Raw genomic sequence first — 144,179 nt, 5'->3', positions numbered from 1 at the left:
TTTTATTCGCACATGTTTAACACACAATCCATGCATATTTAGGCTGAGTTCTTGTCTGAAACGGACAACACTCCGTGCCACCTTGTGATGTCATGTGGTAATAAACCCCTCATCTCCTCTTCCTGCACACTTTCTGGGATTATTTTCCAGTTTTATAATCAAAAACGGGTTTTGGGATACTATTTACTATTAGAGGGAAATCTCATAATGGCACAAGAACAATATGAAATCAGTCAAATGTAATGTTTATATAGACAAGTCCGAAACCCTGCATATTCAGGTTAAATTCTTGTCTCAAACGAACAACACTCTGTGCCACCTCGGGATGTCATGTGGCAATAAACCCCCCATCTCCTCCTCCTGCACGCTTTCTGACATTATTTTCCAGTTTTATAATCAAAAAAAGGGCTTAAGATACTATTTACCTGCATATTTAGGCTGAGTTCTTGTCTCAAACGGGAAACACTCTGTGCCACCTTGTGATGTCATATGGTAATATCCCCCCCAACCTCCTCCTCTTCCTCCTCCTGCACGGTTTCTGACATTATTTTCCAGTTTTATAATCAAAAACAGGCTTTGGGATACTATTTACTATTAGAGGGAAATCTCATAATGGTACGAAAACAATATGAAAGTCTGAAACCCTGCATATTTAGGCTGAGTTCTCATCTCAAATGGAAACCACCTTGTGATGTCACGTGGTAATACACCTCCCACCTCCTCCTGCTGCATGATTGTATGATTGTTTATCAGGATAAACATTGAATTTCAGTGGTTAGATCCAAAATAACAACTGAGGTAAGTTTGCTTCTAGATTAATTCTTTTCTTAGTCGATCTACCCACTTGACAAAAGCTGAAGCTGAAGCACTATGTTAACAAGCCATCGAGTTTACAATGAGTGGACTTTTGTATTTCCGGTAAGTCATTATTCGTTTTCGTCCATAGTCCTTTTGAAAGATAAAAAATGGATTTGTACTTCCGGTACCAGAAATCTCCTCCCATTATTGAGCCCCATGAGGAAAGGCAAAGAACCCACCCACTTTTCCCAATCCTCCCAGCCGTATTATAGCTTGTGCTGACAGCAGTGCAACACCAAAGACATCAGAGAGTTCAGATCTATACCGATAACTAATATATATCCTTTCCTCTTCCTCATTCTTGACATTCTTTTCAACAATGGTCACCAAAATGTACCATTACATTTATCATTGACAAAAACACATCCAATTCTACCAACAATTTCCCCATCTTATCCTCCAAAAATATCTTTGGCAGACCTTTTATGGGATTATGTTATTTGGTGCCCACATACACACCAGAAGACTTTGATAGTGATGGGAGATTTAGTGATGGCCGTAACAGTCCGGCTCTGTGGGAGGCTCAGGACTTCACCTCATCGCGGTCCCCATCTCTCTCCTGTCCGTCCCGCTGTATCTGTATCTGCACAGGGCCATATCAGGAGGACTTGAATATAGGCTCACACTGACACACGGATACACGGAAAGATGAAGAATCTACAGTGGAGCTGGAGATAATGGGGAGATTGACAGAGAAGCAGTGGGAGTCATTGGGATGTCAATAAAAGAAGAACTGTCCCTGAAAGAATGGCTTCATATGACTTTGGTGGGAGTATATACAGTTTTTTTTTATGAAAGACACACACAATACAACATGATTCTATCTCTTTTTTTATTTTATTTTTTCAATCTTTCTTCACGATGGCTCTGGACAGCACGTGGTTGCTTGTGCCTTTCATCTTACTGCCACACTTACGTAGTGCGTGATAACATTGAAGTTTGGCATAGTAGTTCAGTTACAGCATGTGGTAGAGCAAAAACACATTTGAGTATCATTGAACTCATTACTGGCTCAAACAAACTGCTACATCCTCCCCAACTTTCCATTTACAAACATACTTTAAATGAACAAACTATACAACTTGAAGGACTAACGACATGAGTTCATTTGTAAAAACAGATAAGTGACATTTTGAAAAAGTCACTGAAGGTTTGTAGTTTACTCTTAATACAGCAATATTTTCCAAAGCCAAATGTATTTTACTGCTATCAAAATATTACCCGATAATATCCACTATACCCGCATTGTTGTCATTGCTAATATCTCTAGAAAATGGTAACAAAATAAAAAACAACAAAATAGAATTTGGGGCAGTTTTTCAAAATGGAGATATCTGGTTTTGCCACTGAAGTCTTCATATATAAAAGATGTAAAAGATAAAACAAAAGTGGATACCATATTGTAACTTAAAAGCTTCAATCCAGGACACAAAATTGCTTTAAAACCAGAGATTTTCCTATTCATCAAACAGTCAGCACAGTCATCAGACCCTGCCAGTGTTTGTAAACCTAACACTGTCATTCTTACAGCTGGGATCGTTCCATATATTGGCTCTAATGCAGTGTCAAGTTAGTGCTAGCCTCGAGACATAGCAAACTATGAAAAAACGACGCTATTTTGGCAATTGACAACCACTTGATCACGTGAGTAAATCTATTACTTAACTTGTTTTAAAGCAATATCTCAGGAGATGCATTTGTGAAACATGTCAGCGAGATAACACATGTCCTACTGTATTGTCTTAAAAAGAAGTTGTTAATGGCCAAAATTGTGCATAGCTTTAACAAACATGTAATGATAATTTTGTAAGTCTAAAGTCAGGCTTCACAGTGATGCACCAGAAATAGTGAGCCACAATTCATTTTGAGTTGGATTTCATCATAAGTGGTGAAAATGGAGCTGGGAGTTTTATTGAGCTGTATTACCCAATCATGTAATGAACATACAAAAAAACATTTGTCTGTTTTTATTTTGCTACATCATTGAAATGAAATGTGTAGCTATTCTAAATACATCAGTCCTGGAAGGGAACAAGGCAGGTGAAAGTTAACACCCACCAAAGATTGTGAACTATTATATTCATTTTTTATTCAAAGTTGTTGATGGTGCAACAGGGCAGAGCGACATGGTGAGATGGAGACAGTCAGTTTGTAAGTTTCTCCATGCAAATATAAAGAACCTCACACACAACTATTCCACGTTTCCAGATTCCCTTGTCTCTCCCTCCATAATGGCTGTGTGCATGTTTGTGTGTCAGCGGCACACGGGCCATATGATATGTATTTTTCTGCTATGCCGGAGATAGCAGCGTTTGTTGTGGTGGGATTAATCCCTTTGTCAGCTCGGGCCTCTTGAACACATTGCAGCTCCTTCTGTTACCCACAGGAAAGGAGGACTGGGGCATCTGTGTTTGGGTTGGCTATGTCTAAATCAGCACTCCTCGTTCCTCTCGCACAAAGCACACACACACATGCATACACATAGACACACATACACACACATACAGACACATACACACATATGCACACATACACACACATATAGACACACACACACACACACTTGCACAGTCTGATGGAGAACAACATGTCCTCAGTGTCTCTGCAGTGGAGAGTCTCTGCACAATGCCCTTTCATGTTGTTGGATGTGGCCATGGGAGGCCTGTCACATTTTGGCACAGTTCTCCGGCACTGTCAGCTTGAGATTATGTCTGTTAGGATGCTACTGTCAATCTGTGAACTAGCCCAAATACTTGGCAAGTGTTGCGTTCGGTTGCATGTCACTCAAGATTTGTGATTCAATGTACTGTGGAAGTTGGGATATTTAAAATCAATGGTGGATCAAGTACTCAGTGTTGTTACTTATGTTAAAGTCCAGATCCAGAGGCAAAAAGTTAAGTATCACATGAAAAAAAAAACAATACTTAAGTAAAAGGATTTAAGTACCTGTTTAAAAATAATGTACCTTAAGAGTAAAAAGTAAATGCATTTCACATATGTTTTGTTGATTTGTTAAAGTGCTAAATGCAGTGTACTGATAAAAAAATGCTACATATTTTGATCAACAGTTGCAAAATGAATCAATATCTTAATTTTTCTCATGAATTTTGTGGGTCTATTTTTGTTTGCTCAAAGCCGAAGCTTGAACTCAAAACCTTTAGTCAGGAAGTTGCCCTCAAATCATATGAAGTACTGTCATATGAAGTAGAATTTTAGGTATCTGTACTTTACGTAAGAGCAGTACTACTTGTACTTCATTACCGTTCACTGCGGTTTTGAATGTGTAAGACACAGATTTGTGTTATTATGAACAAGGGGCAAATTGAGTTGCAGCATTAATACTACAGAGAACAGACCTAATCTAAGGTGCACAAAATTGATGTCAACATTGCACTTGTAGTTAAAATGAAGTGACCAAAATAAAAAAAAATTAAATTAACAACAAAGTGATTGCTAGCCAAGTGATTGTTACTTTGCTTGATTGTTACAGCTGTAATCAAGAGAGTGTTCTATTTGTAAATAATTCCATACAGCAGAATTATTTGAGATGGTATTGACACTGGTATGTTATTATATTTACATTATTGTCTCTTTATAAGATTTGAGACAGTCCTTTGACAACATTTAGCCGTATGATTTCCTGTGCCCCTTCTATGTAAACTAACACTGCTAAATGTGATCAGAACTTGTCTAATTAGACATTTGGAGGAAACAAGCATCACGTTTAATGAGCTGGCAGGTTGTCATGGTGATTTCTCTTTATCTAGATTGTGTGTAAATGCCAGGATGTTATCTTGTTCAAGCTTGTTTTTAATTGAACATTTTAGACTCAGATTGTGTTTTTGTTAAGTCAAGAGGTGTGTGACTGCAGATGGTTATACAGCTTCTCCCAGTGCCATATGCTGTACATGGAAAGCAACAACAAATATGGATGTGTAGTGATTTTTTTGGTTTATAAAGCTTAAAAAAAAAACGTATGACAAAAAACACATGAGTGGTCAGTGCTTGAATTGGGTCATGTGTGTTAGAACAGATAACACAATGTACGGAGCATGTTCAAACTGCGGTTAATAGCAACATAATGCTAATAGACAAATGTTGTCAATGAAAACTACTTATGTAACTTTTGAAGATACAAACAACATCACAGCGCAGTTAAATGCCCATACACGGTGATTTATGTTCAGCTTTAATGAATACCGATACACTTGGAGCTAGTGCCATTTTGTGAGTGTTTTGGAAATTGCCTGAATGATATTGCCATCCCTACCTTTTTTGTTGCCAAACGGTGTGCTTGTGCCTTTATATAATTCATATTTGCTTCTTCCATCTGAGTTTCCATTTCATCTGCAGGGGTCAATGATAAGGGGCTGGCTGATGTCACTCAACAATGGCTGCTCGGTCATGGCTCACAACGTCCACACTGTTCCTCTACAGACAAGGGTCATCAGTTTTATTGTTTAAAAGTCATTGCGCCCACCATTTCCCCTCTCCCATTTTCTTTCATTTCTTGACCTAACTACCCGTTTACCTCTATGACTTCGGCACATATGTATTCACAGCCCAAGACCTGGGTATTTTCACTGCTCATTTTCCATGGACCTCTATTTCTCTAATGGTCAGCCATTATCTGCCCATCACACCAGGGTCTGTCCAAGTCATTTGCTCATATCCAGATCCTTTCACCTTGGTGTCACCCACATCGCCTACGCTTCTATAAGGGTCACTTTTATCTACGTTTAAATCTTACAAGCTAACTCAAGAATGTTATGAACGTTTGTAGCCTGAACATGTAATCTTGTGGTTATTTCAGCCAAGGTCTCTACCTTAACCTTACAACTTTAGACACCACAGTGTATTAAACCAAAACAAATATCGATTCATTAGTTTGGATTTTGTTCATTGTTAACCACAAATTGATCTAAAAGAGATTAATAATAGAAATGGTTCAGTTGACTTCCTGTTCAAAATTACACATTGTGATAGTAGAATTTCACTGTGGCGAGCAGCAGATATTTAATAAATGACTAACACATGTTTAAGTCTACATGTATGACCTAGGGTCTCAACATTTCAAGTAATTGCAAGTAAATATGGGCGGAGACAAGGTGTAGGTGAAAACACATTTTTTTGAACACTCAAGACTTAAACGCGGCTCATACAGGATTACTCTAAACACAACTTTGAGTCAGCTAATAATAAGGGGACACTGTCACATGGTTTAAAACTCATAAAAGTCTTTTTAATACATTTTTTTTAGTTTACACCAAAGTTTCCTTAGCCTTACTCTCCAAAGCTAGCTGCTAGCCATTCCAAACAACTACCCACATAAATAGCTGTGATTTTTCAGAGGAAGCAAACTTGCAGTGGAAATGATAGGAGTAGAGCCTTTGTAGGCCTATAGCCAGGGGAGTGCTAGTGTCCTCCTCTATCAAAGTAAAAACAGTGAGGTGCTAAACACCTTCCATCCCAGCAGTGGCAGGGGGCTCACAATGCCATTAGAAAAGTGTGGACTAACCGTGGCAGTGTCAATTCCTCAGGCTGGTTATAGTGCAGAGAGCTGTGTCCGGGGAGCGCTGTCCTGCCGCTGGGACACATGGGCCTGGGTGCTGAGGTGGGCTTATGTATGGAGCTGCAGGAGCGATAGAGGGGAGGGGGGTAAGATGGCAGCCTGTGAGGGATGTACTGCGCAACAGTATATGTGGTCTGACCCCAGGATCACTATTTAAATACTCGCCTAAATGTCCCCCACCCACAAACTGAAAGAATGGGACCCAGTGCTAATGACTATGCATCCATTAAACATATACCCATGTGCACAATGTAATGACAAAAACATCCAGATGTATGCCCACACGTGATAAGAGAGAGGAGCGGTCCGGGCCCTGATGGGTTAAATGGCCTGGTCCCCCTGTGTGCAATGGGAATGTGCTCCTGTGCTGTGAGCGATGGCTTCCTCTCTCTGGGCTCCAGCATGGGGCCAGACTGGTGGCTGTTAGCTGGAGATGGATGACTCCTCAGTCTGCCTTTTCCGACAGGAGCGCACAGGCACAAACCAACACAAACCCACATACACTCTTTTTATACTGTACATACAGTGCAGCACGAGCCAAGAGAGTGGAGCAGGGTCATGCAGATTTACTGTCATTTCTAACTGTCAGCTTGTCTTTTATCAGTCTTTTCCATGTACAAAATCATTAGCATTTTGTAGAATCATGTTATGTGTTGTTTTCTGTCTATGTTCAAAGAAAAAATAACAAAAAGTAACAAATAGGGGATTAAATGAGAATGTAAATGAGAATTAAATTCTTATATAACACATGTATTTGGACTTGGGACCAGCATAAAATGTGTTGATTCTGATTTCTTCATCTTAGATTAGGGCTGGTTGTGATAAAATTGTCTGACATATCACCAGAAAATCTCTCAGGTATAAAAGAAACGCATCATCAATAGAATCTCATTTGAACAAACAGCTTTGTAATACCATATACATTTTGTATTTCTATGGTATCGAGTGACCTTGAACGCCTCATACATAAAGTTAGCCAATCCTGCCATATTGACTTTGGCCTCCCCTCTGCGCTGTTCACAGAGCCCTGAACAATGTATCTAAAGTGAGGTTGTCCCAGCAGGTAGTGGCTCAAACGGGTCCCAGGCTGGAGGCACCTCAGGAGGGATCGGATGGCTGCAGCCTGTAGGCCCTGGCCAAAGTTTGACCCGGAGTCAAAAACAAGGCCTGTTCCACACCATTACAGTCCTCCCCCTGCTAAAACAACACGGAGGAAAATATGTGTCAATATAGAGTTAGATTTGGTTGTAAAAGTTGTGTGCGTGGCGAAAAGGGGGCATGTCGAGCAGAGTGCGCACCTGAGAACACTGACCCGAATGTGGGTAAACACACAAACGACTGGCCCATGTGTCTCCTTTGAACTTGTGTGACGTGGAGCTCAATGTGTCAGTGCCTGAACAGATGGAGCGTGAGTGGACGGCATTCTTCATGTGAGGTCAAAAGTGGGGCTTTGTAGAGACACTTCAAAGACCAGGGACAGTTTTGGACAGCTTCTGGACATCTCTTGGACAAGTCTTAAGATGCTTGATTAAAATAGATAAAATAGTAAATAAAGTACAAATCTCTAGCACAAAGCTTTTTCTTTTACCAAAAATAAACACTTTGTGACTTTCATTACTTCAAAAAAAATATTACAAGCAATTCCAGTTAAGTTTTCAAAATGTGAATGAAAGTTGTTTTATCTCTGGAGTATCCATTGAATTCCGTCATGTTTTACTTCTGACTTCTGACCCACACTCCTGTTGTTGTGGGATTTCTGGTTAAATGGGAATTCTGATTCTATGGACAAGTAGAGAAAAGGTTTCCCCCTAAAAGATCATATAAAGTAAACTGATTTGTGTACAATGATCACTGTTCATCTCCTCCAACAAGTCAGCAATGCAGCCTTTCTGGTTTGCCTTGTAGTTTGTATTTAACTAATATCCAATGCTAAATCACAGAACAGGATAAAGAGCCATAGATAATGGAGGTGCCCACAGCAACTTCCTTGATACGGTGAATTATTTTTTGACAACGGTGGCTTCTTGTTTCGACCTTTGCTATTTATTTGAGCTTAAGACTGGCACAAAGACCACTCTGGCTTGTGCCCTCTTGTGGTTGTATGTATATTCTAACTGACCTACATAGTGAAAAACATGAAGAGGAGTTGATGACCACCAGCTGCTTGGTCCGCCCCCTGGTCAGTGACTGATGGGCCAAACTTGACCTTCTCTGTGAGCAGCATGGGGTCCAGAGCTGGGGGATTGAAAACATCCAGCCGGAGTGATGGCTGTTTCAGGGGCTGGAGACGTGCGAAACATGGAGCTCCACTCTGGGCCCGGGATCAGGAGGAGCAGCAGTGGCATGCCAGACATGTCACCCATGTACCAAGGCAGGCCAGGAAGGCCAAGCTGAGCCAGCAGGACACCCCTGGCACCAGAGCCTCCCGAAACAAGACGGCTACATTTACAGGGAGCTAGAGGTTGTCTGCTCACACTCTTAAAGCTTACTATAACTTTCAAATGTCCATTACAACGTGGGAGCCTTCACGCAATATGGCGCCATCTTTTTCGTAAGGATTTATTTTATAATTTATGACTTAGATTGTTGCTCGTGTTCATGGTATTTTGATGATTTCATATGAAGTTATTGTTTCGGGTGAAGTAGCTAGAACATTACGAGGCCATTGAGATAATGAGTTAGTGAAACCAATACATTTATGATATTTTCTGACAAAACTAAACTTCAGATTACAATTTGGAGATTACGATTACGTACGACAAAGTTTTGTTTTATGCCGTTACTGGTGCGAGGGTGGCGTGGAGGCAACGACACGTGATGCAGTTCATAGTGACCTACTTCAAACTATGAAGTATTTTGAAGGTTTGAACTAACTCCAGCTACATTGTCAAGCCTACTCATGGATGTACATAAGGTTTCCAGTGGCACAACCTAAAAAAAATCTGCAATCAAGAACTTGCATTCAACTTTAGAACATTCCCCCCCCAAAAAAAATTCCATCTTACAGTAGAAATGACACTGATTGTTACACTGGGTGGGCTGGTTGTAGCTTGCATGCATGTATGATTTTATCCTGCAATTGAAATCAGTGACATACAAGTGGTTAGTTGTTTTTTTTGTTTTTTTTTCTTGTAGTGTTCGTTGCATGTGGCCAGACTCGAAACCCATTACAAACATTTGACCCTGTATTTACCCTGGACAATTTATAGCTCATCAGAGGTATGTGCAATGCATGGGGAAGTGATGAAATGCTGATTAAAGAGTGTCTAATTCCAGAGTGTCTCCATGTGTCTTGTGCAGAAGCCATCCCGGCCCTTCCCTGTGGTGTTCAGGCAATAATGGTGGACCCTGCCGATCAGACTGCAGCTGTGGTTTTGGCGGTGACCGGGCAGACAGAATGACATGTAAAAGTGTCACACCATCCCGGGTCACACGAACACATGGAGATTTCACAACCCACAGACCCGTGATGGACAAGAGGCAGAGGAGTGGAGCTGTGGAAGGTTTGAGCGCAAAAAATGTGTTTATACTTGTTGAAATGGATATGGTGGATTCTTTTTTTGATCATTTATTCGGATAAAAGTGTATATAAAAGACTGAAACATTAATGTACAGAAAATAAGCTTGAAAAAAAAGAAAAAGCTCAACAAAACATATTGTATTTGTGAGGATTTATGGGTGCCGTTTTGAGAATTTTTGACCATTTTGTTTTTAAATAATTGCTATGACAACAGTACCCATTTTTTTCCTTTTTTTTCTGAAACCCATGGAAGTTGTAATCACCCAAAAATATATACCGGTAGTATTAGTCATTATATTCATTTTGATTGCACAAGATCTGATTGCATAAGATATGAGATATGGGTTTTCTTGTCTGTCCTTTGCTATGAGATTGGTCTTATCAGAAGTCTATACTGTCTGTACCTCAATTTTTCTTTTTTTTTATTGGATTTTAAAAGTTGTTCTGCACTGTTTTCATCCATGTCTTTCTTAGAACCTTACCTACACTCTTTATAGTTTGACCAAGCGAGGCTGTGTACTGGACAGGGTTGAGTTAGCCACACGTAACGCTAACGGGGGGACATCTTCTGACAGTCATGCCTCAGAAGCGCCATGAGAAAATGATGCACTCCCAGGTGGTCAAATGCTCTTTTTGTCTCCTACCAGCTCTGGCTTCGGTGGCTGTTTATCACTTTGAAGGAGGAACCATGGTGGGTGTTTACGGTCCCTCGCTTCCACTGACTCCTACCTCCAAATGACCGTGCGCTTTTGTTGACGTGAAAACTTGTATTATATATGGTGTGACTATGTGAAGTGCCAGCTATAAACCACACTCATTCAAGTCAAGTTGATCTGCTTTCCCTTTATGCTCCTCACTAGGGTCCCATATGGACTTTTATATACAATGAGCAAAATGGCATTCAATTCATTTCATGCCATATTATGTATAGATGTATACAATAGTGGTCCCATTGGGCATGTAGTTGAGAACATATTGTTGCCAGTCATTAGTCCCAGATTAATACAAGCGGATCTATACATAAAAGCCAGCGGAAAGCAATGTCGCGAGTTGGCATCCATAAATTGTGGAGATATAGTGTCTCTAGATGGGAGGCATATGGCCGTGGTAGGACACTGCTCCTTTGTAATTGAGCGGCAGAGCAAGCAGTCCATAAAGATGCCAAGACATAGTTAAATATTTATGCAGACGAATTGAGTAATAAATAAATGGTTAAATGAATAATGGGTTGATTAACACGATCGCAATAGATACGTCATGTTTTATTCACGCTATCTATGCCATTACAGAACGGGCCATTACCGCATTTATTTAATTTACTCAGGTCTAAGGAAATTGCGGGCTCTTAATAAAGTTGACTTTCTGTAAACTCTTCTTATTTTGAATAGAAGAAACACTTTGTCACTTTTGATACTGCGCCATTGTGAAATAGCAGCTAATCAGAACACGCTCTACCTCTATTTGCGCTCTATTGGAATATTAGCGTCCCCCCAGCTACACAAACCCATTTCCTCCCCTTTAAAGGAGATGAAAGTCGCCTTGTGCTTTTCTCCTGTGGGGATATTGTCTGCCGGCACCCCACTGTGCACAGGCAGATTGCAGTTTCACGACGCCCTCTACAGGCTACAAGCGGTACTGGCAACACATTGTAAAGTGCACGAAGAAAAGCGCAAGTTGTGTCCAAAAAGTATGATTAAACAAAAAGTAATTCCAGACAAAGAGCTGAAGAGTTGTTTTGGTTTGACAGTGCAGCAGTTGTAACATGGCTTCCTGAATGGACTTAAAGGGGAAGTGTTGCGGCTCTGACACAGGTCCCACTGTGAAGTCAGAAGCATATCAGACATGAAGCTGAAAACTGTCCACCGCAAACAGCAGGGCCCCTCGGCTCTGCTCCTACACATCCTTTACACAAGTCTGCACTGCACTGACTTCAAACAAGGCAGATAAAAAGTCCAACCAGAAGCAGACAATTGTTGGAATTCAGAAAGTTTTAAGGTGCTGTTGGCGAGTTTGAATATATTGCATTTTTCTTTTTTGTACCTTGCTGGTTTTATACTGCATATTTTTCTTCTCACTCACAAAACATGCAAAAAATCCTCATCTACCCCATATATCCCATCTGAAATTTCGATCTACTCGCTACGTAAAGATTAAAATGGAAAGGTTTATCCGCCCACCCCCCGCAATATAAATCTAGATAAAAAATACAGCCAAAAAAGAAAGAATACAAAATAAAATCTAGAATTACAAATGTTTAATTGTCATAGTAATGTTAAGAAAATGTATTGATGAACATGAAAATTTTAAACATGTTAATTAATGCTTTATAAACAACTAATTGCGTCACACGTAACTACGGTGTTGCTAAAATCTGACGGTAACATTCATTTTACCCCAAAAAGATGTAGCAGCATTGTCCATGTGTTGTGCGTGTGTGTGCGTTGCCTTTGAACCCTCTGTCTCTGTCCTGCTCTGAGCGTCTTTATAGAGGGGCAGCTGAGGCCCAGGCTGCAGCAGTGTCCTGCCCAGTCACCAGACTTCTTTCCCCCCTCTTCGTCCTCTCTCCTCTGGCCTTTGAAGTCCGCCTCCCTGCCCCTAGCTTCTCCGTACCACATAGACACACCAATGTACATCCACCAAGTTGGGCTAAAAACACACTCGGTAACAACTCTGTTCCTATTTACATGTTTTTGTTATCTAACGGGAGACGAGAAGTTGTTTGATATCCGTGGACAAAAAACAAGCTGTTGGCTCAGGGCACGCTGGGGTGTCTAACTGATTGACTGCATGGGCAAAGTTCCCAGGGTCTTGTCTTTGTGTCCGACCGCTTTTCAAACACCCCCAGGCTTGAGAAAGTTTTGCCGCGGGCAGAGAAAAAAATGATAAATTAGAATTACATTTTCCCAAATCAGTGTCTAGTTTTCAGAAAGGTGAAAGAAAAAATATCCTTTTATCATGCGGAATCAAAGGACAATGGCGTTTTTGACATGAATGTTTTTTTGCCGTTTGGAAGAGTAATCATATGAATATGCAAAATAAAAAACGCGTCCTGCTGGGCTTGTGCTATTGATGGGACACTTTGAAATTTTGCAGTTTACATTTCTGCATGTTTAGCAGAGGCCTTTCAAAAAAGAAAATAGGCGTGAGAATCGGAAAGCTTCGAAATATTCAAATTCTGGCACCATTTATAATTACAATAACTGACGGATTGTGGAACGTAGCGTACCTGTCTACCCTTATCTTGTGAGTATGTACTGTCCTTCAAGGCAGCGAGGGGAATAAAGGGAAGCTAGCGAGCACCCTGCGAGGATTTGCGGAGTTGAGGAACTACCATGAAAAGCCTGCAGATAAAACAGGAACAAGTGTAAAGAAAAAGATATATACTGTCCCTGTTAGCCTTTGAGCTCAGATATAAAAGGCTATAGACACGACTCACAACCTTTCCAACGCTAACGGCATTTCAATCACACACCTATGACAACACATGGAGCCGGGCTAAAATACTGCGCAAGCAACTCACAAATGCCTAATGGTCTTTATCATAAATATCAGTACTGCAAAGGTTATGCTGAGATGGATACGTCCCCGCGCCCCATTTAGTTGCACGGAGGACAGTGGAGAGTGATGCGGAGCAGAAAAACAAGTGGTCTACGCTCAGGGCTGATCTTAACGCCGGTGAAATATCTGCTCTTGTGTAAAGGTTATCTCAATATAACTTCTACAATGTTCGCCTCAAATCGAAAGCGCACTTGAACTAATGGAAGACCTTGCCATTTTGCGCTGACTTAAAGGCAGCACAGAGAATATCGTCGGATTTAAAAGCAGCTCAACAAATAGAGCACAAAGGCCATACTTAACCAAGGTGAGTTATGGTTTACCCGGGAGAATAATAATAACATGATAATATCTATTGATCCCCATCGATTTGCTATTAGGGGCTGGTTTAACCTTGATTAATAGAAGATTGGCTGTCAAGTCCACGGCCATAAAGGGATCATTGACACGCTACAATAGCCCTGGTGAAGCCGCCCCTCAGGTCTGCTTCTGTGGCCGATCGATAGCTGACCCCTGCCTCTTATTTACCACAATAGAAGTGCACCTTTTTCCCCGCGTGATGAACAGTGTCTGTCTGAGAACCAGAGGGCACGCTGGGCTTAACCTTGAGCATGAGAATGTGTTTTATATGACTTCATGACGGATTTGAGAGTGACCGAAGTGGACTGATTGATTAATGTGACCAGTTCTACAATTAGCCAGTTAGCAAACGACACTGAAAATAGCTTAACTTTTTTTTTTTTTTTTTTTTTTATGTCTCTGCACAGGCAAGACATTGTTATTTACCATTACCTGTGAAGACATAGGGATTGGTTTACTATGGCAACCGTGACATAAAGGTATAAATAAAACAATCAAACAAACACATAAATAAAAGGAAAAGCTTAGCCAAAACATAAGATTTGAATACACATTTACATTGTCTGTATATGCATTTGGATTTTGATTGAAAGCTGGCAGCAGAATGAGACTACAGGGTATCAAATCAACAATACTTTAAGATATTGTGGACTTCTAACTGCTTTGCCACTATACAACCCTGGAAATATAATAACCTTACCGATAGCAAGCATACAGTATAATAATAATAATAGTTTGAGTGCTATTTTACTAACTACAATTAAAAGAATAATCCTGCTTTAACAATAGATCTAATGTAAAGCCTCTCTCCCAGTCCCAGAAGAGCTGCCTTATAAAAGCTGCATTGGCTCCCCATTAGGCAGGACCGGAGGGGACATAGTATCTCTCACTCCATGACCTTTATTACAACAGGGCCCATAGGTCAGAGCAGCAGACAAATATGTATGAGGCTGATTAGGACTGCTGCCCTGAGCTGGACCTGCAGGCGTCCAGCAGCATGACACCGGCCTCTCTGTCCGAATTAAGACTAAATGACTGGGCCTCGCAAGTGCCCTTTTATTCAGCTCCAAATAAGGAAGGGTTGGTGGGCTGTGCACCTTTTTATTTTTGTGCGACAAAGAGAAAAAAGGACAATGTATCTTACAAGAGCTGTTATTAGTGAACTGGAAAAAATGAAACCAGTCTTTTTAAAACCAAGTATAATTTTGCAGAACTCTTTTCAACAGACCAGGTACAAGTATTTATCCACAGGTACAAGTATTCAGTCACTGTGTGTGGTTTGGTTCTTGTTCTGCCCTGGTTTAGAACAGTTATAAATTTGGTTGTACTTGGAGATACAATATTTTTCAAAGATGATGTGAAGTTTTAAAACTCTTGGTAATACTTTATATGAACTACACCTTAATTAAACTTAACAAAGCATGAAGTAAGACTTACTTCATAATTAACAAATAGTTTATTAAGAATGATTCAGACTTAGTAAGAACTGAATTAGTCTACCCCTATTTCCAAGCCTATTAAGCATGAATCATAAACTATTTGTTCATTAGTAATTAAGTACGTCTTCATGCTGTATAAAGAATCTAAATAGTGTAGTTATTATAAAGTGGTACTGAACTCCTTACCCCGTATTATTCTTTTCATGTTTTGACTTTCTTATGTAGCTGAGGATTGTTTCGATGATGAGCTTGCACTTATGTTGTATATTTCCAGGCTTAGTGTAACCTCATTGCACTGTAGTAAAGGTTGCATTCAGAAGGGCACAGGTCCATAGGCTACGTGTCTGTCGGTCAACCCAATCCGATCAGACAGGTGATGTGGGTGAGTAATCCATTAGAAGGATACAGAATCCCTTCCTCAGCAGTGCACCGTTGGAGCACGCTCAGTTTGAACCTTGACGGGCCCCAAAGCCAGGGCCTGTCAGGAGCCAGGAGGCAGAGTGATGGAGAGCCCCCGCCACGGTGCACTGGACCCTGGCTCTCACCCACGCACCACCGCTGGGTCTGCCGTGCACCCAGGGGCCCTGCTGGTCACCGCAACACAATCCAGATGTATGGAGGTATGCATAGGCTGACAGTGGTGATGGGAGCGCGCCAGTACAGTGTCAGAGGAGATTAAGATATTTCCTGTCAGTCTACTGTCTGTCTCTGGGTCCCAAGGGTGCGGCCGATTTCCATTATTGAAGGAAAATTCACTCGGATCCCTCAAGCTTGTCGGCCAATCACAAGTGCTCCCGGAGGACGTTAATGAAAAGGCGAGCAGATCCCTGAAGAAACATCTCTATGGCTGCACACCATAATGGCCATGGGAGAAGCAGAACAGCACTCTGACTGAGTTTGCCAAAGTGGAGTTTTCCCTGCATCCATCTTTACTGATATGACAAGAGACCTTGTGCTTTTCCAGTTTCACTCAGGACACAGCAAACTAAATAGCACAATTTTCCTGTTGCAAATCCTTTTGGGAAAACAAGGCAAAACAAAACAAACAAAACCGCATGCCATTATTAAGATTTATCAGTAGCATGTAGTCTGTATGCAATCTTCGTCATCATATGTTTCTAAATACATTTTTCAATAAATGAATGTGAATGGCTATTTGTCTGTATGATGGCTTTATACGACATCTAGTCATCAATGTCTGATCCTTCCACAATTCACAGTCCAATAACAATAACTCTTTTTTGCTCTTTTAAACCAATAAGTATTCACAGTTTAAATAAATCAATGCACAGCTCATGAAATGTGTAATATACCTACTCATGTATAATTGGAAAATGAGTAATCCCGAACAATACAATATGTTCATAAAAAAGTCAAATCTCTGTGGGCTCTTTAAAGTAAAAAGACAAAGCTCCAACTTCACAAATTGCAGCAATGATTTTTAAATAAGTGTGTGGGATTCCTTCTCTGCCAATTGCAGTGACTAAAGACACTCTGGGTTGTTATGAAACTGAATCAATAATGCAGAGCACTGCTGTGTCTTTATTGCATCTGGGGAGCTACTTATTCATACAAAAGGCACATTACATTATGGGCTTGGCTTGCCCAGGGCTTGTAGTTATTGAAATTTAAAATTATGCCTAACATCAATGTCTTTTGTAAATACGCCTGTTAATTTATTAATGCATTAGTGTAGTGTAATGATTCATTTAAAGTTTTGAATGTGTGAGTTTGTTGCTGACATGTTACTAATTACTGAACAGTTGGTAAATGACAGAGTGGAAATGTTTCTTGCGAAAACGTGTCAAAATATTACAAAAATTAACAACGTGTACTATGGACTCTGTAAAATACATACAGCGCCTTAACAAATTAGCATCCTTTCACCATATCTGCAGATGCTGTGTACGTCTGTCTCCTATGAGTGTCAGTAAAGTGTGAAGAGGGAAAGGGTTTGGGCTGTGAAATCCCCGTCAGGGCGAGGGCTTAGGGACTCTGGGAAAACTGTTACAGTGAAACATGGCACTAACACGGAACGGTCACATTGTCTGTGGCAACGTTGGATTCATTTTTCATTCTTCAAATGCAGCATTTGCCTTTTTGACTCTTGAAAGCAGATGTGATCCCTCAAATAGAGCCTAATATTTTGACAAGTTAAATATTTGCTGAATGACTTTTTTCAGTAGGTTGAGTTAACAGTTTTCTTAGAACTCAAAACCATTTTGTACAAAAGCAAATTCTATAAACATACTACTCACCATTAAACATGTATTCTATGTTAAAGAGATACACATTTTTGCAGTGAGTTATCATTAATAATGCAAGGGATTGCTTCTGCCCCCACCTTCTTCTCTTCTTCTCCAGTCCAGAACCACATTTTAGGCGTGGGTTAAGGTGTAAGCTCCTTTGTCCCAATTCATGGTGCTTGGCTTGTTTTTCCAGTGATGCTATTTTTACAACAAAAATCTGAAACAAATTTGAATGTATAAAGCAGCTAAATAGTTCTGTCTTATAAAACAAGACAGATGATTTTTTTTTTTTACCAATAATTTACAATTTATTTCATTAATAGCATAAATTAATTATAAGATTTCTGATTTGTGTGTACCTGATATGTGAGAACTTCGCAGATTTCCAACTTTTTCAAGAACGCTGCATGTTAAAACATTTTCTGTACATTCCTATTTTGAACATTATGTAATACAATTCCTTTAAGCTCTAAATCCAATGATCCTTTGCCCCTCCACAGCTTAGCATAGATCCATATCAAATATTTGCATAGTGGTATTTTGACGGTTGCAAAAGTTAACCAGCTTCCATCAAAACACCATTAACAGTAATTGTGAGTCGGTGCTGCTCGGTGCCCTCTAGGTGCTAGGCCATCAGAGTGGGTTATGTAAAGGAGGACATGATGACAGCCCTGTGTACATGTATGTGTGCATATCTCACTAGTGTGTTTGGGAGAATGGACAGTTCGCGACCCAGCAGGGACGTTGGCGCTCCGGCTGGGTAGGTAATGATATCAGATGCCACACTCCACAACAACAGGTGCCTTGGCAGTGCCACCTTCTACCTCCACGCTGCGACAATGACATCAACACACAGACTCTGGTTAATTATAGATCACCAATCCTTCACTCTACACCGGACGGCTGTGAGAGGGCGCTTGTCAGAGAAGGAATGACAAGTTTTGAAATTTTGCTCTCAAAAGCGGTTGCAAATACTTTGAGTAGTACCTGCCCTATTGCACTTTTGTTAGATTAAAATGCATTTTGTTGAAAGGAGCGTGTACTAACGAACTTAAGTATGGAATTTACAGATTTAGAAAATAACTATGTTGAGAATCACTATTTTGACTCCATGTTTACCATAGTATTTTAAAATATTTCATTTCAATTTATGAGGAAATACCAGTCTGCGTAGGCCTGCTCCAAACTTGGGAAAAATGCTAAACTGGGTGTAGGCCTCTATTTACGAAAAAATTTGATTTTAGAATTTTACAATTTTAGCATTCACATAATTCAATCCTATTAAAATTTATGGCTGGAAGTTAATAAATTCACCCTAAAAGCAAGATAATGGAAATTCATAGCATTCCTTTTTATCGAAAAATCTATCACATTGTATACTAGATAACTGTATCACTAATATTACTCAAAATATGACATCGCTCCATGTCTCTGCGGCAGTGTACATGAGTTTATGATCTTGTTGTCTCAAACACTTGCACTGATTCAGAGAGCTCCCGGAGGAGACTGAAGGCACATTTTAGGTGCACCAGTTGGATGACCATATGGAACTCTTTGTGGCGCCAAGAGACCATGCCGCTCGGAAACCTGATCACCATCTCCCTAGTGACAGCTGGAGTCTTTACACCATCAGAACATTTGTAGACTTCTAATTTGTCATAACCACCTCCTGTGGCAAAGAAATATGCTGCAAAAAAAATTAGGTAAGCAAAGTTTGGAATCTCTGGTATGAGCAGAAAGACTTGGCGACGTGGTGGAGAGGAATGTCGTTGCATGATGAAGGAATTACAGGAACTTTTTAAAACTAAGTTGGCTAATTGAAAACTTGAGGTGCAAATTACTTTTCACAAATTTGTTTCAAAAGTAGATGAAAGTTTTGGTCAGTACAGTCACTACAGGTAGAGTGCTATTTGAGGGGTGGTATTAACTTTTATGAGATTAATTATGAGAAAAAGTTGACTCTGCATGCCTCACTTGTGTTGGGTTGTCTGGCTGGAGATCACCATTACAACCATTTCAAAGCTAGGCACACCATCTTTGAAGTCATCCATTTTAACTCAAATTGCAGATGGATTAAATGTCATTTCAAAAACATTGTCCAGCTGACTACCTTTGAAACATTTTCCATCACTCTTTAATTATGATCTCCAGCCACTGATGACCCCCAGTGGTATAATTAAACCCATTCTTAATCACCTTCATATTATTTTCATAACCAAACAAAATCATGAAGATGTCCTGAGTGCTTGGAGAGAACCCAGGAATCCAGAGAAGACGGTGTATCAAACCCACGACCCCTTGCTGAGAGGCAGGAGTCCAACCACTACCCACAGAGCAGATAAAACAATAAATCGTGCAGTAAGTTTTTATTTCTAAAGGAGCTGTTTTAGGGTCGGTCATTTATTCTTCTCCTGTAGCATCTAAAAAACAATACATGTAGTCCTAATTTGTGATGCATTGTGGGAATCAGCTGCTCTCACGAGGTCCTGACCACTCTTTGCTTGTGTCCGGCGACAACTTCACAAGAGTGTATTTCTGTGTATTTTTCTGATGTACGCAGCCCTCCCCACTGCACTGCCTGTCAAGCCCTCCGCTCCCTCCTTTAGATCCCTCAGGGCCACTGTAGCTTGTCTGTAAATATACCCCATTAATATTTCATACAACTGTTTTTTTGTTGCCGCTCTCTTCGTACACTTTGACGTTTCTTGCCATCTTGTCTGAATGGACCATGTACCTTATGTTCATCAAGCAGAAAATGGCCCTATATCCCCCTCCCAACCTTCTTGATCTGCAGCGGTAAAGTGTTTTCTGCCCCAAGGCACAATTCTCATGTCATTGTTGTACACTGTAAGCTTGTTGCCATGTGATGTAATTGTTTTGCTCGGAGACCTTGCACGTTGCGGAAGAGAAATAAGAAAAGAAAAAAAAAAGTCATGATCTACACGCCGCTAAATGTGTTAAACTCACATGGAGCACTTAAACCATGATTGTTTAGCTAACAAATTAACGACCCGCTAACAAAACAACTCATAGTAGCATAGCGGTAATTGCCTGAATGCAAAAGCAGGAGTTGAATTAGCGTTATGAGACTGGAACATCAGATGCAAAATTGTAATTGTAGAGAGCTGGAAAGGTTAGCAAGCTAGCTTTTAACCTACTGGGAAATTGTTTATTTATTTGCTATGGCACTAATGCTTTCTAATGCTGATGGGTGATTCTCCGCAGGCAGTCGCACTATTCTCAGGTGGGCCTTTTCCGAAGTACTAGCTGAATTAAGTGGTCGTGCTCCGCCTTAACGTTACTTGGTCGTTAACTGTTCTTTGGTGGGTTACCGTACACTCTGGCATTATGTTTTGGACCAAGCAGAAAGGGAGCTATCAAAACCAGCCGGGCCGACAGTGGACCGAGAGACGATAGAATCTGTTCCTGGTAATTTGGTTTGAGCTGGCGCCCTCGGGAAAACATAAGCCGCAGCCAGGTCCAAGTGGGCACCAGGGACAGTTTGAGAACAATGCATGAGAGGAGGAGGGCTATTGTGCGGAAAATGGAGGCTCTTTAGCTGTGTTGGGCTCACACTGAGAACGCCTATATGCTCATGTGGTACTGGGTCAAAGAGGGACTCTATATATGACCTGTGTGTGACCTCAGTGTAAATAAGAGTTCACAAATACCTTCTGTAAGGTTGACTATGTTTACACAAAGACTAGACTGTACTTATTATCTGATATCGATCCCAAAGTGGATTTCTCATCTTTGTGAGAGCCATAGATGATAATCACAGCTGGTCTGTTGAACATGCAGGTTGGACTACTTCAGTTAAAGTACATAACAGCCTTGTTACTATAACTATGAAGAATGCAATGACCTCCAATCAGAGTTCTGCATTTGCCTATAGCTTGTCTCAACTCTCACTTTCCACTTGACTAAATGGTTGAAATAGTGTTGTTTCTATAAAAACGCTTTCACACTTCTATGTCCAACAGGAAAGTAAATTTATGTTCTACTAAAAGCAACAAAAGTCACTCTGAAAGCATAAAAGAGAAAAAGGTGAAAGGCCTGCCTTTCTAAAGGCTGCAGTGGCGGCACAAGCCCACTGTAACTTAACCATGTAGTTTGGAGAGTGTGTGTGAGGGGGACTATGGATTTTAATCCGTCAGTCGATAAAGGTCAGTGCTCGAAAGGGCTTTATTCCTGCGCTCCACATCAAAGTGTAAATCCGCTGATTGCAGGCCCTGAATGGGGAGACAACAAGGCTCCATTTGTGGTCCGTTTCTATGGCGCAGTGTGTGTAAGAGCCCGCGTGCTCACACCCGTAATACTGGGGGCCCTCAGATCAATGGGCCCGCTGACCTTTGCATTGTGCCGTCGGCTTGGCCCGTGATGTCATGCCATCTATCCGCTCCTCCACTTAAAGGGACCCGCAGAAAAGCATGGCAAAGTCCCACACCGTCCTCCCACTGTGCCTCTGAAAAGATGTCCTGAAAGACATCATCTGCAAATGTATCCACCTGAAGGATTTTCCCTTTAAATCACACCTCCACCGATTAGAGCTGAGGAGTGCGGAGGTGTCAGCATGCCTGGAGGTTAACCGCTTGGAAGTTACTATAGTCTTTTGCTGGGTCACTCTTTGAAAAAGTGTTTGCTGACTAACAAAAAGCCCTATCACTTCTGGAGTGTTGCTCTGCCTTGATCTATGGCTATTGAAATGTACTATGGTGCGGCAGAGACTCCGAGCCGTATAGAGAAAGCGAATCCCCCTTATTGTTCCCTAGTGAAAAGGTCCTCTTTATAGTGCACAGGGACGATGGCAGCTGGTAGGTTCGTCCCTCTATACAAGATAGAGCACTTTCAGCGAGTTGTGGAGTGCGTTTGAATGGAAATCTAAAGAGGTGGGCGTGAACCATTTGTTTTGCCATGTTTGTGTTTGCTGTCAACATGTCTGTCTGTGTTGTGGGGCGGCCCCCTTTTTAACCAGGGACCCCCGTTTTTCAACTTGACCCCACCATCTCCTCCATCACACCCCCCTTCCCAGACGTAATCGCTGGGGAGGAAGCACAGTGTCCCATAGAAGGGCCATCTTTGTGGGCAAGCTTTGTCATGGCGGCAGATGTTGTAATTGCCAACTGATGGATCACTTGTCAAGGAGCGTCGTTACGATTCAAGGGCCTTTTTGGCTGGAGGAGCAGGTTAAAAGACTGGGAAAAGATGGTTCAGGATCAAGCGGCCGAGTTTGACAGGCAGGCAGGGCACATATATCAGCCTTTTGACTTGCAGCGTGGAGATTAATAATGTGATTGGCCACGCTTTGGAGCAGACAGTGGCGCAGATAAAAGGGGGGGCGTTCCTGCCGCCTTGTGATGGCATGACGAGTTAAAAGAACGGGGTGTGCAGACAAAACACCACTTCTATAGGATTCTATGGCCTGTATAAACACTTGGACATTGTGCAGTCAGTAATCTCATGAAGTGGTTGTAGCATTCATCAGCTAAAATCAAATTTAAAAACAACTTTGATTCGATTTTGTTGATCTGTGCCACAAATTTGAGCAACTCTTTTTGAAATGAGCGGGATAATTTCTTTGGCACAAATAATAGGAAGCGGAAAAGATCTCTCTACCCTCTCTACCAGACGGGATGGGTGTCTGGGAGGCGTCGTCCCGTGAGCGCTACCATTCTCTGGTGGGACATTGATGGTTATTTAAGCCAGTGATCCCTAGTCTTACAAAGTGTTATTCTCTCCCAAAGTAAATTGTCAGTTTGTTTATATTGGCCATTGGATTGGGTAATGCCTTTGCACACACACCATACCCACACTACAGAGACACAGGCACCAAACGCTCCCCAGAGGTCAATTAGAAAGACAAGGGGCATTCAGACAAAGGGTGCTAGTGGCCCAGGGAAGCACATCATTAACAGTTATAAAGTACTTCAGTCTCTTAATTTAATTAGTTAATCCTTTTATCAGAGTTGCTTTGTGGGAAAGAGTCATTACAGCGGCCTGTTTTCTGCTGTAGACCAGAGCTGGTGCTGTAGGGCTGTTCTGATCATACATGCAACAGTTCAAAGGACTATGTAGAGCTTTAATCAAAATGAATAAGGATATAAGAATAACAAGGTCCCATACGATTTGATACATGCACAGGGCAATATCAATGTCATCCTATAAGCCACATATTGCACATCAAATTCTACAAAATATTAATTATCAGAGAAAAACATTTTTTCCAACTCTGTTAAAACACACAAAGAAAAGATTGATATGTGTAGCACACATTTATCAAGCTAGAACAGCTCTTACTGAAAGCAATCAGGAAAAGGTGAAACGTCATGATGAATATTTGAATCTAATTGGTCGAAACAGTGGAACATGCCAAAAAAATGTAACTTTTGTTACATTCAGACATTTTCCCTGTCCGCAAATGCACAAAGTGTTTACTTTCTGCACATTTTTCACAAACAAATAGTCTGTATTTCCCCCCCCAAAAAAAAATAGGCTCAAGTGTGTCTATCAGCGTTGCCATGTTTGTTTTGGTTTGTCTGGGCGTTTCCCCTTTGGCTTCTGCATAAACCTCAGTGCTGCTCTGTGATTGGTCCACCAGCTGCTAGGTGAATTTGAACCTTACAGCTCACAAGATGGATTCTTGTGAGTTTTTGAGCTCAGAAATATCATGAGAATCCATCTTGCTGTGCAGGGTTTGTACAGAGCAGCGGGCAAGAGAAATATCCTGTGCACTCAAGCCATAAAAATACAGGACAATATGGGACTGAATTTTGACATAATGTGTCCCCTTTAATAATCAAAAATGTGTTTATGCTGAGTTTACTTTCTCAAATTGAAAAACTAAATTGTAGTATCGTCAGAAGTATCACAATATATTGATATTTCAATGTTATTTCAGATTATGGCAAAATGGTAAATATAATGAATAACAACAGACAAAAGTAAAATGGTGCAGTGTGGCTCAGAGTCACAGTAAGATACCTGCCTCAACACAGTTTGACAAGGGCATTTACTGAATGTCTCCTCCCACTCTCTACCCCTTTCTCTGCCCTCCTGTAGTGCCCTATACAGTTTAAATTCACTGCTTTGCCCACGATGATGCTTAGTGTATTTTTAACACAGAAAACATTGCCTTCCTTGATTTTACGTCCCATGAGTAGTTAAGATTGAGTCATAACAAAACAACTGCTCAATCAAGAACAAGAAGCAGGCTGTATTTTCAGCCTTGAAAAGAAACCCCAAACAATAATAAAATAATTCCTGGTGCTCATTTGAATACACTCTGAGCTTATCCCTCTTTTTAGACCTATCTTCACACTACAGAAATTATTCATATGACCCCGACTTGCTGTTATATTTTACCGCACCACTGGAGGCATTAGCTCTAACAAGCATAACGTTATGTGATGGAGCAAGTACATGCTCACCTCTTTTCAGGTATCACCTTTGAACATCAAATATTTCAAGAAGACTTTTAATAAGCAGTGGTGGCGCCCCCTACAGGGTGTTGGACTCAGGGTACCCCCTAGGCTGTCACCCCCCTAACCCCACTTACATCAGAATTTAACTTGTAGCCCTCCAGGACAGAAACAATAGAGCCCAGAGAGGAATATGCAGTGAAAATATAATCAACAGCCCGGTATGCGCCCACTGCTCCATATTAAAGTGGTACACAAGGTCCTGCTGATTGCTACAATCCTTACAGTCACAGCATAACACCATTAGAGATAAATGGGCTGAGCTGCATACAGATGGAAGGGATAAATATTGCACATACTCACAGCTCGCACAGTACAATGTGGACAAACATGCAGGAGACGGGTGATGTTCTATGTGCAGTAATAAGCCATTGTGTCACAACTACATATTCTCTCTATATTAACTATTTATATAAAGTTGGGACAATGTATTATGGACAGTGGTGGAACATAAAGTAAAAGTAATACAGTACTGCAGTACAAATTTTAGGTATCTGTACTTAAGTAAATTTTAAATGTAATTATTACCCCACTATGTTTAAGAGCAGGTATCTGTACTTACTGCACTATATATTTGAACTGGACTGAAACGTAAAAGTATGTTTCATTATGGTTTGAGACCTGCTGGAAAGTCAGAGGGTTTATTTTTAACACATTTTGAGCAAACTAAAATACACAGATAAAAACTAAGAAAATAATGATTTAATTATTTCTATTTCTAAGTTTTTATTAAAATCAGTACATTTGAAGCCTTATAAGTCTGCAACATTTGTGCAAAATACTTTTACTTTTTCCACTATAGTACATCTTTAAACAAGTACTTTAACACTATTACTTCAGTTGATTTTTTCATGTAACATTTTTACTTTTAGTTGAGCTTTTTTTTTTTTTGCCCCTGTATCTGTACATTTACTTAACTACTTCATCCACCACGGATTAAGGATTTACAAAACAACTAAATCTTGTGAAATAAAGTTTTAAAAATAACGCTGCTTGATTTGAAGGTTAAAATAACTATTCTGAAGGAGGGTCCGCCTTGAGATACCCAATATTGCCTATTTTTCATAACATTCTCAAATCATAACATTTTATTTCTAACCAGTGGCACTTCCATGACTTTGAAACAGGAGTGACCAACTTGACCACGTGTAAATTTGGGGGTGGATTGGTAAATACGTTTGATATGTCCCTTTCTCCTGTGTGTGTGTGTGCGTGTATGTGTGTGTGGTAATCACTCAGTTACTTACAGGTCAATGTCTAGAAACAGCCAATCTACTCACATAGCCCAGATGGCTGATGTGTTTACTGAGAATCAGATTTTTTGATTGCAATCAGAGCAGACCAGTATGGCTTCATTAGGTCGACCCCAAATCACAGTGCTGTACCTTCACCTGTTCATGTGCATTCGAATCCCCGGTATCCTCTGACAAGCCAATGTAATGTCTGTACATGCATCACCACAGAATGAAGCCAAGGTAATTAACTGCTCCTGCTGTGGACAACTACACTACCCATCAGCCCCGTGCCCTCTTCATAACAATCTTCACCTTTTCCTAGTTACCTGATTGCACTAACGACCAACTGTGTAGCTACAATTATCCTTTTGTGACCGATTTCTACATCTTTCAGAAAACCTTTTAAAAAAAACTGTAAGTAATGCGTTGAATGAATGAAATGAGTGAATGGAAAGTAAACTCGTGTGTATCTTGACCATATATTGGATACGACAATAATGCCTCCACTACACAAAAACACACATAGAACAAATACTCTGAAGAACCTGTCAGAAAGAAGTATGACACATTACCGAGTGCACATTACTGACTCTCCAATGCTTTCAGATCGGATTTAAACGTATTTAAGGATACAAACTCTGCAACATGTTCAAGCAAAAGGAGATAAGTAAAAAAAGGCTTGCTTACCCACTTCTGTATAGAAACGGAGCAACATCTGATCGCTTGATTCCAAAGAGCAGGAGTTTAGTGAACACGAAAAACAGAACTATTTCATGTTAAATCATTTGCAGCAGTTCAAACATATTCCTCACTTACCTTATGCATTCAGAACATCCCATTTATTCACCGTGATGTGTTTATAAGCGCTTTTCACAACCTACGGAAGCCAGAGTGGAGTTTTTTTCTATCACTGTAAACAACAACAACAACAACTAGCATGCTAACCGAGCAATAAATGTTTAAAAATGAGATGCAGATAGCACACAGCTGACTTATTTTGACCTCAAGTACTGTACTGGTGCAAAATTGGGTTCAGGCCTTTTAAAACTTTTATTTTGAGTACAAGCGCGAGGAGGCAATAACCGAAACATAAATATATTTTACTTTACAACAAAAAACTTTAGTATAGCAATAAAATATCACCGAGTCAGTTAAAGTGTGTTATAAATTATACTTTCATTAAAAAACTATGTGTAATAGGCTATAGGGAAATGTGTACAAACTCTGCCTAGCGTGACACTATGGCTCCCCTATAACGTGCTGTGTTTGATGTGGATTTGTGCTCCCGAATGGAAATGCATGTGAAATGAGCAGCCCTCTGCGGCCCCCACGGTGAGCAAAGATGGCGTACAGCAATAATCTTAAAAAATGTAATTAAACACAGATAAGATTAATACAATCAGGCCGAGATGATTGAAAGATGCTGTTGTTGTGTTGGCGGGGTGGTGGGGGCCCCGAGCTCTGGGATTAGCTCAACCAGGTGGGGGGAGCATTTAAATTAGCAGTGAGATGACAACCCCCATTAGGAGGGATTAAGGGCCCGCTGGCACACACAACTGCACTGGCAACTGGCAGGGGCATCCGTCAGCCGAGACCCAAGGCGACGTGGCACAAGTCACTCCACGAGCGCACTTGTTTTTAATATGACATAGTAAAGTATTAATAGTCATGTTTCATTTAAGTGCTCTGCAAACAGTCTACAACTAACCATGCATAGAGATTTGCACGCTTTAAAGTTTTAAAACCAGATGCCTGTCCTCGCAATTTATGCCGATATCTTCTTTCATTAAGGATTTTGTCTTATGTTTGTGCACCGCACTCCTGTTTCATTTAAGTGCTCTGCAAACAGTCAACAACAAACCATGTACAGGGATTTGCACGTTTTAAAGTTTTAAAGCCCCTTCTCGCAATTTATGCCAGTATCTTTTTTCTGATTATGATTTTGTCTCATGTTTGTGCATTGGCCTCCTCTTTCCAGATGACGTTCCACCAGTTTTGCTCGTTGTATTTTAGGTGCTTTTCCTTCTGTAACAATTTCTATTTGGCATGAAACTATAAAATATTCAATAACAATATCACAGTTTACGTGGGAAAGGGTCGTCACACAATAAAAATACAGATTACTGAAGAAAAAAACAACAAAAAAAACAAAAACAAAAATTAATTAAAAATACATCCATATTTTTAAAAATGTCCTTGTCATGTCTGAGCTTCACACTCCTTAACTCCGCTTCCCCACTTCTGTCGCTAATTGAAAAAGGACAGTGGCCAGGTTCTTTCTGGGGCGCCCTCCTACTGAAGCGCGACCCACAGTTTGGAAACCCGCGGCGAGCTTGTCTGTCGGCGAGGGCTGTGCTAACGTCAAAAAGCCACATGGAGGAATTACTGGCTTAGTGCCACCTGACGACGGCACTTTTTTGTTCCCGGTGGCATTCCCTGTGACTTCTGCAAAACAAAACAATAACGCGACAATCCGATTAGAAGCACGCTGATTAACATACATTAGCATGAGAATGGCGCTGTATGATGGGACAGTAGGTGTGCATGCACGGAGCTCCATGTGGTGTTATGGCAAGGTTATCCCATTGGAAAAGCATGTTCCCTGGCTCGCTTCGGCCTTCACTGCTCATAAAAGTGTCATCTCTCCCACGGCAGCTTACAAACAAGAACTTTTAGAGCCCACCACCTGCTGGAGCCAGAAGCGCGGGCATTACGGAGATGAGAGGAGCGTCTCTATGCAAACTAACTGCTGACAGCTACTACAGATAAAAACAAGATGCCTTTACCAAAGATTTATGAACTGATAAACACACGCGTTTGTCAGTGAGTTGGTGAAATGTTATGTCTTATTCATGCGCTGATTTATATTTACAATTAGTCATGCGAGTTGCAAGAAGTAGTCACAGTTCTCTTCTTTTTCTAGTAAAATTAGACGGAAAAGTACTCTGAGTCGAAGGATTAAAATGAAGTAAAACGGTTTCTTTGATACAATCGATCTTTTCTTCTCCACCCACACCCATGTTGTAAGTTCTGTTGTTTTGGCATTTCCAATAAAGCGGGAATTCTATTTATTTTGATGGAAAACGAATGAAAAGTCTCGCATATATCTTATTTGCTGTTGAGATCTGCAGCCTTTTGCAAAATTATACAACCGGATTTTACAGATTACGGTGGCGCTCATGCCAACTTCCTGAACGAGGTGAATACAATATTGATATAGGGAGGGGTAAAGTAATTATTGTTTAGCTCGAACTCATCCAAGAGTGTTTATGGACTTCACTAAGTTTTGCAGCTTTATCCAGGTCTGGGCGCTATATCATTGCAAGATGATATCAGTGCCTTGGAAGTGGTCTCTTGCAATGAACTGATAGCGACTGATATAAGCCACTGTAACACACAAAAATATCCAACATTATTGACTCACTTTTCAGACTTGTAAACATCCAAGCGCTCCAACCTTGGTCTAATGGAAAGGTTAGCGCCGAAAACAAACAGAATCACCACGGCGACGGTTGGGAACAGCTTGAGATGGAAGAGGGCAAAAACATGGCCGACAAAACCGGCAGCAGAGACATCAGCACTTCACATGTGACTGTTTGGTATTTCTAGTAAACTCAGGAGAGAGGGGCGCCCGGAGCCATCTCCAAGCTCCCACACGAGTGCAGAGAGAGAGAGAGGGGGAGTGTGTGCGTGTGTGTGCGTGGGCTCTGGTGTGTGCCATCCTGGGCCTCAGAATCCACTCTCCCCCCGGCCTGCAGGACTCTCAGCTCTCCAGCGACAGCACAAAATCAAACAATTAGCAGGAGGCAAAGGAGGTAAGGTTCAGGTTTAGCCTCCAGCACTACGGTAAAATGATGCTGTCACTGAGTAAAGTTTTTGGACATGTTTGGAAATCTTAATATCATAAGAGAATTGTTGCTTGAAAACTGTTATTCATGTGAACTGAGCTGTTCTGAAATAAAATGTAAGGTATGAGCTAAACTTGCTACAACTGCAGAATGTTACCTAGTTTAGCAACACTAGAACAAAAATAATTTCACTTTATAGAGACTTTTTTTTTCGTAACTGCAGCCATTGACAAAATAAATTATAAAATATTTTAAGTAATCTGAAGCAGGATTACTAACACTTACACCATTTAAACCTATTTTTATAAGCTCACTCTGACTATTTTCAATTACAAACATGCAACCGTCCAATCCATTTGAAAGTGAAATAGTTGTTTTGATCCGTGAGGGCACTGCTCTACATTTGCAGTTGCTGTTTCTGAGCTTACAACACAAAAACATGACTACGGAGTTCACCGCCTCTCTCTAAGTGGAATTCTTAACTATGGGACCTCCTCACAGCGTGCATTTTGGTGTTTACATAAAAGACGCCGGGCCACGGTCTAGCCTGGGACATTGCACCCGGGACCACAATCCTTCGTTCCTCTCTCTCCCTCTGCCCCGCTCTAAATGGGATGGAGGAAAACATGGACGTTAAATGTACAAGCAGAAAACAAGGTCCATGTGTCTTGTTCCCGACATGAAAGTTTGCAGCCTGGTTTGTTTTAACACAATTGAGAGCTTTATAGGACGAAGTGCATTGGATGGGGGGAACCTGGCAACGTAAATCTCCATTCGTTTCACATGGGTTCCAGCTCTTCATTTGTGGTAGGAATGTGTTTCATATGTAATTCCTTGTGATCTATAATGCTTCCTAACAGGTCTAAAATTATAAAGTAATGTACTGTAAAACATGTTATAAGCAAGACCATGAGAATGCAATAGAACATCAAATAAAGTATACACAATTAAATCTATGAGAGACCTTTTACTCTGCACTTTCATAATTTTATCCTCTCTCCTTTGCAATGTGCAGATTCAGTTGAAAGAAAAAGTACAATTATTCAAAACTAGTGTGAAAAACAAAACACTTTTGACGTTTGTAAATGATGAGATGAGTTTTATGTTGGTGCTGAAATAGCTTACACGATTTATGATTGCACAATTAGTAGTTGCCAATTTTGCAATTTTCTTGTTTTGTGTTGCTTCTTTTTTTTTTTTTTTTTTTTTTTTTTTTTTTAACTGTCACTGATTATTCGTCATCTTACCAGCAATTTTTTTGTTTTTGTTTTTTTTTTACCGTGAAAAGAATATTTTGTATATGTACATAAACTCAAAGAATGGGCCCACAGCACAATTTGGGGTATGCAGGGGGGAAAAAAAGTGATATTTCAGCTCGGACATGTTTTAGGTTAAGTGCCATATTTGAGTATTACCATTTTATATACACATTCAGAAGGAAAATATGAAAAAAAAAAAGTAATAAGTCAATTTTTTTTACCTCACAACTTCTATCTGTGTGCGTTTTTACTGTGTCCTATGCAGCTCTGAGTTACACAGTGCCCCTCCACAGATCCACAGGAGTCCAGCGTTGGCCTGACCCGTGTCCACTCTCCCTCCAGCCCGCCTCGGCTCTCCCCACATCCCTCTAAGTACTGCTTTACTCACGCTCCCCTCTGGGACCCACCGCTACTGTGATGGAGATGGATGCGCCGGTGCTCTACTGCCCTCTTCTGGTCACTGTCACAAATGCATCACACATATAGGTTACTACGAGCTGACAGTGTATAGCGAGATAGTGGGTAAAAGACATTGTGAGGAGCAAAGAGGAGCCGTGGTGAGACAGGTGAGGTTGGGTTGTGCAAGGAAGAGGTAAGTTGTTACAGAAAACCAGCTAGATATGTTTTTTTTTCTTCTTCACGTGTTCAACTGGCGATGGCCACAGAGCGATAATGCCGTATAACCAAAACGTCAATATCCAAAATAAATAGGTAAAGTATTTTTTTTTTTACACACATTTAATTAAAATTGCAATTTAATATAATTATATTTCAGATTTTACTAACAATTTTGACAAGTTTTTGCTAGTTTTAATGACATTTATTAGCCTGCTTTACTTCCTGGTTGCACGCGGGCCGCAGACGTGACGTACGTAGAAGTAGGTCCAACTGTTACCTAGCAACGATAATGTAAACAAGAGCCAAACTTCATCTAATTTATGCAGCTGTTATGATCTGACGAAAATAAAAAGTAAAACAACATCTTTATATTGTTAAATCAATGCTTAAACTGTCAGTAAAGTGGGTTTCTTGTGCATAAATTGTCCCTGCTTTTTGGAAGGTATTTTGTGTATTGTTGTCATGGGATTCTGTTTTAAAACTCAGCGCTGTGTCCTGTAATTTTGTACTTTTTTCCACAAACTGCCACAGTGACTGGTGTAAAACTATGCTAAATATTTACCACAGGAACCATCCCACCAAACCAGATAATAATTTGGAAAACATGAAAACTTATCAAATGCACTTTAAACATGTTCGACCATCCATGCGTTTCAGAACTGTTAAAAATTAGGACCGTTACCAATAGCGATAAACAATTTAAAACAGATGTTGCATATAATAGAAAACTGAAACACATGAATACCCTAAAACGTTGTGAATATATTCGAGGCTGTATGCTTGATCGTGACATATAGTTTTGAGCGCTCCTGGACGGTTGCTGCTCGGTGTTCTGAGGCCCAGATGGTGCGGTCACAATGGCGGTGCGGGGCGGCCTTTGATGGCTCTGAGTGATTGATTTCAGGCTTGACTGGCTCTGATAGAGTCACCTCAGGAGGCACTGGCAACCACAGGCCCAGCCATCTCCCCAGCCCCGAAACAAGATGGAGCCGTGCGGATGCCCAACTGCTCCGGCCACATCCCCACAGAGGTCCAATCCTCCCAGGCAGCTCTGGGACACTGCGATTGGATGGATTTTGTCACTAGATTCAGCTTTCAATGGCCAAGCAGTTTACAGTACATGAATTGGTCACACAATATTTCCCAGCATGTTCAGATAGACAGATAGCTTGGATTTCTGCAACGCAAAGATTTATTTTCTAAAACAATAATCATGCGCTAATATATTTTCAACAATTATCAACATAAATAGAAAGTTGTGTTTTGACTTTTGGTTTAATTTTCCAACAATATTCCATTTCCACGTTGTTCTGCTCGGGTGAATGTTGTAATTTTCCTGGCGTGTTGGTATTGAGTGATGTGTGTAAGTGAATATGAGGGTGACATTTGGAGCGCTCTGCTGTGCTGTGATGTCTCCAGTGCACGGGCAGGGCAGGAGGCCACTGTCGACAGGAGAATCTGCTCCAGAGTCTGCTCAGTTACCCCCGCTCTTCCAACACAAGCGGCACACACATTGTTCACGAGTGCAACTGGCTCAGCGTACAAAGCCTTTTAGTGGATTATAATGAATGTGGCTTAAGAGCACGGTGCTCTGAAATCTGCTTAAATGTGCAATTATGTTTGTATTTCTAATCACAGCGGCTAATTGCTTTAACTAAATAAATCCCACTCGGATTCGCCATGGCAATAGCATTACCATGGTAATAATTACTACTGTGATGACATTGACATCAGGCAGGTACCCTTTGGCTCATTTGAATAATTAACATCTCAGAGTCACTGCTCTTTCTCCTGGAGCTGCTCTCATCTTGCACTCCTTTAATTGTGAGTGTATTAAGGCCACGGATTGATGAGCCCCCTGCATAATTTCACTATTAGTTCTACACATTCAAAGAGGCGCTCTCAAATAACACGCTTCACATTTATTTAAGATTAAACTTTAATGTGTCTTGTTGCTTAAAATGAAGAAATTAATTTACCCGGGAATATCCTCAAGCCATTTTCCCCAAGTTAAGGATAAATCACCAGAAATCTGAAGTGTTTCAGAGCTAGACATGTGTGGGCAAGATGCGGTGGGATAGATGATATTAAAATATGAATAATGTTAATACAGCATCGTTATCTTTTACATTCTCCCTTTACATGCTAAATGACTGCACTGTAAATAGAGTCTTACACAAGTGTCCAAAGCTTATTTGGGTCCGGGTGGATTCTGAGAAGAGGGCCAAGCTGCAGTGGTGCTCTCACATATATCTGAGCGGAGACAGAGGGGCGGGCAGTGAGGTGAGAGTGAGGCCAGGCTAGAGCTGCCCGCCTGGGGAGTTTGGCATGTGCCCTGCCTGGGCCTCCTGCGGACCGAGGTCACAGTAAATAAAGAAGAGATGTGCGCCGCCCCCCTACCCCCCTGTCCCCCTGCCCCCTGTACCAGCCCCCCGCTCTCCCGCACCAGCCCCTTTTTCCAGCCGTCCCTCCACAGCACTAACAGGAATCAGGCTTTGACCGGTGACCACGCCCTCTGGGGACATACACACCTAGAGCCCACATGCCAACCCTGTCTGCAGCCAATGAAGCATCCACGGCTCTGTTTCATATATATCAGTGATTGATCATTGTGACTATTCAGGTCACAGTGTAAATGTAGCAAAAAATATAAATATATATATATAATATCGACACATTTAGAAGCATAGTGTAGTAATTTCACTTCAATCTGTACTATAAAAAATAGTAAAGTGCATTTTTTATCCTATCTCACCGAGCATATGATCAACAAAATGCTTTTTTATTACAAATGTTGTTTTACATTTTACACATTGTTTTATTAATATAATTCAATGTAATTTCATTTATATAACACATTTAAAAACAACTTCAGCTGACCAAGGTGCTTCACATAAAAAGTCCAGACAAAAAAACCCCAAAACAAATATAATACAAAACACAGGGAAAGAACAATAAAACACCAACATATCCTGTCTAGCTTGTATTAAATACCAGGGAGAAGAGGTGGGTTTTCAGTCTGGTCTTAAACTGCATTAAACACCGCAAGGATCTAAAAGCAAAGTTATTTTAATGTGAGCCACACATGTCTTATAGGGAAACTGGATGCATCCTTCTACCATGAGTGTAAGATGAACAGTTGAATGTTGAATTTGATCCTTTTATTGTTCCTATTAGCATGATAACCACGCAACACAAAGAAAGACCCACTAGCTCATACATGTGTTAGCTCTGCCTCCTTACTCTCAAAGTTTACCTTACGGTAGGAGTCTAAGATCTTGGTGTACTTGCTTGAACAAATTGTATAGCCAAAATATGCCTGGGCACACCTGCTAATGCTAAACCAAAGCCGGCACATGTGGCTGTCTTCTATGCTACTACTGTTCATACACACAGTTGTAATGAAATCCAGGGCTGCACGTTTCATGGGCTTGGGGAAAGTATATAGGGGGAAGGCAAAAGAGAGAAAAATCCAGCATAGAAGTAGGTGGTGGAAAAATGCTTTACACGTAATAAAAAACAATAGGTAGCCGTGGACCTCGCTGTGCTCCTGGTTGGAAACTGCGGAAATACAGTGAGTAAGGTCTGAAAGGCCTTAGAAGCTTTGGAACATCAATGTCTTTTAATCTGCCCCGTACCAAAGGTTAACTCACACATTGTTCCTCTAACAAGTTCAACATCAGCTAACTTCCCAGGTTTGAACACAACTGCTACAACTAATTAGTACAGTACAAGATCCTGCGGGCTCTGCTTCCCTCTACGCTCTATACAGCTTCACAAACATGACAAATTAGTAAGACTTTTCATTCCAGGTTCAAAAGCTAATTGTGCTAAGTTGTGTAGTTTGGGTTTTTTTTTTACAAGTTTTATTATTTAGAGGGTAGAGTTTGGTGAGTAGAATTTAAAAGTGTCTCTATAACTCCCTCTTGTGGTAAGAGTGGGGAGTGAAACTTGTTGAATGGCATATTAGCAGCGAAGCGAAGCAACATGATGCAAATACATGCTCGGAGACAATATAAGCTATGGCGTGTTGAGCTTAGAACAAACTAAACCGCACGCTGCAAATAGTATTATAAGACTGTAAACAATATAGAAACATTTTTACACTATAGAACACTTTTTTTACTTAGAGAGGGTCCAATATGATTATTTTATTAATCTATTTATTTTTTTTGTTTTGTGGCTGAAAAAAATACTTGTATACCAATTTTAAAATCCTTTGTATGGCCCAAAAATTTCCATTAATACAAACTTGTTTCTGTGTAGACTGAGCGACAGGTGCGCTGGAGGAGAAGGACTTGGTGAAAAACATATGGTTGGTTCACTTTTAATAGTACAACATTTTGGCCCCTCTGACTTTCCTTCTTAAAAACATTAATATAAACATAGAACACATAGACTGGGTCAGTTATACTTGTGCCAAATATCGGCTAATGTTTTTTTTTTTTTTTTTTTTTTTTTTTTATTGGGCCTATACCAATATCAGAAAAACCTCCAATGTCACTGACACCAATAGGAACTGATACATGACCCATCCCTTTTACCATAATTCTTAAAGGAGGATTTTATATGTTTAAACACATTTAAAGTCGCCCATTATTTGTCCACAAACTTAAAGATCAAGAAATGTTTTCCAGTCTGCAGTCTGTAATAATCAACTTGGGATTTCTGCATGAACAAAACATGAACATAAACTTTGAGTAAATACAGAAAGACATGTACACTGCCCCGCCTCTCTCCCTCTCTTCCTCCCTCCCTCTTTCCCTCCCTCTCTCCCTCTCACTCTGCCTCCTGCTGTAGGAATTCCCAACCCTCTCCACAGGTATCCGAGCAGCCCAGACCAGCCGAACATGTGTTTTCCTCCCCTGGTTGGGTCACCGCCGGGTCGTCCATTCATTCCCAGTGATAGTGGAGCCATGCTTATCACGCGCCGCACCCTCACTACCCACTACCCATCATGCATTTCACTCCCACCAGAGCCACGCTTGTAATGGAAAGATGGAGAAAGACCCCCCTCTGATTTCTCAGATGCATCTCATCCCAGTCCAACTCAATCAGTGACAATTTTAAGAGGAGAATTGAATGTTTTTTTGTTTTTTTTTCTTGAACCATTTTGAACTTTGACCACCAAGTTATGAATTTTCCTTTAAGGCTCAGAGGAACTGAAGGAAAATATTTTCAGGACAATGTACACAGGATGTTCATGTTTCAAAGCAAGTTTAGGTTTCATAACGTCGAGAACCCCGCTGTTTCAACAAGTTTGTTTTGTTGGCTCCAGAGAACATTCCTGGTGTTGATGCAAGGTGTTTGCACAACCCGATCACGCTGTTGTTCCACTGTTAATCAAAGAACATCAAAACTTCCAATTTGTGCCAATTCGCCGCAGATAAAGGGATGAAGGCTTTATTGTATGAGTTTCGAGGTAAGCACTTACAGATGCTGCATGAGGAATGCTTCAAAGAACGTAACGGACTGTCAGGCGGATAAATCAGGCTAACTGTTCTATTGTGATCACAAATCTCCTGTACATATGTGTTATACAGACAGAGCTCTGGACTAAAGTCAGTTTTACCTGCATGAATGAGCCTGGCCACCAATTTACAAACTCATCCTGGTGCCATTTAATTCACAACAAACTATTTTTCTACAAATGAAAATCTGTTTTTTTATTGGGGTATGCTGTACTGGCGATCTAAATGGCCATGTGGACCCTTTTAAATGCAATAATAAATCAAATTTAATGTTGTCGTTTTGGAATGGAACTTGATGTTTGTGAAACTAAAATCATTATTTCTTAATTAAACAACAGCATGCTTGTTGTCCAAACATAATTTTTTGTTTTGTTTTTGTTCTTGGTAACAAAGATTTTAAAAAGTTGTCATCTGAATAAGGTCTTTTTGGGTTAAGATGTTTTGGTTGATTTCTAAACGTCTCTTAACTGTAGAAATTGTAGTCTTTTTTAAATCTTTGTACGAAACACGCCAGAGTGATCACATATTGCTTAGAATAAATGCAGATTTTTCAATTTTTTTCAGATGTCAGGTTTTTGCCAACACACATTAATAGCATTACTTGTGGCTCTAGTACATATTGTTGCTGTGTCCTTAGGCAAGACACTTCACCCACCGTGTTTAGTATGAATGTGGCATGTGAGAGTGACGGGTATTGGTTTAAAGGCCGATGACACTGATTGGCAGCCTTGATTCCCGTCAGTCTCTGGGCAGCTGTGGCAGCAATTGCTTACCACCACTGAACGGCGAGAAAGAAAAATCCAACGTGAAGCACTTTGGCAAATAGTCACATTTTTATATACCACCTTCAAGGTACTCAAAGAACTTTACATCAAGGTCTGGTTTTGCCCAAGGAGGGAGCACCGCCGCAACCAATGATCAGGACAGTGGAACTAACCGTGCAGTGATGTTTATGTTGAGAGTATGATTCAAACTGCAAACGTTGGGATCAGTGGACAAACATTTTACCGACTGAGCTACTTATCATATTGTTCAACTAAATCAAACACTCTATTGTGAATCTATTACAAACACTTTGATATGTAAGTGATTTACAAATCATCATGTTGCCATTTTAAAATGACAAAATTAGGCAGATGTAATCATACTACCACAGCACCGCTTGTAATATTCACAAACTGCACCCTAAAACGCAGTGAAATCCTAACGGCACATTATCTGAATAAACACCAGCAATATCCTCGTCTTCACTAGCTGTACTCAATGTTTATCAGGTGTCGTGGCGGCCATGACACCGCACTAAGCACGGCTCCCAGCAGGGGGCATCCTCTTGGCCCCGTCACCAGCATGTGGCCAACGATGGAGCTGAACAGGCGCGACGGCAGATTAGGCTTTGTCTGTGCTCCTCTTCCCTGCCTCCAACACAACAAGCACTGATGCCGACCTCCTCCACCTCGCCGTAGCACACTCTGCCCCCATTTTTTCTTATTACCGTTAGCATAGAGGACAAAATCGTACTTACTAATAGAGTAAAAATGCCCTCCCCAAATCTCATAGGCTTTACCTTCCAAAAAGCCAGCTGCAAAACCACTCAAAGGGTACGGATTTTGGGAGATCTCAAGAGTGGCTGGCTGAAATGTGTCTTAATGGGAGGAGAGTTGGTTGGAGAGAAGGCGGTGGTTTGCCTTAGGGGTACTCGGTGTATCTGGACTCACACTGCGAAAAGTGTATTTATCAACTTAATAGCAGGTGTCTGATTGAACATGACTATGATTACAGTAAGTCTTTTGGGGCGCTGTGGCAACGAGTCTTCCTCTTCTCTTCTTCATCAGCTCTCTCTAGTGTAAAAAACGAACAGTGGTATACGTAGCTCGGTTTTCGTAGCCTATGTTCAAAGTATAGATACGGTGATTTTCTTTGTAGGTCGAGAGGTTTTTAGAAACTAGTTGGGTTGCTTGACAATCCCGGACATAGTGGCTTTTGAAAAAGGAAATATCTAATAGAAATCAGCAAATGAGGGTCAAAAACATGGTTGTAAGTGTAGATATATGATGATTGTTGCATGACGAAGTGCATCTGACTCAAAAACAATAAATATGTGCTCTCTGCAAAGCTATTGACCAAGTAGGAAGAAGAATCTAACTGCGAATTATATAAAACATCTCAAAACTATCTCAAGAAACTGCACAAAAATGTCTTTCCTAAATAAATAAAAATCCAATCACAAGGCAACGAGCAAAAGACCAGACCGCCAAAATGGAGAGATGATTTGTTGTGATGACTGCAGTGAAATAAGTACACCCAACTTTAGTGAAAACAAAAGTTAAAAAACAAGTTTGCAAACCTCGAGTAGAGCATCGTTCAGCTCAAGAACCCGAGTGAACAAACAACCAGGGGAGGAGGGTGTTTCACAGAGGCTGGGGCCGTTTAGCTGATAAGGCAGGGAAGGCCCTTCAGGTATCTGCTGCTCCACTGCTGTGTAAATGAGCTCCAATTAAACAGGCGGCCCCTAACTCCTCTGCCCCCCCTCCTCCTACAGTCACCCCCCTGCTCACCGCCAGGCCCAGCACACCCTCTGGCTCCTGCATCTGCTCGCTCGCTCCTCTTCCCTGTGTCTCTCTCATACTGTGTGACCCAAAGGCCTGCTCCACTCAAATGTGTGTGTCTGTATGTGTGTGTGTGTGGGTGTGTGTCTATGACGATTTGGGAGCCCCGCAGCACTTGAGCTTATTGTCAGCCCCTGATAAGTGACAGCGTGGAGGAAATGCTTGTATCCCAGTGTCGGGCTGATTTGTGTATATAGCTGTAATTGCTCGATTGCTGGAAAGTTCTCATCAAAATTCAGTGTTATTGTGTGTGTGTTTTTTACATTATCCCTTAAGCCTATAGCATACGCTTTGCAGTGGATGCTCAGAGCTGTTGGATCCATCGCTATGCACTGGTCAAACACAACATTAACAGTTTGCAAACATGGTGCAGTTGCTCCGAAGGCCTTTGCCATGCAGCGACAGGGGGCAGAGAGCAGCGGGGGACTGCCCAATTAGATGAGGCTGTGATTTAGGTGCTGAGACCGGGGCAGCTGTATCTGGCAACCGGCCAGTAGTCCAAACCTGACACTGGTCCTATATGAGCCAAAGCAAGAGCTCCTAATGACCACGACCAGGGGAGAGGGGTGTCCTCTGTGCATATGTACAAGCAGGAACAGAGAGAGGAACATCCTGGTCTGTACCATGGAAAACTCCACTCCCCCGGGTGAGTCATCATGCCACCCTGAACCCTGTTTCTCAGTGAAGCGAATAGGGGAAGAAGTGGCCATACAGAGCCAATCTTAACCCCAACACTCACTCATCAGGCAAAGAGGATGAAGTGTCTTTCTGGCAATGATCAAATGCCCCCTCCATTATGAAAACTGATGGCTTCAAATGTGCTGCACTTTTCAGCTGGACAAGCTTCTGAAAGGCCTCTGCAGCCACAGCTGTCCTGGGCAGACTGTTAGAGGCCAGTGGTGCAGATTGTAAGCCACGACTTCCATCAAACAAATCACTCACTACACAGTCGCACCAAGTGGATTAAAAGTTTTGCTCAAGGACACGACAGCAGTATGCACTGTTTTGAACTGTTTTAAAAGATACGACAACAGCATTTTATATTTTACTATCAAACCTGCTGGGATTCCCTCACATGGAATTCTGATGTTCTGATTGATTTAGCATGGATGAAGAAGTGTATGGCCCGAGTTGACTTTTTAATGTGCATTCCACACACAACAACAAAACTCATTAGACCACCTAGAAACTCAGAAAAACATACAAATCCATAAACGACTGCAGCCTCTTAGAAAATCCTACTTGTCACTCTGACGTCTACATGCGTCTTGTACAATTTTTTATTCTATTGCTGCTGGTGAAATAATACAAATCCCCCCCCAGCCTGACAAAGATATGAAGTCATAATCCCAACCCTAATCTTACATGAGTACAACTGCATATGACCTATACTTTTACCATTCATCCGTCTTTCAGTGTGACACCCAAAATACAGTGCTCAGGCTGGGACATGAAAGGTGCCATTGTTTACCTGGATGGTCCGAACGCCGAGGTATCGCCCCTGCCTCCCGCCGCCCCACTCTGGCACAATTAGCTCCCGCATTGACGTGGCATACAGGCTCCTGTCAGTAGCTTCGTGCATAATACATACCTGACATTCTCCTGGCTCTGTAACCAGTCACACTGTAAAAGCTGTTTGTCTCGCTCTCCCGCCAATCAAAATGCTAGATATTGAAAATTAATAGCGGTGATTAAGATACTTTAAAACCCGCAAATGGTATATTTAAATATTAAGTCACATGTAATTAAGCAGGGGAGAAATATTCTTCCCTGTCGTTAGGGCAATTATTACAATTTCCATCAAGGGATTTCTCAGCTTGACTTTTGTTCTTGAGCAGTGGTGATTAACATTGCGATTAATTGGAGTAATTTCTTGAAAACTTGGGTCATTTCATCTTATTGTGAGTCAAATAAGGGGGAAACGCTGGATGGTATGGGTAACAGTTGGGGGCTCGTCCGAAAAGGCATGGGAGGTCAAGGAGAGCGTTGCGTGATAGCTTGGTTAGGCCACCGCACTGGGCGATAATGGTAATGTTTTTCTTCTAATCATCTTTACCATATAAATGTCCTATTAGCTGGACAGTAGGCATAAATGAAGTAATCAAGTCTCCATATGGCCTTTGCTGACCTTTCTTTGGCAATAATCAGCTACCGGAAAACTCAACAAACTTTGAACTTTCACTACTCTGTCAAAGGAACTACATCTGTCTCAATTATTACATTATTTCCATATTACAATTATTTGAGCTAATTGCACGCTGCACTGTTTTGCATAATGACAATGAATAATTCCACTCACCTGTTCAGCCACAGTGAGATAAGCCTGATATGGTATTTGTGATGTTTGAATGCTTGAATGCTTCTCTGAATGACTTGTTTGTCTGCTCTGTTTACCCATCACACGGGATACAACCTACACCCAACTTTTTTTCATCATTAAATCCAGATTAGTCCAATATGGATTTTTTTTTTTTTTTTTTGGGGGGGGGGGGGGGGTCAACATTGTTACATGATATCTGTGTTGCTGTTGCAGCTGATAATCGTTATTTAACAGCACTTTTCCCATTATTGTAAGAAAGTTATGTTTTTGAATTCAGTCCAAATTAGGGATGGTCCAATGTGGATTTTTTTTTTTTTTTTTTTTTTTTTTTTTTTGAGCTGATATCGATATCCGATATTCATCTTGCTCTTGTGGCTGATTACCGTTATATACATTTTTCATTATTGTAGTAAACCTTTTTTTTTTTTTTTATCCACTCCAGATTTGGGATGGTCCAATATGGATTTTTTATTTTTTTTGAGTGGATACCAATATTTGTCTTGCTGTTGTGGCTGATTACTGTTATTACACTGTTATTGTAATAAACCTTATTTGTTTTTATTTTTTTTTTATCCACTCCAGATTTGGGATGGTCCAATATGGATCTTTCTATTTTAATTTGAAATTTTTAATTTAAAATTTTTAATTTGAAATTTTATTTTTTATTATTATTTATTTATTTTTCCTTTTTTTTTTTTTTTTTTTTTTTTTTTTTTTAAGCCAATACCAATATTTGTCTTGCTGTTGTGGCTGATTACTGTTATTTGTTGATACATTTCTCATTATTGAGACTCACTTTTTTTTTTCTTTTTTTTTTTTTTAATCCACTCCAGATTTGGGATGGTCCAATATGGATTTTTCAATTTATTTATTTTAATTAATAAATTTTTATTTTTTATTTTAAGTTGTTTTTTTTTTAGCCGATACCAATATTCATCTTGCAGTTGTGGCTGATTACTCTAAATTGTCGATACATTTCTCATTATTGTACTAAACCTTTTTTTGTTTGTTTGTTTGTTTTAATCCACTCCAGATTTGGGATGGTCCAATATGGATTTTTTATTTATTTATTTATTTTTTTTGCCAATACTGATCCAATATTTGTCTTTACGTTGTGGCCAATAACTCTTATTTGTTGATACCATTTTCATTATTGTAGCAAATGCATTTTTAAAAATGCCAATACCTATATCCGATATTTGTTTTGCTGTTGTTTACTGTTATTTGCAGATACTGATAACAAGATTTTAAAATCTATAGTACAGACAAAATGCATGTAAAGATATAGTGAAATTTACAAATGACAAAATGACAGTCACAAAATGTATTTATCTGTACAAATCGGATGCACTGAAACAAACTGGGGATGGGAACAGAGACTGGAGCACGGCAGAAAAACGTATGTGCCAAATATCCACAAGTATTTGTCGATATCGAGCCGATACTGATATCTGGGGGAATTCAACTGATTATACCATCCCTAGTTTAATTTTTACTTCATCTGAGTGTTATAGTTGGAAGCAACAGTATGTGTAGTATTAGTAATAGCAGAAGTAGCAGAAATATTTCAATATAAAAAATTTGTTTTAAATTAATAAAATACATAAATGAACTAATAGTAAATAAAATGATTAAAATAAATAAATGCAACAATAAAATAAATACAAAAACTGCAGAGGAAAATTATTCTCACCCACATCTTGTTCAACCAAAATGAAGTAATGCCATTAAGTCAAGTGAGTTCAAATACGCACTTGCTCTCCCTGTCTGACTTTACAAGTTGCTCTCTACTTTTTTAAGAATACTACATTTGACTCCTTGTCCCGATGTCTTCTTCATGTGTCGACAGGGTGACCTCATCTCCTCTCAAATCACTTCTAAGCACTGTAAACCCAAACTCCACAGTAGAACCCTCCAATCAAGACATAAGCGTTCCAACACCTTAACACACCCGCTGTATTCGGTAAAGTAGTGTAAGCGATACTACTACTACTGTCATCCACCCAGCAGTGAATCTTCTGAGTGTTATTACAGAGGCAGGCAAGGTCAGATGATACACGGCAAGCATTTTCCGCATTAGAACTTTTTTTTTGTTTTGTTCTTTCTGCGTTGCGTATTGACCTTGGCGTTTTTGACAGCAGCATCCATCAAAAACGTGAAACTATTCCAACAGGCAGCAGCGCGGCCAACTGAATCAGATTAAGGAATGAGAGCACGCGATGGATGCCCGACGTCAACATGGCGGAGGGATCAGCCGGACTTATCCAACTGTATTCGACCTCACCTCAGCTGTAATGAGCGACAACAGTACACACGCTTTGACAGTAGTGAGTAATGGGAGAGGGATTGTGCATGTTTTCAGATAGAGAAAGCCAGCAGAAAAGTGAGAAAGTGTAATTAATCATTAAGTCAGGTCTGCAAATGTTTATTCAAACTGCACATGAAAAAGGTTTTAGAACAGAAAGTGAGATAGGAAGGGTCTGGGGAGAGGGAGGTCACAGTAGTAGTAGTAGTAGTAGTAGTAACGGAAGCCTAAAAGTAATGGTATATGTGCAGACTTCAGCCTTATTTAAAAAAGGAAAAATGTATTTGGACAGAAAGTGAGATAGGAAGTGTCTGGGGAGTGGGAGATCACAGTAGTAGTAGTGGTGATATCAAAATTGCAGTAGTAAGAGGACTTTAGAGGTAATAGTAGATACAAAAGAGATACAATATAGACGCAGACTTCAGGTAGGACGTGTCTGGGGAGAGGGAGGAGGTAGAAGTAGTAACAGTAGTATTAGTATTAGTAGTAGTAGTAGTAAAAGTAAAAGTAGAAGTAGAAGTAGAAGTAGAAGTAGAAGTAGTAGTAGTAGTAGTAGTAGTAGTAGTAGTAGTAGTAGTAGTAGTAGTAGTAGTAGTAGTAGTAGTAGTAGTAGTAGTAGTAGTAGAAGTAGAAGTAGAAGTAGAAGTAGAAGTAGAAGTAGTAGTAGTAGTAGTAGTAGTAGTAGTAGTAGTAGTAGTAGTAGTAGTAGTAGTAGTAGTAGTAGTAGTAGAAGTAGAAGTAGAAGTAGTAGTAGTAGTAGTAGTAGTAGTAGTAGTAGTGGTGATATAACAGAATTTCAATAGTAACAGGAGTCTAAAGTAATGGTATATTTGTAGACTTCAGCCTTATTTAAAAAAAAAACGAAAAAGGTATTTGGACAGAAAGTGAGATAGGAAGTGTCTGGGGAGAGGGGTTGAGGTCACAATAGTAGTAGTGGTGATATCAAAATTGCAGTAGTAACAGAAGCTTAGAAGTAATAGTAGATGCAAAAGAGATGTAATAAACATGCACTGTAATCTATGAAAAAATAGGTTGGCCACCGCTATCTGTCAGAAGAGAACAACACTATAAGATGTATTTATAAGGGACTACTTTATAAACTCTGTGAATATCTCACTTTCTTGTTGAATTTGGATACGGGAACTTTTAATACAAGATTTCATGATTGTCTATGTCCAAAAACTGGCCGCATTAGGACTGAAATTGGTTACTCTGCTTCCCAAAAATGGAATATATTTCAAGGACATGCAAAACTGGATACATGGGTGAAACTAATGCACTTTAATAATCTGGTCATGAACATTTATAATCAAACCTGCTCCTGTTTTTAATGTTTTAAATCAACCTATGTATGTATTTGTTTTTGTTTTTTGTTTGTATTTTTTGTATTTTAAACATGGCACCATGAAAAGAAGAGTCTAAGTGCTCTTATTGGGCTCTCCCTGTATAAATAAAGATGAATAATAATAATAATAATAAAACAGCTGTTGTAATAGTGTAAAATACATAAAACGATGCTTGTGAATTATGAATGACCAATTATTTGTTTTATGCTTATTAAGTTATGATTGTTTGTATCAGTCATTGGCGTAAGTAGATTGGTTCCATCCATCCATTTTCTTCCACTTATCGGGTCAACAGTCTAAGCAGGAACTCCCAGACTTCACTCACCCCAGACACTTCCACCAGCTAGATTGACTCAAATTAAAAAAATTAATTAATTAATACAAAAAATAAAAATGGTTTTAATTACTAAAGTAGAATCCGATGTGAAATATTGAAATATGTGTATACTACATTCACTTGAGTAATAATATATAAGGACAGATGTTGAGTACTTCCTTCATCCATTAACCCTGTCCATATTTTTAAACATTATTTTTTAATAAAATTAACTATATGATGTAAAGCATGGGTCTGGAAATAAGCATAAGTAAAGTTTTATAGAGTTTCCATCATGTAACTGCAGGACGTCCCACTCAGGGATAATGAAGGAGCCGTTTACAGTAAAGACTCTGTTTTCAATTTCCTACACACATTTGTTATTCAACTGTTGTTTAGGAGAGTTAAAAACATTTGTTTCACTCGTCTAATTTAAAACATGACTGAGGATCATGTTTGTATTAAAGTCTACTGTAGACTTTCACTTTGTATTTTGTGTCTGTGCGCCAAAAATAGAAAAGGTAAAAACACAAAAACACAACACAATACTGGAATCTGGTTTATGTCTGTTGAGAACACACACATTTGGAGTTTTTAGAAATTGGATGTTTTGTTCTTCACAAACACCTTGGGAACCATACAGTCCTTGTTACAATAGAGCCAAATGAGTTTTAATTGTAACATAAGCAGCACACAAACATTTTATGCACATGTAGATAAAAAACACACATATATATACACGTATATGTATATATATATATACATACATACATATACACATACATACAATACATAACTAAAATATACCAGGGTGTATTTTTAATTATTATTTTTAAAGCAAGACAGAGGCACTCATGGGATTTAAAAAAATATATTAAAAGGCCTTAATTTAATCATGGGACATTTTTATACAGCGCTTTACCTTTAAGGTACTCAAAGTGCTTTACATCATACACCAGTGTATGCAGACACTGGGGGTGAGGTGGGGTAAGTGTCTTGCCCAAGGACACAACGACAGCATCCATGTGTGGGAGCTGGAATCGCACCAACAACCAGTGGGTCATTGGATCAGACCACTCAACCAATGACAGTGGTTGATAGTGGGATTCAAAGTGTCAACGTTCATGGCTCTGTCAGGGACTCCTTTGCTTCATATAATAGTACAACAATATAACATTTACATTTATTTATAACATATATATAAAAAATATAAAACTTAAAACATGTTTTAAGTGGCTTGTCTTTCATCATGTTTCAGGAGCAGAAAAGTATCAAGCACAGGCCCGAGCTGTGTGCAGTGTTTCAGAGTGGAAAAAGACATTACTACTATGTTTGTGTGTGTGAGAGACAAGCAGAACTACTCAGCTGGGAGCATCCACCCACTGACCCCTGACTGTCCGAGCACGCCATGACAGCCCTGCAGCGTGCGCGGGTGTGGGGAAGCCAGCCACAGAGCCAGAGATAGGAGCTTACAGAACAGAGAGGTGCATTGTGGGAGCTCGAGGCCTCCTACCGGCCCGGTCCAGGCTCATGTACCGCGAACCAACCAGGAGTCCTGAACCAGCTCGACCTTTGAACTTTGAACTGACCCTGACACAGGGCGAGCGAGGGGGGTGACAAGCCCAGGTTCAACACTCGCCGCATGATAAGAGGCACAAATGCAACTCACTGTACACGAGGAGGGGCGGCCATTTGTCATTCAGGACATGTGGCGGCAGCGCGTTCACACAGACATGTTCAGATCTGCTCATGGGCTTCAGTGCACTTATGTGGCTTTATGAAGAGTTTTAAACACCCAGAAGTTTTTGTTTTAAATTGTTATTTGCTGTGGCAGCAGTCTTAAGTTTTCATCAAGAAACTCATGGACAGAGTAAAGGTCCATAGTTTTAGAAGTGAGAGGTAAAACATGTGTTTACTAATTAAATATGTGGAAGTGTTTTATTTTTGTAGTGAAATAATTAAGAAGGTCAATAAAAGACCATTATATTCATATAGATAAAGATTCATATAGATTCTGAATAATGTTAAAATGAGAGAACATGCATCACTAACAGCCAAAGTGTGCTGAAAAAGAAGAAAACAAACAAATACAAAGAATGACTTTAAAATTGCAAAACAACATTGAAAGTCATTTGTGACTGAGTGAATATTTTACCAGCTGCACTAAGAACAGTTTTATCTGCAAACTCAGTAAATCTGAAAATGAAATGATAATGTCACTAACAAATATAAGACTCAGGGCAATAATGCTTCAGTCCAACATGAGGAGACATGAGGAGACATGTGGAGACACTGGTGTGTCTTTTTAAAACACAAATGTGTGTTTTTTGTTCATCAGTGTCTGTTTTAAAATGGACCATGTGTCCAGAATTAAGATGAATTGAACCAAGATGAATAGAATTAAAAGACAATTGACAAATAACTGAATAATAAAAACACAATGCAACCAAACGTTGAAATTGAATGTAAAAAATATACATGTTTATTTTTTAACATAAAAATTACATTTTGTGTGTATGGTATTTATTCCCACTTGTCAGTACATAAGTGATTTATGTTGTATTGTGAGAATGTAACAACAAACAGCATAATATTTCACTTTATTCTAATTCATTCTGTTCTATTCCATATGCTCAAACAGGATATGAAAGAAATAAAATCAACAACATTATTATTGTTATATTATTATCATTAATAATAATAATAATAATAATAATAATAATAATAATAATAATAACAATATCAACAACAACAACAATAATAATAATAATAACAACAATAATAATAATAATGAATAATGAATAATGTATTTAAATAATAAATACATTTGAATGAAGAAAAGTACATTTTGATAACACATACTATTATGCACAAGCCAAACCTCTGGTGCTTAATCTTCAGTATCTAGTGGAGTGACCTACAACATTTGCTCTCCAAAACGAATATTTTGCTCTCATTCTTCTTCCTTTCAGATTAAAATCCTGAACATTTGTCCAAAAGTGCGGCCGCTAATAGAAAATAAAACCATCTTTCATATTTGTATCATTCGCAGCATGAGGGTGTTTTGTACAATCAGGTTTTATGGAGCTGCCAGCGGGGCTCTGTGTCCACGGGGAATCTGCAGAGAAAGAGGTGAGGACCAGGTGCAGCCAGCTCTCCACTGCTGTTACCACTGGCCCATTTTTATCATTACACAGCCCGGCCTGAAATACACAAGCCGCTACTGCATACTCTACTCTTGTACAATTTCACACTGAATTCTGCATTGACAAAACATGGAGGACTCAATCTAAAATGGGTCCTTTGATTTTTGGGGGAGAACTGCTTGTGGAATAGGCTGCAGCTGACGGGCGCTAAACGTGGGCTTGGAGCACCCTCTACCCATCACTCTTCAAAATGCACCCACTCAACTACTGCACGTGTGTATGTCCACGGGAAAATCACTTATTTTACATGTATTCAATCATTTTACATGTTTGCAGTTGTAGTAAAACGAGAGATAAAACATGTGACAAGAGTGATAAATTGTAGTAGTTGAAATATTAGTAAGTGGTAGTGTGAGTATTAGTAGTGTAACTGAAGTACAGGGATTATGTTCTGAGGTGTTACTGCAGTAGTATTTGTAGTAGTATTAGTAGTACTGTGACGAGTAGAAACAGTTATAGTGATGTAACTTGACACAAACCACGTCAGGCTTGGCAACAACTAAAGGAGATAGGACACGAAACTAGGAGATGAAACTAGGAGAGGAGGGTTGGAAAGGAGACTAGGAAAGGAGTATAAGTGAGAAGTATGGGGAGGAAACTAGGATGAGAGACTAGAAGAGAAGACTAGGAGAGGACAGTTGGGAAGGAGACTATAAAGGAGTCTAGGAAAGGAGTCTAGGGGAAGAGTAGGAAAGGAAACTAGAAGAAGAATCTAGGAAATGAGGCTAGGAGAGAAAACTAGGAGAGAAAACTAGGAGAGGAAACTAGGAGAGAGGAAACTAGGAGAGAAGACTAGTGAAAGAGATTAGGACAGGAGACTAGGTGAGGAGACTAGGAGAGGAAACTAGGAAAGGAATGTAGGAGAGAAGACTATAAGAGGAATCTAGGAAAGGAGGCTAGGAGAAGAATCTAGGAAAGGAGACTAAGAGAGGAAATTAGAAGATGAGACAAGAAGAGAAAACAAGGAGAGGAAACTAAGAGAGGATACAAGGAGAGGAGACTAGGAGAGGAGACTAGGAGAGGAGACTAGGAGAGAAGACTAGGAGAGAAGACTAGGAAAGGAGAATAGGAAAGGAAAATAGGAAAAGAGACTAGGAGAGAAGACTATGAGAGGAATCTAGGAAAGGTAACTAGGAAAGGAGACTAAGAGAGGAGACTAGGAGAGGATACTAGGAGAGGAGACCGGGAGAGGAAACTAGAAGATGAGACTAGGAGAGGAGGGTCTTCTGGTCCGAACGGGGCAGAAGTTTGCCACCTCCCCTTGAACCGCGGCCACACTCTGCAGGAGGTGACAGGAGCTGCTTTGAAAAATAACACCTTTGTGATCCTCAGCTCTGGGCAGGAGAGTGCCACAGATGGCTCTGCCTGGACTCTGTTTACATGAGGATGGAGGGACAGGGACAGAATGGCTCGGAGACTGTGGGTAAGTGTGGCTCAACCTTGGTAAATGTTTACTTTTACATTGTTCTGATTTTACACGTCAACAACTTTACAGATGTCTTGATAAACGCAGTATTGTATTCACACGCTCGGATACTTGGTTTTCTGCAACAACATGAAACCCAGGGCAATATTTATACTTCATATAACATTACTTTAAATACTTTGAGTGAATACGGTTACTACTGTTAACATTTTTACCATACACAATTGTAAAAGAAGTATTTTGTGTATTTGCAGTAGGTGGTACTAATACAGGAATAGCAATGTGGCAAGTCATGGGTTTCAGATAGATCAAAAAGCTCCGTTACCATGGCAATTAACAATTCAAAACTAAATATACGCAATGGGCCAAGGTCCTACAAATGTCGAATATGAAAAGGAAACTGAAATTATAGTAATAGTAAGTTTGGTAGAGTACACTTTATACTATTTTCATTATCAGAGTGAAATTATAGTGCATTTCTATGAGTAATATTTTAAATAGATAGTACTTTTACTTTAGTTTGATACATTACAGTACCGTGTAAGTGCTAAGGTGAAGGATACACTTGTCAAACTGTTACCCATTGGCTACATTTTCTCTATATATAATACTATTTTGTACTTATATTCAGACATACTTATATTGATCCATATTGGAGGTTTACAAATTCGAAAATAAGGGGCAAGAACCTTTTTTCTCTTTAAAATCCACACATTTTTCACATTTGAACCTCATTTTTATCAGCGACTAAACCCTATGGTCATGGTCACATTTTTACACAGCGCTTTTCCACTTTCAAAACACTCAAAGCGCTTTACATCAAGGATCAACTCGCTCATCCACACACACATTCACACACCGGAGTACGCAGACACTGGGGACGTGGTGGGTTAAGTGTCTTGCCCAAGGACACGACGACAGTATTCACTCATGGGAGCTGGATTTGCACGGTGATGATGATGATGTTTATGTCGAGAGCAGGATTTTCAGATCAGTGGACAAATACTGTACTATAACAAAACAAAAGTGCGTATTTTAACAATATTCATGTGAGCGTCCCATATGTATGTGTGTTATTGGCCTGTAGAACGCTCATATTTTGACCCGTAGAACATTTCCATTATATTTTTAACTGTGATATATATTTTCACACATCATCCTTACCCCTCCCCTTTGCTCTGTAACACTACACTCATCTGGCATCGTTCAGAGGGAGAGGTACAACAGGGATCCAGTGCCAGTGTGAGTGCCAGTCTGCAGCTCGGGGCAGAGACACGAGACAGGAGATAAGAAACAGGACACAGGGACAGGAGACAGGAGACGTGAGCTTGCCCTGTAAACAGCTGTGTATGGAACCTCCTTTGTGCAGTTGGCCCTTTGCTCTATTCAGGGCTTTCACACTACTCTCACTCACTTCTCACTCCCTAGGTTCCTCCTCTCAGGTCATAAATTAAACAGAGGGAGGGAGTGGGGGGAAACACCAGTCGGATTTTCAGTTTGAGTTCAGTTTTTAACATTTATTGCATCAGAAAAAAGCTGAATATCGAGGGGGAGAATGCGAACAGGTGTCGAGCGTGTGGATTTGTAGTGGGTACGGTGTTCACTTGAGGTCATAATTTATAATTCTGTTTATACGTCATATGTTATCATGGTGGGAAAAAAAAGTGAAGTGAAAAAGTGTAAACTACAATCTTTCCGAGTTACTTTTATAGATAATTAGATCATTTTGTTCATTTTAAATTTGTTGACGATGACAAATTACGTAGATATATAAATCAGGGGTTTCCAAAGATGATTTCAAGGTGTAAAATGAGCAAAAGTCCTCAAAATGTCGCTGAAGGAAGCTGAAATGTTTCTAAGCAAAATATAAAACCACTTAGGTACATGCATTTTGTAAATCTTGTATGATTCAGAAAATATTACAGTGAAAAAGTTTAGCCAGAATTATTCCTTTTTCCAAGTTACTTTTACAGATAATTAGACATTTTGTTCATTTTAAATTGGTTGTCGATCACAAATTACATAGATCATTATATAAATTAGTGTTTTCCAAAGATGGTTTCAAGGTGTTGACACTGCGTCTAAACAATTTAACACATTTGGCTCATGTTTTAGTGAAATGAGGTCAAATAATGAAATTAACTAAACAATGAAATACATTTTTAAACTAAACTAAACTAAAAATGATGTTGTGGATCCCGGGTTGGTTGTGTAGTAATTAACTCAAAGTGCTTCACATAAAAAGTCAGTAAAAAACAAATATACAGAGAAGACGATGCATGGGAAAGAACAATAAAACACCAAGAAGGTTTGAACCCCTCATAGAACTATCAAAGCCATATTCATTCTTACACAATACCAAAAAAGCAGATGAAATAAAACATATGAAATGATTAAAACTTGTCAGAGATTCACTGTCACTGTTTGTAATGATGCTAACCTTTTCCAATAAAACAAAGTCAAACATACAAACATACATTTTAACTTTATATAACTCCATAAACACAAATGAAAAAGTCTAGACAAGTCCTTGTTACTTGCATTAGCCGGTGCATGATGAGACTAAGACAGTAGTGAGGGGTCAGCGGGGGGCACAATATGGCCACGCGCCGCAGGACACCTCAGCCCCTCCTGTACAAATAAAGCTGGTTTGAAGTGACCGAATCACCGACCGTTCTACCTTAATTTGTTTGTATGGCCTTCATTTTCCGATTGGCGTATTGAATTCAGTTAGGTCTCATACGGGAAGCCCACGGTGCACACTGCGACAATGACTTAATGACATGAAAGGGCCAAATATTGCACAGCTCAGTGGCTCGTATTGCTCGCGATTATCTCTTTGTGAAACAGAAAAGATCCAAATTATGAAATATCATGTGGCATCTATTGAGCGGAATCACAAAAAGTCCCATTCAAAGCTCTTTAAATGGCTTTGCATGAGGCTGTGCGGAGAACCATATGGAGGCCTCGGCATCTCCTCATTTCATACATGTTTCTTTTGACATCAATAACGCCGCGGCATCCAGTGGCGCTTGGAACGCATCCAAAACAATTATAAAGTTGCCGTGGAAACTGCCGTCCTGTGCCAGGGCGAGGCATACTGTCTGCGCTCAGATAACCGCATGGAAAGTCACGGCAAACAAAGCACTTGACAGGGGTGCACCGGAGGAGGGAGTGAGGGATGGGCACACTTGATGGAATAACAAAAGCTCGCGATGTGGTGGATTTGGAGCTCCATAAATGATAAAATGTACAGTGCAACCATTTGCAATTTGGGGTCTGGATAAAGGACACTGACTAGATCAAAACTTCAGTATATAAAGCCAAAGAGATGAATCATTTGACAAGGTTTTTTTTTTTATATTACATGAAGAAATGGTTTTGTGTCAGACGCCCCTCCTGACCTCTTAATTTATCCACATTTGGGACCTCAAAATAGCTTATAAACAACAAATGCCTGACCACAACATACTTTGAACCTTGCAAAAGCTCACAACTAAACTCTATTATTTGGATAAACCAGCAAAATCTGTTCCCTAGAGAAAAAAAAAAAAGAAGCAAAGAACGAAACTACTTTGCCCCATGACTGTGTACTGGAATAAATCATGTTTGATAGCATTTTAAGACGAACACATACTTTTTATGCAGGTTAACAGACACTGATTGATAACTCTTGAGCAGGAATATTTGTTCAGTCTGACAGCCATCCATGATTCAGAGAACCACAGTTACAGACATAACTTACATTTAGGTAATATTACATGGCACGTGGCTACAAAATGCTAAATTGTTTAATCTCAGACCTGCAAACTCTCTTTTCATTTTAATTTACGCCCCAACTTTTTTCCAAACTGTGTACACTGTGAGCTACGCAAGAACTTATTGTTTAAACTTTACAAAGGTGGACAAAGGTGTGAGAAAGCATGTTGGCTACAGTTCATTAAGGTTAAGGTTAGCCTCGTGCGTATGTGTGTATATCGCTAACACACAGCTCGCCCGTGACACCTGCAATTTTGTGTGTGGAACATTGGGACCACTGTAATGTATTGTAACCTTATGCTTACCTAATGAACACGGGGATGAAAGTGGTGTAATGGAGGCACTTTTACATTCATCTTTACGGTCCTCATTATGCGCCCGATGTGACAAGCTCGTTAGGAGTGCACGAAAGATTACCCGGGCCGGTAAAGAGCACCACCTTCAAACCAAAAAACTACAAACGGATAAATATTTTGGCAAGTACGGACTACACCTATGCCCCAAACCTGGTGGAAGTCATGATTTTCCGATAGACAATTCGGCACTTTTTAAGGACCTCTGTGCTCTGTGCGTTCAGATGGGAGAGCAATGCCATCGCACTGTGTTTGGGTAATACTGATGAAGACAGTTGTTTCCCTCAACAGCTGGAATAGCAATATGCATCCAGATCCAGAATGTTGTTAGCTTAAATATAGATCTTACTTAATCAAATGTGCTTTCAAAATTAAGTCTTTCTGTAATGTGTCCATATGTTGTAGCATCAGCTGCCGTTATTGCGCAGCGATTTGCTTTCTGATTCAACTGAATGTATTTATCCAGGCATGGGGGCAGCAAAAAGAGTAAACTCGAATGAGACAATAGACAGTTGTTAAAATAATCCACATTTTATTTTATTTTTTTCCGTGTAGGTTTAAAAGTATAAAAGCGAGTGTGCAGGCTTTCTTTCTAAGGTAACTGTATGCAATTGCAGTAAGATGAATCAATTAAAACAGTTGTCGGGGTGTGAAGTGTCAGCAGATCTGTGGTGCAGTCATCATTTGTTCTCATTAGTGTTTCTTAGAAGAAGGTGAAAAAAATCAGCGGTGCTTGAGGAAATCAGGTAATTTGTAATCGCAAATAAGGATACTCGACCTAACAACGCGCTATCGTTTGTAACAGAATAGCAAGTGTCTATTTGTGACCATTTGCTCTTACAATGAAAAGGCATTTTGCACATTAGTCTTTGTGCAGAGCCAAGGCCGAGCATCATCAGCTCAACACTGCACTCCAGTGGACACAAACGTGTAACTGCAACTGCATGGACATGTCCTGCTTTTGAGAGGAATATCTGACAGGACCAGAGTAAAAAATGTAAAATGAGTAGACCTGTTAGTCACACTTGTGTAATTGCACTTAATAATAATGTTTATAATTCAGCACTGCAGCCTTTGTGGGACATGTTCTTAATATATTTTCTACCTATAAGTATTTTATTTTATTTTTAAGCATATCTTTTTAAACATTGTGCATGCTCTTATTTATTTATTCAGTGTGTTTTTATGTTGTACTTTATCACCGAAGTAAGTTCCTAGTTTGTGAGCTGTGTTCACTGACGATGGCAATAAAAGTCTTCTGATTCTGATTAATAACAAATGACTGATTGGATAGTTTTTATGTAAATAGATTTTTTTTGTGTGATTTATTTTCATTTTAATTTGACTGGTACATGTGTGAAGTAATGTGGACACAGCTGCTTATAATAAATTATTAACTTACTCTTTTGAATGTTGGTTTTGGAAGTGGAAATGTCAGTGGCTCATTCAAATGCCTCATGTGGTTGTTTGCTTATTGAATAAACCATAGATCTTTTTTAATCTGCTAGTTCCCTGTATCACACAATTATACAGTTGCATGAATAATATAAGTACAGTTGGAGTGGCACATTTTTCTCACTATCCTACATATTACTACACTGATACTTTCATCACCTGTTATCACTTGTTGTTACAGCCACATCTGTATTAGGCCTGTGTTTGCCAGAGGCTCCCACTGCTGCAGCTCTGTACTACAGTACTTTAGTACTTTTAAACATTTCAAGTGTCCTACTCACAATTCAGTTATTTTGGAGAACTTGAATAATCAAAGCCTGTGCAATTGCATTTCAATCAATCAGACTTTCAAACATTGGATATGGAGCAAAATTAAGACATTGGAAGGAAACAAAACGGACTTATTTTGATGGTAAATGGTGATTGTTAAAAGTCTGTATTATGCTATTATGCTCGGGAAAATTATATAGATAGAAATATTTGTTTTTAATGACACAAAATAAAACTGAATACAAAACTGATCAATGTGAGGGAAAACAAACGTCATGGTGACTTTTTTTTTTTTTTTTTGGGGGGGGGGGGGGGGGGGGGGGTTTTGTGTTTTTTTGTTGTTGTTGTTTTGGGGGTTTTTTTGTTTTGTTTTTTTTGTGGTTTTTTTGTCATAGGCGATATGTTAAAATGATTCAACATTACTAAGATTCTTCATCATCAAACTAATCATTAGAGCAGAGGATGACTCAGGACTCCTCATACCTCTTGTCATCAATAACTAAATCCACAATCTACGCTACATCCAAACTAAAAATGGTAACATCTCTCAGCGCCTTTTCTTTGCGCCTTCCATAATCCCGCTCTGTGATTGGCGCAGAGATATGGGAAGTGTAGTGACGTTGTCCAATCTGATCACAGCTTTATTCCATAGGTTTGGTTCCGGAGTGGCCTGTTATTTATTCAAGTAGCAGGTGAAATCGGTGAGTATTTGACTGTATTTGGTTACGCAGTGTTCCAGGCGTGTGCGTAATGCGCTGCGCGTCTGATCCGTGTTGATATTGTGTCGCTGCTTTTACTCTGGTCGTTTTCTACTTTGCCTGAAAAGTGTCTGTATCAGATCTGTGGGCGCGCTCTATTAAACAGGCGGGCGTAATGGGCAAATCCAGTAAACAACCTAATGGAGCACGTAAGGGACTCAGACGTGGCCTACATTTAGGAGACGGTCTGTTTAGCCTGCGCTTTCTCATCTCCAAATACGCACAGTAAACAGGATAAGAGGATTTCTCACGGCGTGTTTTCATAAGTACCTCGACACTTCTCGATAAACCAGGAACGTACCCCGCGTAGCCCACCGCTAAGAGATCTGTAGACCCTCCCCCGGAATGTGCACAGCATTTCAACTCGCCTCCATGTTGGGATTAAGCCGTCGTGCGTAATCAATAGAGGTGTTTGCTCGTAATACAATCAGCATCCCCGTATACAGTGATTTTTTGTGTTTTGAATGACCAAATTGAGCACAAGATGGCGCTGTGACCCAGTTTTGGTGTTTCATTCATCCACAGGTGTCCCTTCTGAGGCATGAACATGTATGCAGTGCCCAGCCCGGGGATACCCGGCTGTCCGCCTGGACTGGAGTACCTCACTACGGCAAGTGTCTGCCCTATCAAGAATATGGATAGAAAATAAAACATTTCATTTCTGAAAATGTATTATTTCCAAGCAAGCAAGTGCATGAACTCAGTATAATAACTTAATACTATGGTCTGTTAGTGTCTATATCCCTCCTCTGTGGCCATCACCAAAACAAAAATGCTTTACTGTTTTGAGAAGAATATAGGGACTAGCTTCATTTAAAACACAGAAATAAATATTTTACACATTTACAGACAACAGGCTTTGCAGATTCACAGGTGACACTGTGTGGAGGTTGTGGTGTTTTACGATTCCGCGTTGTGTCTTAAAATGGCATAATGCACGGGAAAAGAGAAGAGAAGAAGACTAATGAACTACTAAGGAATGCACTGATAACTCACTATTTATAAACCACTTAGACGAGCAGACCCAGCACCACGGCAGCCGGACAGACACATAGACCAGAATGTTGTTACTGCAGTTGCTCTCCTCTTGTGGGGTGGGCTCCTTGTTGTTTAATACTTACATAATACCTGGTATAGTCTCATGCAGTTGTTTCTACATGGTCCTCATTAATCTCAACTGTTTGGACGACAACTGCCTGACACTATCCCCATGATTATTATAATGGCTGGGGGCAAATAAAAGCACAATATTCGACTTCAGGTGAAGAGTCGACCGTCTTCTACTGCCCAGAATCAAACTTATTTATCTCAGCGGAGACAATCAGGAGACCGCTCGGCCAAGTTACAGGTCAAATCTATGGAGACGTGAGACGGCTCATAGTAAGGTATTTTTTGAGCAATAAAAACAGCCGTTATGGAATAGTCGATATAGATCACTTTAATGCCACACTGTGGATAATTCCAGGCAGCCAAGAACATATCCACAGAGATAAGCAGGAAAAGTTACATAGTACATCTTTAATCAGATATTATTTTTAAAATGATGTTTTTCTTTACTCTCGTGTCAATAATTTGCATTTGTTTTATAGGTGGACCAGCTTTTGATCAAACAGAAAGTAGAAGTGATTGAAGGTACAGTACAGTATGTGAATATGAAGTATTTGGTTATAAATAATATATATTCATGTGTATTTATGAATGCAGCCCTGGTTGGTTTTGAAAGCAATAACAAGTATGAAGTTCGCAATACGATGGGTCAGAATGTGTTCTACGCTGTGGAGGAGAATGACTGCCTGAGTCGACAGTGCTGTGGGCCTATGCGCTCCTTCACTATACACATCCTGGACAACTACGGCCAGGAGATCATCACCATCATGAGGCCGCTCAGGTGCATGTCCTGCTTCTTCCCCTGCTGTCTACAAGAGGTCAGTCTGCATTCACAATCCTCCAGTGTAGATAATGTACATAGAATGGATTCAGATCAATCACAGTTCAATCTCTCACAATCCTTCACACAGCTGGAGGTGCAGGCGCCCCCTGGGAACACGGTGGGGTATATTACGCAGCAGTGGCATCCACTTTCACCCAAATTCATAGTGGAGAATGAGCTTAAAGAGCCTGTGCTGAGGATCCACGGGCCTTTCTGCGGATGGAGCTGCCTTCCAGATGTTGACTTTGAGGTGAGTTTACCTAAGAACACAAATGCACTATGACCTGGTGCAGTAACCCTCTGGCTCTCTGGACTTGTCAAGGGGATGTGTGCGTTGTTCTGGAGCAGAAATATGTTTCCAATCATCAGCTTAGGGCAGGGCTTGGACACAGGCTCACAAGGCAGGCTCCTGTGGGACAGTGTGGCCATTGTTTCATGGCTCAGCTGCTTTTATTAATTAGATTGAGCTGTGAAGAGGCTGTGGGTCAGTGATGCAGACCTCTGACCAGACTTACAGAAACTCTAGCTTTAGATATTTCTACTACCTACAAGCCATTTACACAGACACCAAGCAAGCACATTTCAAGGTTTGGAAATATTTGGACAGTAACACAACATTACTGTCCATTAGTGCCATTATAAACTCATCAGGCATGAAATTGAAAATTCAGATTTTTCTATATCATGAAATTGTTCCAATGCCATAACATGCTTATTTATTTCCATAGATTATAACAATGGATGAGACCAGTAAGATTGGAAAAATCAGCAAACAGTGGTCGGGACTTCTTCGAGAGGCATTTACTGATTCAGACAACTTTGGCATTCAATTTCCCATGGACCTCGATGTCAGGATGAAAGCTGTGATGATCGGTGCCTGTTTCCTCATTGTAAGTAGCACATTAGTAATCCTGCTATCACAGTCTGATGCCACAGTAGACAGCGCTGACCTATTTCTGAGAAATTATGCCTTACAACTAATGCAAAATGGAAATTTCCTCCTCCACTCGGGACTGCCTCAGATTGCAAACATGCTGTTAGTCTATTGATCCAGCTAACAGCCAAACTCTCAGTGCTGTGAATATAATTTGCATTGCTCGAAATACTTTAAAATATCATATCTTTTTCCTTTCAGGATTTCATGTTCTTTGAATCAACCAACTGATGGGCCAACGTGAAATAAAATGAACATTTGTGAAAGAAGGCCACAAAGCCATTTTAATCATTTCTTTCATAGAACAATCTTCAGACCGGTAGTATTAATTAAATAGGTACCTCAGTGTTTCTATTGTGCATGAACAGTGACGTAGGGGGTCTTAGTCATGACTGCACAGGTTGGTGGTTAAACATGTTGCTGGTTGAACATGTGGTCTGGGCAGTGTGCAGAACCTTGTTATAGACAAAGGAAGTGTGTGTTTACAAAATGGCTCCTGGGCCTTAGCTAGTAATGACTACACTTGAATAGCATACATGTTACGAGGCAAGACTTGTGTTTTGAAGCTGGTTTGAATGCCGATAAGTCAGTTGATGAGCACGAGTCTAAGGTTTGTTAGATTCAGTACAATTAGTATAAGCCAGTTTGCTTGTAGCTTTATTGTGTTGAAACTGAATGACACAGGCAATGTAGTAGTAGTTGATTTTAGTCCTTTTAACATTGAACAATGTGTGCACTATATGTGTTGTGAGCTATGAATGTACTGTGTACTGAAGCATAGTATATTATAAGATACCTTGTGGTATTTTCAATGCCATATATACGTGTTGCCAACACTGCTGAGGTTGTTCTTTGGCTAGACTTTTGTGATTGAACTGGATTTTGTTCCGATTTAGTCCACAAGAGGGAGCTAGCTTGTCAGCAAAAACAAACCCAGCCTCTATGAAAGAACTCCTCATTTGCTAATGCCATAGGTTTTTATTCAGATGTTGTATATTTTTGGACAAACTCAGGTTGAAATGCATGCTACTGTAGTGCTAATGTTGACTGCTGTTGGCAATGAGAATTAACAAATAGGATAAAGGACAGATCAGTATTTAAGAATTATTTTGTACACTACTTTATTTTTAATTAGATCATTAATTGCCATTTATATTAAAATATATTTCTGCAATGCAATGCAGCCTGCTCCATTTTATCATCACACATGGTCATGTAGCTAATACATTGTCCATTGTTATCAGATCTATAGGAGCTGATGTTTTTTTCCATAATTCTACAGTATTTGAGCTCTAACTCTGTTTTCATTTGTTTTAGGGTTTTGTATATACACTGCCAGTGGAGTGTTATGTGATTGCTTTCATGTATTTTCACTCTTTTGTAAAGTCAAGTTGATAGATTAATTTATTACTAATGAGCAGCTGAGTTTACAACTTTAAGTGTAATTCCAGATTTGTGATCGCTGTTTTTGCTGTAATGTCATTGTTTAGGTATAAAGGTGGGTATGACCATCCTAATAACACATTTAAATTAACTTTAGCCATTAGATTGAGATTGCTGCCTGACGTGTTTCAAGTGCCACCCAGAATGAACAGCAATATTCAAAAGGAAAGTGTGTGTATTATAAGTATTGACTTGGAGCTACACAGCATATGAACACTGCAAGGAGATTTTGTGTGAGATGCTGGTGCTACATCTCGTGAAGGCTTTGATTGTGTAAAAACCAAAATGTGGGTTTTTAAAAATAAAAAGGAATCTTTAGCTACAACAGTGTTTAGCTATTCTCCTATGTTCCTTATTTTAAATAGATTACCTATTCTTCTACTTTTGCACTGAAACTGTGAACTAACTGTTTTGTCATGCAATGGATGCAAACACATTTTGTGTGCAAAGCTAAAGTTGTGTCATGATATTGATAACACAATAAAAATGTTGACCAGTTTTGACCAGTTTTTGTGGTTTTATTTCTTGTTTTATTGTTTCTTAACAAAAGAATAATACCTTACAGTTAAAAGGGCTGCATCCATTACATCAAATCTAGCAGTCCTTGAGCAGGGTAATTTGACAGAAATAAAAAGAACATGTTTTGCAAAGGAGTAATTAACCTGGCCTTACTCACCTCAGCTATGAGCTGAAGACACAGAAAAATCCTGCTGTTATAATGAACATTTTGTACTCTGGAGAGGTTCTGAATACAAAAACGACTTGAATTAAAAAAAAGTCCTTTGACTTTTTTGTAATTGGTCTGCCAATGTTTGAAGAGGTTTTTAGTGATTAGTGATTGTACCATTACCACAATTAGGAAAAAAAGCAGAGTATTAAGACAAAAAAAACGTGACAACAGAAATCTTAAGATATTCATCAGTTCTGGATCTTAGTATTTGCTTTGGGAAAAAAGGACAATGTATTGTAAGTTCTAATAGTAACAGTTCTCTTGGTACAACAATACCCACAACTATTTTTAATGTCTTCAACACATGACAACAACTGCACTCACATGTGTGTGAAGTCAGTTAGGTCTGCTATTAATATAGGTACAGCATTGCAAGATACAACCAATGCCTTTGTGTAGGTTTATTGCTTATGACTTTATATTATGGAACACACAAACATGCAAAATGTCCCTTTGGGTTCTAGCTGAAGTCTTTGCCAAAACTGAGTTATTCATATTCTTGTTCCTGAATACCTTTTGAACACTTTTATCAAGTTTTTGTAGAGTTTGATGAAAGTTTGAGGTTTATATTTACTTTCCATTGTACTTTATGATCAAAACTTAATACATGGACGATAAGGCTTCATTGAGTCTTATTCTGCCATTCACTCACTTGAGTAACCTTAAGTCACCTCTTTACCACACATTCAAATAACCACGGGCAGAAAGTAAAGGGGGGAGGAGCAGCAGAGCAGCCTGAAAATTAGCTCCTTGTTTATCCCACATTCCTGCAGACTGTGGAGACTATCCCGGAGAAGGATGGACTCCACACCACACACCGGTGATGTCATTGGGATATTAGGAGCTGATGTGTAGAGTGAGAGCTCCCAGTGCAGCCAAACACAGATGTTTTCTACAGTCTGTGGTGACCTAGCATTTACAGGCTCGCCTTATAATTAAATATACATAGAACCTAGCAGGGAGCAGGCTGTGTGGTCATTCAGGGATAGAAGTCGGAAGAAAACAACAAAACAAACACATCAACATGGCAGTGTCACAGTAAGGATGTGGCTCTGGAGTTTGTTGACAGCTCTGATAAACGGCTCTAAGCTCATGGCCTGAGGTTCTGGCACAGGCCTAAAGGAGGAACTTTATGAATAACAACAACTAAGGCCCAACAAAGTTTGTTCAAACATTATTTCTGGCATTATTATCTACAACAAATGACACTGAGAATTACTACTACTACACCTACTACTGCTACTACAACAACTATACCTACCACTGCACCTACTGCACCTACTATTACTACTACTACTATACTAGTACACGTACTACATCTACTACTATTGCTACTACAACAACAACAACAACTACTGCTAATGCTACAGCAACTACTGCTACTACACCTACTACTCCTACTGCACCTACTAATACTACACCTACAACTCCTACTACACCCACTGCACCTACAACTCCTACTACACCTACTGCACCTACAACTCCTACTACACCTACTGCACCTACTAATACTACATCTAATACTACTACTGCTACTACTTCAACACCTACTACAACCACCTACCCTACCACTACTTCACCTACTACTGCTACTACTACTAGTACTACTACTAGTACTTTCAGCCTTAGTGTTCTGTACAGAAATCACCATAATACTATTGCAAAATGTACATACTATTATGTTCTGACACCACACAATCGTACCTCTTAGTAGTATTAGTTTCCACATCTGCCTTTGATAGAAAACACCGCTCAATGCTGCGCTGTATGAGCCAAACAAGATTAAGGTAGCTTTTCTCTAACTGCTCTGTTATAGTGATCACACCCAATTAGTGAAACCACAGTCTAAACGTCTTTGGCCTATATACTTCAACATTTACCAGGAACTATGACTCCTCCAGCTCGAGCTCCCTGGTGTTTAGATGGTCCTTGTGTGGATGCTTACTGTATGTGTAATGTTCTCGAGAAACACTGGGATAAACAAGAGACTGAGGCAACATCTGTGCAAACGCAGAAAGTGACACTCAAAGACAGACGTGAGATAAGCTCAAACAGAGGGGGGGGGGGGGGGGGGGGTTTACACTGGGGTCCTTTCTGTGAGACGAGCACAACACTGACACTGTACTCACAACTTAGGCTTCAGTTCAGCAGAATACACACGCAGAATGTAGTTGGGGTAGAGAGAGCCAGCCTTATGATCATTTCAAATTACCTTTAGGGACAGATATCACTGAAAAATACAAATTCTACTGTTTCTAGTTCTACTACTACTACTATTACTGTTAATATACATCTCTTGCAGCACTTCAATTTGAAAATAAAGACTTGCTTTTAGTTTACCCTGAGAGGAGCATCAGGCGCAGACACAAAACAATAATGTAGCCCTGTAGTGACACTTATATACTGCAGCCCATGTCATCAACATTCCCTAGAAGTGTGATGCTAACTGTAGGCACTGCTCTGTATGAGGCTTTGTTAGACTTAATTTGAGTTTTGTTTTCACACAATCTGAAGGAAGCGAATTCGTTGGAACTACAACAGGTGAGCTGATTTGTGCCGTTAAACAAATTAGTCAAATTAACAACAAACTTGCTGACATTAGGCAACAGTTTCATTTAATCACTCTCACTGTTTTTTTGTTAAACTCAAACCCAAACGGGAACGCTCATATTGATCACAGGATATTGAAAATGTGTTGTTTAAATCAACTCGGTAACTGCTGAACATTCCTGCCATAGACATACATATAGAACACCTCAGCATGATTGATTGAGTCTACAAAATTCTACACAATGAAAAAATACTGCTTTTGTAATTGCTTTGTTCCTTTGTTAAAACACTAACAAAGGTGGTAGCGCCCAAGTGAAAGTAAGAAAGTGTCTAAACTTGAGAAAAAGCTTAGATACTTGTCATCATGGTTCAAAGGATGGGAGGAACAAGAATAGCAGTGTTTATGTTGTGATGGGGCACTCCTCCAGACAAAACCCACAACGTTTGTTATGGTCACAACCGTCCTAAGAATTTTCTTTTCCAGGTTTGATTCTATTTTTGCCTGCACTATAGAGAATGCCTCATTACCAGAGCTTAATGTACCACATCACCACTATGTGACCTATTTTAACTCATAAACCATTCTGAAGACAAAAAACAACTTTTATTTGTTTTGGGGGTTTTTCCCGCGAAAGACCACAAAGGTAATATTAGGTTTTGACATGTTGCCTATAGATTTTTTGGGAAAAAGTGAACAACTGTCACAGATTTAAAGTTGGGGGTAAAACGGCAAGAAGCTAAATATTAGTGTCAAGCCTAATGAAGAGTCACAGTGTTGATATTACTCAGTATGTTTACATGCAAAATGTACTTACTGACCTACTCCAATAGGACAGGATTTATAAACTAGTAGGACTCTGGATCTACCGCAGCCCAGTGTGCACAAACCCCACTGTGGGCTCAGCCAGCTGTGGGATCTGCCAATTGTGGGATCATTTATCAAATTTCAAGAACTGGCCAAGATGCTAGCAAAACGTAAATGTATTTTCCAGTTGTTATATAGCGTCAGCCACTTTCCTGTCTCCATGGAGATATTGCTTTGCCTGAAATGTTCCATGTATGGCATTAAACCAATCTCCATGGAGACAAGCAGATGACACCAACAAGGCTAAATCAGAGGTCAGTTCTTTTTGAAGACAGTGCCAATGCATGATTTTCAAAGCAATAAAAACACCTGTTATTGAATAAATGCAAAGCAGATAAGGTTAATGTCATACTGTGGAACATTCAAGACAAAATAATCTTGCTGATGAGCAGGTAGTGAACCCCAAACAATGCTGATGTGTCTTCTCCAAAAGTGCCTTTCATCACTTTTCTACCACGTGTCTTCCAGTAAACACATGAAAGACCAGGCAGGATTAAAGTGCACTAATCCACGTCTCACCCTGCACCCCATCTGTCCTGACACCCCGGGGTGACGTTTAACACAGTGCTTGTTAAACGTCTCTGGTGTTAGCTTAACTGCTGTTTACTAGACTCTTCATACAGACCACACCCTGAGCCATTGTACCCCATAGCCTCCAAATAGCGGCCCCACGTAGACATACAGGGGTTGTATATCGCTGACGTACTCAAGAAGAAGACATGAGTGAGCAAAAGGACTGCCCCCTCCATTGATCTGAACTTGTAATTACACCCGTGGCATCAAAGCCTTTTGGATATATATAAATTCCATTCTTTTTGGGTTATGGTGCAATTGTGGTTTTTGACTGAGGACAAGGGGACCGAGTTGTCTAGGATTTGTGACTCACTGAGCAATTGCAAAACCATCCTCGGGTACCACCAGGCTCCAAAATAGAGGCAAAAGTAGAAAGAGGCCAAGGTGTGTCCCAACCACTGTACCATGAGAGACGTGAGGTCATAAACATGAAAATACCTGGATATAGAAGATACGCTGGCAGGGGGAATAGGTGATGCTTTTTGTTTATGAGTAGGAGTAAATAATTGTAATAGTAGTAAGAGGAAATAATGAAGTGACATAAGACATATAGCAGAACTAGTACAACTTTTTTTTACCTGAAATAAAAGGTTCCTGATGTTCAATTTTTCTTGCCAAGATTAAAGCTCTTTACTAGTGAATGGTCCTTATTTTTTAAAAGAATTGAATCATTTTCTTTGTAATTTTGATGCATTTTTATTCCGATTAACGCTGAATCAACACAAGAATCAACACAGAAGTAGAGCAAGCGACAACAGTAAGAGCTTTGTGCACAGAAAAGCATATCTGACATCATAACATTTTTTTTTTTTTTTTCAATTATTATTGGTGTAGTGCTATGTTTTATCTAGATCAGAGATGTCAAACTCTATTTCACCGTGGGCCACATCAGCAAAATGGTTCGTCTCAAATTTACACAGATATAAAAAAAATATGTCTGTGTAACTGCGTAACTTCTGATACACTGACATTTTAAGACAGTTATACATTTAAATTTACCTTGTCGCAGGCCACATAAAATGACATGTTGCGCCAAATTTGGCTCCCGGGCCTTGAGTTTGACACATGTGATCTAGATTATGCATCGATTGAAAGGGTAAACTCACCGTCACTCTCAGTATGAATCATTTTAAACACATCTTAGTCTTGATTATTTCTGTCTGTGATTAGTTTGTTGATAAAATGAGTTCTCACATTGGCTGCTGTCATATACTGTAAATAAATAGTGAGAAACAGTCTTTTGAACAGCTTTTGAAACAAACGAATCCCATAAAAGAGCTGAAAGTCCCATCACTACTCTTTACATCATGAACTGTATGGTAAAAAATATAGTCTGTAAACATAATCTATATATTTTGCATAACTAAGACACTGGAATCATGGGAAACACACTGCCTGCATTATCCCAGACACTTGAATCTCTGTCATGGTGCATTTTTAACAGTGAATGAAACACAAATGTTGGGCAGAAATCTGAGAACTATAAGGAAACACCTGCGTGACACTATCCCAGACAGACATCATCGTGCAAATACATAAATTACAACATAGACTATTGAATAATATAACTGACAAAAGATAAATATTATGTTATAGGCCCTTTGTCAGATTTTGTCTTGTAAAGATTTCACACAATGTTTAAATCCTCACTCTTTTTTTCACAGCAGTGTCCCAAATGAATCATGAATTTCCTGCTTTGGTCCAGGCCAGCTGTTTAAAATGTTGACTGTACTCTCGCCAGTCAGGAAGCCCTGTTTAGTCTTTTCTAACCTGGGCACCACCAAGAGAAGTGTGGAGGGTAGACACAGAGCCAGAGGAGCACAGTAAATATATCTTCAGCTTGTTTAATTGTTTATTTTATTCATGGAACATTTGCATAAGTCTGCCAACTGTCTCCATGGAGATGTTAGTACTCCATGGAATGTCCGCAGCATGTAATGGAACAAATCTATCTCTATCACAGTTCAAGTATAAAGTAAAATATGCATGCTTACTGTGAGCGGGGTCACCTCTCCACAGATCTGACCTGTCATCTGTACCTGTATTATTACTTTGTAGACAGCAGCGTGATTGTGGTGTGGCAGTGGATAGAAAAAAAAAAAACTCAATGTGTGTAAGTTTTATGCTGTTAAAGAGAAAAATATCAGCTCTGATTCATGCTGTAGTAGTAGTAGTAGACAAAGTAGTAGCACTGCTAGTAAAAGTAGTAGGAGCAGTAATGATGTACAGGTGTACCTTGTTGTCACGGTGACCTGCTGCTTCCCCACGTCATTGTCTCCTCGTTTACCAGCACAGCTCCCGGATCCTGCTGTATTCTGATGTGCTATTTTACTGTAATTAGACCCGATCTGCCACCCACATCACAGGGAGCGGAGACTGGAACATGTCATCAGCACCTCTGCCCCCTCGGTCACCTCAAAAAACAAGAACATGGCTCCGTATACACACATACTGCAGTAACATCCACTATGGGACTAGTGAAATATTAAAGAGCTCATAAAAGGCTGGGACAGACTGGAATCAAATCCAGATTTCCAATGTCCAAAGTAGTTGCTCAGACCTGGGATATTGAACTAGCCGTAAGATATTCTCTATCATATGGTGCCAAGATGAAGCATGTACCACAACCACTGAGATTTTCCAGAGAGTTTCCCAGTAACAGACCCAACGGCCTGTTAGATATCTGTAACTCTGCCATTCAATTACACGTTAGATTACACTTTATAACTTAGAAAATACTCCACAGTATGGCATTAAATGTATCTGTCTCGAATGTATTCATTTCTAAGTGTTTTCATTGGTCATGCAGAAGATGAACATTCCTGCAAAGTAAAAATATCTCCATGGAGACAAGCAGGCGAACCCTTTACAAGAAAAGTTCTGCAATACAAATTTAGATACCACTGCTACAACACCCACACAAATGATTTGACTGGTACTACCATTATTATTATTTTTTGACATGGACAACCAATCCCCCTCCCTCCTTCAGCAAAAAAAAAAAAAAAAAAAGTATGATTTTCAAAAGAGATCAAAGTAACATTGAACATTCTGTAGCAAAGGGCTGGCTGTATTTGAAAATGCAGTTGTTTTTTCTGGCACAATTCTGCTTTCTGAAAGTTTCCTCACTGGTTTTCTTTTGGAAACGACTCATAGATCAAACCTCCAACTCCCCAATGCTGAAAACCATAATGCAGTGATGTCATTAAGTAGAACAATATGGCCAATGGCAGTAAGGTAAAACCACCAGAGCGGAATGGTTTGAGCAGGCACGAGTGTTTACTGCCTCACTGGAGACATATGAGGTAAAGCGATGGTAAAGCTACGTCACACAAAAGGACTGTAAAGAATATCTTGTTTACAAGTCCCTGTGTTATTTATTGTAGAAAGAGGAGAGAGGGGTCAGATAACAGTGCATGTCTAGGGTCAGAGCTGAGAGGTCAAAAGAACATCCATGGTGCCTTAAAGAAAAAGTGAAATCCTCCTGGAGGCACTGTATCGTTAGTGGAGTTGTGTCTGACCAGCTCCAGGTGTTGGATCGAGGCTTCTCTCAATAAAACTCTCATGTTCTACACTGAGGTTTTATGTTTGAATGTCACTTACTCATATGGTCCAGTTAAGACCTACTGACAGAACTGTAACAGTAAAAAGACTTTACAACTTCACAGCTTTTGTCATTGTAGTTTTGAATGGTAACATTCATTGCATTCTGCATTTAATGCATAGAATTGTAATTCACATTAGTTTTGTGGAAATTATTATCAAAATAATGTTCTTTATTTTATTTTATTTTATTTTATGCAAAATTGTATGCAAAGAATATCACAAGACACTAGAGCACAGGCTTATTCATTGAAACAGTAATAGGCTGTTTGTGTTTAACTAGAATAGTTAAAGAAATGGTGACAAAGTCTCCCGCTGACTCCAGTGAGTGATCTGGAGCACGTCTCCTCCAGTGCCAGCCTCCTGCCTCCTGTGGGCAGTTTGCTCAGGGCTGTGGAGGGAGGGGGTCTGCGCACACACGCGCTCAGGGGGAGGGTCCGGGGGGCTGGGGAGGGACAGTCAGACGGGGGTTCAAATACAGCTGTGCATAGTCACACTTTCGCTCAGGACTGCCCTGTGTCAGCGGGTCCTCCTCCTGCCTCCTTATCTCTTCTAATGGGACTGTAACTCAAGAGGGAGGCTGCTGATGCTACAGAGGAACCTCACGTTATTTTACATTTTGAACATTTGGAAGAGTTGTCCCGAGTTGTCCACAATTCTTCAATTTGTTTAACTTAATCATCGCGAGACTCTATCCAGCTTGACCACCGCGCTCCATCCGCGAACACGCGCTCAGCCATGGAGTACCTCAACTTTTGTCTTGCTTTCTCGTTCTGGTTCAAGTTTGCCTCTTGTATCTACTCTACTGACTCTCCTCCTGCCCCCGCGCCTATTCCCACAGGTAACAATGAGTGAATGATCAAATTCTATCCACAAACCTGGGCACAAACCTGGGGAAACATTTCTACAAAAGTCTAGACATTGTTTTCAACTTAGCGTTTTCTCCAACATGCTGTGAGTGAACAGTGCGCACACACGGGCTGGTTACGCGCCCGGGGCTTTCTGTTTATATGTTTAAAGCTTCTGTTTGGGCCGTAAAATTGCATGATAAGGACCGACACCTAATCAGTCTGCGGCTTGTCGCAAACTCGTGTTTATTTGGCGTGTGCTGCTGGAGCTTTTATCTGTCTGTGGGCTGTAAAGTGTCGGAGCGTCAAAGAAGTTCATTTGAAGGCGCAGCTTTGAGCAGAGAATTGCTTCAATTAGCGCACGTTCAAAGAGGCTGCAATGGAAGGGTTTGTGGTGATCAGGTGCCTTATGCTTCAGTCAGTGTGGCTGAGCTTCAGTGAAAACCTGCGGAATGAACAGAATAGACTCTGAGGAGCAACACTTTGGCACACGTTATATCCAGGCTGTACTATTAGAACAGGCTTTATTTAATGTAGACAATATTTTCAATACAACCTGAATTCCTTCTTTATTTCTATAACAGTATATTATCTGGAAATCAGTGTAAAATGTAGCAGTTGTATTGGGTCAGTAGTAGTAGTGGTACTTGTAGTTTACATACATACCACAGTAACCTGACTGTACCGCAGCTTTATAGACTTGTGTGAGAGTGTAGCCCTGTTAACATGTTGCCATGGCTAAATTGCACTAAATTACCCTAAAATCATCTCAGTTAAATAGGACTCTGTTTACAGTCACAGCCTCAGTATGAAGCCTCCACATGGCACTTTAAATGGACTCATATGTTTCAGTTGTCACAAGTGTCTATAGGTGAAATCTCAAAATCTGTGAGTGGCCCCGAGCTGAACTGTGTTATATAGACTTATCTCAGGCGTGGGCAGATGACTGTTCACTTATACACATAATAATACACAGAGCTAAATAGCTACAATAATGTGTTATATACTGGAATGGGACCTTCTGTCAAATTAGACTTTCCATTCTGATATTATTATGCCAAATAATCTGCCACTGGTTGTGTATTTTGTCATTTTACTGTACAAAAATCTAACCTAAATATTTGGGAGTGACAATCAAATATGGCTGCAAAATCCTCACTAAGTGGAAAAGGCACTGCAAAATTGTACTCAAGTAAATATACTGTTCCATGGCTAAAATGTACTCAGTTACAAGTAGTAGTATGCTGGCAAATGTGTTCCTAAGAAAAAGTATAAAGTACGCATCAAAAAGTAGTTATTTGTACTGAGCATTTTGGGTCAAATTTGGGGTCAAATTTGGTTAATTACCGCTATCTGTATCTGTTTATTCTCTGAGTTTGTTGACAGGAGCAGATACAAAAACATCTGTGTATTTGAACTTGTAAACTCAGTAATCAGTAAATGATTTAAAAAATATTATTCATTTTAGTGTGACTTGGCAAAAACCTCAAAGAGATAAAATTGTACAGGAAGTAGTGACGCTAACAGTGAGGTTAGAGGGCGCTGTTGTGCACAGAGCCTATTACATGGCTTGAATTATACTCAATTACAAGTGTAGACGAGAATTTGTTTGTTACTTCCCTCCCTGCGTTTAAGTAGGTGTTGGAAGGCCTCATTTAAACTTTCCATACCACAACACTTGGATGTCTGCACAGTCTGTTTTGATAATTGAATCAAATGTCTGACGACGTGTTAACAGGCCGAAAGACGCAGTAATGGTCTCAGTAGTTTGATCCAGCGATTATTATTCACATTGTTCCAGAGTTTTGAGAAACAAGCGAAGTACAATGAAGTCAACACAGTTCTGACAGGCAGGGAACAATAAGAAATACTCATGTTCATGATTTTGAGCTGGGGCTGGTTTGAGCAGGTGGGCAGCAGTGGTCATTCACACCTGCACAAACTGTGGACAGCAGACTGACTGTTCCCTTGTGGTTTTGGAAAGTCCATGGGTGGAGTGGAGTAGACCCCCAAATCCCTGAAAGGAGTTATTCAGAATCTCACAAAATGGACACGAGAAATACAAATGACTTGAGTTACAGAGATGTCATGATATCAGATATTAGTGTTTCGATTAAAGTGAGAGGAAAGGTCACAGTTTGATGATTATTCACAAGTCTTGATGACCAAAAAACTGCTTTATTTTCTTTCATTCTTATTGACTGACATTGGCATTCCCCAAGTATGTCACCGGCTTTACAGAATCAAACTTTTCCAAAAAATAGGTTTACTTTTTTGCTTCTTAAATGATCCAAATGATTGTTTTACTACTACAAATATAACTGTTACTGTACAAATAATACATTATCGAACAGTCTTGAATTCCCTGCCACTTAAATGTTTTCTAATGCTCTTGTTGAAAACTGCTGATACCAAAACACACTCAGTGATTGTGCCTCTCGGTGGGTTTATGGGAAGGAAACTCCACCTATCACTGTTCACCACTTTGGCCCTGGTAATGTCCCTCTATCATTTGTACTTCAAACCCCAACAAACCACATGACATCTACAAACTATAAACACTAATGTAAAATATCTGTACAATATTAGCATTAAGGAAGTGCAGTTAATCAAATTTGATCAGGATTGTGGTTTAGGCATTTCTACTGGTCTTTTGGGTCTTTTAAATCATAGATGAAATAAAAATCAGATCAAACGTCTTATTGATCAATATAATGGAAATATAGTCTAATGAGGTTCATCTGGTCTTAAGATTTTTTTTTCAGACCAAGGTTTAGTTTTTATACCTGACAGTTTCGACTGCTCACTAGCGCTCTTCCTCGCAGTGGTCACGTGATGTTGCTGTGACGGTCCAGTCAGCTGATTTAAACAGGTTTTGGCGCTGTCTTCTTACCGTTGGGGGCAGGACAACAGCGCCATCTGCAGTCCAACTTCTTCAGGACAGTATCCCAGATGTGTGAGAGAAAAAAGGCCCCCTTGTCCTGGTTTAAAGTGTCATGGGCATGTTTCCGTATTTCGATTGTTTCCTTAGGATGGAGCCAACAGGATTTTAAACCAGGACGAAGGGGCGTTTTTACTCTAACACACTGGGATACTTGGGTCCTAAAATGAAGAAATTCCATTCACTCAATTAACATAATTTCTTTGCTTTCATCTGTCCTCTTCACTTTCTCTGGAGAGTCATATAAGTCTGGAGTCGTAAACTTAATTCATAAACATACAGCCCCATAAATCTATCACTCACATAGTCTATAGTAGTGGTGTCCTTGCTAAAAACGTCCTTCTTGAATGGTGGAAGAGGCCAATGGCACAGATCGGCAGCCACTCTCCTGAAACTATCTTGGCTGTGGTTACCGTGGTTATCTGACTAGAAGTAATTTATTACCCTCAAACTTTATAAAGCTTTTGAGACACTTTGGCCGACGCTTTTGTTCATAGAGACCCATGCAAAGGAAACACTGGCGTACAACCTCTCTGCAAATATTTTTTACTGTCAAATGGAACAAATACATGGGTACACAGCTTATAATTAGAACATTTAACCAACAAGAATGACATATTGGAAACTTCGCATTATTACACAGTACGGACGATCCCTCCTAGCAACTTTTAATGATGACACATAATTACATTGCACAGCTGTTAAACGTCTGGCAGGAAATCCACAAACTGAACCATAGCGCAGCATGTCTCTTCTTTTATTTTCTGTACTTAAGGTGGAAATCTGCATCTTAAGAATTGATTGGCATTTAAATGAAAGCTGCAACATCCAGTACACTGACCTCATTGTTTTGGTATACAAGTTTATCCCTTTCTTCCTTTAATTGTAGTGGATTTTATTGCAAACTAAATACGGTATTCCGAATGATGCATAGCGAGATTCCCGACTTATTTCCGTGCCTAGGGGCTGATGACATCACGCCACTTCCTTAGGCTACGGTCCTGTGGTTTAACACATGTAATTGAAAGCCCAGACGTTACTTGGATTATGGACTCTGAATGTTTTATCAATTATAGCACGGTAAGTGACTTTTCTCCCACCTCAGAGGGGATTTCTGGACATAGCCTTAATGTGGTTATGACGAGCCGTATAGAACACATATGGAGCGCTACTTACCTTGAACAATAGTATTAGCAGGTCAAAAAAGGTAGTCTTTCTGTCTTTCCTGTCTAGCCTTGGACTTTTGGGGTATTTGCTGCCTTTTTTGTAACTGTTGCATCAGTGCCAAAACAGTCTGTGGTCATATTAAAATTCTGATGGATTCTACGGCTGCAAAACCCTCACTAAGCGCATCTATGTTTAGCTGTACGCTGAGAATAAAGAGTGCGAGGGCTGCGTTCTCTTGTGAAAACGGCATTGTCTATAATTCCCTTCCAGTTCCCTTCTGGACTTTTTTTTTGCAATGGTAAAAATTTACTATATAGGGTAGCAGGGTCAATAGTAGACGCATTGACTTTAATGTGTCACCAATTGCATAGTTAGTTTTGCCAAAGTGGTTAGCTTATATTGGGGTTGGTTGCCTTGACTGTTAGCAATTAACAGCTTGCAAGCTACGGTTCACATGAGGGGACATTTTTAGCAAAGTTTAGTAATTCACATAATATGGACCCGATATATTGTAAATGTATTATTGGCTATGTAAAATAATCACAGGATAACTATTATTATGTCATTATTCTGCGATCAAGAAGGTGAGTTCATTTAAATTCTTTGATACAAGCCTGGGCACAGGGCCTGGATAATTGCGAGATACAACTAATTCCTTGGCAGAGGTGTATGCGCTACCTCAATTTTTACTTTTATCTATTTTAATGTTTTTTTTTAATTATTATTTTATCAATAGGAAGAAACATTTGCACATCGTAAGTTACAATTCTGTATGTATTAATTCTGCTAATACTGTATGTAATTATAGACTATGAATACACTTGATACTCGATACTGATTCTGATACCACAGTGATAATTCAAAACAATCTGTGGAAACAATGTGATTTTCAACATTAAATATATTATCATTTATATTACCATGTGACCTTATATCTGGAAAGGTTCATTTCATTAAACCTGTCATTCAGTCATTGAATGTGACTTTTTTTTTAACATCAGTACTTATTCAAATGAGTATAGTTTCTAATTTTAGTATCAATTAGCATCTGACTTTCAATACATTTGACAGCCCCGCTCGTATGGCGTTAGCTGCAATGTCTTTGAGGTTAATCCTTGCAAGATATCACAGAGAGTTCCAGACCAATGCAGGCGTAATGAGGTTGTAATGACAACATAACTGAGGCATACTGAAAGTCCAATGGGGCATTTGAGTACATCGAGTTTGGCAGATTTTTTTTTTTTTCACCAGTAAATTTCCAGGCATATAATTGTGTGGAGTTAAGCATCATCGTAGTAGTCAGTCAGGCACCAATTTGGGACTATTAACTGCAGCTTTTTTCCATGGCCTGACAGTTTCCAGATATTTTGTTGGGTTAAACAGATATTTATTATATATTCCCTAGATTCGTCTTTCAAATCAGCAAATGCTTACTTAGGAATTCATGTTAGTGTGAAAGTTTACCTAGAGGGCTGTGGCGGAGGGTCTGAGGGAGTAAATGAAGGAGGACCACCAGTGTGCGTCATGGCCTTTCTCAGAGAGGTTATGCTCCAGTATTATCCACATTCTTGTCTTCTTCCTTTGGCTGTTCGTACTGAGCCGAGAAGGGAACGTGTAGGCCTAATGTTTACTCTAACACCACACTCTCGCTCCAAATCACAGCTGTGTCTGTCTCATTCTAAGGACACAAGGGCTACTTTCACTGTCTGCTCTGACTGTCCACGTAAATGTTTATACAGAAATCGAGTCCCACTTAGGGTTGAGCGATAAGATGATAAAAATCCCATCATGATCTGGCCTCTATGACGCTTAAAACATTAAAAACTTTGCAGTGATCCCAAGTTTTTCCTCACTTACCTTATAAACTCAGAGCATCATAATGATTCACTGCAATGAGTTTACGATCAGCACGGAGTTTGTCGTCACTGTAATGCTAAAAACAACTTGCATGCTACCACACTCACTGATACACGGACAATAAAACAGTTTAATTAGATGCAGACAGTACACAGTGACAATGCCAGTGGTTCCAAGTCTGGATAAAGTGAGTGAACTTCAAATGTAAAAAAATATGTAAAGGAATGCTAATTAATGGCTATGTATACACTTAAATATATAAATATATAAATCAGAAGTCTGTCATGTGAACTGTATGAACCCTCCCTGTTTGCCCAGTTTCAAAATAGTCACATGCATTTGGTTAGCTTTACTTGGCAGATCATAATTCTTAGAGACACATTTTAGCTTTTAATGTTCAGCCTGAGGTCACACGAGGCCGTGGAGCACCTTCTCGTGGCAGAGCTGAGCCGACGTCTGTAAAAGTGTCAGTCTGGTCCCGAGGCAGTAAGTCTGGATCCCCGGGCCCTATGGGAACGAGATCCTGCTCGGCTCAGACGTGATCACTGTCACTATGCAAAAACAAAATTAAATAAATAAATATAGGAAGTGCGTGTGGTTTGATAAGGTCGGAGGACAAAGGGGAAAGCTGAGGGTAACGTATCAATTTCTCTCAGGCAGGAAATGCTTTCTGGATTTCACAGACAATACAAGGATTTTTGGGAATGTGGTTCTTGAAAACAAAGTCTGGTGCAGTCGCTGAAGAAACAGTGATACAGAAAACAACCAGGCTACTGTTCCTAAACCATTTTTACACAGAGGAAGCGTTCACTGTGAAAAAACAAAACATGTGTCACACAAACAGACAAACAGCATTTACAGACACCGCTGAGCAAAAGTGCACAAGAGCTGAACTTTTACTCTATTGCAATTTAGGTCAGCGTCTGTTGTCATTAATAGTAATGTATTCACAGCCCGAGTTCAGTTTAATCAACACCTGAGTGAATGTTCTCTCAGTATACGACTGTGTCAGTTAGGGCTGTCAAAACAAACCTGAAAAAACAGAGCAAAATTCAGAAATGTGTTGAAACTAGTATATTATCAACATCGACTCTGACTCTAGCATTGTCACAAAACCAGAATTTCAATGGACCATTGCCCAGGATGTGGTCTCCCAAGGTCCATACTCCTGACCACTAATGGCGGTGCAGGCGACACTAGTATTAGAGATGCACAGATCCAGTTTTTTTCAGTTTTGATACTTTAATATCAGGTATCGGCAGCAACTTAAACAATACCAGTGAAGGGACGGAAAATGGCTCTTATTTCCACATCTAACTGTTAACACATGCAACTGTTATTTATTCTTCAAATCACTGCTGAACAGCTTCATATGAATAAAACTTCATTTTGACATTATGAGACGCTCTAGGCCAAAATCTGTCTGTACATAGTCTCATTACATCCAGTGAAAGGCCCAACTATGGTATCAGTTCAACCGATATCATGGAACCAATACCTGATCCAGCAAACATTTCAGTATAGGTGCTGATATTCGATACCAGTATCGGTGCATCCGTACTACTATTACTACTACATAACTACAAAATACTATGATAACTGAAGTATAAGGAGGATGTAATCGCACAGATGTGATTTGTCTGTGTAATTGCTGTCATTCAGGAATGATTCATAGTAAAAGAAATTCAACAAAAAACTTTTGTCCAGTTGACAGAACTGAAGTTTTCTTTTACTGCAGATATGATGCGTTTGTCTTTTATTTAACAGTCTTTACCTACAGCATGTGGACTCATTTGACCCAGACTGGACCTTTGCGCTTTCACCTGGGTTGTAGCGACCTCGGAAGCATAAAAATTTTGGCTGTTGCTATAAAATCACTTGTTGTACACGGCTAAATGTGTTTTCCAGATGTCTCCCACACCCTCCGCTCCACTCAGCCAAGGAACAGCACAAGGAACACCTGTGCTCAGAATAGGCTGTCCCACTGCTGCACTTAACTTTGTGAGCTCAGAGACAGACATGACCACTGTGTCCAACCTGCAAGTGTGTGTAAGGGCTTGTGTCAAAGGCTGAATAAGCGATTGAAACAGCAACAAACTGGAGCAGCATTACAAAACTGCCCCGTCACCAGGAAGTATAAGGAATAGGAGTTGTTTTGTAGTTCTGAGGTTAACAGAAAGTAAAAGCCGAACTGTGATTGTCCTCATTTATTTATAAATATGGTACTATGGTAAATATGAGGTATGCAGAGAGTATACAATATTGAAAATTATTAAATTAGATTCTTTGTTAATCTTATAGTGGTCTGGATCTTAATCAGAACTAGTATAAGACCAAATGGTAACATTAATTTAACAGCTATCTTTTGTGTCAAATTTGACATTCTCTTATTAGAAAATGAGCATTTTTCCAGTATCACTGTGTTGTAGAATTTGGTATTGCGTACCCTGTCTATCCTTTGTTATGGAGTTTGAGTTTAAAAGGTTTTGCAGTGTAACAGTGTAACTACACAGAGAAGTAAATGATACATTAATTATTGGAATCCAAGTAAAATATTGATTCACAAGGGTTTCCAGTTGGCTCTGTGTACAACAGTATGCTGCTAGTTCCAGTTACGGAAGTATAATAAAATGAGCGGACAGGGAGCTGCGGGAGGATGTCACTGACAAACATGTTAAACTCTTTACAAATGTGAGGAAAACTTCACGGAAGGGCTAATGCTAATCAGAGCCTAATAATTATTGAAATAATATTAAAATGATCAACACCTAAAAAATAATTGGGTCGTCCTTACAACAAATACATTTTTTTGTTATGTTACATTTAATCTTTTGATAGAAGTTAGCATTAGTATTGACATATCTTTCCAAAAGCAGAAGTGTCCTTTGGTAAAGATTTCTTTGCATTTACACTTTATCAGTGACATCCACCTGCAGCTCCCTGTTCACTGTTTGATCTGATCAGGATTTGGTGATTTTACTGCGACTTGGCAATGACTTCATAGGGATTACATTACACTGGAAATGGTCGGCCCGACTGTCGCCCTAATTGGAGCTGGGCGGCTACCGTTGTGCACAGAGCTAAATCATATAAGGCAGATTGTGTAAAAACAGTTTAATGATTTTGGAACTAACTGTTTCTGGTTGCTAATGTGTTGCTGTGTTCACCTTACTGTTGAGTTGTTGAACAAAAGTGTGTAGTAAGTACTCAAATCAATAGCTTGTTGTTCTTCCGATGACTGATAATGACATAATACATAATATGTGGGAAGGACCACGCTGATGTCACTCTATGGCCTCAGATTGTTAAAATGAAGAGAGCTGCACAAAGGAGAGCTATTTTCTATTTCACTGTACTCCTTAAATAGTTTGAAATGCATTATTTTCTCTACTATGGTACTTTCCCCACTACATATGGCATAGCGTTCCGTTCATTTCATGCTCAATAAAAATTTTATGTGGGTATGTGAAATGTGGTAGTCTGTGGTGTACGTGTTTACTTTTCTCCATAGGGGGCTGAAAATGATGTTTCGTGAAAGATAATGGCAGAAGTTTTGAATACATTTGAAACCATGGTGACTCCAGCTGTGCAGAGTCATCACAATCTGGTAAAACGCCTTAAAGCGAAGTGTTCAATTCATATTAAGAAATTTTTTTATATTTCCAAATGTCCAATAAATATTTTACTAGGCTTCGGTGGATCAGAGGCCGGATTATTAAATAGAAGACAGCCAGAAAACATCGCTATTCAAGTGGCCCCATAACGCAGTATTAAAGGATCAGGGTTATACATATATTTATATAGAAGGCTGTAGAAAAACACAGCGACAAAATGGAACCACTGCTGTCTATACTAAAATGCATTGGTCATGGTTGAGGTGGTTTGTCAAAAATAATAGAAAAGAGAAAAGTCGCTAGAGGCAGTAGCAGCCTCTTAAACTCTTCTGGAGGTTACAGTGTTAATTTATATTTGGTCTAACCCTTTACTAACCTCAAACTTCAGCACTCAGGGCCACTGGAAATGTCCTCAAATTATGTGGGGGCTCACTTCCTCCAGAAGGAAAGAAAATATGTCTCATCCTTGGATAAAAATATGCTTCTCTTTTGAATCAAATTAAAACTTTGGTGGATTTGCTGGTCTACTGACACATGTCTGGTGTTTTTAAGGAAGCTGGCTATATAAAGAGATGATGCACTGGGTTTGCAGGGAATTATTGCAATTTGTATCCCTGCAATTTAGCTACCAAAAAGATGTGTTGATTTTACAAGTGCTTCTCTCCTTTATTTTTCAGAAAAGCTGCTTGTCCTCACAGTGGCCACAGAGGAGACAGATGGCTTCGACCGTTTCATGCAGTCAGCAAAGTATTTTAACTACAACGTCAAGGTACGATGGGCTCAGATAAAATAAACCAGAGTCTTGGATAGTTAAAGAGGGATAAGTCCAAGAAATGTGCGCACAGCATAAGGAGCACTGGTTCACTGTGACACTGGATAGTTTCATGTCTTATCTATGGTTAGACTTTACACAACTGTCCCTGTAACTTCAGTCACCAAGTATGTAATTAGGAAAGGCTACCATTGTGTGACTGTGATGACCATAAAGTTTAATGTTAGCTTTAAAACAAAAAAGAAACTAAATATAAATGTAACTATAATGGACTTGTGTCTCAGGTGCTGGGGATGGGTGACGCTTGGAAAGGAGGAGACGTAGGCCGCTCCATCGGTGGAGGTCAGAAGGTCAGACTACTGAAGCAAGCCATGGAGGAGCTGGCTGACCAGGAGGACCTCGTTATTCTAACCGTGGACAGGTAAAATTTAAGTGACACCTGCAAAACCAGACGCTTAATCTCCTCTCCTCACACCAGTTGGCCATTATGTAACTTCTCTGATGGAGGATCTGCCACCTGCTTGGAGTTACAGGTCAGATCTGTGACGAGAGGAGAACACCCACATTAACAATGCATGTTTTATGAGTTATATTTGAGGAATAAAAAGAGCTGCAAATGAAGAATGTTTAATGCCATTTTGTGGAACATTTTTAGACTCAGACAAACTTTATTGACCCACAAGGGACAATACATGGCTCGCATAATACAATATAATAAAGTAAATTGTAATAAAATCTCCATGGAGACAAGCAGGTGTCTGAGCCCCCTCCAGAAAAGTTACACAATGTGCTGTCATGTGGAGATTTTCACAAATTCATTTTCTTCCCATAAAACGTTTCACTTTGATGCCGCCGATGCGCGATCAAAACGGGAACAGTTAAGACCAAAGTGATGCAAACCACATTTAACTGCTGTGTGGATGAAAGTAGATTAGAAGTAAAGCGAATTGCCATAATAGGTGCTTTGAATGTTGTGTCTTCTTGAAGTAAGCCACGAAGCCACGCACACATTCTCAAAAAGCAGGTAGCACAATTACAAGGCAAAGTTAGCGGTTTAGGAATAAAGCGCCGCGAGCTAGCTCTCCTCAAATAGAGCATAGGATGAAGCTACTCCACTTAGTGAACTCTGCAACTCCAATAATAATACTGGCTACAATTGCTCTATAAAAACTCAACAACTTTCAAACAAGTAAGTGTACTCTTGTTTCGAGGGAAGTTATTTCATCATAGTAACTTGAATTGAACATTTGATGTAATTTTGTTATTTCAGCAGAGAAAACATAGTGCATTAAAGGCGTGACTTCCTCCTCTGCACCAAATGATAGTTATATTAAATTGCACTGAATTACAGATCAAGTTTGTTTTGCTTCCAAAAATATAGACTGTCTGGCTACTGTCAAATCAAAACATTGTTATTCCAATAGAAGATTTTTAACCATCGCTTCAGTTATCATCAGAACTTCAGATTTAGATATTTTTTTTCCCAATGTAATGTAAGTTTACTCTGAGGTCATGCCAGTTTTCTTGAGTTGCAGTAGTGACATTGATGGATGAGATCAGTGGCGACAAAGGGTGCCTGTATGAACATGTGTGGAGCATGTGTGGATAAAGTATCGTATACAGTGGGAGACCTAATCAGCCCATGTACATACCCTTGTGCTTTACAGGGGCCAGAGTTTTCCATATCTGAAAATCAGGATGTGTAGGAATGTATCAACTTTCACCAACATAACTATGTAGAAATGCAAGTAGAAATCCTGTTCTTTTTCTGTCTGGGGGATGTCTTGGTGATTTATTTTGTATAACTAAAGCTGGACAATTCATCAAATTCTAATCAGCTTGTGGGCTAATAGTTTGAATATGAAAGTTATTGGCTTGGTGTTTCATTTTTCTTTTTTAATCAACAGGTCTACACCCAATACTAAGGAAGAAAAATTAGTGGTTTGGATCAGAGCTTGAATTGGAAAGTTTTGTTTTAAAAATTATCTTCATATGTATTTGCTTTTCTTCAGCAATCATTACTTTGAATCGCCCAGCCCTAGTTTAGTTCAGCTACTAATTGTGCAGAATATGCTTCGAATTGTGAAAAAAATACATACAATATCTTTCAATTGTTCAGTCGGGCTAAGAATTATGTGGCTATAGTTTCATTGTCATATTTGTTGTAAGAAAACCATAAACCAAGCCATTACTTTCTGAATGGAAATAGTATAGAGCTTTTGCCAAATTCCTTAAACTCACACTTGGTTTTCACATTCTAAAATATCATTTGGAAAAAAAAACACATACTTACAGCAAACACTGCAATACCTACAGTCTGTCAGTTTGGGACTTATCCTTTCTATATGCTTGTGTGCTGAGGCGTGGTAAGGCACAACTCCCCCTTATGCTAAAGAATGCACACAGTTTACTCTCACTACATCCATCACCTGCATGTTAAGACAGCTCCTGTGTCACCATTGTCAGGTTAACCCTAAACAAAAAGGTTAACAGCATGTATGTTTCTCTTCTACCTTCCAGCTATGATCTTATCTTTGCCGGGGGACCAGAAGAAATTCTTAAAAAGTTTCAGCAAGCCAACCACAAAGTCATTTTTGCTGCAGAAGGTTTGGTCTGGCCCGACAAAAGACTGGCAGACAAGTATCCCTCGGTACGCAGTGGAAAACGCTACTTGAACTCTGGAGGTACGATTCTAGTACATTCTAGTTTTTGTTTCCCAAAAAGCAAAGAAAAAACCCAAACATTAAAGTCACTGCGGCTGATGTGGACTGTCCCTAGTTATTCCTAATTTTTAAAAAGTACAACTCTTAGAGACTAGTGTGGAGTTTTGTTGATTTGGTAAAGCTGGCAGCAACCAGCATGCCAACTGTGCAATTCCTGATTAATAGACAATAATATGATAGATAAATAATGAGATCAGGCAGACACATTGGACTTATTTTGACCTCAAGAGCTGCTTTTACAGTATATATATGTACTGGGGTAAGCCAAATAAAAGCCAAAATAAAAAAAAAAAACAAAGCCAAAACAAGGATTTCTTGCTTAGTTTCAAACTGCTGGAATGTATTGAAATGTAAGTGTACTACTCTTTGCCCAGGGCACTAAAATATGATATCATAATAAGTTGACTGATAACTCATTGTGATGGTTCTGAAACTAGAAAGACCTTAACACACTAGAAAGTCAGACCTATTGCCAAAAACAGGATCTCTTTGTGTTGGAAGCATAGAGTGTATAATGTGGACTGGACCGAGTCAGTGTGACGTCACTCATAGTGGTCAGCTTTAGCCAAATGGAGCTCGTTGAGGCTCGCAGTGATAAGGGCGAATTTGGAGGTGACTTCCATATTTGCAATTCCTATGGAGAGTATCATAGCAACCAAAGAGCCAATCCGGAGTGAGGCTGGTGAAGGTAATGCCCCTTGCACCTGCCCCTGATGCTTAGCAACGCTGTTACTCACCCTGTTGCCGGGGAAAGAAGGAGCCTGTTATGTTCTAGCCCAACAAAAACACCAGGATCATGTAACACAGATTAATACGAATATTTTAAGACCAAAATGACGAGCCTGACAGTCATGGAGAGAAAGGTGACAGTTTGTCAGTGGAAAATGAATTGGAGCCAGAATCGATGGAGCCGTAAGCGCACCCATGCTCACTTCCTCACTTCGCGGCTAGCAGGTTAGCCATGTCCTTTTATATATACAGTCTATGGTTGGAAGTAACGTGCTGTTCTGGGCATGTGGGTGATTCATTATAATCAGGGAGGTAGTCGTCTTGTGTTTAACTTTAGGTGATTGTATTTGTGTAACCTCGTTAACAGCCATGGGTTAGTACATTCCTCTGTGAGCCACCAGACTGAGCTCTTCCAGGCCTTTTTCAGAGAACTGCAGACTGACTTCACGAGTAAAGAGCGATGGGGTAATCGTAATGTCCAGCTGCGGAGTGGGGTTAAAGATTCTAAACTGAAAACCACCAAGGCTGATAGTATTTACTTTTAATATGTGTGTGGTTAAATTCACCATTTAAAGTTTGAAAAAAAAAGAAAGGAAAGTTGTTCCCATTTGGCCTCACAGCACAAACAATAACACATTCATAGATTTGTTGTTGTTTTTTTTTTTCAAATTTACCATTATATGATAAACACTATGAGGGAGGCTTAAAAATCTTTAGGTAGAGCAGCATTGTCCCTCCACACTCCTACGCACTCCTACACAGTACACATCTCATTTCTGTATGTGTAAACTCTCTGTTGGAGGCATTTCCTGTCCAGAAGTGAGCTGTTTTTGGACCCGATCCCAAGAAGCATGGTCCGCACACTAATCTCAGCATTCCTTTGCGCTTATTGGTGTCACAGTAATCTGCCTGGACAATGGTGAAATCTGCACAGAAGTTCAGATTGAAAATGCCCTGCCACACTGTAAAATAGAGACTGGTAGAGTATGTTAAACTCTGGCTCCAAAGTAACACTGGCAGTTTAGTCTTGTGTGAAGAACAGTGAATTACTGCTTTCCTTGTGGTCATCAGCTGGTCTGACCTCCCATACAGGACTGGAACTTTCACATTCTGATTAGAGACTGTTACAGCGCTCATTGTCATCAGGCTGACATGTGGATTTGTGTTGGTCTGGTGCGGGCCACATTTTGTATCAAATTGTAGGTTTTGTTTGTGTTTATATGGCTACCGCCCAAGTGACCACTGGGATTTAGTTTATTGGAGCTACATCGGTGCACTGGGTGAGAAAGGGCAATACAGGGCAGGCTTGTGGAAATATATTACCACAGGTGGAAGAGGAGAACATACTAAAAATATGTACTTCGCCTAGAAGTGTAAAAGGTGTACTATAACTTTTTCACATAAATGACCTTCTACCTACTGATATTTCTTTGCCTGAAATAGTAAATGGATGTAGCACCTTCCACCTTCAAGGCACTCAAAGCACTTTATAACTGATTCACACACACACTCATACATCAGTGTACGCAGACTCTAGGGGCAAGGTGGGTTAAATGTCTTGCCCATGGACACAATGACAGTATTCCTCTGCAGGAGCTGAAATCGCACTGCCGACCTATGGGTCAGTGGATCTGAAAACTCAACCAATGATGTTTATATGGAGAGCAGGATTTGAACCTAGCTGGGTTGGCTCCCGTCCTGCCGTGGGTGGCTCTTCTCTGTCCTTAATTATAAAGGCCCTATAGACTTGAACTCTATCTGCAAATGAATGCGCATTAGTCCTGGACACATCTGCAGCTCTCTCCTTCACTGTGGCTCTCCTCGAGGTTTTTCTTTTTCCCACTGTTTTTTAAATTTTTTTTTTTTTTTTTGTTTTCCCTCACTGAGTAGGAGGGTCTAAGGACAGGTGATGTTCTGGGACATTTATCCATTTGCTTATTTTCTGCTGATTAATTTGCTTGTCTGTTTCTCTTTCATTGTTGATTTCCTAACTTTCCGTTGGTTAAATCAATTCTCATGTTCAGCCCTAAGAGGCGACTGCTGCTGTGATTTTGGGCTTTACAAACATACATTGAACTGAAATTGAATTGAACCACCAACCTTTGGACCAGTGGACAAACACTCTTACCAACTGAGTTACTGTCATTCCACAATATAGTATTAAACTTGTATATCTCGCTATTCATCTACACATGTTTTTAAAGCTTGAAATACATTGAAAAACATGTATTCTTATTGTATACATGAACGCCTCTCCTCAGATCTGACCTGTAATGTGGTCATCACCTGTGAAAACTAACATAACGGGCAACACCTCCATGAAGACAAGCAGAAAGGTTACACAGTGCAGTAAGAAAAGTTAGTGAATCACTTAATTACTATTACATAATGAAATAGACTAATTGTGTCTTTAGGTGATTTATGTTTCCAGAATTCACCCTCATGATTTGTGTTTAGTTTTTCATATCACTTGACATATTTTTATTTTGATGTCTCTCAGATAGCAGCCAACTTTTCCCCCTCCTCTTAGATCACGCCTTAACAACATGACATGTGTTGATTTAAAAGCCCTCATTTTGTGGGAGGCTACTGTCGATAAAACTTGGATGCCACGATGCTCTTTAGGCAATCGGCTGCTGCTGCCAGATGCATTATGTCATGTCTATCCACCGACTTGTTTACTGTGTCTGAGCTGCTTTCGAAAACTACGGGATCCAAAGAACTGCGCGCTAGCGACGCAGCCCTATACCCTGCAATCAGCCGCTGTGGTCAGGAGGACGAGGAAAGACGGGAAACAGGGGTAGACCGTGCCATGAGAACGCGCACTGGACTTCTGAGAAAGTAACAAAAGCTCCGTTGCCTTCATGATGACCTCGAGATTAAGGCTGCAAGATTCTACAAAGAAATCTAACTGTGATTTTTTTGACAATAATTCCGTAATAAATTGGTAAATAGTCACATTTTTATATAGCGCTTTTCGACCTTCAAGGCACTCAAAGCACTTTCAAATCAGTTTATTTTTGTAAAGCACAAAATCACAACCAACAGAAATTCAACTATGAAAATGAACAATGAAATAGAAACAGACAAGCAAATTAATAAACAGAAAACAAGGAAATGGATAACTGTCCCAGAACATCGCCCGTCCTTAGACTCTCCATCACTTTACATTGAGAAACCACTCACCCATTCACACACACATTCACACACCAGTGTACATAGACACTGGGGGTGAGGTGGGTTAAGTGTCTTGCTTAAGGACACAAATACAGCATTCATCTGTGGGACCTAGACCTCCAACCTGTGGGTCAGTGGATTTGACCGCTCAACCAATGATGTCTACGTTGAGAGCGGGATTTGAACTGCCAACTTTCGGATCAGTGGACAAACACAGAGTTCCTGCTACGATATATAAAAGTTATTAAAAAAGTAGGATTCTGTTCAGACTGTACACTGTAAAAAGAGCATTCCAAGAGCATTAACATTTGAGAGACTGCAATATGTAATGACAGACTAATCCAAGAATCTCATGAATTTCAGAACATGTTTGTAGAGCTTTAAACTACAGGTACAAGATTTTTCTAAAGACATGATGCAGTATTTAGTTCTCTGCAGATGACATTCTAATATATAAATAACTGCAGCCTTTGTGATTTGATAACTTTTACTGGCCGTAACTCCTCGCCTGATTATCTCTAAGCAGTGGAAAAAAACACACCACTATTAGTGCGTGTGAAAGCGGTGCCAAAAGTCACACATTTTTCTTTTCTAAACAAGAGGCAGCCAACGTAATCTGCCTGGCCAGTAGAACCTTGTAAAAGTTTACTAGACACTTTACAGCTGGAAATGCATTTGACTTTATTACTTGCAGGTATAATTGGATATGCCCCGTACATGAACAGAATAGTGTCGCAGTGGGATCTCCATGACAACGACGATGACCAGCTCTTCTATTCAAAGATATATGTGGACCCACTGCAACGGGTAACGCTCTTTTAATATCTATTTCATGTTAACAGATTTTTAGGGCCCATATTGTGTTTTTTTAAATTTTCTTACACCCATGTTTAGTGCACAAACCCTGCTGAGTTCTTCTCTCAAACTGAAAACACTCTGTTCCACCTTGTGACGTCATGTGATAATACAGGGACTCACCTTAACTCAAATTATTTGGATAATTTCAGACCTAGAACTACCTATCTCTACTGAACTAAAGGTAAAATGTAGCTGTTTGTTTGAAAACTACCACTTCATGACATCGCAAGTTGGACTAGAGCAATTTGAGCTTTGGAGATGTAAACAGACTAATAAAAAAGAGTTACTCAAACATGTGAATGAAACAAAACACAACTCCAGGTATGTTTTAGTGAAGTAATCAACATTATATTATGGTTGAAACTACTGGGAATAATCCTTTTCTAAATTAAACATATTGGAAATTAATCATCACTTGGAATAAATAAGCAGGACAATGTTCGTTAGTGTTTATAATGAGTCATTGAGGACACGCTGTTCCTTCCACAGCTCAAACATTATTGTACTACAAAATAAGACAAAAAATGTTTCAATTAGTGAAGGGAAAGTATATTGTTCCATGTATTATTTATTGAACAGTGAATCAATATGGTAATTATTGTGACAGGGATATGCATCAACGTATAAAAAAATGACCTCTAGAAGTTTCACAAAGTTTCTGTCGGTATGCAAATTCTCATTCAGCTAATACCCTCATTACTCATATTCATGAAAAAACACTCAATGAAAGTCAAATGTGTAGCTGAACAGAACGGATGGTCAGGTGGAAGGTTAGTTTTAGTTCTGAGCATAGCTATTATTAAATATTAGTAGAACAAAACTTTATTTTAATAGTCGTCTAATGATTGTTTTGCTTTGTAGTTGAATCTCAATATGACCTTGGATCACAAGTGCCAGATTTTCCAGAACTTGAACGGCGCTGTTGGTGAGTAATGGCGAAACGCTTAACATTTGCCACTAAGTCGTAATTTCATTTTACAATTTAGAATAAACCATTTAAAAGTGTTTCCTGGCTTTTTCATGAAAAATAATGAATGCTGAAATTGCATGAAACTAAGCCTTCCTCCATACTAAAGTTTTACAATTTATTCTCAAGGCTGAAACAATGGTCTTGTCAATTATCCAAATCTTTCCTTTAAAACTTCTTTTACCTTGTTTTGGCAGACGAGGTGCTTCTGAAGTTTGGCACTGACCGCGTTCGAGTCCGTAACACAGCCTACGACTCTCTCCCAGTGGTCGTCCATGGCAACGGAAACACCAAAGTGAGTGAGAAATGCACCGTCCGGCCTGTTACATTCTTTACACTTAACACCCAAGTGAATTATTGAACATTCTATTCCATTTGAACAGATACTTTTAAAAGATGTTGGCCATTGGACCTTTAAGATGTCTGTATGTAATGATGGATTAAGTGTGAACACAAAATAGCACTTTGAGCCAAAAGTGAGCTATATTTTTCATATGTAAACCGCTTCAAAGTTCTGTTGCCAAGTAATCTGGCCAAGTCATTATTAAAAGAGAGAGTCCAGCCAAAAAAACGCCCATATTTTTACCACTAGGATTAGACTGCTGTAAAACTCAGGAGCATGCTAGCAGGACATTTAAGGACGTCAATGCTTTTAAGTCAACTCTGCCACCACCCGGCTCTCTGAAGTCTGATTATACTAAATCACTGAATATAATGCTTTACTGTTTTCAGACATTTTCCACCAGTATTTTGCCTGTTTGAAACTTATAGCTGTCCCCTAGAGTTGCTCTGAATAGTAATAAGAGAAATCTCCATGGAGGTAAATATACATGAAGCGTGGTAACAGTAGTATGTGTACAAAGCAGAGGCTGACCTGCTGCCAGTTCTTACACCTGGTACTTCCTGCAGATGCATTACCCCCAGTCCATAGGCCTATATCAACACAGCACTCGGGGTCAGGAGACAGGGCAACAGTTGTTGTTGTTGTTGTAGCACCTGTGACCACACTTCCCTTTAAAATCTGTAGTGAGACGGAAACACAAGACAAAACTGAGTGCAGTGTGAAAGCTGTTCAGTCGTGATTCTCACAGATTTGACTTGATGTTCATTATTAGTGTTTCTCTTTTTACAGATGTACTTGAACTACTTGGGCAACTATGTCCCCAACGCCTGGAACTATGAACACGGCTGTAGCCACTGCGATGAAGACAATGTGGATTTGTCAGAGTTAAGAGTAAGTATTTTATGATCAAACTGTTTTCCACCATGATCTGTGTAATTGTGTCATTTTGAGTCAGCCTTTAGTCATGCTCTGTGATAGGACCTGTCCTCATCAGACTCTAGACAGCATGAATAATGTTGTCTCTAAGAGATAAGTCAAACACTGCACACTGAGCAGAGTGTGTGCCCGCTGGTCCTGTTGGACCCTCTCAAATACAGCGGTGCCAGGGAAAGGCCAGAGGCAGAGGGAAGAGGAAGTGCGGCGCTGCTGCGGTGTACAGTATGGATATGGGCTTTTCACAAGGCCTCATTTAAAGGGGTGTCACTGTGTAGCAGCCTGCTTTTAGTGGCCTCCTCACATGGCTTCTGTCCACAACAGTCACCCCGAGTGGTCGGCATGAGAATTTGCCACAGAGTTGGACCAAGGCTGGCAGCATACCGTACAGACAGTACAGTCAGTAGAGATAGTACAGACAGTACAGACAGCAGGAAAGGCAGGTTATAGGAAATGTCTCTGTTTTTGTAGCCACAACTGTCAAGCAATGCACGAGACACTTTCCCCAGAAATAAATAACCTTATATTCTGTTCCCATTCAAACCTGCTCTAAATGTTAACCTCATCATCTGACTGTATTAAAACCTCAGCAATCACTGCAGAATATATTAAACCTCAACAGCTGGAATCTGTTCAATTCAAACAGAGTGGCACAAAGACTTCTCTGAGTGTGTGGAGGGCAGTGTGGAATGGGTTAGCCTGGGTCACTACTGCACAGTTACAAGAACCTTCATCTCTACCTACAAATCCTTAATAAAACTTTAAATCCTACTTCTTTCTACACATTGGGACAGATTTCTCCCTAGTCCATCTGTATGCCTGCAGCAAACTGGCATAGTGCAGCACGGTGGCGCTCCTGGTGCCAAAAGCAGTCATTGTGGAACTTGCAAATTAGAGTGTTGTGCTGGTCTGCTTTTTATATGGGCCCAAACCTTCACTGTGAACTGGTCATCACACGTCCAGACGGAGCTGTGTGGGCTGCAGTGCAGTCATGGGAAAAAGTCATCTAGGCTGTCCACCCAAGTATCCGTCACAATCAGTATTTCTCTCATTTAACTTTGTGTCTTTTGTATGATTAGATAGAAATCAATTCAACATAACTGATGAGGAATGCATATTTAACTGGGAGAGCTTTCCAAATTTTAAGCTCTGTCAAGAGTTCAAATCATTAACAAAAGCAACATGTAGCGCTCGCCCACTTGGTCTTTTAGTGCATGTGTATTTAGCAGAGGAATTGCAGTTAAGAATTTTCAAGTCCTCACAGATAAGAGTATTGTGATTCATTGTGGTTCATTCACTGCAGCTGTAAAAACATTCAGAAGCATAAAGTAAAACAACTTGAAGGATCGCATTTCCATGTACTGTAAACTAGCTCCATGTTTGGTCACGTTTGGCACTATGCACATTTAGCACATTTGATAGATTGTATTTACTTTTTCAATAGTATATATACAAACACAAACATCAGTAGTAGCATCGTCGTGGGATTTCATGCTGCAAGGACTTGTGGTAGTAGAGTTAGGTCAATCTATCCATGTAATACAATTATTTACAGATTGCTGTTGGCCCTGAATATGGGGCGTAAACTATATAAATATTCTTTATACGAGCCAGTTTCATTGTTATTTGAAGAGTAAGTTATTTGCCATAATTGGGTCACTTTTGTAATATATTGTTGGGGTTTGAGAAATATCTGTGTAATCCCTCAGTCGTCCAAGTATGATCTATAGTAAAAGAAAAATCCAATATGGCATGGACAAAAAGTTGTAGGTTTAGGTCCAGTTTTAGCTCCAGTTTAGTCACAGTTTTTATGTGTCGTGTGTAAAAAACTTTTTATCAACTGGATAAAAACTTGGAGTGAATTTATCTTACACAACTAATCGCAACTAAACTGGAGCTAAATCGCGACTTAGACCACTGAACCAGGACTAGAACAGCAACTAAACGAGTCTAAATCAGGATTAAACCAGGACCAAACCAGGACGAGTGTGAATACAACTTTAAAACCTCCAAGTATCAGAACTGAAACGGTTGGATTGGTGCGTGGCCAGCTGAAACTTTAGACTTTGGGTGTTTTTCTTTTCAAGAGACCGCCATCTGTATCTTTTCATTTTGTGTATGAATACATAAGTTCACGTGTCAAAGGCAGCTATGATTAATTCTAAACACATGCAGATACACTCAGCCAATGTTTGACACGCTCCTAATTTGTTTCCTTAAACTAAACAGGAACTACCCAACGTGCTCATCGGGATCTTCATCGAGCAGCCCACCCCCTTCCTGCCAGAATTCTTCCACCGACTGCTCACCATGGATTATCCCAGAGACAAGCTCAGACTTTTTATTCACAATAATGTAAGTGTATCCATGGCAACAGCTGCAGCCCTGTCCACATAGCAGCTCTATTCTAATCCCTAAATATTGGCTCGTTTTGCAGGAGGTTTACCATGAGAAGCATATCCAAAGTTTCTGGGAGGCCAACAGGAATACGTTTAGCAGTTTCAAAGTTGTGGGACCGGAGGAGAATCTGAGCCAGGGAGAAGCCAGGAATATGGGCATGTATGTGGGGCACAATCTTTGCTTTTAAGGATGAAGAAAAAGTAGCACAGTTGCCGTAGAAATTAACAATTCGAAACAACATTTTATATATTTGTAATGTACAGGGTGGCCCAAAAGTCACTGACAGTTGAAAAAAATGCATAACTTTTTTTGTTTCTTAATATTTTTCTTGTATTTTTTCAGAGCATTTAGAACGACCCTTCCGACATTAATATGAGCAAATTTAGCACCGAGGAACGAACCGTCATTGTACAGTGGTACTTTGAGTCACATGGGTCAAATTCAGAAACCCAGCGGTGTTACCGTCGACACTTTAATACCAGAGATGCCCCTAGCGTAAATGCTATTAAAGGTTGAAGATTTAAAAGTGTCAGTGACTTTTGGGCCACCCTGTAGAAGTAGTAGTAGTAGTAGTAGTAGAAATAGCACTAAACTGAAACCCATCAATCAAAACAAGAAAATAATTGTACCCATAAACAGCACAGAGGGAAAGTACAATTGACACCTAATTTAATGTAATACTACTACTATTACTGCTATTACTTATGTTGATGCTTTGTTTCAGAAATCATCAGGCTTTATGTTAAAACAGAAATTGTGATCATGCCGCCTATTACATCAGTCAAACATCTGTACAGGTATTTAATAATCCAAAAAGGTAAAAATCACAATCTCTCACAGAGTAACCCCTGTATTTGCTGGATCACTAATAGTAAATACATGTCACGTGATTGTACGAATACAGCTGACAGTGACAACAACATACACCTTCAAATATCTGTTGGTTTATTATTTTACTATCTGAGAATTTGCATGAGAACTCCATTATACAATACCTGTAGACTTAGCAGAATCCATTGTGACAAGTGCTCCCTGTCCATTCACCCGTCCATTCAGCATAAATAGTGTAACTTACTGTCTGTTGTCACGCAATAATTCAACCTGTGGGCCCTCATTACGCAGATCCGATCGAGAGCGCACAGCGAGTAAAAGTCAAGACTGGCCTATAATAACGGTTTATTAGCAGCCTCTAATCTTTGCCAAATCACTTGATCCACTCTAGACTTAAGGATAGCCCGCCAGTCTGCAATTTGCCCTGACATCTTATATTTAGGAGCTGATGAATTTGAAAGAGTCATTCTTTAAAGAACTCCATTGACTGTAATCACATTGCATTGAGTGATGATTACTTTCTCTCCTCCGTATCTCTACTTTTAGGGATCTGTGTCGGCAAGACGCCACTTGCGACTACTACTTCAGCATTGACGCAGACGTGATGCTAACCAACAGGCAGACGCTCAAGCTGCTAATCGAACAAAACAGGTAAAAGCAGCAGCTAGAATCTCACATCTCTTGTTGTGAATTGTCAAGGATTTGTTTCTTGATCGTCAAAACCACAAGAACATTATGGCAAGAAGAATGAAGGTTTAAAAATAATCTGTTGTGGTTTTCTTGTTTTTGACCTAGCCGCATGGAAATAAAAATCTGCCTAAAATGTCACTTTGCGTTAAGACAAAAAGCAAACTCCAAAAGTCTTTTATGTGCTTTTTGCAGCCACGCATGATTGGGAAAAGCCGTATAACTAGATGTCAATGTGGCTGTGGGATTGTATTGTGACCGGCGGCAGGCATGCAAAGCACAGCACAGCACAGGGCCTTCTGGGATATTTAAAGAGTGCATGGGAAATTTCCCTTGGCGTACAGAGAGACACTGGTAGACAGCGTAATGTCTGTATTCTAACCAAGACAAATTTGCATCACGATAAAACCTCAGCATCGTTTATCATGAGGGAAACTGTCAGGTTCATTTCATAAGAAGCATATGACTACTCCTTACATTATATGCATCCCACGTGAGAATGATGGTTTATGAGGCGTGCATATTCAAAGGAATAATTGAATACTATTTTATTCAAAGATGGATGATGGTGGCATAAATGTGTATACAAAATAATCACTTGCAATAGAAAACATTGCCTATAGAATTTATTCACCAGAGCTGCTGTATATATGTGTATATATATATATATATATATATATATATATATATATATATATATATATATAACTTCGCCATGGCAACTAGGCCTATGTAATCTGAAGAAAAATGTTATACAGCTGTGATTTAAAGTCAAGATTCAATATACATTTTAAAAAAGTCCAGGAGCGTGAACATCTAAAATAACCCTGAAATATAAAGTACTAGTTTAGCCTTTATTTTCTCTATAAGGAACAACATACATATTTAGAGCATATTAGTAAAGACCTAGACTATGGTGTTGGCAGGTTTTATGCATAATGACTCCACACTGAGAGGAGTACAGAGGATATTATATTACATAACACTTGCAGCATATGGGATTTGCCTGTGATCAGGTGAAAATTGTAATTCAATTGGAAAACCAAAGAGTTTGAACAGGACAAAATGGCTGGGAAAAGGTTTATTCATATCTATTCAAAGCTTTTTTTTTTTCTTACACAGAATGCCTGCTGTTTCATAACTAAGGTTGTGTTTAAAATCTATGAAGTACTTTGTAAATAACACATTGTGATTTATGGTTTCGACCACAGACAAATTCAGCGAAAACACACAACATGGTTTCTACGAGGATTCCATTGCATGAGGTGGTTAGCTTGAGTTTTATCTCCTTTGACAGAATTACCATCTCTCCTCGTTTGCCTTCTGCCTCTCTACAGAAAAATAATTGGACCCCTTGTCACTCGTCACGGCAAACTGTGGTCCAACTTCTGGGGAGCCCTGAGCCTGGACGGTTATTACGCCCGCTCCGAAGATTATGTCGACATAGTGCAAAGAAAACGTGTGTAAGTACAACCACACCACACTTACCTCGCTACGCTATGGAAGAAGAGCTGTGCATTGGTCACGCTCCACTTATCTGCATCTAGGCATTAAACCACTGTGGGAATGTGATCATAAGTGTACGGGGAACCTGAACTGTCTTGTAAAGATACGTATGGCGTACTATAGCATTTGAACTACTTTTATTTTACGCGGTGACAGTAGTAGTTGTGGTAGTAGTATTCAGATAAGGTCACAGAGGGGAAGTGATTTGTAGTAGTAGTTTATTAGAAGGTCCTAGATTATGCAAAACTGACTCTTCGGAGCTTTGAGCCATGTTAGAATATTGTGACTTCATCAAAAACATACCTGGAGTTGTGGTTTGTTTCATTCACACGTGAGAGACCCTTTATTATTAGTCTGCCTAGCTCAAAATGCTACGTTAACAGCTACGTTTTACCTTTAGTTCAGTAGAAATGAGCAGTTCCAGGGTTTAAATCATCCAAATGTTCCTAGTGAAGTGTATGGAGTATTAAAACACAGTGGAGCAGTAGCGTCACAAGGTGGAACCGAGTGTTTTCTGCCTAAATATGCAGCGTTTGTGTGTTAAATATGTCTGAATGAAACAAAACACAACTCCAGGTAGTTTATGATGAGGAAACAGCATTATAACGTACATCTGAAAATTGCATAATCTGGGACCTTTAATAGAGTAATGTATTTTTGAATGAGTGCAAGTTGCAGCCACTGATGTTGTAGTAAAAGTTGCAGTAGTAATGATAGTAGTAGGCCACCTTGAACTTAAAATACTTGTTACTGTATTGAGAAATTTTTATGTGAATGAGCTATACAAAAGAGGACCTATTCTGAGCCATAAAAATATATACTCGGCTGATTCCAAAATAGCTCTGAAGAAACCTTGGTCTTGGAGTTTTTTTGTACTTAAAAATAATGTGAAATGAGCCCTATACAGTTAAATAATATACATCGACTCACCGCAGAGGAAGTTTAATATCCCATGAACCTGTGGCCAGTCAAGGGTCTACTTTACTCAAAGAGAGAGTTTGAGAATAGCACAGATCTTTGGCTGCAGAGGAGCGGACCAAGACGGCACATCAGACGCAGAAGAGAAGCAAGCAGCATTAGGTTCAAGTCAAGCAGTAAGTTTAGAGTTCAGCATGGACAGCGGGATGGACAGAAAAACATGGATAAGGTTAAATCTTCCGTAATAGCAGAAGTGGCAGTGTAGTCTTCATCACATCAGGAATTAAAACATCTATTTGGGTTGGTTTCCATTATTATATAGAATCTGACACATTTTCATAGACATCTACTTGGTCTAGTATGAAAACATTACCTCAATACCTCGCTCTTAAAGTTTAGACCCAAGCAGAGTAAAGAGAGCTGGTGGAAATTGGACTTCTGGTAAATGGTCGCATTTTTATATAGCGCTTTTCCACTTTCAATGTACTCGCCCATTCACATTCATCTGCAGGAGCTGGAAGAGCGTCCTGTGTCCTGTTTTTAGGATTTGGTAAATTTATCAAGCAACAAATCTGTATATTCTTATAGTAATATTATATACAGTAGTTCAGTTAAATGTATTCATAAATCATCAAGAATATTATGCAAGTTATAGGGATCTATCTTGCCATAACAATAATTTTATCTGCCTTTAAATAACTACGGGCAGATTAGATTTACCAATGACCGAATGTCTTTTTAATGCAAAACCATAAAGGGACCCCCCACTGTAACACAGAGGGAACACGTAGACTCCATCCCAGTCCGTTTGACCACTCGACCACCTACACAGGACTGTTACCAAGTTACATTCCAAAACAAGAAGAGCCACAACCTCGCACATCCGAGGAATGCTCATTCTAATTGAGGCTGTGCACTTGTTGTTTCTAGGGGCGTGTGGAACATTCCTTTTATGGCCCATGTCTACCTCATCCAGGGCGCAACATTGAGGAACGAGCTGAAGGAGAGGAACCACTTTGTTTTGGAGAAACTGGACCCCGACATGGCTTTCTGCAGAAATGTCAGAGAGCTGGTGAGGGCGAACCACCTGTGTTATTGTGTCAAAGTGCAATTTGTGTTCATTTATTCTATATTTTATACGTGGGCATATGACAGGTTAGACTATTGACTTCACTAAAAGATATGTTACCAAAAGAAAAAAAAAAAGTCTAGTTTTAACATTTTCTTGTCCCTGATTAATTGTCCCTGCATTTTAGATGGAATTTTAGCTGTTGATTGGTAGATGTACTCAGCCTTACTTCCTATTTGTACCATTCTTCTCAACTCCACAAACCACTTCGCTGATGTAAAATTACACTAAACATTTACCACAGGCACCATCACGCCAAAGCATGTAATAAGTAGAAAAAACATGAAAACCTGTCATATGCACTTTAATTTACAATATGAATGTTAATCTTGATGAAACCAACAGTGCAGCAAACAGGATACTGGCAAGTATAGTGAATGTGGTTGAATCGTCTCACGTCTGTCATCGAGGCATGGCTTGCCTGTGTTTTTGGAGGGCTCTGCGGTGCTTAAGAGCTTAAACTCGCCTTATACTTGTACATCCATCACGCTCTCCCTGTCGTATGTGACCAGAGACACTGCACTCAGCTGCAATGCCTGGCTGATGAACTGACAAAATCACTTTGGGTTTCTAACTTTTCACCTAATTGTAAATGTATCCAAACTGTGCACTTTTGGATTGTGTAACTATTTCTCCCAGCATGCCTTGCACATGCCTCACTTCCTCACAAAGACATCAGCTTCAGAGGGACCTTTGCTCTTTTTACACACAGGCATCTGAGCTGTCCTCCTTTAACTATGCGAATGTGACAAATGTCTCTGTCTATCTTAAGTATTTATGTTACCGTATTGACGTAATGCTTCTCCTTTATTTTAGACCAGTCACAGAGAAAAAGACTCCCCTTCTCCGGAATCATTCCATATGCTCAGGCCCCCGAAGGTTCCCATTTGTTTTGATTATTCTAACGACATGTCCAGTGGCGTAGCTCATAGCACATATTTCACAGTCTAGTATTTTATGTGCATGTTGTAAATGCAAAAGCCAATTAAAATATAGCATTATAAAATTGTCAGCTTTTTATGTGAAAGAGCAGGGTTCATTTACAGCAAGGAATGCCTGGTGACACTTTGTTCAGTGAATCTAAGTGCAAAAGTATTCGCTTAAGTGGTAGAAAACACCTGTTGTTTATCTTGGATTGGTCAAAGGGGAGGAGGGTCCATTTGCAAGTCCTCTGTCCTGATGCCTTATTTCAAACAGCTCCTTAACTGTAGCCACCTGCTCCCTCCACTCAAAGACTGATCTCAGACTAGGCTGCAGCATTATCACATATTATCTTTGGCACATTTTTGGTAATTCCCTTTCCAAAATTCTAATTCATCATATTTGTAAGTCTATAGAAAGCCTAGTCTGATAGTGAGTCCAAAAGTAGAGCACCCTCATTTTTTCCCTCTAAGGAAAGTAGAATTCCTTGATTTGCTTTGACCCAAACCACGTCCTTTCCCTCCTCCTATAATCTTAACTCACTCCCAGCCCACAACGCCCTGCAGCACCCATAAATAATCCCGGATTATTTATATGGCACTTATGTTTCTGTTGGTTTTACCCACCAATCAAGCATTTGATTGTGACAAACACCCTTTCTGCAATTATCCAGTTGAATTAAAGCTATAATTGAATGCTTAAATCAGTTACAGTCCCATAATGAGGACCTGCCGTGCGTTAGGTGTTCACATTCAGATTGTGTGTAAATTTGGATCCATTACTGAGAAACCTGTTTAGTAACTTTGTACGCAGCTCACTGAACTTTTTTTTTCTCCGTTTGCCACAGGGAGTCTTCATGTACATAACAAACCGTCACGAATTCGGGAGACTAATTTCCACAGCCAATTATAACATTTCTCATTATAACAACGACTTGTGGCAGATATTCGAAAACCCAGTGGTAAGTCATTATGCAGGTATATTATTCTGCTCCATTGTGAAATAGAGAAACAATTACTTCTGTAAGGCACAAATGAGCAGCAGGCACCTGTGAATAGTATTAGCTGTAATGGAAGGATTGTGGGTGAAATAATGCTTGTGAGCAGAGGTGGGCGATATCTTATTTTGAAATAGTTTAACGTATTTCAGATCTTTATTTATTTATTTATTTTTTTTGTCTTTAATACGTTAACTGCCAAAAACCTGCAAACAAGTTTTTTAATAGTACATCCCATTTATTTTTTGTCTGCCGTTCACAGATCACACATCAAAATATTAAACAGTATTATTATTATTATTATATCGGGAGAATCAGTACAAAATATTAAAGTCCATTGAGCAACGTTTTAGTCAAAAATGGTCCACCAGCTTCTTGTCACCACAGGAATTTTATATATTTGTATAAAACGTTCCACCATATGCCATAAAACATATTTCAAAGTATTGGTTGAAAGATGCAGTACTATAGGTGACGTGCCGCCAGCAAAAAGTTGGTGTTACTTTAAGATATACACTTTTATGTCAATATTGCCTTTCCCTACTTGAGAATGACAAGATGTGAGGTAATATAAGCTTTGGGGATTTTGACCGGTACTTGGCACGCGTGGTATTTGAGGTGGGATTAACTATGTAAGGTATGCAGGTCAGCAAACAGTCCAGACAATACGGCCCTTGACTAACGTTATATCTTATCTCCACAGGACTGGAAGGAGAAGTACATCCACCAGAACTATACACAGATTTTCACCCACAACTACATGGAAGAGGTAAATGTACAAACACATAGTAAATAATATAGCAGTATGAAGTATAGAGGTAGCATGTTACATTTCACATGGCGTTCCTCGGGGTTTTGAATTGTGTCTTTGTGTGTGCGTCTGCTGCAGCCTTGTCCGGATGTGTTCTGGTTCCCCGTCCTAACAGAGAAGGCCTGTGATGAACTAGTGGAGGAGATGGAGCACTACGGCTCATGGTCTGGAGGCAAACATGAGGTCAGTGCTGAGAGCGGAGGGACACTGGACAAAGCCCTCCAGTCAGCACTCAGCACTGGGTTTTCCTGAGTGCACACGCATTATGCAACGCTCAGAGGCTCTCACGCTCACTGCTTAAGCCGTCATCTCGTACTTGATAGTTGTTTTTAACTGATTATTTAGTCAGTTGTTACAAAATTGATACACAATGAACATAGAGAGAGGACTTCATTTGTATTTGTAGATTTTATTGTCCCCATAGGGAAATTTGTCTCTGCTTTGGAACCATCATTTAATCAGTGTCTCTGGACAATCTGTCAGATCTGTCAACCGTAGTGTAGCACCTATGGACTAGTGTAGGATATAGGATAGTATTTCAACTAAAATACTTGTACTAGTATTAGAAATGTAGTAAGGTGGTAGTAGTAGTAGTAGTAGTAGTAGTAGTAGTAGTAGTAGTAGTAGTAGCAGTGCTTAGTTAATAATAGTAGTAGCAGTGCTTAGTTGAGAGTAGTAGTAGTAGTTAGTAGCAGTAATAGTAGTAGCAGTGCTTAGTTAATAATAGTAGTAGTGGTAGTAGTGCTTAGTTGATAGTAGCAGTAGTAGTAGTAGTAGTGGTAGTAGTAGCAGTGCTTAGTTAATAATAATAGTACTAATAGTAGTAGTAGTGTTTAGTTGATAGTAGCAGTAGTAGTAGTAGTAGAAGTAGCAGTGCTTAGTTAATAGTTGTAGTAATAGTAGTAGTAGTGCTTAGTTGATAGTAGTAGTAGTAGTAGTAATAGTAGTAGTAGTAGCAGTGCTTCGTTAATAATAGTAGTAGTGCTTAATTAATAATATTAGAAGTAGTAGTAATAGCAGTAGCTGTAGCAGTATTTAGTTAATAATAGTAGTAGTAGTAATAGCAGTAGCAGCAGCAGTAGCAGTAGCAGTGCTTAGTTAATAGTATTAGTAGTAGTGCTTAATTAATAATATTAGAAGTAGTAGTAATAGCAGTAGCTGTAGCAGTACTTAGTTAATAATAGTAATAGTAATAGCAGCAGCTGTAGCAGTGCTTAGTTAGTAGTAGTAGTAGTAATAGCAGTAGCAGTAGCAGTGCTTAGTTAATAATAGTAGTAGTAGTAGTGCTTAATAATATTAGTAGTAGTAGTAATAGCAGTAGCTGTAGCAGTACTTAGTTAATAATAGTAGTAGTAGTAATAGCAGTAGCAGCAGCTGTAGCAGTAGCAGTGCTTAGTTAATATAAAGTTACCTTTGATACTTCATTTTTAATACACTGTAGTTTCATGAGTAATTTCATTTAGATTTGGTCTATTCCCTGAGCCAAAACCATCACAAATCATATGTACTGCATATATATCATAATATAAACACTGGCTTTCTTTGCCGTTTTAATTTTATTCCACTCTGCTAATTATCATAGAGTTAAACCTTTTACAGTGGTATAATAATCTTGCGTTTTAAAGTGTAATGCGTGCAACTTGTTTTATGTAGTTAGAAAGTGGTAATTAGCAAGTGGCAAAGTTTGCCTGGAAAGATGAATGGGTGCGTTTGGGAAAAGGCTTAGCTGTATGGGTCATTAAGCCTGGTCCTGCAGACAACAGCACACCCTGTGGTTAATAGTCACCAGACACACACTTCTGCTACCGCCAAAACTCTGTCTCTCACTTTGAGGCGGTCGGGTCATTTGTTCCGTCGTTAATCACGCCATTGTGTCTTCTCAGGACAAACGGATCTCTGGAGGCTACGAGACTGTACCCACAGACGATATCCACATGAAACAGATCGGTTATGAAAAAGAGTGGCTGCACTTCCTCCGAGAGTTCATTTCACCAGTGACGCTAAAGGTTTTCTCCGGGTACTATACAAAGGTGAGTGGAAAACTGAAGGGTCACTCAGACATGTTTGCACTGTAGAGCTGCAAGATTCATCACAATCAAATCAAAATCTCAATTTGACTTTTTTTTGGGGTTTTTTCCAAGTACTGTAATTTCCTCCACAAACAAGAAACAACAAAATAACCCTTCTTATTCGGCATAAAATGTATTGTATTTTAGAACTGTTCTCTTATGAAATACATGTTTTTCTTGTATATTCTTTCATGTTTTAGTTTTTTTAAGCTGTAAACTAAATTGCTAATCTAATTGCAATTATAATGCTTGTCAGAAAAATTGCAATTACAGATGTTCTCATTACTCAGAATTACTCATTGTTCGGCCCTACTGCACAAGCACATATACTGGGAGTGATAGTGGCTCTGTACTGTCTAATAACATCAAGTGTACCTCTGTAGGGATACGCGGTGATGAACTTTGTGGTGAAGTACACTCCAGAGAGACAGGCGTACCTCAGGCCACACCACGACTCCTCCACGTTCACTATCAACATCGCCCTCAACCACAAGAACACAGACTTTCAGGTACTGGGTTAAGATCTTTACTTTCCTCTAGTTGCAGTGGGTAAAGTTTGCAGACAAAGAAATTGTTCAATATGAGAGAAAAATGGTTTTCTCGCCCAGCCCTCAGAGCATCTCAAAACTTCTTCTAACTAATTGTGTTAATTATATTGTCATGTGTTGTAGGGTGGAGGTTGCCGTTTCCATAGATATAACTGCTCCATTGAGTCTCCCAGAAAAGGGTGGAGCTTCATGCACCCAGGACGCCTGACCCACCTGCACGAGGGCCTGCCCACCACCAACGGCACCCGCTACATCGCAGTGTCCTTCGTCGACCCCTGAGCTAGGCTTTTTACAGAAGGTTTTATTTGTTTGTTGATTTGTGGCTCACATTTGTTTTACTATTTTAAAGTCAATGCTTTAAAAGAGTAAAGAATTGTTATACAATCTCTGTCAAACAGAGTGAAATGTTGAAAGGGAAGTGACAAAATTCAGACTAAAGATACACAAAAACAAGTGACAATCATGAGAAAACAAAATACAGTTATTTATTGTTGGGAATGAAACTGTCTAATCGAGTCTGTAAACACACTGGTAATCTTGTGAACTCGCTCCTGTAGTGAGGTTAGCATTGACCTGCTAGCACACGTGGCGTTTGTGTATCTATTGATCATTCAGGAAAATGTCACTGAACTTTTGGTACTGTAATCTGCTACTGGTGCTGCCCTCCTGTGACTCTGCCTTAAAGCTATTGCTGGACTTCACTTGTTTTCTTATCTTGAGCTGTAACACAAATTTGATTTGTGAGTTTGTGATGTTTTTTTTGTTCAGTTACAAAAGTCTGTTGAATCAAGTTAGGTTTAGTTTGACAAAATGCAACAATCTGTTTCTTCATGAAGTTTTTTGTCACAAATTCTTCAGCCATGTTTTTCTTGGACCTGTGTGAATGGATTTTGATAAGCACAGAATAAAGTTGTTTAACTTATTTTTGAAATAAAACAAAAGCTTCATAAAAATGCATTCGATGTCTGGTATGTGTGTGCCTGGAAGTGATCACTGAGCTTTTCCCGTGCACTGCCATATGTCATAGTTCAGAACAGGTCTCTGGAGGACTGGAGTGGAGTACATACAGTGACACATGGAGAAACAATCCGAGCACGGCTGGTTCTTCTGGGACGACTTCTTCTGCAGAGGAGGAGGAGGCAGGGCGTGATGATGATGTACATGAAGTGTGAATGTAGTAAAGTTTACCTTGGGGTACAAGAGTAAACATGTACTGAGGCTGTACAGGTGGAGGAGGGGGGGGCGACTGATGAAATCACAGTCCACAGAAAGTCTGCTTTGAAGAAGAGTGACTCAGGTTTTTCTGTCCACAGCACTCATTTTTTATTTATTTTTTTGCCATTCTTATCGAACAATATCCAGAAACTTTAGATTTAACTTGTTGTGGTAATAACATAATGGCTTTGACTGCATTGAAGAAAGTACTAATACCACTGTACTTTTAATATTACCATCTCTAGCTATTGACCTAGTTGATTTAGCCATTAATATTTTGACAGCACAGTTTCACCATCTTGTAGACCAGGAAAGATATATGGCTAGAAGAAGAGTTGAAAGCATGTCAGCCTTCTGCATCTTATCGGATCTCCCCCACCTCCAGAGACCAACCCTCACCCCCAAGACTCAAGAGCGCACCAGGGCTACCTCCATGGCTACGTGCACGTCTACAGTAGGGCCTTGGCAAGATGTCTGAAAATCTGTTGGATCTTGAAAGGGAGAGAGAGGGAGAGGGATAGAGAGGAGAGAAGGAGGGAAAGGGGGAATGAGCAGATTTAGGTCAGCACTGGGGGTAAGGCCTGCACCTCAAAGGGGTTCTTTGTAGGCATCACTTCCCAGTCTGCGTTGTGTCCAAAAGTTTCTGAAAGGTGACATTGATCCCAGGGAGGCATGCAGGACATACCTCATAAACCAGCAGCCTCACAAAGATAGGACTTCATACAGGGTAGAGGAACGACCAAAATAGTGAGGGAGAAGGGGGAAATATGAGGTGGGCAAGGTGGGTAAAATGTATAGTTTTAAAAAGGTTCAGAAACATTACTGAAATTCAGCAGAACATTCTTATATCATATGATCTGGGTTAAAAGAACCTAAAACCAACATTCGAAATAAATCTGTTGTTTATAAACCCCACTGTCCCTGTATAGACCAGCTGAGCTCCAGGCCACAGTGCGAAGAGAAGAACCGTGATACTAAAGAACATACCAGAGTGCACTGCACCGCTAACTGCAGGCTGCCATAGAGACAAACACTGTTTTGGAGCAATACTTCCTGCCTAAACAAACCAGTGAAATTAGGTGTTGGGATGAGATGCCTGAGGTTACACTGTGTTTGGGCATTTGTGACACTGGTGGTTTAGATCTGTATGGTACAGAGCATACCACTGGTGCCAGTCTGGCATGTGGTGTGCACAAAGACTGTTGTTAGTGAAGTGTTTAACTGTGCAAATGCATCCAGGATAACCTTTAAAGCATAAAAATAAACTAGCGTGAAAGTGTATTACTCTCACTTTGCAAAGACGGGTAGGGCTTGGGGTCATAATTTACCACGGGTTTCAGAATAATAACAAATTAGGACCATTGTCATAGTAACAATTTAAAACAAATATTATATTTTTTGGGAATAATGGGAAAATGGGAAAAAGTCCTCATAACTAGAAACTCATGAATAGGTGCTGGTTGTTAGGTGCATTGTAATTTCCTGCATAGAAACACCATAGTGGTTATATTCAAACTCTACAAGCTCCAAACATTTCACCCTAGATTAAACTAGGCTCATTATTGTATATTATTGCAGTATTGCTTAATGCATGAAGCCATTAGAAACGCCATATGTACAATCACTGCCAAATTGTTTAGGCTCTACTCCAGCTCGGGCAGGCATTCATCAGCCAGCAGAGCACTTATGTCCTGGCACTTGTTAAAGAAAGGAACACAACAGCAGGTCTGCTCTGTGTGTGATATGTATATTGTACGTGGTATGGAGCGTATGATAACCAGTGAAAACGGACTGGGTGGTGTTTGGATAGCAGGCTGGGGTAGGGGTACGTGGGTTCAAGTGCAGTGCAGCAGTGAGTCAAGTCTTGTGGAAAAGTACTGAGACGGAACACAAACACAACCAGGAAGCGTTGGGGACACAGTGTTTTAGGGTAACGGGGAGATGGGTGTGTTAGCTGGACTGCTTTACAATTTAAAAAGGAAGTACTGTATATGTACATACTGTATATGTATGGGATATTTCAATGTGAGGACCTTAAAACCACATGAGTGTACAGCAAAAGAGGTGTTACTTTACATTTTATAAAGGCCTGTGTCCCTGAGAAAATTTTACCTCATGCAAATTCAAAATATTTTTACAACATACAGCTGGAAGAGAAATTGCATTTTTGTGCCGTGCCAGCCTCCTCACACTGCCAGTTCAGTCCTTATTATCTTGGACTACGCCGTCAGAGGTATAATATTCCCTACAATGGAAGCATACCTAGACTGGACTGGACTGGACTAGACTGGACTGGACTGGAATGGACAATACTATCACAGTGTCTTGAGAGTTCATGTCTCTATGTACTGAGTAAATAATTTCTCTTACGTTAGAAGTCCAGCCTCATGCCTCTTCTTCTAACTCTCTGGTTACTTTAATTTATTCCATAACAACAACATACAACAAACATGCTAATTAATGATCAGCATCTACATTGCAGTTCAAGGGTAAATGCTCCATAACCACTAGTCCCCGTAGATCGGTGATGATTCTATATGGTTTCTAGTGGCAAAAATGTGTGTTCTGATGCTATCTTGCAATGTTGTGGAATACCTCAAGACAATGTTCTGGCCCCAAACAAGTTCTGTCTCTCTCTCTCACTATTATTTATAAATTGACACCAAAATGTAATTTCACATTATTTCAGGATGCATAATTTCAGAACTAGTATTTCAACTTGACTTTGACCTAAAATAAAACTTCCAGGTAGGTCGGATTTAACTCTATAGCCCATGGTGCCAATTAGTGCAGATTGCATGCTTTTAGTCTATCAGCAGCACACTCCCTTTTTACCAGCAGTCTGTTTACCATCCTGAAGTAAACTGGGTGCAAGTGCCATTTAACCAAATTACACAGCAACGCTCTGTAGAAACAATCTGCCACAGCCCCGCACTCGCACACACTAACATCAGGCATGTATTGATTTATGGCAAAGACAAAGGCATAATGGAGATGCAGTGCAGAGCGGAGGGGAAGCCACGTACGAATGGGGGAAGTCTGAACCTTTCCTGAATAGCTTTAGAATGATGTTGAGCTGTATTAGAACAAATGTAAGACCACATACTCTAGTATACACCCATGGACCACTATGGAAGCTACCTGGACGACTAAGGAATCCCTCAGGTTCCACAGCAAGGCCACATGGTAATATAAAAGAAAGTACTACTATTTAATGTTGAAAATGACATTCTATAGTCTATTGAGTTTTTTATTATCGTGGTATTGGAATTGGTATGGAGTATCAAGTCTATTCCTTAGTATTGAAATTGAATTTGCAGGTTAAGCATTGTGATAAAGTCGTCACTACTGATCATACAAAACATTACGACCACCCATTTCTTAACAGTATTTTAATATTAGGAAAGATGTACCATGTTAAAACTCTTGTCACACAGAAAGAAGTTTGTGGGTTTGATTCCCAGAAATTCACTAAACATTAAGCTCAATAAGACACTCATCTTCTAATCTATTCCAGGGAGCAGGGTTTGTGGCTAGTTGGAGCTTTTCCCGGGTATAATATGGGTCCAAGGTAGGAGGCACTTGACAACTGTTGTGGAATTTGTTGTCACTATGCATTAAGATCTCCTAATCGATCCCAGATGACACACAAAAAGTAGCATTCTATCTCCACATTCATAATTTTAAGTCACAGTTTCAATTACGCAGGTTTTGGATGACTGACTGATGATACGAGTACCCAGAAAAAACAAAAAGTTGCATTTATAAACCAATATTTAACTTGAACTTTTGCAAAGATTCTACAATTTATATGGCAACGTGATGTCCTACCTGTCAACAACATGGTGAAATAATTAGAGGGTATTTTTGTACCAATCTGAGGGGATGAGAACAAGAACACATAATTAGAATCAATTAATGATATAATTAAATATTTGATCAGGTAGACTGCCAAGCAAGCGAGCAATTAAAGATAATATATGCAAGCAATTAGCTATGATAATTTGGTGCATCTAAAGGTTTCAGTTTGCTGTTTATAAGCACCATTTTGAGTATTTTTTTTACCAGTCAAAAGATATATTTTATTGGCAATGGTGCTAATTTCTTAACGCTATAAAATTATACTTGCTCCCTAGCTCCATTGCAAAGCTGTGAGTAGTTGTGGTGTATGCAGCTATGTGGAAGCTGACTCGTGACTCCTTCCCACAGTGGCCTGTATGACCTCATGCCATAGACAAACTCCCAAGCAGTGTCTGTCTGCTGCCACCACCTAATTGTACGTTTATACTGTGCTGTGTGGCTCCTGCTCCAGAACGGTTTGGATCTCCTCTTCTCCGGGTTTTGTTTTTAAAAACCCGGGTGTAGATGTTCCGAGTCCTCCCCATGAACTCTCTGCTCCCGCCAGCACCCATAGGAGACTGGTAATCTGGTAACCACAGCACATCAGGACAAAACCAACCTCTCATCCTCCTCTAATCTTTCTAATTGCGACTTTTGGCAGCGACTTCAAAGGCCTACTGCAAGTTGAAAAGACTTTTTTTCACTTGGATACCTCTCTGTTGCGTGCACAAAAAGGAATCATCCATGCTGGACACTTGGGTTAGGAGTTCTCCTATTGTGGTTTAGGGCTGTTATGGTAAAGTCATCATGGTGGGAGACATCTTTTTTTTTTTTCAAAGTTTGCAAATTGATGCAATGATCTGTGTGAGGTGAAAGCCGTCATGCAGTTCTTTTCATGTATCGTATTTCATGGGAGGCATATACTCCCCAGGCCCATGCCACAAACAGTAGTCATTTCAAAAGGATTGTGTTAATTTTGAATGATTTACGATACAAGATGTGGTTTCTGTGCTTTTATCTGTATCCAAGGCTGAGTTCGGTACTCGAAAGTTGAAATCTAGAAAGCTGACAGTAAAAAGTGCTGTTGACAATGACCATCTTATAGCTTTGATCAGACAATGCTGTAAGTAATTGTCCAGCTGAAATAAAGCAAAGTATTTGTAATTAAAGAAATCACATGGTTTGCTGGGCTAGACCTTCTGCACTATTGTGAGACAGGGGAAATTTACTGTAGTAATAAAGGTTGCAGTTTGGAAAAGATTTATTCCCAAACATTAAACAACTCAGTGGACAAAACATTTACAACTGCATTCAATTTGTGCACCTGTGCTTTAGATGAGCCTCAAAGTACAAACTCTACCTTATCAGCAGCTAGCTAAGAAAATAATAATAACGTTGCATTCATGTCATATAGTGATTCTGCTTTACAATTTTGTACTTTATTCATTCATTCCAGACTGACAGAATTGAAGCTGCCAATCTGCACCATCGACTCCTCCTCTGACCATCACCAACACCAACACACACAACAATATTCAAATTAGACAATGTGGCTGAAGTGTCTTGCCAAAGGACACTATGACACTATGCTCTAGACTAGATCTACTGCTGCCCCACTGTGGCACCAGGTATTCCCAGCAGTCTCACATCCAAGTACTAACCAGGCCCGACCCTGCTTAGCTTCCAAGATCAGATGAAGAAAAAACAACAACATACAATTAGAGCACTAGGAATCAAAATAAGTCAAGTATAACATGTATTTTGATGTCACAAACCAGTGTCTTTGCAGCAGTGAAGTTGCAAATTGGTTCTGCCAGGAGACAAGTGTACATAATAATAGTGTGATGAATCTAGTCCCCAAATAAAGTCATCTGTGTACTGTTTTTGCCCTTGTTTTGTTCGCTTAACCTATTGCATCAGACAGTTGCATAATATTGCTCATCTGTACAACTTCACTGAAGACGACTGCTGTGCAAGAGCTAGTATATGTCTTTGAAACGGATCAGGTAATTTAGCATTTAAAGGTCAGTGATTGTTGGGGGTAGGGGACCATAGTAACCAGAGGTCCATCTCTCACCCTGATGCCTTATAAGTCTGTAAATACGCAGTATGGTCAGAGCAAGGAATCCAGTATTGTATATGAAGTTACCCAAGCGAACAGGAATGCAAGGCTGATTCGCAAGGTCATGTTATTTTTTACTGTCTTGAGTTATGGCGTTGTCCTTCTGAAAATATATGTTGTGGTCAGTAAACTATAAAAACATTTGAAAAAACCCTCTATGTTTGATATATGTCTTTATGTGGGCTGGGAGTGGTCTCAATGTGACAAATATTCTTGATTTATTGCCCGGTACACAGAGTCCATATGGTTTCACTTCAGAAGCATGTCAATCCCATAGTATTGGGTTTCCTGTACACTGTGGATTGGCTCAGGGTCACAGAGAGTAGACAAAGAAGATAGTCATTTCAAAGCAGAAAAAAAAATAAAAAATATAAGGATGAAATCTGAAAGAAAGAAATTTGATTATTTGATTATTTCGTAATATCAACAATGCATATTCATAAAATGTGTGTAAAAAATGTAAACAAAACTCATTGAAAACAGGTTGAGGGAAATAGACACTGTAATTAAAGATGCATTATGTACCCTTTCTCATAGGGCTCTGTCACCTGGCTGTATCCATGGAGACTGATTTGCCTAGAATGTTCTTGCATTTATTAAATTACAGATGTTATACTGCACAAAACAAATATGCATTCCTCTCCACATATCTGACCTTTTACGTGGCCTATTGGCGCAAATGATGCTTGTCTCCATGAAGACAGATTAGAGAAGCTATGGAGACGTTTAATGCCATACTGTGGTACATTTCAGACAAAGCAAAAACATCTCTTTGAAGGAAGAAAAGTTACACATGTGCACCTTCACCTTATTTGTGTACTTTTCACTAAAATATAAAACAAAACTGGATGCAAAGTTAAAGATGGTTACTTTTAATTCATCCAAAGGCAGAAAACTATAAATGTGCATGTAAAATTAGCAGGCAGTTCATGTCGATTGGCATTTCAGTTAGTAACATTATACTAACTGTTCCTATTTCTGACATTAAAAATCAATTACACATGGCTATAAATGAGCTGGAGGGGCCATCTTGTATGATTAATAATTCATATCTTTGGACGTTTATGACCATCCCACATTGTGATAATGATCAGATTTCCACTTTCATTTCATATCAAGACCTCAAGGTTAATATCCCTGTATTAGAAATCCATACGCCTATTTACATGCAATAAGATTCTACGCCCACTTTAAAGATTACAAGTGCGATGGGGTCAATCACTGTTTACAATTTACGAATCATTTCAAGTTTGTGGATATCTGACTCCTACAAACTTTTGCTTAGCGGTGATGATATCTTGTTCTCAGGTGCTAAAACTCAACATTATAAATCACAATGTAAATATCTGGAGATTGGGCTGGAAAATGATCTGTACATTAGCGATAATGATGTAGAATGATTCTCGAGTGAGCCGTGATGGAGCGAGGAACATCAGCTGCAGCACTGCCTCCTGAGCCATCGCTCCCATCATCATCACTCCTGTACCAATGAAGAATTAGATCACATAAGCACAGCGGCACTGCGAAGGAGAATGTACAGGCTGCTGAAATTCTGCCAAAATGATTATGAAACGTGGTAGAATCCAAAGCAGGTAAGACACAATTAGATATGCCACAGTAATATAATGTATAAAAATAACATCGCTTTGTGAGATAAAACATTGCACAAAAAGTTTGAACTAAGGCTTCTTGTATTATTAGTTGTCATCCAGAAAACACACTTGACCGATGAATCTCTGTTTTCAGATGGGCGTGTGGGAAATGTGCTGCTTCGTTTCACATGTGTCGCTGAAATAAAACCCAAATTTGATTGCACGATCCTGTTTGGTCGAGTTTCAGACGTAGGGGGGTCAAACTGAAGACCCTCTTTATATAAAAAAAAAATACACAGAGACATCATTCTTTTCTGATTTGACACGGCAGGCACTTATTTGGTCAAGCGTTTTAAAGTGCAATAGATTTTTTAGGAAACGCTACGACGCCATATTGTTGCTTTGACTTTTATAATTATGTGTTATTTTTATGAGTTTTAACTTCTTGTTGTGATGTAATTTATGACTTCCTTGTCTGTGAAAGGTGCTATATAAATAAACTTAGCTGGCTGGCTTGCTCAATAACTTGCCACTCTAAATCACAGATGTCCAAAGGTGCCCAGGTGCCAAACGTGGCCCTCACACTGATGTTTGTTGGTCCAAACCCTGCAGGCGAATTGGCCCGAGTGAACAATCTAACACATAGTACAAGTATTACAAGCATTCACTGCAAGTTTTCAAAAGAATCTACCTTGATGACCTCCAAAAGCGTTAGACACATACAAATGAATAAACTGAGTCTGAAAAAAGACGCGGTTTCAAACTGGAGCAGAATACAATTTGAATGATTCATTGTATTGACCGCTAGTCTACGGCCCTCAACATTTTATTACAATATGCAATCCTCAAAGAAAAAAGTTTGTTCGGCCTTGCAAAATGAAGCCAACAATGCCATAGCGACCCACCGTGTTTCCACGTTTTAGCACTATTTGTTTTATTTTTGAATTGTTGAACTGTCTCTCAAATGGGCAATGTGGGTGTGCTACAACGAATGACAGAATAAAATTGATTTGCCAAATATGAAACATCAGATCCGCACTGCAGTTCTTTGAAGTTTCCCAATTTTGTAGTATTTTAATAGCACCAAAATGTGACGCTTTGAGGTCAACCCCTTGTCTGAAGAAGGGCTTGAACCTGAAATGTCACACTGTGGTGCTGTTAAAATAATACAAAATTGTGAGCGCCAAAGAACTGCAGCATGGATCTCTGCCGTTTTGAGTACAAATATGAAACATCCAAACAAGATTAACACATCAATGGGTGACCAGTGAGAAGGGCTCCTGGCTGTGTTGTATAACAATGTTCTCCGATCTGATCTGAATGAACTGTAGCCTTCTCCAGAACGTCACGTGATAATGTAGTGATGCATCTTACTGGCTGCTTACTTGTTTTTGCCAGGCCGTAAGGAAAGCTTATGCCCTCTTCTGGACTGCACCCCATGTTTGTGAGAAGGTGTCAGGTCCCTCATCACGATTTAAACTCCTTGGACCTCGTTTACGGATCTCGATGGCCTCTTTGATCAAGTGCTGGTATTTGTTGCTCTCAACACGGATAAGCCTGGCATCCTGTCTAATCTATTTTTATGTGCAACAGCTGGAATAGTTGTAAAAGTGGGACTTGTGTGTGTGTATAGAGCTGACCCAGGGTTGGATGGACTCTGGAAATTTGAGCTTATAGATAAAGACAGACACGCTTTTCAAACTTATCTCCCAAAACACAATAAAAAGTGGAAGTGGGATAGCAGTAGGTCACAATAAATGTCAAAAAGTGTTCATTCTATGCAAGGAAAATGTAAGATATTGTGTTATTTCATTGCTGTTTTTGTGCAACTCTTGTAGCAATTCTTGAAGGACAGGCGGTCAATCTACAGTCATGGAGTTTCTTCCAACTCAAGGCTGAAAGTTGTCACCAAAAAAAACTGTCTAGTTGTTGTTTGTGGTGTTGTAGTGAATATGAATGATGTTGCAGTCTTGGTGACTGGATATCTGACAATCAAGTGTCAAAACTGTGACCAGCTGCCCCCGTCCAGGCTAAATGTCAAAACTAATCCATCCATAGCGCCAAATGAGAATCCGGGAAAGAAAGTCGTGTGTATAGCAGTTACTTCCATGTCTAATATTGTCCTATTTTCATAAAGGGTTCCCATAAGTTACAGACAGTGGCAGGACATTTGGCTTGCAGAGATATTTTCTACAGAATCTAATGAGTCATGGTAGTCTGAGTGGAGCTGACATCATTTCCTCCGGTCTGGAATGTGGCCTTAACTGTCTGCACCAGGCGAGCTGTGAAATCCATCTTATATTGGTATAGCGGACTTAGCTTCTTACAAAAAAAGTCAAATGATAGAGTGCTACTGATAAGGAGGTGTGCGTGTAATATCATTTTTACTGAGCCACTTTAGGAAGCATTACGGTAATAACACAAACCCGGAGAGGACAGCGCGATTCTGGTATTTTCCCCAAACGCTATTTACAGAAAGGAGCAGTAATCCAGGCTTTGTCAAATTGCAGGGTTGTGCCAGAAAATAGGCATTAAGTGAGTTTTTTGTGTCCATTATGCACCAGGCTGCGATGGAACATTAACTAAAATGCCAAATTCAATGGTGTCATTACTGCTATCTGATAATTTAAGAGCGAAAGAGGGCTAAGCAGATACAGGGATGAATATGACACGCAAGCATAAAAAGAGGCAAAAAAAAAAAAAAAAAATCAAGGATGACATCTTCCTGCAAGGTCCTTCTCCAGAGCTGATATTGTGGATGATAAAATGGCAATAAATGGGTTGAAATTGTGTGTGAGGGAGAGTGAGCAGGCCACATTATAAAGTGAGACTAGTTCATGGTGTTATGCTGCGGGGGAGACATCTGGTCAGTGAGGTATGGGGAGTGGAATGGAGCCAATCAGGCAAAACTGTAACAGAAACCGTGGGCGACAATAATCCAGGTGGCCCAAGTCTGCAAAGTTCACACACAGATGGGCAAGGGATACTATTGTAGAACTACCAAATTTGGGGATGTTTAAACAAGGACAAAGCATCTCATACACAAAGACTTACTTAATTAATATACAAGATATGGAGATTGGTCCACAGCACTGCACTGCGGTTGTCCACTGCTCCTGACAGGTTCCACTGAGGTAATAGCGGAAAATGGGTCAAATGCATAAGACATATTTCCGTATAGGGATGCTAATAAGTGAATAAGGGCATTAACATTGTTCATGCTTATCTGGGGTATTAGAAAAGCCAAAATGAACAACTAAGCAAACCACATAGTCGAATGAGGTTCATCTGGTCTTCTGTTAATTTATTTTAATAGATTATTTTTCCAGACCAACAAATATCGTTGCCCACAGGACTTTAAACCGGGACGAGGGGGCCTTTTTACTGTCACACACCTGGGATACTGTCCTGAAGAAGTCGGACTACAGATGGTGCTGTCGTCCTGCCTTCTCTGGTAGGAAGACAGCACCAAAACCTGTTAAAATCTGCTGACTGGACACATCACAGCAACATCACGTGACCACTCAGAGGAAGAGGTGTCTGGTGTGACAAGACTCTAAACCTTGGTCTGGAAAAATAATCTATTAAAAAATAAACTTAACAGACAAATTACAAGTGATGGTATCTTATTCAGTCTATTGGTGGTTAATATTATGTCAGATGAGACTAACTTGTCACATCACCTTAGATTTTTCAGGTTGTAACCCTAAAAAAAGGAAACAATTGCATATTGGCGTTCATTCAGCTCTTCTCTGCACAAGTAAAAGGCCTATTACGATTGTGTGACAACATTTATTTTGAGATAATTGGACTATTGTTTGGTTTATGAATAACCTGCTAACCTTTGTAAAAACATATCCACACACAGCTGAAATTATAACATGAAATCAGTTATACTCATGGTAGAATATCCTGCCGTCTTCAACAGTGTGGATATTTTTTTCTCTAAACATCGGGGGCACACTGGGACATCAGGCAGGCCACTTCAACTCGTGCACTCTTTTAGCACAGCTTTCAGTGTTTGCTCAAATATTCTTAGCTGCTCTGGAGGAGGAGAAGTAGTCTTGAAGGATGCTTATGTGGCTCAAAAGCGATGTCAATCTAAAATAAAACCGAGAAAGATTGGTTTTCATATAGGCTGGCCTGTTGACTACAATCCCAATCTCACAGGGTGTTTAATAGAAGTAGTAGCATAATTTTACCTAATTGCTTTTCAGTTTATTTGCAGCATGCTTAAATGGTGCAAAAATCAATTGTCCATAAAAAGAGAAGCGTGCCTAGTAATGGCTTGTGATGTAAGGCCCGGCGCACTCGTAACAGAATACAGATCACAGAACAACATGCAGCAGCAATATATTTAAGCAGCAGTGGCTCAGTGGTTAGACTGTTTACCCACTAACTCCAAGGTCAGTGGCTTGATCCAAGTTGGAACCGGTGCGTAATGTCCTTGAGCAGACACCTTTCCTATTTACAAATGTGCTGTGGGAGTGAGTGTTGGTTATTGGAGAGGTTGATGGCTCAATTGCCAGCTTTGCTTACGTCGGTCTACCCCAGGCCAGGGCAGTCCAAAACAAATGTAAGGCAATTTTAATATTAAGTTTTAACTATAACATGTGAGTATTTTATCCAGCCTATACTGCAGTATGTCAGTTAAGAAGTACAAATAAAATAATAATAAAAATGGTCCAAAATCACAACAGCCATAGATCATACAGTCACAAATAATAATAATAATAATAATGGTAACAACAACTATAATGATAATAATAATAATGATAATAATAATAATAATGATAATAATAATAATACTAATAATAATAATAATAATAATAATACTAATAATACTAATAATAATAATAACAATAACAATAATAGTAATAATGATAAAAGTGTCACCTGTTAAGAACATAATACTGTATTGTTTTAACCTAAAAAGCCACAAAATGCTTTGACCTCCAGCAGATGTCACTCTGCGCATGCTCCTTTTCTCCATCCAGCCACACGAGCATCAAGCGACATCCAATAAACACCACGATTTGAATCATAAAAGGAAAATTAGCATTTCTGCTCATTCGTTTCTGCATTAATCACACGTCCGCTACCTCAGAATAATCTTAAAAATAAAGCCTCTGAAGTTGCTGTCAACATCATTAACACCAAAGCAGAATTTCAAATGAAAAGCGCACATTTGATCCTGGGATGAGAGAGACGGGCCTTTGCTTTGGTGCGCCACCGTATTCCCCCTTGTGGCCGGAGACGAGACACCAAAGAAAAAAAATTAAAATTATAATTAGGCAAGCCACTGGGCCTATTTTAAGTTTGCAAGTTGAATCGACAGCTTTTTCAGCCCAATCAAGTAATTATTTGCAAAACAAATTTTTAAAAAGCCATGTTTGATTTGCTCTAAAATTGAGCCTTGGGCAAGACTAAAAATTAATAATTCCAAATAATAACACTGCTTTGTAGAAAACTATTATCCAAATGAGATAACGGCGCAGTTTCGCTTTTGACCACAGGGTAGCGCCAATGAGCCACAAATGAAACATGCGACTTTCACAAACTTCCAGGAGCTCGGAAAAAGCTTTTTTAATTGACGATGTGGGTTTTGGATCCGCTTGCACCGTACACTGGGAGCAAACTGGGTCATAATTTACAAACATCATTTAATAATAATGCCAATTCATTAGCGCAAGACCCCGGCAATGTCTTTCATCACTGCGAGGATGGGAGAATGCCAAGGGGGCTGCTGGGAAAAAAACAGGGTCGAATGGGGAGGAGGGGAGACGCAGGGGGGTAAACAGCGCGCGGATGTTCCTTGGCACAAACGCAAATTAATTATCTTGGACGAAAAAGGAATGAGTTTTAGATGGAAAAGTGTGAGATAGTGAAATAGAAGACAAGTGCTGCTTATTTACTTTACTTTTTTCATTTGGTTAAAGTTTTCAGGAGTTCTGGGTTAAACATTTACATTTTATTCAGCATTATAGAGGCCACTGGTGTCCTAAAAATGCACAAATTCACAAACACAATAATTAATTTGCATATTCATTTGCATAATCAAACAATGACCTCTTTTGTTAATGACAAGAACCACGTGATCTATCTCTAACTATGTGGGTCAATGGAGCAGGCGGAACTAGTGCAAATGGACTAATTGCTCAAGCTGTGGTTTGTTCAGTTATTATTTTACAAACACGTCAATGCATTGCTTTATATATCAAACGGTATATGAACATTAGTACTTTACATTTGACCCATGCTGCTGGGGTGACCTGTCCAGAGCAGAGGGGGTCCTACGCCAGATCTTCAGCCATGAGGGATAAATCTACTGTTTTTAAGCTGATGGGTGAACCAGAAAACCAAAATGGCACCCAGAGCTCATGCAAACTATAGAAAGACCCCTCTTGATGCAGGATTTGGTCATCTTCCTGTAGTAATCATGTGCAATACTGCATAATAATGGTCATCACCACTGGTACAATAGATTGAACTGAAGACCCATTACCTGACATTTTAATTTTACACCTTTTTGTATCTCATCTCTGTTCAAAGTTCAAAGCTAATATTATATTTAGATTATCTAGATCTAGATCTGTCTCCTCCTGTTCTTTCAACACTGGAATTTCCCCACGGTTGGACAAATTAAAGTTCTCTTAAATTATTCTAATTTGCCAGTAGTCATGTACCTCAAACATTAAGATAAGATAAGATATACCTTTATTAGTCCCACAGTGGGGACACAACTTGAGAATACAGCCATCAATTGATCATCAAAATCTCCAGTTCACTATCAACAACAGTTCCAAGACGTTCCACGATTGTAAGGAGTGAAGATGTGTTTTGTATTTTGGTGAAGCCTCTCTTGAAGAAGCCAAACTGGGCTGTAGGTGTTTTGCCCTGAGCGTTTCTGTGCGAGCTCTGAGGTCGGACCATTTCACGAGGTGATGGGTCTGGGCCATGTTGAAGTGCGCTCATCTAAACTCAGCACTGAGAGGGCTCTTCACGTGGAGCAGAGAGGATTATGGGATTTGTAGGAGCACATTTGCACCAAGTTAAAAACTGTTGAACATGTTATAACTTCACAAACTCAAACTCTTCTCCTGACCACTGCAGACTGAGCACTACTACTTAGACAGAGGAGCCTTGGGCTTGAGCTGGGCATGTCTGAGGAGACTCGTGAAAAGAGACTCAGTTTTGTAAAATATAACGGTTTATTCATGAATATTCTATATACTGTACTTCATATATTTTCAGCATTATATGTAATTAACAGTGACCCATGATCTGAAGGTCTGCGGTTCGAATCCTGCTCTCGACGTAAACATCATTGGTCAGACGGTCAGATCCACTAACCCACAGATGAATGCCGTCGTTGTGTCAAGACAGACTTAACCTGCCTTGCCCCTTTGACTGCCTTAAAGTGTATAAAAAGGTGCTATATAAAAATGAGACCATGCTATTACACATAACCTGTACGCATGAGATTTCCAGGTACTGCAGACCAAAACCAGTATACCAAACAAACACATTTTACTACATCTCCCACATTCTTTAACAATTCTTAGTATTTAATAAACTACTCATTACTAAAGCAAACTAATACCGAATGTGTTCACTTTAGATCAGGGGTCTCAAACTCTAACCGGGGGCCGCAGAAGGCAGGGTCTGGGTGAGGCTGGGCTTATCAGGTATTCCACAAAAAAAGTTTTGTTAAAATTTTCTCAAACGTCATCGCTGTTTTCAACATATTCGAGGAAATATTCCAATTCTTGTGTATTTTATGGATATACATCGTTATTTGCTGAATCTTTTGCGACGGGAGTACACAGCATGAGTGACACATGGTAAAGCCACACTAACATTAAACTTTCATATTGTCCTGCGGGCCACAAAATATCCTCTCGCGGGCTGCAATTGGCCCCCGGGCAGTGAGTTTATTATCATTATTCTTACATATAGCAGCATATGTGATTATAAATACTTACGTAAAAGACTGCAGACTCATGAGAACTTCAAACTAATAATAATTTAAGACTTGGTTCACACACTGCTGAACTCCACTCCCAAATAAATAACTTCACTATAAATATGCCTGTAGAGTGCAGCAGTAGTGAATGAATGCCCTTGAATGCCTGGTCTATCTTCCTCGTGTTAGCGTCCTGGGACATGTGGTAGATGCAGAGATGAAGAGTGGCTGCTGTGCTCCTGTATACATGGGGCAGGGACAATACTGAGGAACAGAAATGATGTGTCCCACACCAGCAGAGGGCCAGGGCACTTATCAAACACTCACTGTCCTAAGAGAGCCCTCCAGGTCAGGAAGCACCCCGCCTGGGTCTACACCTGCTTCCTGTGGATAATAAATTGTGGGAATGGTAATGAACTGGAGAGCGAGCTGGCAGAGTGGTTTGTAATGTAAAGTGATGGATTGTAATGAAGTAAAAGTAGTAAAGTACTCTATTTAAGTACAAATTTTAGTTATCTGTACATTTTAAAGTGTTTAGCTTTTACTTTTACTTCACTACTACACACTTGTCTATACTTTATACTGCACTACATCTTTGAACAGGACTGAAAAAGAAAGTATTTTTTGTTTTTGTCTGAGGCTTACTAAAAAGGCTACGGGCTTATTTTTTACATGTTCATAATTTCAGCAAACAAAAATATGCAAATAAAAACAGCTAAGATAAAAGTGATCATTTGTTTCTACTGAACAAAATTCTGCACAAGTCTGTATCAAAAACAATACATTTGAAGTTTTATTACATCTCAAAATCTGCATGAAATACTTTTACTTAATTAGATCACTATACTTTTACTTGAGTATTTTCTTTGCCCTGATATCTGTACTTTTACTTTAAGAAAATTGAGTACTTCTTCCACTATAGGTAATTGATCAAAATACACACCTAACTATACTACATGACAGTCACACATATAACTATAAAGATATATTTAAATACATTATTCATTACTTCTACCTTGCGACTCAAGCTGTAAAACGCTGTAACATCAGATTAAAGCCAAATTTATGCTATTCAAATTTTTATCCTTGACATTTTCCATTTGACCAAAACTGCAGAGCTCTAAACACCAACTGCTTATTCGTTTTTCAAGTCCATCCAGTGAATAAACTCACGTACTCGCCTTTCAATCATTTCAACATATTTCACAGAAAGTCCTGCCACTTTAATAAACATTTTGTAGACGGTCCAGGTTGGTGGTGCAAATATGGCTTCGGTGGTATCGTGTCATCATCTTAAAGTTTGGTGGTTCAATGCCAGCTCTGACCCCGTACTGTTGAGTCCTTGAGCAAGACATTTGTTACCTTGTATGAATGAGGTGAGCGATTAGTGGCAAGCGGAGGTTGTTGGCGCAGTTTATCACTCCAAACTGCAACTTGTTTAAAATTAAGTAGAGTTTTATGGTGGACTTTGCGTTGACTGTAAGATTGTAGATTTATTGACCTGGTTTATGCTTAATATCTCTGTAACTACTGGGCCTATCCACATGAAACAAGATCTGGTACAAAGTTTGTCATCTTCTCTGTCAGTATAAGTAAACTAAAATCACATTATTTTGTCACAGTAGCTTCAGAAAGTGGAGCCAATATTGCACTCTACATGTGATCGTCATCAGTTAAAAGGAGTTAACGGGGGGTTGCCCAAAGACACAGCAACAGCATTCAACTGTAAGAGCTGGAGTCAACCTGTTGGTCAGTGGATCTGATCGCTTTACCAATGACGTTCATATCGAGAGTGGGATTTGAAACGGCAGCCTTCGAATCAGTGGACAAACACTTTACCAACTGAGCTATACAATTGAAAACAAATATATATTTTTAAATAGTCAATCGTGGTCAAAATGGCACCGTATAATTGGAAGTTTAAACCCACGAACAGGCCCCTGTCGTCTGAAACCATGCCGTATGGAGCAAGCTTTAGCCAGGTTAGAACCACCAAGCAGCGCCTTGACATCTTTATTTTGATTTAACATCATATAACTCAGATGCCCTTCCGTTCAGTGAGGGTCACCCAAGTTAAGACCGGCTATTATTAAGCCATCTCCTAACACAATATTGAATCTCCAATCTGTGCTCCCATCTCCCATTCTCCCAGGGTCCGTGCTCTTCTGTGGGAGACTGTGAGGCAGGACAATGCGCAAGGAGAATTAATTCAGCTGAGAATAAAGGCGTTCACATCCAAAGACACCTTCATTGTAGTCGATGAAGTCCCGCTTGGGGAGGGAAGACTGAATTATTAACACTAGCCTTCTAACACGAGCACGCCCGGTTGAGCCGCCTCTCCATCAGGATCAGTAGTCAATGTCACAAACAGAAAGATGTATACGTGACCTTTGGATTTTACGCAATATAACAAAAATACTGTCTATAGTGCATGATGTAGGTGTGTTTTGGTGGTGATGCAGTGAGTGGGTGACAAGACAGCTGCAGCAGATATTTCAGGGGAGCCGGTTTTGCGTCAGAGATAAATTTGAGTGAAATTGATGTATGGCATTATAAAGCATTTTAAGAATATTGTGTTGCATGGAGCAGAAATGGCTTGAAAAGGGGGTATTTTACTTCTATGGGGTATTAACTGTGAACATATTCAGATCACCATGATAGCTTGAAAATCCTATAATCACCGTAAACAGTATATTAACATTTTATAAGTTTCACTTTCGTTTTTCAAACCATTACGCCACTGGTAAATTGTAATTGTTGGTCACATTTTTATGGGGCGCTTTAGCACTTTCAAAGCACTTTACATCAAGGAGCCAGTCAGTCAAACAGACACTGGGGGCGAGATGGATTATCTGTGGGACCTGGAATCACACCACCAGTGGGTCCGTGGATCTAACCTCTCAACCAATGATCTATCTAGAAAACAGGAAGTTCTTTGTTCAAATTGGAAAATGTGTATTAAATAAAATGTCCCTGAGCTGTGAGGTGCCCCAGGGGTCAATCCTGGGGCCCCTATTGTTCAATCTCTACATGCTGCCGTTAGGCCAGTTAATACGCAGCAATAATGTGTCCTACCACAACTATGCAGATGACACTCAGATCTGTGTCTCATTGCAGCAGGTGAATATGAACCAGTGGATTCACTCTGCCACTGCATCCAACAGATCAGTGTGTGGATGCAAAACAACTTTCTCCAGCTAAACTCAGACAAGACTGAAGTCATCATCTTTGGTCCACAGAAACAGAGAAAGTGTCAGCAGTCACCTCCAGTCTCTCTCTCTAAAACCTTCAAATCAGGCTAGAAATCCAGGAGAATGATGGACTCAGACTTGAACTTTAACAGCCACATCAAATCAATAACATCTGCAGCTTTTTACCATCTAAAAAACATAGCAAAAATCAAAGGTATACTGTCAAAACCAGACTTGGAGAGACTTATCCATGCATTTGTCTCCAGCAGGTTAGACTACTGTAACAGCCTGCTCACTGGTCTCTCCATAAGAGCGTTAAGACCGCTGCAGTACATCTAGAACACTACTGCTCGGGTCCTAACTAGAACCAGGAAGTACGAGCACATGCGTCCTGTGCTCAGGTCTCTGCACTGGCTCCTGTGGCTCATAGAAAAGAATAAATCATCTCTGCTTGTGTACAAGTCTCTCCATGGACCAGCACCAAAGTATATTTCCAACATGTTAGTGCCATATGAACCATCTCGCACTCTGATGACTTCAGGGACCGGCCTCCTGCTGGTGCCCAGAGTCAGGACTAAACGTGGAGAATCAGCATTTCAGGCTCAAAACAGTTCTTTTTAGCTGTGCATATCAAAGAAAGGTTTTTATTCTGCACTTTTATCCTTTAATGTTAATCTTATGATGATTATTTGCGATTATTTATGTTTCAATTTGTTGTATTATGATTTTAATGTCTTTTTTATTCCTTGTCTACAAATTGTGCTATCCAAATAAACTTGCCTTGCCTTTGAACAGCTAACCTTCAGATCAGTGGACAAACACTTTACCAATTGAGCTACTATCGCCCTGGTCAGAACATATGGATTTTTTTTTTTTTTAATATCAGATGCCCATCCTTTTGCCTACTGCAATCTATAATCTTCTGAAAATGTTTGAAATGTGGATGCAGTCTCCAGGGAGACACAGACTGCACATGTAGAAATAATAATACAACAGGCTATAATAAAATAACTATCAGTAAACAACACTACATAAAAGTATTGTCAGACCCAGAGGCAGGTAGGGAAATGCCAAAAAGTGTGTTTGCTTTAAACAGCAACACACCTGATGTTTACCGTCTTTTAAACAATTTAGACGTCTCCGGACGTCCAACCGTATTCCTCACTTTCTTAATGCATTCTGAGTATCTTTATTATTCACAGCAATGAGTTTCTTTCAAATATCAGAAGCCAGAGCAGATTTTAACAGTCACACTACAGCTAAGAACAACTAGCATGCTAACATCGCACCATCCTTACTTGATGGTTTGCGGATGATAAAAATATATGGCATCTACTAGGGCAAGACATAAATAAATAAAATAATAAAATAATAAATAATAAATAAATAAAATAAAATAAATAAATACATAGATAAAATAAAAGAATAAATTAATAATCTGGTACAGCCCTTTAACCTTCGCATTTAGTCTTCCACTGGCTAAATACATTGCCTGGACAAAAAAAAAACAAAAACAAAACAAAAAACAACAAATCACCATCTGGATTTAACTAAGCAAACAAGTCTGAGCCTCCTCCAGTTGGTCAGGTCTAGGTTCAGCAACAGTCTGTGCCCAAAGAATGAGGTCAGCTGACACCTGAATATACTGAATGACCAGGTTATTCCATCAATGAATTTGTCCTTCCCTGATGACACGGGCATATTCCAAGATGACAATGCCAGGATTCATCTGGCTCAAATTGTGAAAGAATGGTTCAGGGAGCATGAGACATCATTTTCACACATAGATTGTCCACCACAGAGTCCAGACCTTAACCCCATTGAGAATCTTTGGGATGTGCTGGAGAAGGCTTTGCAGCGGTCAGACTCTACCATCATCAATGCAACATCTTGGTGAAAAATTAATGCAACACTGGATGGAAATAAATCTTGTGACATTGCAGAAGCTTATTGTGAAATGCCACAGTGAATGCGAGGTGTAATCAAAGCTAAAGGCAGTTTATACTTATATACAAGTAAAGAGCTGCATGATGCTCTTTATTTTTAATGATACACTGGAACTACGATACATTGAGTCTAATTCCATGTTCCTCCCATGTAAGGATGAATTGAGACGTCAGAAATTTCCTCCGACGCCACAGCCGACAGCAGTACACCCAGCCCCACATTCCCATTCCAGCCGCAGTGGTAACTAAAAGGAAACATAGGGAGAGAGTTTGGGAGGTAGTGGACCTGAAATCCTGGCTCTCCATATCCTCCCCTCTGTAAGCGCTCTTGTCAGGGCCGGACCGAGAAGCAATTAATCTCCGCCATGAGAGGAGGTTAAAAAACACAGGAGCACAAAAGCTATCGAGATGACAAGACGAGCCTGTGCCATGAATGCAAATGTCTGCTAAATGTATTATTTTGTGCGCTGCGTATTGTCGATGTGAGGCCGCCGCAGATAGGCTTGTAATTAAGATTTTCTATTAGAGCCGTTTTGCAGCTAATGAAGAGAGGGTTGAAGAAGGAACATACGAAATACCATATGAGATTACATGGAATTATTAAACACGGAACAAGATACATGTACCTCAAGAGATATGAAGAACGGCCATTAAGGTGTTAGTTATGGAAATGTGTGTTATTACAGGATTAGCTGGAATGACCTGTACCTGGGAAATACAAAATGTGTATCCAAAACTCATGCCCTGTTGAACGCCATCATTCACTCAAGGAGCTCAACAGTAACCGGCCACCCCGCAGTTTCAGACCAAAAATTCAAGTTCATTTTTCTCAAAGACTTTCCGAAAAAAAATTGTATTAAAAGTTCGAAAGCTTGCTCGAAAATAACCAGCTATATAATAACTAATGGCCACAAGACATACTTTTATTTTTATTCATTAAAGTCCGTTTCTGAAACTTTATAAACTGCCAAATTATTAAAACATTTTGCAGAGTCTTGCATTTTAAACAACCTTTTTGGACTTAAAACTACGGCGTTATGAATATTAGCGACCACGTAATATTAATGTTTGAATTTTTCCAAAAGTCTATGGGAAATATGAATGGAAAATTTACTTCTAGAGCAGACTGTCATTGTTACTTCTATTCAAAGTGAACCTCCTCCAACAAGCATCCCACTTCCAGTATTTTATTTGCTAGCAGTTAGATTTCATACAAGGAAAGACAAAAGTATAATTCACCATACTGCAGAAGTTGCCGTGGGCACATTCGGGTTGTATTATTTTGCATGGGGCTGCCGATCTTGACATCAAATAAGTTCTATACAGATTACAAAGATTAAAGCCTCCCAGAGACTTGTTTATATCAACTTTTCTCAAATTCCCCGTTGAAATGAATGATTCACACTTAACCGGGTCTGTAACCACAACAAAAGTGGGGTTTAATCGCAGTTAGCATTTAGAGGCAAAATAGGACAGGTGGAATCATTTCAGTTGGCTGTCCCTTTTGGTCCGACCATCATTCTTATTCCACTTACAACAATCCCAATTTCTAAAGAAAAATAAATAAATCCAAGTTTTTACAATGAGGTAATACTTCAATTTTATATAGAGAGCCCTTGTTACACATTGTGAGGGAACAAACATCAGACCTGGTTCAGGAAATATGTCATTTTTCCAATTGATTTTTTGTGAGTATCAAAGGTCTTTTCTTTAGTTTTGAAATCAGGTTTGTGTTGCAGTATCTGGTAGTGTTGTGATGATCCTGAAATTTCAAAGAGGACATGTAACCTTCAGTAGAATTAGGGATTTATTGAATATGTTTAAAACTAATTGCTTATGTTAATTATTCAAGAATGAAAACAGCCCAGCCCTGAGAGCCCCTAAAACAGCTTACACCAGCCTTCTTTTCAGAGCCTCTGAACCACTATTTTAATAACATTGAAAAGCCTGTCAAAATGGTTCAAGGAGAATTCTGATCATGCCATGTGGGCAAAGGGGGTTTGTCCTTCGCCCTTCTTTCGTGTAATTATAACATTCAAATCAAACAGAACAAGTTTTTACACAAATACACATAAGAGTCTGTCTTTTCAAACATGGAAACTTCATTGTATTTACAGTGAAGTTGTCCCCCCATGTATTTGAACAAAATTTGTCTTGCTCCCGTACAGATATACAAGTGGCCATACTGGTTTGTCAGAGCCTGATCTCATCAGATGTCAGAAGTTAAGCAGTGCTAGACCTGGTTAGTAGTTGGATGGGAGACCACTGAGAATGTCGGGTGCCACAGTGGAGCGCCAGTGGTGTGTCCTTAGACAAGACACTTCAGCCAGTGGTATGAAAGTGGTGTGTAGTGGTGTGAGCGCTGGTGGTTGGAGGGCCTGATGGTGCAGGTTTGCAGCTTTGCTTCCGTCAGTGTGCTGCATTCACTTTAAAGCAGTAGAAAGCATTTAATTGTCCAACAAATAGGAAGTGTGCGCAGGATGCTAGTTGTTGTTAGCTTCATGTCATGCAAAAAACTGTGCAAACAATAGATGATTAAAAAGCACACATTTAAAAAGTAATACCACAGAAGAAAACTAAAAAAAAAACCAACAGAACATGGCAGAACATGCAAACTCCTCTGAAATGACAATCTGCAGTTTGAACAGCGAGGTGAGCTAATCACAGTTTGTCATTTGCTGAATATCACATTACAGCTTCTAACTCTAAATGAATAGTCGCACACATTTCCCTCAACACATCATCCCTTTTTAATTTATGATAATTAGGAGGTGCTAATTCATGTTGCCAGATGACAGACATTTTCAGGTATTAGAGGAGAGCAGGCCCCACACCTGTGCACACACTGACAAAATGAACTTCAGAGCAGGATCTCTCCACAGGACATAGAACAGGACATGGGACAGGACATGAAATGGAACATGGGACAGGACATGAAACGGAACATGGGACAGGACATGGAACAGGACATGAAACAGGACATGGGACAGGACATGAAACGGAACATGGGACAGGACATGGAACAGGAAATGAAACAGGACATGGGACAGGACATGGGACAGGACATGGAACAGGACATGGGACAGGACATGGGACAGGGCATGGGACAGGACATGGAACAGGACATGGAACAGGACACGGGACAGGACACGGGACAGGACACGGGACAGGACATGGGACAGGACATGGAACAGGACATGGAACAGGACACGGGACAGGGCATGGGATAGGACATGGGACAGGACATGGGACAGGGCATGGGACAGGACACGGGACAGGACATGGGACAAGACATGGAATGGAACAGGACATGGGACAGGGCATGGGATAGGACATGGGACAGGACATGGAACAGGACATGGGACAGGGCATGGGATAGGACATGGGACAGGACATGGGACAGGGCATGGGACAGGACATGGGACAGGACGCACAGGGATTTAAGGATCCAAAAAAGCAAAGCCCCACCACTCCAAAGTGATGGAGTAAGGCTGAGTAAGGCTAGCAAGTTCACTGGAACAGAAAAATAATATAGTTAGTGGACAAAAATTATATGTTTCCAAAGATGTATAGATGTTGTGTTTACAGTGTTGTTTTGTTTTTTTTGTTTTTTGTAGCATGGACAGATGCCACAACAAACTCAGACTCTGAGAAGAGCATAAAACATGATGGATTATTGTGTTCCACACAGTTGTTGGGTGAAAGCTGTTGGGTCACTCTACTGGGTTATTTTCTGTGAATTATGCAGATTTTAATGAGCAATATTCCCAAAAGTATTGTGACTTTTTTATGCAAAACTACAACATGTATTACACTTTATAATTATTACTATTATCATGAAAACTGAACTTGTTCCAAGCCTGGAATCTGATTCAGCACAAAATTAGTCGTAAAATATGAATTCTACTTTGTGAACTTTGAATGTGATCAGAGTACCAATGTTGAAGGATGCAATGTGGTCACTGATCAGATTTATGTGCGGAGGTGGATGCATAGTCGAAACATCACAAATAGAAGTTGTCTATAGGTTACCATTGGGGGAAGATTTTCTGTCTCCATGGAGATTAGAAAAGAGGCCAGGATGTTTTATGTCAGTCTGTTCCACTTGGGGACATAATGTTGGCTTATCCTAAAAACAGAAGTATGCGGAGAGCATGTTAACTTGTTCTTTATTTAACAAAACTTTTTTTATTTTATTTTTTTTAAAGTTCCTCAATATACTGACAATATTAACCGTCTTACAGCATTTCACTTACAGTGGACTTGAAATATCCAGGTTCTGTGCAACATAAACACAAATCCCGTCCACACAACAGCAGTTATTTCAAAACACACATTAAAACAACATTTCATATTCATTGGCTTCTTAACTGATCCTGAAACAAAAACCTTTATTGGTTCTTAGTAGCGCTGCACAATTAGCCACAGCTGTTGTGTGGCATGTTTCCCCGCTTCCTGCCTGTTTATTTGATCATCAGTGCATCATTAAAGGGGTGCCATGCCTTATTTACTCTGTGTGAAGTATTACTGATTAAGAAACACTGCGATTTCTCCACAGGCATTCCACACCAAAAGCACTGCAACGTACTTTACAGTGAGGAGGGAGATCTATAGGTTATTCTGCGAGGTTAGCCATCCACCCAACCGACTTTAATTGGCTTTATTGATGAAGGCGTTTTACTTTTAATGCAGTGGAGATGGCAAGAGGCAATGAAATTCTGTTTACGACGCAGTCTAGCTAGCCTCTTTTCTCTCAGGTGCGCAGCCACTTTACATTACAAAAGAGAAAAACACAGACAGGAGAAGCTAATTATTTACCTGATATTTACCATTCAGCTAGACAAGCGAACACGCCAGGTTGTTTTCGTAATTTTTGTCTCAGTTTTTGATAAGATACGAGGCAAAAAGACGACTTTTAATAAGGCTCGAGCACCGGCAACTGCCTCTCCGCGCGCCCCGAGAATCAACATCCCACCAGAGCAGGGGAAAAACGCATACCAAAAAGGAAATCATTATCTGCTGCATTCGACAACGCGGAAAATGAGGGGCGCGAGGTTCTTCTTTGGCAGCCAGAGTAAATGGAAAACATTAATTTTATTCAAATCAATTTTAGTCTCTTTCTCAACATAGATTCAGCTCTCAGCTTTATCCAGGCTTCTACACACAGATGGTAAGGAAGTGAGTGATAAAATGGGATTATTGCAGTAAAAGAGTTGCAAATTTTGTCAAGTAGTAAAAAAAGAAGATGTAAAATCAACCTTTGGCAAAAAATATATTCCAAAAAGTTACTTAAAGGGACTTTTCAATAACAAAGAGCCCAGTGGCTTTCATTGCACACTGTAAGCTCTGTTCTGTTTCTAAAGTTCATTCACTACTGACACTGGGGGTGAGATGGGTTAAGAGTCTTGCCCAAGGACACAACAGCAGCATTCATCTGCAGGAGCTGGAATCGCACCACCAGTCTCTAGGTGAATGGATCTGACCGCTCTACCACTTATGTTTATGTCAAGAGCGGGATTCAATCTGCCAACCTTCGGCTCAGTGGACAAACACTTTACCAACTGAGCTGCTGCTGTCCCTTTAAGACCAGTATCACACATTGTTTAAGCTTTATACAAACTACTTCTTTTTTGTGTACAGCAGACACAATGCTAAAGGGCACTGGTGCATTTCCAAGACACATACATTATTTTTTTTTTAAGTTCATCCGTTTACAAAATGCAGGATAGGACCCTTTCCAAGACTGTGTTAAATGTGTGCCAGAATCCATTACCTAACATGTTAATCCTGACAAGATGAGACCTGATTTCATACAGTGTCACCTTGTGTTATGTACATTATGTAATATAAAATGACATTTCTCACATAGCTGTAAGCACGTCAGCTGCTGTGATATGAGGTGGAAGATAGTGTCCTGCTGCTCTTTGATCCATGGAGGCTAGTGTTCTTCATGATTATAATGTGAATCTCTGCAGCCAGTGCACAATGTCATTATGTGGAAAACACAGTGCTACGTCTATGCAAGGAGACCATGTTCTACTTATGTTATTGTGATGATAAATTCTTCAGGGGCCTTGCTTAGTTCAAAGAATGAGAATCAAAAAGTAATAACTAATAGTAATGTAACATATACATATACATGGTAAGTTGGAATAAAAAAGACTAGCTTTAAATTTAAAATATTTAGTGTTAGTCAAGCTGGTATATGGCCATATTCGCCTGTCAAGGCCTGATCGCATCAGATCTCAGAAGATAAACAAGGCCAAGCCTGGTTAATACTTGGATGGAAAACCACCGGGAGTGGAGCAGTGTCATTGTGTTTTTGGGCAAGACACTTCACCCACATTGCCTAGTACGAAAGGGGTGTGTGCATGTTGGTGGTCGGAGGGGCCGATGGCTCAGATTGGTGGCCTCTCTTCCATCAGTCTGTCCCAGCAAGAATGGCGTGAATGAATAATGCACTGTGAAGAGCTTTGGCCATAAAAGGTGCTATATAATCCAATATTAATTAATTAATTGATTAATCTATATAGTAAACTGTGATGGAATAAAGTCAAGGTGGCAGGTGTTTACTGTCAACAGAAGAGGGTGAAATTCTTCTTGTACTGTTATGTTGGACCATTGCCTCCTGTATGAGGGGCCTGGCTCATACAGTTGTGAGTCGTGGCTGGAGGTGCAGTAGCTGGAGGGGGGAAGAGAAGAGGACAAAGTACACAGCCCTGTGGAGATCCTGATTGCCTGGAGCATTCTTGCACAGCTGCATCTGTTGCCTTTGGTCCTTCAAAAAAAAAAAATCTATGATCCAACTTGAAGGAGGGATGGAGGATGGTGTATACATGCAAGGGTCAATCTAAACTTGTTTTGGGTGTTCTGGACTAAACCCGGATGGTGAATGTTTTTATGCCTCAAACTGTGTGCCTTTTAACTAAAAACTGTGCTACTGTTCTATTACTTTCATATTTAATTGTAGAAATGAAAAATAAACATATTATAAACAAGATTTAGCTACATAAAAATATTGTTTGTTGTTGTTGCATGTTGTTTTAGCTATCGTCAGCGTTCAAGGAAATGGAGGCAGTTGGTAATTAAGTAGTCATTTTATTCACATTAACTTTCTTCACTGACGGCAGAAGTGTGTAGGCTGTCTCTCCACAGCTGTCAGTGTGAATTCTCCCACACAGCACTGGCCACATCTTTTATGATAATGATCTTAGAATTGTCTAATGATCGTCTTCCATATGTTTTGACCCGCGGTCCGTCTGTGGGCCCATTTGAACCGTTCCTCCTGATTCTTTAATCTTCTTTCTACAGACAATTCCAAACTGTAGCAGAGTTTAGTCCTCATTTTGACTAAGTCGGCGCTCTGCTGGAATCTGAAGACACGGCCAATCAGCGGTGCTAATGGAAGAGCTAATTAGCCTGATTGTGCTCAGATGTGCTGCTGCTCTAATCAATATTCATGCAGCTGACCTCGCCCCGGACGGACATGTTCACGCTTTTCAATTATCGCTTAGAGGCACGAGCTAAACCAAGATGCTGTTTGGTTGCCATAAGCTTGAATTTGAATGTCTGAAGTTTGAAGCTTTAAGAAAAATACGATAAGGTTAAGAGGTAGACTGGTCCTGTGTTTGACCCTTACTTTTAAGCTGTTGTTTTGAGCAGTGTGTGACCACAGTGCAGCGCTTGGGGGGATTCCTCCAGATGTTGAGTCAGGAGTAGCTTATTGCACAAGTTGTAAATGTGTGCAATTAATTCAAGTTGTCTTAAAAAGAGAGTACTGTTCCAAATAGACTCTTTTTTTATATGTTATAATGGTGTTCCCTCATGAAAATCATGGGGGAACAAGAGCTTTTATTTGTCATTCATGCATGTTTAAGTAATTCTGTAATCTCTCCCAGGTCCTATTCCAACTCTCTGTATGGTTAGCTGTACAATCCAAGACATCCATGCTGCACGGCCATTTTCCAGAAGCGTGACACAAAATACACTATAACTTCTCAAACCTGATGCGATGTGCAGTTATTAGCAGAATAACTGTGTTGTGGTAACACTCTGAAAAGGGAGTGACTTTGTTGGTTTTGGTGAATAAAGCATTTTCAAAATAATAAAAAAGTAACAGGATATCTAAATATGTTACTCTTCAGCAATTATTACCACATAAAAGTGAAATTCCCCAATTTTTACAGAAACGTTTATTTACCATAAATGCTAAGCATGGCCAGACTTAGTCCAAACTTATCTGTGAAGAAATGTCAACAAGGCAGTGGAACAGAAAAGTCCCCAGTATCTAATAGGCTTCACACATTGACACAATGATACAAAGTTATAAAAACAAATCATTGGAGGAATATGATTTGAAAAGAGACTCTTTCTAATCACTCCACGAAGCTTAATAAGTGCCACACAACTAACCCATACCTTTTCAAACGACTGTGAGTCATTTATACTGTTAGAGGCAAAAAATACTGTCATGATGTTTTCTTTAGGTGCTACAAAGAGCCATTTTATGACAATATTTCAAGGAATAAATGGGTGCGCCAACATACCAGAAGCAATGCCTCTGGACAACCCTCTTCTGAAGATGCGATTTGAAAAGCCAGTACACAAACACTGTATATTTTAATGTCAAAGTTTAAATATTGCGACGCCCAGTAACTGTGTGCCAGTTAAGTCACAACAACATAGTGTATGTATTGCATCATTAATAGTGCGTGTCTGTTTATTTTTAGTACTCTGGAGGTAGTGGCATTTCTGCTGGAGGTCTGGTCCACTGGCCTCTCTGTGGCTAGCTAACAGATGGCCGCTCTGTCAGATCTGGACCAGGGTTAACAGTATTTGCATATGAAATCACTCTTTGAGCAGGAGTTGCTCAGCCTGGACTCACCTATTTTTCCTGACAGTAAAGATCACAAATGGGGTGGACTAGAGATTGCAAAAGTGCTGTGAAGTCTATCATCAATCAGCGGTAACAGTATCACCATCAAAAGGAGTAAAAAAAACACTGTCTCATCTAAGCTAATGTATTGGACTGTCTTAAAGGGGCGCTATGTAACTTTTCTGCTGAGGGTCTGAAACTATCACCATGGAGATGTTGTTTTGGAAGATTACAGAACATGGCAAAAAAACTAAAAAATTGGCAGTCTCCGTAGAAACAAGCAGGTGGCTCCACTAAAAAAAGTACATTTTGCCATATAAAATAGTTGAAACTGAATAAATGAAAGATAGTAAGAGACAGAATGAAACATTACAAGCAAAGTAATAATATTTTCATGAGACAAGCAGGTGAAGGACCCTCCACAGCTGCTTGTCCTTTGAATCAGAAGGTCAGTGGTTCGAATCCCGCTCCTGACATTAGCAAAAAGTAAAATTTAAAAAGTGAAATAATTGCTAATTTTTCAATCATATCAGAAGAATAAAGTCTAGGCTGTACATTTGCCAAAGTAAGTGGTTTAACGGCACCATCATTTGTTCCGACAAAGTTCACAGTCATACATTTTCCTCAAGAACTTGCTCTGAAAATGGTGATGCCTCTGTCAGCGTTTCAGCAAAAATAATTTCCTCTCAACAAGAAAGGGCCCTGGGTTTCATGAGTGGATAACAATGATAAAAGACGCGCTTCCAGAGAACAGGGAAGTGCAATGTTGTTGTTCGGTTTGGGCTAACTTTACTGTTTTGTCTCAGTTTGTGAACAATGAGGATGCTGCATATGGCAGTTTGGAGTGGGCACATCTTTGGCCAGCAAATGACACCACCCCCTGCGGTAAAAGTGCTCCAGACTTCTCGCTCTTTCTCAGTCCCTCATGCTTCCTCTTTAGCTGGGCTGTGCTTTGTCTCTGCAGAGTCAGGTAAACAATTGTTCTTTCCAAACTCACATAGCTATTATCATTTTGAGGTACTTTTGTTTTAAAGTAGAACTAAACACCTGAACTCCGCCCACAGCCCAATAGAGCGGCTAATCTGGGCAGTGCCTGTGGACTAAAGAAGAGGATGAGGGTGGAGGAGGAGCGAGGTGTGTGTGGAGGTATAAGAAACAATGTGATTGGTCGAATGGGTACCCACACTTTAAACTCCGCCCACAACCAAATTTCAAATAGAGCTGCTAAACTGGGCAGTGCCTGTGGACTAAAGAAGAGGTATACTTAAGAATGTGATTGGTCAAACGGATATCTGCACTTGAAACTCCGCCTCTGCAGCCAGTGTTCATCATCAGAAACACTTGGCTGTCATCCAGGCTTTTGTGATGTCACCAACTACACAAGACAGCACAAACTTACAATCAGGAGTTTTTTTCACCAGAAATCTGCAAATGTATCTAGTTTGCACTAAAGTTGCCAAAAAAAAAGGAATGGGAGCAGTAGATAATGCTATTAACACATCATATATACAGTTTAGTAGCGAAAAACTTGGATTTAGCGTTTAGTTCCATTTTAAGATTAGGAAAAAGTGGCTCTGCTCCAGGTTTTGAGTGCCAGAATGAGCGCACATAACATTTGGAACATAATGATATTTGTAATTGAATTGATGAATAATTGAAAGCACCATTTTAACAGCACAGCCCTACTTTGAAGCATCATTTTTAAGGCTTAAATACCATAGTCCTGTCTGACTTTTCCTTTCACTGCTTCTTGCCATTGGGCGAGAGAATATGCTTATACAACACCCACTCACCACTATAAATTAAACCAAAGGAAATGTGATTTATCTCCTCTCCCGTACGGTCCCCTTCAGCGCGACTCTCCCGAATAACAGCAAACATAAATAGGGGGAATAAAACGGGGACTTGAGAGAGTGGATTACGCCATGAATCAGTTTATTAACAGTGGGCCGCGTTGCACCGGGGGAATTTACCCATTCATAAAGAAGTGTTTACAGCATTTATCTTCACCCTAGAGCAGAGGCCCTAAAATGTAACAAAGCACCTAAAGACACTGATATGGCACCATGGATCTGATGCGCCGGTGTCAAAGCCGCTAGCTAGCACGCTCCAGTTATTCCACTGCTAATGCTACGGGACAATAACATAATCAGCTACTCAATAGAGAACCAAGCTAAGATTGCATGCACTGATTGGATCTGCTTTATCCAACATAGCACTGCTGGGTTGATAAAGACAAAAGATGAACAATATTGTAGCTTATATACAAAAGGTTGGAAATGGTAGGGGGAAAAAAATCCATCCTTTTTGTACACAAAGGGATGCACATGAAGTAGGCGCATCAGAATGTATTTGGGTATATCCAATTATAACTGTAGCTGATTCACAATGCAGCGCTTGTAATGATCAAGCAGAAATTCACGGATCACTGTTACTACACCACACGAAAAGAAAAGAATGTCCAAAAAAATATCCAACAGAGCAATGCACTTCTGAGATACATATTCAACAGGCTGAATTCATTATATTGCTGTGAGTAACTGGTTCAAGGTCCACTCCAGACAACACCATGGACGTTTCTATGTCAGTACTCATTGCTTTGTCTGCTGAAATCTAAGCCTTGACTACACTGCTGCACATTCACCTGGGTCTGAATGTTGCCAATCCTTATCATTTTTAATGTGCTGATTTGATGAAATAGCTGTCGTATCATTGCTATGTGTATAGGTGGAATTATGGGCGTTTTAAATCCTTTACAAGCCTGATGTTAAAAAATAATACAAGCATAGGTTTGATTTTTAGAACCCCGTCAAACATAAACATTTAAATCATTTCTATGAATTTATGTGACTTATGCTAGTTAATATTTGTTACTATCTTGCAATGCCAAATTAAATTTACACTCATCTAGATGTACAACAACTACTCTTTGTCAATCCGAATATATGACGCTGAAAACAATTACAGTGTTTTCCGTGGGCTGTCGTAATGCAGTAATAAAACAGCTCTGTCCAAGCTCACCTCAGCCATCTTAGAGAAGTCCCCTCGTGTGCAACAAGCCTGCAGATGGATGGCAAAGGTGTTTGGTGATAACACAGGGAGCAGATGGCCCACAGCAGGCGGCCCGGACCAGCTCAGATATGGGCTCTTCATGCTGGGATAGCCACCGTCCACTGTTGATTGGCGTCAGTCTGACCCACTGGTCGGCTGATTACTCCAATAACACACAACAGGAAGTAGTATTTGTGGTGAGAACATAGAGAACATTATTGCTATGGTGAATTAAAGGGTCCATATTACAGTATTTTCTAATCTGTGTTATAAAGGTGTTTCCTCGTCAAAAACGTACCTGGAGTTTTGTTTCATTCACACATGTTTAACACACACACCCTGCACATTTATGTCATGTGGTAATATCGAACATGCTCCACTGTGTTTTTATACTTCATACACTTTCTCTACAATTATTTGGATGATTTTACCCCTGGAATTGCCAATTGCCAATAATTGCGGAGCATTAACCTGGAAAAATGGGACAAGTGATTTACATCCCCCATGTGTGTATAAAGCCTACTTTTATTTTTCTTAATAAAATTACCAACTGGTATCCTGTATGGTGAGGTTACTGTACCAGTATTATTTTAGACACATTTTATCTTAAAAGGTAAATTGCTTATAAGTATGAATGAATCACTGTAAGTATAACATCACGAGAATTGCTGAGAATATATCCTTCTATCATGATTAAAACCTCTTAAAACTTGATTTAGCATAGGACATCTCTTTTAATATGAACATTTCACTTGTAAAAGACGTTGAACTGTCTCAAAGCCATAAGATATAATGTGAATCATGAGCACATTTCAGTGCAGAGCAGTTTAGAAGCAGCACCGTTTATAGACTGAAACGTCCCCTCACAGTCTTGTAAAAGCAAATGCATTACGCCTAACAATATGTCAAGAGTACAGTAAGAGTGGCCAATTTACTGCACCTAACCTGGAGCTGGTTCCTATACTTACCAAATTACTGTCTGGAAAATGGTTGCTCTACACGGAATAGCCTTTTCATTTGAGCTCGTGTCAGCTTGGTAGCCAGCGGTCAGCAGCACTGGCTTTCTATGAGCAGAATAATAAGACAGCGCATATCTCAATTAGGGAGAGGTTTATGTTCGATTCAGACCTGTTCTGACATTTAGGCATTCTGAGATGTGTATTAAGAATTATTGCTTGGAGTTGCTGGGTTATGCTATACAATTAGGTCTTATTGTAGGAGAGAGCAAAGTTTACTTATTGCCGAAAGTGATCATTATTTTTAGTCAGTCTTCTAAACTAAAGCAGTGTTTTAGCAATGCCATTCTAAACACATTTCAGGTGCAAGAAGTGAATGACTGACACCTATTCCCCATTTGGAGCAGAGAGTCCCGTTTTGGATTGGTTTAGCGTCAAGTGACTTATATATTTGACAACATTTGTGTATTCAGAACATGAAGTTCGGTAGATTTTTATGGTCCAAATAAATACCTATTTTATGCTAGTGTTCAACAAATTTCTTATCCAGGCAGTTTTTTTCCCTTTTTGCCGTGTTAGTGGGGTTATTCAAACTGCTGGCAAATGAGAATAACAATAAGAACTTTTTTCAATTTCATCCATTATTTATGCTAAGCTCCAAAGCTTTCCTACTGCTCAACCTGCTTTAAAACATCCACTGCCAGACATTCTTCCAGAGCATCATGAAACACATAAGACTTAAGAGGCAGTATTAATCTTATCCAGTGTATTTGCTGTGCGAGTTTGCTTTGTACTAAACAAATGATGTGCACATATGACGCCTGCCTCCTGCTCCTCCCGCTGCGTCTGTACCAGCAAACAGTCAGCGCCCTTTGGCTCCCCACTGCTCATTTCTGCTGCTTTGTTACTGGGTGACTGACAGAATCTAGCAGTGTCAATAAGGAAGCAGACAATTATGCAGACATACTATACAATGATAAAGGGGAAGTAAGGGTCAATTGTAACCAATGGGTGGCAGGCAATTTATGTTCCATTTGAAGAACACAATGTTTCCAATAATATGACTATACAAATGTGGTTAATTACATGTAAAATTTCCAGCAGAGGTCACAAGAGCGACTGCTTTATCCACGATTAGCTTGGTTTACATTAGCTGCTGCTGGCAATGTTGTTGTTTACTGTCTGCCAGGGTGCCTCTGGGTTCGAAAAAAAAGAAAAATGATCAAGGGACCTCCTGGACAAATAAAATTTAAACAAACAGAAATATGGACAATTATCTACAAGTATATACACATAAGCACCCTGGAATCCTACCAAATGACACCAAGCAGTGGGAACAATTGTTTTGATCACTGAAAAAGATTCAGTTTAGCGTAGTGAAAGACATTTAGAAATCGTCTTGCTGTATTGATGCCATGTAGCATATAGCACAAGGATAATGAACAGATGGTATAAAGTTAACTTTTAAAACACTACAACTTTTAAAGGTCTTATATTACACAAGGTGCCTCTTGTAAGCTTTAAGCCATGTTATAATGTTGTGAGCTCATCAAAAACATACCTTGAGTTAGGTTTTGTTTCATTCACACCTGTTTGAGTGATCCTTCATTATTAGTCTGTCTACATCAGCAAAGCTCAAAATGCTCTGTTCCACCTTGTGATGTCATGTAGAGGTAGTTTTCAAGTTAAGATACTTTTTACTGTCTGGTCAGTAGAGGTTGGCAATTCCAGGGCTGAAATTAGCCAAATGATTCTGGTGAAGTTGTATAGAGTTTAAAACCACAGCACAACACAACTCCAGGTATGTTTTTGATGAGGAAACAACATTATAACAGATCAGTAAACAGTGTAATACGGGCCCTTTAAGCATATTATACACTACTGTACACACTTTACAGACCTTTGTGCAAAGACCAGTCACTGTGTTTACATGCACAGAGAATCCCAGTTAGTATTTTAGCACTAAAACTTTGTAGCTATGATTACAAATAAAAATGACATACACGTACTATTTGGCAGAAATAAGCAACATCTCATTTATGTTGAGAATTTGATTTTCAGATGTTGTTAGGAACTGCGTTTCTCACAACTGCTCACTGCAGCTCGAATACTCATTGAAGCTCTGGTAGTTTTCACTTTCATTTTAACGTAGTTGCCCAAAACAAAGCTACATTTGCTCCGTGGAGAGGCTGTAGATGTCGTCGCTGATCTAAAATGAGTAAATGTCCAAAACACATGTCTAAGATTTTCCTGGCTGTTTCTTACCTTGTGCAGTGAATGCCTCGTACAGTCTGCTCCGAATGTGCAAGTATCCCAGTGCCTTTTCCAGATGTCTCATTGGGATCTTTGAGAATTTATTTGGGAAATGTAGTTCCTGGGTTTATATGCATTTTGCTACATCTTTTTTTTTTTAGCACCTACTATGTTAAAACACAATTGAATAGCAAAGCAAAGTCTTCGGCCATGATTTTTCGCACACTGGAGTACACACATTGACTCCAATGACCTTGAGTGAGATAAAGCAACAAATAAACCAAGTAGCCTACATCTTATCAGGATCATTCATGTAAAGAATAGAATTCTTCCTTTGTCTATATAATCTCTATTCCACAAGGTTATCCTTTGTTTCATACACTCCTGAGTGCACACATGAAGCCTTTTTCCAACTGTAACTCCATGCGGCTATTTGTTTAATGGCTAATAACTGCTAACCTTTTCGCCTGCACTGGGGAAGTATGCATCAAAATGCCTGGCAGACACGCTCTTAGAGGCCATTAGCGTAGCTGGGCTAACAGCATGTGGGCGGGGGTACGGTATGGCGTTGGTTGAGGTAGTACATGAAAACCTAGGCTTGTTTATGTACTCTGCTGTGCATGTGTGAGGCGTATTTATAAAACCATGGGAGCTCCAGCTGGCGGTTGCTATAGCTTTGTGTGAGACTGTTGCATATGGCAGGGAAAGGCACGAACCAGCAGGAAGACAATGATCATGGGGTGTAATGGTGACATTGCGATGAACAAAAAAGAAGTTTGTGTGAGTGAATAGTGTTAGGTGGACTATGAATAGCAGATGAGGAAGAATAGTCAAATAGAATGGGGTACTGGGAAAAAATATACAGAAATGTGATGAATTAAAGGGCCCATATTACACTATTTTCCAATATCTACTAAACAAAAGTGGGAAAAAAGTAGATGTTTACTTGAAAACTACCGCTTCATGACATTACAAGGTGAAACTGAGCATTTTGAGCTTTGGAGATGTAGACAGACTAATAATAATAATAATGAATACTAGATTTTTTTCATGTGATACTTTTAGATTTACTTCAGTAACTTTTTACCTCTGCATCTGTACTTTTTCTTGAGTAACACAATTGAGTACTTCTTCCACAACTGATAAGATCCTATATAAAAAGACATATGGCAAGTTTCAAGTGCAATCCATGTCCAAGTCAAGTTCATTTGTGTTGCAGTCTAGTCTTACTTAAGTCGGAGTCAAGTAAGTCAAGTTCAAGTTAAGTCACAAGTCCAGAATCTGATTACAAGTAAATGTGTCACAGAAAAATACTGGCTCTAGTTCAGCCCTTAAGTGAAATGAATACTCCCATGCATCTATATTAACCTTGTTTGTTGCCATATACCACGCATATTTCCATCTCACACTGTACAATGAAGAGCCATTGCCATATTCAACCTCATACGCTCTCTTACTTCACGCATAAATGATCCTGCTCTTTTAGTCAGAGACAGGGTTGCCTTTCATATAGAATACATATAGAGTGACACAAGGCATTCTCATATTGGTATTCTGGAGATCAGGCGAGGCCAAAAAGGACAAAGGCACCCGCTAAGTAAGTACTCCCTCCTGCCAACATGCTCTTGATTCGCCCGTGGCCTCTTGCACTGCTGCTGCATAAAACACCAGCCGAGCCTGAGTTCAGCCATCACCGTGGACACACTTGACAACCATTACTAACACCTTAAGCCTTCTGTATTGAAAAAAAGCCATGCTGCATTGAAAGTTTTGCAGCAGAACAGAGCTACGGCTAAAAAGATAAAATTTAGGGGTGCAATGATTAATTGGAATAAACATTTTACAGTCGTCCAATGCAACTCCACACTTACCTTATGCATTCCTAGCACTGCAATTATTCACCGCAATGAGTTTATAAGTGCTTTTCACAACTCTTAGAGACAACTCTGGAGTGACATGACAGAGAAGCACCACCAACACCAACTAGCATGCCAAATCGTGTGTCCTGCCCTTTTGCCCTTTATTTTGACCCCGAGAGCTGCTTATACAATATATCTGTACTGGGACAAGAGCATAGACGGTATAAAGAAGTAGACTAATCCAGTGTGACGTCACCCATAGCTTTTTTTTGGCTCCAGTCAAATGAAACTCAGAAGCTAGCGGTTACGGGGCGAATTTGGAATTCTGATACCGCGAGTATCATAGCAACCAAAGAGCCAATCTGGAGCGAAGCTGTGCAAGTTGCCCTGCCCACACTGCCGGTTTAGCAGGGTGCGGGCGCTTAGCAACGCTGTCGATCAAACCTGTTGCTAACGCTAGCAGGAGCAACCTCAGGGAAAGAAGGCACCTGAGTTGTCTCTTAATAATGTTTGTATCTAGAGATGCGGAAACAGAAGTGAAATAAAAATACTAGGATCAAGTAGAGCGAGTCAATACGAACATTTTAAGACTAAAATGACGAGCCTGACATCAGCAGTTACAGAGAAAGGGACGACTGTTTTTCTAATGTAAAGCGAACTGGAGCCAGAGGTGATGGAATCAGATGCGCAGCCCATGATCACTTCCTATTTTGAATGCGACGGGTAGCAGGTTAGCTACATCCATTTATATATACAGTCTATGGGCAAGACAAATTTAGCTTAAAAACATGGGGAAAAAATTGTGTACCGTTTAATCTTTAATCCTATGCTACCAGCCCTCATCATTTTTAGTTTGTAACCAACTACTTTAGTTTTTAATGTGGCTGCAAAAATGGAGAGTACAACTGCAGGTGTTTTGACAAATTTTATGCCAACTAAAAATGATCTATTTCCAAGATAGCCTTTATGAATCATTACAGACTGTAACACAAACTAGACTAAAGTTTCCAAAATAGTTAAAAAAAAAAAAGGCTGTACCAGTTTGTTTTCAAGGTATTCTTAGCAATAGCAGTACATCTATATAAATAAAACGCAGACAAGTTTAATTCCGTACTGTGGAACAATTCAGGCAAAGTAATGGTATGGCGTAGTGATGTAATGTTTGTGAACGAGTCGGCTCTCGTAACATGAATGGTTGGAACTGGATCAAATTTTTTAAAAACTAATATCTTTCTACTATGAATGCGTTTTATATTTATTAATGCTTGAACTAACACAAGAATCAGCACAAAAGCAGAGCAGGCAACATAAGTGAGAGCTTTGTGCATAAAAAAATAAAAATAAAAAATTGGAATTA

At 39.7% G+C, this 144,179-nt stretch overlaps 2 protein-coding genes across 3 annotated transcripts; both read left to right on the top strand.

Moving 5' to 3' along the window:
• Nucleotides 1-57,486: 57,486 nt before the first annotated feature.
• si:ch73-206p6.1 (phospholipid scramblase 2) lies at nt 57,487-62,394 on the top strand. Its single transcript, XM_033985911.2, has 7 exons — nt 57,487-57,525; nt 58,108-58,192; nt 59,172-59,214; nt 59,287-59,507; nt 59,601-59,762; nt 60,241-60,402; nt 60,648-62,394. Exons 2-7 carry the CDS (start codon nt 58,124-58,126, stop codon nt 60,675-60,677), a joined length of 687 nt encoding a protein of 228 aa, XP_033841802.1. The 5' UTR covers nt 57,487-57,525; nt 58,108-58,123; the 3' UTR covers nt 60,678-62,394.
• Nucleotides 62,395-70,706: 8,312 nt separating this feature from the next.
• Nucleotides 70,707-104,909, top strand: plod2 (procollagen-lysine, 2-oxoglutarate 5-dioxygenase 2). Of its 2 annotated transcripts, XM_033985824.2 has the most exons (20): nt 70,707-71,051; nt 81,315-81,406; nt 81,694-81,830; nt 83,930-84,093; nt 88,733-88,845; nt 89,758-89,821; nt 90,061-90,158; nt 90,996-91,097; nt 93,369-93,494; nt 93,577-93,698; nt 94,917-95,021; nt 96,395-96,520; nt 98,412-98,553; nt 99,427-99,489; nt 100,379-100,492; nt 101,232-101,297; nt 101,418-101,522; nt 103,223-103,369; nt 103,792-103,917; nt 104,080-104,909. In XM_033985824.2, exons 1-20 carry the CDS (start codon nt 70,949-70,951, stop codon nt 104,233-104,235), a joined length of 2,271 nt encoding a protein of 756 aa, XP_033841715.1. In that variant the 5' UTR covers nt 70,707-70,948; the 3' UTR covers nt 104,236-104,909. The 2 variants fall into 2 exon arrangements, with proteins under 2 accessions (XP_033841715.1, XP_033841716.1); XM_033985825.2 differs by lacking the exon at nt 99,427-99,489.
• Nucleotides 104,910-144,179: the final 39,270 nt, after the last annotated feature.

Source organism: Periophthalmus magnuspinnatus, chromosome 20 (assembly GCF_009829125.3).
Source record: "Periophthalmus magnuspinnatus isolate fPerMag1 chromosome 20, fPerMag1.2.pri, whole genome shotgun sequence".
Classification (NCBI taxonomy): Eukaryota; Metazoa; Chordata; class Actinopteri; order Gobiiformes; family Gobiidae; genus Periophthalmus; species Periophthalmus magnuspinnatus.
The sequence above is the reverse complement of the archived record's forward strand: the minus strand, read 5'-3'. Positions and strand labels throughout refer to the sequence as shown.

Excerpts from the sequence above, each read along its gene's own strand:
- si:ch73-206p6.1 (XM_033985911.2), top strand. The coding sequence starts at position 58,124 with ATGAACATGTATGCAGTGCCCAGCCCGGGGATACCCGGCTGTCCGCCT. Across the intron at positions 59,763-60,240 it reads TTCCAGATGTTGACTTTGAG|ATTATAACAATGGATGAGAC; the intron begins GTGAGTTTACCT and ends TTATTTCCATAG. Across the intron at positions 60,403-60,647 it reads TCGGTGCCTGTTTCCTCATT|GATTTCATGTTCTTTGAATC; the intron begins GTAAGTAGCACA and ends TTTTCCTTTCAG.
- plod2 (XM_033985824.2), top strand. The coding sequence starts at position 70,949 with ATGGAGTACCTCAACTTTTGTCTTGCTTTCTCGTTCTGGTTCAAGTTT. Across the intron at positions 81,407-81,693 it reads ATTTTAACTACAACGTCAAG|GTGCTGGGGATGGGTGACGC; the intron begins GTACGATGGGCT and ends CTTGTGTCTCAG. Across the intron at positions 103,370-103,791 it reads TCTCCGGGTACTATACAAAG|GGATACGCGGTGATGAACTT; the intron begins GTGAGTGGAAAA and ends GTACCTCTGTAG.